Source organism: Acomys minous, assembly GCF_964271855.1.
Source record: "Acomys minous genome assembly, chromosome: 13".
In the NCBI taxonomy this organism is placed as follows: Eukaryota; Metazoa; Chordata; class Mammalia; order Rodentia; family Muridae; genus Acomys; species Acomys minous.
Window position 1 is genome coordinate 105,372,883 of NC_140495.1, and position 137,247 is coordinate 105,510,129.

Genomic DNA, 137,247 nt, shown 5'->3' on the forward strand with positions numbered 1-137,247 from the left:
ACATGTCTGTGGGAGATGGTCTTAGTCGTTAATTGGCGTGGGGGGGGGGGACCAGCCCACTATGGGCAGCACCATCCTTTGGGCAGGTGGTCCTGGGCTGTATAAGAAAGCTAGTTAAGCTTGAGCCTTGGAGCGAGTCAGCAAACAACACCCTCCAGGATTTTTGCTTCGTGTTCTTGCTCCGGTTTCTGCCCTGGCTTCCCTCAGTGACGGACTGTGACGTGAAAGTATAAAGCCGAAGGAACCCTCCCTCCCCTAAGCTGCTTCTAGTCGGAGAGTTAGTAAAACTAAACTTAGCAAAAAGCAACAGAAAGAAAACTAGAACAGCGACAGTGGTGATGGTGATGCTGATGGTGGTGCTGATGCTGATGATGTCATTGTGATGGTCTTGGTGATAGCGGTAAAAGTGGTAATAGCATCAGCAGGTTGTCAAGTCTCAAACCTGAGACAAATGGCTAACTGAGGTGCCTGCTGACATATCAAAGTGGATGCTGCCCACCAACTTCTCTCAGCATTGCGCCTACCTGCTACAGCATCATCCGAGCTCGAGTGCCTAACCATAACCATAACCTTTACCCTAATCCTAACCCTAACTCTAACTCTAACCCTAACCCTAGGCTCTCCTGTCCCATGGTTCAGAAATTCTTCCCACAGCCTATGGGACTAGCAAACACAGAAGCCCCATAGCCAGGCAACCTCTGACAGCTAATTAGACCCCAAGAGGGCAGCTTGAAGCCATAGACACAGTTGTACCCAATATGTTAGTGTTGGGTCATCCTAGCCTCCTACTAAGACAGCATCCAGAAGACCTCACCGTGACCCCCAAAGAGGTCAGGGTCACCTGCTGAAACTCCTAGGCATGTAGGGTCTATAAAATGAGCCCAAGTGGGTCCTAGAGATTTCCAGGCCTTTCTGTTTGCTGCCCCAGAGCCTCACTGTATCCCTGACTAAGTCTGAGATCCTCCTAGACAAAGATGACAGGGCTGATCCCCAGGGCTGCCTTAAGCATGGCCATCTGCTCTGGGCTTACGGGAGGTCTTGGGACCTTGGTCCCAATAGTGGCTGTGGTGACATGAGGTCACCTGGAATCCTGGGCAGGGAGGGCAGGTGGGGAGCCATAGGCTTACAGGCAGCCCCAGAAGGAGTGTGCAACCAAGCCCCAGGGCTAGTTTTTCCTATTGTAAGAAGGGGAGTCCCTTGGGGATCTCCCATACCCCCAAGATCCCAGAGCATCTCAAAGGGGAAAAGCATCCCCATCTGCAGCCTTTGGGGCTCCCAGGTTTTAGAGGCATGTGAACAGAGGGTAAGAGGACGGCACCAGGAAGGAAGGGAAGACTAGAGGGTCCCAGGGGAAGATTTTTCTAGCACCAGCCCCAAAATGTGAGAGCCATCCCTGTTATAGGGGACTCTCCAACTTTATGCAAGTGGATTAAATGGTGGAAGAGCCTATGGGTGTCCTGTGGTAAGATATGGAGTGAGCAAGGCCTGGGGGGGGGTCTTTCCTGGGGGGGGAAGCCATCTTACACAAGTTCAACATGAGGGGAGTGGTGTGTGCACAGTGTAGAGTATGTGGTGTGTTTGGTGAGTTTGCTGTGTGTGATAGGTACCATGTGTACACTATGTGTCTGCTGCATAGTACATAGGGATGAACGGTGTGTGTGTGTGTGTGTGTGTGTGTGTGTGTGTGTGTGTGTGTGTGTATGTGTGTGTGTGTGTGTGTGTTATGCATCATATGCATTTTGCTGTGTGTCACGCATATGATGGGCAGTGTGTATGCTGTGGGTCCTGAGTGCACTACCGGGGCCTGTGTGATCATAGTGCTACTCCTAAGAACCTGCTGTCTCCTGCCTTATCCCAAGTGGAAGGCTGTGATCCTCCATACAAGGCCTCCCCACCACTGGGATCTGAAAAGGCAGCACTAGGCTGCCCTGGGTTGACACAAACTTCAAGGCCCTGGGTCTGCTCTGGTGAGGGAAGGTGAGAGGGAGCCTGGTACCTCCAGCAGGGCAGAGTTACGACACAGCAGGGCAGAGCTAGCTGTAGAGGGGACCATGGACTTAGGAAGCAGAAGGAGATGCCAGAAACCCTCTCAGGGCAGGCAGGAAATGCCTAATGCACCCTCCCAGGCACCCCATCCCTCACCCCAAAGGAGACAGCACGACACCAGACTGCAAATTGCTTCTGTCACCTGCTCTTTATTGTCTGCCAGGGGCTCCATTCTCATGGGTGACCAGGGTCCCCAGGAGCAATACTACATAGAGAAAGTTACAGGAAGAGGGTCTGAGAGGAGTGGACTGTCGGGGGCCAGCACATGAGCTGGCAGAAAGTGTGGGCCAAAAAAAAAAAAAAACAGAGGCTGCTATCCAGGGCCTCAGCAGAGGGCTGTCAGAGTTGGCTAGCTACCACTCATTCTGCCTTTGGAGCAGAGCTCAGATGCCACGTTCCAGGAGGGCAGGTCGTATCTTGAGAGTTCATTGCCATCATTATTTCTGACTGGATAGTGTTGAGCCTGGGTCACCCAGGACCCCATAGCACCTCAGGCCAAGACCCCAAGCCCTCTAAGCCACTCACTCAAACCCTCAGCCCTCTGAGGAAGAAGAAAGGAAACAGAGAGAAAGGAAGGAAGGTAAGAGGGTGGGCAGACTCTGCTGTGGTCCCTGGGCTTGTCAGGGGCCTCAGGGGACAAACCAAGGTGAGGCCTGCTCAGGACGAGGGTGCCGAGCTGGGCTTCTCCTCCCGTGACACAGGAATGGCCCTCTCGCTGTGGCCAGCATCCAAGCCAGACTGGACCTTGGGGCCAGAGAAGGTCAGCATACCATCCGCAGACAGGGAGCAAGAGAGGGCGGACTGGTCCACATTGGAAGGCAGACGGTAGCGACGGTGAAACTCACGAGAAATGTAGCCATGGTCATCCTGGGAACCACCGGGGAGAGAGGCGTGATCAGGGATGATGGGGGCAGCAGTGGCCACCGTCCCACTGGAAAAGGAACCTCTCAGACCACACAAGGTGGCCAGGGTGCAGGGGATCTCACCAGGGCTAGGCTTTAGGATCAGAGCCCCAGGGCCTAGCTACCTCACCATGAGATTTACAGAGTCACTCACAACCAGGCTCCTTAAACCCTAGATTTACAGCAAGCTTCCGAGGGACCTCTAGGCAAGGCTAACTACAGATGATGGGCCAGGCCAGGGCCTGTGCTGTGGAGCTGGCTTTTGCAGATTTGATGGACTATGTTGTCCTTGCTTCTGCACCTCTCCCAGCTTCCTCTCCCCTGGGACCCACAGGGATTGCCCAGGACTAGCTGCCAGCAGTCCCACCCAACAGAAAACTTCAGCCAGGCAGGAAACTCGTTTTCTCTGGAATCCTTGGGCCCTTAAACTCAGTTCCCTGGGCCAACACTTCCTCTCTTTCAAGGGGCAAAGGCCAGGAGGTTGAAGGTGTGCTCTCAAGCCTGGCCAGGGGTCGGGGAAGCCTTGTCCTGGCTTCAGCACATAATGAGCTTGGTTCAAATGCTGACTGAAAACTCAGCCAAGAAAAACTGGTACCGAGAGAGCTGGAGAGATGGCTCAGAGGTTAAGAGCACTGGCCACCCTTCCAAAGGTCCTGAGTTCAATTCCCAGCAACCACATGGTGGCTCACAACCATCTGTAATGAGATCTGGTGCCCTCTTCTGGTGTGCATGCATGTAAAAACACTGTGTATATATGAAAAATAAATTAATGTTTTTAAAAGAGAGAGAGAGCAAGGGGTGAAGACCCTTGCCCCTAGCCCTTCCCTGCCATCGGGCTCGCATGGGCACGACACACCTAGCCAGCCTCATTGAGCCTGCTGCACAGGCCCAGCTCTGTCAGGAGACATTGCTTCCAGCCAACATCAGTGCCTAGGGTTCCCTCAATCCAAAGCCCTGAAGCTTCTCCATATGATCAGGAGCTATAGGGCAGGGTGAAGAAGCTGGAAAGAAGCCTGCCTCTCCCGGCAAGGGGTCTCCTTATGCCTCAGGACTGCCACTTTCTAACAGAAATACCACAAGCGCTCCTCAACTTTTGGTGTATATAAATGCTAGCTCTAGCCAGGCGGTGGTGGTGCATGCCTTTGATCCCAGCACTTGGGAGGCAGAGGCAGGTGGATCACTGTGAGTTCAAGGCCAGTCAAGGCTACACAGAGAAACCCTGTCTCGAAAAACCAAAAAAATAAAAATGCTAGCTCTTCGGTCCTCTGGGTTCTCCCTCCCCAGCCAGGTTACATGTGAAAGTATGGCTGGTGGGGCGGGGGGTTGGGGTGGGGGTGGGCTGGGGGAGCTACCTTCAGCACTTTGCTTCCCCCCCCCCCAGGGTCATTTCTGATCCCTTGTCATCCAGAAGATCCAAGAGTGATAGCTAGAGGCGGGCCCAATACAAAGGTCCTCATCCTGCATCCCTGAGTCCCACTTTTCCTGCTGCCTGGCCCAGCCAGGGCTGAGGACAGTAACCTCCATGGTCCTGGGAGGGGCCATCCCAGGACAGGAGCATTTAGCCCCTCCCAGCAGGAGCACAGCCTCCCGTGGTCTCTCCGGGCACACAGGTGGGCTTCTCTGCGGAACTCACCTGCCTCTCGTTGTGCTTTCCATGGATCTCCACGAAGTCCTCCAGAACCTTCACAGTGAGGTCCTCGGGAGAGAAGTGCTTCACGTCCAAGAAAATGACAAACTTGTCCCGGTCGGATCGGACCTGAAACCCAAACCCATGCGTGGAGCTCCACAAAGGGCCGCCAGCTCCAGGGACAAAGGATGGGGGAAACAGCTGTGTCATCCCTGATGGGTTGGATGGGGCCAGCCAGGGAAGTGCCTGGCCAGCCGTCAGAACCGAAAGTCAATCCTGCCACGCCTCTACTTCCACAAGCCAAGAGAGCCCATGCGTGCTGGGGCTGGGACTGTCCCCTAGACCCCACAGGTAAGACCACAACTGACCTCTAGACCCAAGGACTGGGCAATGCTTGCTTACTGCTACCCAGCCGATACTGGGTCAGCCGATTGATTATAAGGTGGCTGGCTAATTGGTTATAGGGCTGGAGAGCTGGTCATAGTAGGATGGCTGGTTGGTCAATGAGTGCCATGGCTGATCACAACAAGGTATTGGTTTTCAGTTAGCTGACTGGCTGGTTATCATCAGATGACTAGTTACAGGTTGACCAGTTGTTCGGTTATGGGCTACTGGCTGGTAGTGAGTTGGGGGGAGGGGGGAGCATCTAAATGGGTTTTAAGTAGCTGGTTAATTAAAGGTAGCCAGTTGGTTATGGGTGATTATGGGTGGCGGATTCATTGAGGATCATTTGCTTGGCTAGTTGGGAACCGGCTAGCTGGTGGGACTAAAATCCATAATATAGTCACAGCCCCAGGAGCCCACACATCCCCTGTCAGTGTTGCAGCAGTTCCACTATGGCCTGCTAGCACAAAGCTTTTTGCACGCACTCGCCCTTCCCTACCCTGACTAAATCCTGTGTTTGGGCAATTTGCTTCCTGGGGTTGCGGCAGAATCTGTTTCAGGAGCTGCCTTTTGAAACAAAGGGAGACTTGGCTCTTCCAGAACTGTGCATCCCTTGGGTAGGGAGGAACGTGGCCTTTCTTTGGCCATTGGAGAAGCTGGAAAGGAGCCCCCCCACCTGCAGCTTTGCCAGCCGCGGAAGGCCCTGCCCTGCTGTAAGAAGGCCTTCAGGACGGTACATCCCACCCCCACACCAAGAAGAGAAAGTACAGGGAGCGGCCAGCAGAGGACGCTCGCCTTTGCCATGTAACTTGCCTTGATGGGGTTGGTCTTGGGGTTTCCAGCATGTGGTTGATGCATTACAAACCACATATGGGTCATGAGCTGATGGGAGGAAAAGACAGCAGTCGGGCTCGGGCGGGTCTCCTCCTCCGACCCCGTTCCCAGGGATGCGGGAGTCTTTGGCAACTCAACTAGGCATGGGGGCTCCCACCAAGCCTTTGCAGGGTACGAGGCTGGGAGAGGCAGGGACACTGCTTAAGGAGAGCACAGGTCAGCTGTGCCCCTCGAGGATCCTAGCTGTCTTCTAGGCAAGGCCGAGACCCCTCTGACCGGCAAGGAGAAGCCAGTGTGGCTGCATCTTACCTCAGAGATGCCGGAGTCCAGCACCGTGCGGAAGAGGGACTGGCGGTAATAGGGGCTGATGGTGGAAGACAGGAAGGGCAGCAGGTCGTACTCAAAAAGGCCCTCGCCGAAGAACTGGTCGAACAGTCGGCTGGGGTAGAAGGGCCCCAGGGCGCGCTTGAACCAAGGGTGCTGGATGGTGACGTCCATGTTGTATCTGGCGATGCAGGGACCGAAGGCTGGCGGTAGGTCAGGCAGGGGCCTCTGGGCAGTGCAGTGGTGAGCTAGCATTCGGACCCTCCCTATATACGCCTGCACAGAATGGAGGGGATTAAGGGATTTCCCAAAAGGCCTGTGCTCAGCTCGGGAGGGAGGCTGCACCGTCAGCAGCCAGGTTGCTCACCCAGCGACACACAGGGGCCAGTTCTCAGTCCAGATGCCCCCAAGGAGGTCTATGGAGAGAGTCGTATCATCCAGGCCAGGGGCAGCACTACTTCCTACCATGCTGTACTGAGGGACAGACCCTCCTGGCTTCTCTTGGAGGAAGAGTTGGGATACCCGGATACCCGTTTCACAGGTGGGGAGACTTAGGTACAACTTAGCAAGCCACACCCAGTTCTCACAACCTCCCTGGTGAAAGCCATTTGTTCAAAGCAAAACACGGTTTGTTTTTTTCTTACCCGTAACAAAAATTACACAACTCCCAGAAATTTCAAAGAAGACGGAAAACAATGAGGAAACGGGCCAAGAATCCTGTCCAAATCCTCCTCCAAGTCCCTGCTCTTCCCAGGGTGTCTGTATGCTGGATGTGATTCTGGATTTTTTCCTGGGCTGGAGAGATGGCTCAGTGGTTAAGAGCACTGGCTGCTCTTCCAGAGGTCCTGAGTTCAATTCCCAGCACCCACATGGTACCTCATGACCACCTATAAAAAAAGGGGAGGGGGGTGTCTGGACTTTCCTTTGTGCAGCTCCTTCTGAGCTCCTCTACCCGTGGCCACCATCCTCAGCAAAGCATCATGACTTGCGCACACGGCGTATTAAACCAGCTGTGTCTGCCCAGTCCAGGGCTTATGCAAATCACTCTCAGGTATTCCAGGGTTTTAGGGGCAATGCTAGAGAGGATTCTGCTCCTCGACGTGGGGCCCTCATCCAGGTGCCACCCAGGTGATAGGCATCCCTGAACTCCAGCTGTGTGTGTGTAGCACTGGCGTGTGATCAAAGGTCCTCAAGGAACGGCTTTTGCCCTGAAAGCTTGGGATCCCAGGGGAGGGATTTCCTGGGGGTTCCAGAAACAAAGATGCACCTGATAAATGCTGCGGGAAGCAATGGGCACCTCAGAGTCTGCCCCCCAACACTTGTTGACCACAATTTAGTAGTTCTTCAGACGACACTAGGAGGCAGGTCCCAGCATCACCCTGTAGGGGGTCTCCTCAACCACCACGGCTTGCCTTGTGAGAGGCAAGCAAGCAGTTCGGTTCAACATGACTGCGTAGCTGCTGTTGGCTCGAACTTCAGGAGTCTGACCCAGGGGTGGTTTATTTTAGGCATGTTTAGGCACGGCACAATTTGGGGACACCTTTTCTGGAGATAATGAATTCAATCCCACGTGCACAATAAAGCAGACATAAGTCTCTTTGAGGAACAAAGCCAGTTAAATAAGGGCCAGACGTGACTACATCGAAATTCTTTGTAAAGTTATATACGGCACCTTCCATAAAGTTAGGTTCTGAAGGTTGGACTGAGAAAAACAAGCTTGTGAGAAGGGTCTGGGGAGGAAGGGTCTAGGGCGGTCTCCAACCACACAGAGAGTGCAATGGTTACCATGCCAGAACGCACGCCTCATCCCAGCCTTCTGGGGGGATGACAGGTGCCGTGGCGTTCCTTCCCTGGAAAGAACAACCCAGTGTGCTACAATGCCAGAGTCCCCTAGTGTTTATCTGTGAGCACAAGGGCCTCCATGCCTCCTGTGTCACTCCCCTTTACAAACCAAGAAAGTGGGGCTTAGGAAGGCTGGACCGCAGGAGCACGTCGCTGCACTTTGAAGAAGGGAAGGGCATCCAGTGCAGAGGAGGGTTCAGACAGTAGCACCTCGGCACTGGGACCAGCGTCTAGGCAGTGGCAGGGGTGGGTAGGGAGGGTGATCTTACTATGTTGAGGGCCTGGGCTGGCTAGGTTGAGTAGGGGTTAACCCGTGAAGGGTACTGGCTATGTCCTCCATGGAAAAGCTCAGTCAAACCAGGTCCGTGATTAGGGCTATAAGGAGCTGTTCTAGAGCCCAAGAAAAGGAAGACAGTAGTATTCATTTACGCTCAGGCATTCGGGGTCCAGCAAGAGGGACCAGCAGGCAAAGGGGCTTGCAGCACAGCACAGCCCTGACCCACGGAAGAGCTGAAGGAAAGAATGCATCCCACAAGGTTGTCCTCCAACCTCTACTCCAGATGGCCACATACATATGTGCATACATGCATATATGCATACATAATAACTTTTTTCTTTTGGTTTTTCAAGACAGGGTCTCTCTGTGTATGTAGCCTTGGCTGCCCTAGACTCACTTTGTAGACCAGGCTGGCCTCGAACTCACAGCGATCTGCCTGCCTCTGCCTCCCGAGTGCTGGGGTTAAAGGCGTGCGCCACCACACCTGGCCATAATAACAACTTTTAAACCAAACAAAAACCAATCAAGTCTAGCCTTGGGGACCAGTAGCTACTCCAGAAGCTGAGACAGAAGGATCTCAAGTTCAAGGCCTGCTTTGGCTAAAGTGAACTCAAGGTCACACTGAGAAGCTTGCAGAATGGTCTCAAAAGAAAAGCAAGGAGGGCCTGGGGACAGAGCTCAGTGGGTAGAGTGCTTGCCTAGCACGCACAGAGCCCTAGGGCTGGGCTCTAGCACTACGTTAGCCAGGTGTGGTGGTGCATTTAGGAGGTGGAGGCAGAAAGATTGGGTGTTCAAGGTCAGTCTTGACTACATAGCAAATTCAAGGCCAGCCCAGCCACATGAGAGCCTGCCTCTAAATAATGAATAGATAGAGAGATAGATTGATAGATAGATAGATAGATAGATAGATAGATAGATAAATAGATAAGGGCTTGGGGGCTATTATAGTGGTAGAGTACCCACCTAGCTATCATGAATGAAGTCCTAAGTTCACTATTCACCGGTATCACACACAAAAATTAAATTTTATATTTTTTATCACCGATTTTTAAAAGTCATTTTGACTTCTTTAAATGCTTCACTAAGGGCTGGGCATGGTAGCACATGCCTTTAAAAGTAGAGATAGGCAGATCTGAGTTCAAAGCCAGCCTGGTCTACAGAGCCAATTCCAGGACAGCCAGGGCTGCACAAAGAAACCCTGTCTTAAAAAAAAAAAAAAAAAAAAAATGTTGGGTTAAGACAAAAAGACTGTGTATTTTCAATTTCCACCCACAACACTGAACATAGAAGACAGTATTCTGTTCTGTCTCCTAAACAGACCCTGTATGTGAACAGAGTCCAAGCTGGGACTACAGGCGGGAATAAGGCCAAGGTACCAGCCTGAGACCTCCTCCTGTGCGTCACATAGCTCTCAGTGCCACGGAGAACAAGGCAAGCTTTTATACCCCCTCATATTCCTGCTCCTAGAGAGAGTGTGGTTTCCTAGTGCTAAAGGCTCAGTGGGCTCACAGCCCTCACTACAGGCCTGGCCTTCATTATAGCCAGGCCTGAGTGTACACTGCATGGTGAAGGTCAAGGTCAAGCGAGGGAAGCCTGAAGGGCCCACCACTCTACCGCAGCTCAGGTTGCTGTGTGAGTACCCTGTGGCCACAGTCTGGGGGGCTTGAACAACACAGATGCATTGCCCTGTAGCTCTGGAGGCCAGAAATCAGCAATGCATTCTCTTGGAGCTAAAGGAAAGATGCTGGCCGGGTGGGGCCTCTTGGAAGCCTTGGAGAGAATCAGCTTCCTGCTTGTCCAGATTCTTCCAGCTCGTGACTCCGCCTCCACCTTCAAAGGAAGCCAAGGATAGCCAAGTCTCCCTAATATCGCTCCCCCTCCAGCTGTTACATTCCTTATCCCTCTTAGAAAGTTGTCCTGCTAGGCGTGGTGGCGCACATCTTTAATCCCAGCACTCAGGAGGCAGACTCAGGCAGGTCTCTGTGAGTTCGAAGCCAGCCTGGTCTATAGAGTGCATTCCAGGACAGCCAGGACTACACAAAGAAACCCTGCCTTGAAAAACAAAGAAAGAAGAAAGGTAGGAAGAAAGGAAGGAAAGAACGAACAAACGAGGATCTGTCCCCGAATGCTACAATATCAACCTTCCAGGAAGATGTGCCTACTGGTGCTCCAAATGCGTTAACTCATGCAAACCTTATTAAAAGCTCATGGCTGGTGAAGTCACGGGTGCTAACCGGAAACCTACTAGTACTCTTTTACTAAATGGACACATTGTCAAACTACCTTCTAAACACTCATGTTCAGACCCATAGGTTAGTGCTGCTCTCACCCTTGGTCAGAGAAACTTCTTGCGGCTGTGAGTAGCAGTCAATTCAGAGACTTATAGCAAGCCAAGTGCTGAGAGCAAGTTAAGGGATCAGAGCTAACTGGAACATTTATACCCACACACCCAAGTGTCAAGGAACATCCGAGAAGAAGGGGTAGGGCAGATAGAAGAGCTAGGAGAGCTGTGAAATGCTCTATTCCGGACATGGCATGGCCGATGCCCCCATGAACCCACAGAAGCTGCCTGAACAAGATGGAGACAGTGGGCATTTCACCATGGATAGAAGAGGGGGTATTGGCAGTTGGTGGCTTCTGGGAGAAAGGAAGTCATTTTTCTTTGGGGGTATTAACCACATTTGGACAGATGGTTTCACAGCCACAAGCGTGCAGGCTGTAATATAGAACTTTGAGCCGGGGATAGTAGCACACACCTTTAATCCCAGCACTCAGGAAGCAGGGGCAGGTGGATCACTGTGCGTTCGAGGCCAGCCTGGTCTACAAAGTGAGTCCAGGACAGCCAAGGCTACACAGAGAAACCCTGTCTTAAAAAACCAAAATAAATAAATAAATAAATCTAAACATTTACTCTCTGGGGAAACTTTAGGAGTCACTAAGCCCACGATCATCAGTGTCTGGCCAGGCATGTTTCTGTCTGAAATGCTCTGATCGAGCTGTAGTTGGTGCCATGTGCCTTTAATTCCAGCACCCAGGAGGCAGAGGCAGGCAAGACTGTGAATTCAGGGCCAGCATGGTCTACCTAGCAAGTTCCAGCCATGGCTACATAGTGAGACTCTGTCTCAAAAAAGGGGGGAGGGGGCACTTACCGCTCTTCCAGAGAACCTGAGTTTGATTTTTGGCACCCACATTGGTCAACTCACAATCACCTGTAACTCCAGATCCAGTGCCCTCCTCTGGCCTTCCTGGGCAACCTCACACACAGCATTAACTCACACAGACACATGTACACATAAATAAAGTAAATCCTGGGTGGGAGGAGTCAAGACAGGGTTTCTCTGTGTAGCCCTGGCTATCCTGTAACTCACTCTGTAGACCAGGCTGGCCTCGAACTCAGAGATCTGCCTGCCTCTGCCTCCCAGTGCTGGAACTAAAGGTGCGTGCCACCACCACCCAGCTTAAAATAAATATTTTTTTGTTTGTTTGTTTGGTTGGTTGGTTGGTTGGTTTTTGTTTTTGTTTTTGTTTTTTTTTTTGGAGACAGGGTTTCTCTGTATAGCCTTGGCTGTCCTGGACTTGCTTTGTAGACCAGGCAGGCCTCAAACTCATAGTGATCCACCTGCCTCTGCCTTAAAATAAATCTTTTAAGGCACTAAATATGACTCAAAGGAAGAGCCTTGCTGATATGAGACCCAAGAGGGCACAGCATCTTCTGATTGACTCTGTTGAGAAATTTTTACTAGAGAAAAATTCTCTGCCATTTCGCACACATCTTCAAAAGATGGCAAAGGCTCGGCACCTGGTGATTCTGGATTCACAAATGTATTTGGACAAATAGGTGCCACGAGGCCACGAGTGGAGCTGAACCCCCAAGTTCACACAAAGTCCTAACCTTCAGTACTTCCGAGGGTGTACTGAGGCAGGGGCTTGCAGAGGGTAGTCCACGTGGACTGAGATTACACAGGCAGGCCCTACTCCACCATATCCTTGTAGGAAGAACACATTCAGACATAAGAAAAGAGACTGGGCAGTGGGGGGGGGGGGCGCGGTGCACACAGGAAAGACCACACGAGGCTCAGCAAAAAGGATGCTCTGCAGGCCAAAGAGGGAAGCCTTGGGGGACAACGGGCTCCACTGATGCCGTCAACTTGGACTTCTGCGGTGCCTCCCTTTGCATTATATGCAAAGTTTCAAGGGGGAAAAAAGGCAAGAGTGTCCTGAGGAGCCTGCTGGGTAGTGTCCCCCTGCCTGGTGTCTCTGAGCTGTGTGCTACCAGCCTTCAATCAGTGTTCCTGTCACACACACACACACACACACACACACACACACACACGTTTACTTGTTGATCCCCCAAGTACAAGCGTCGCAATGCTGGGGACTGGGAGAAGCTGCTGAGAAGCTGAAAGAGACCTCTCCTGGGTGAAAAGGAGAAAATGCTCAACTCCACAGAGATGGCCAAGCTCTAGGGTGAGAACAGTTGTGCCACAAAACAGTGAAGGGGCAGGGAGTTTGTGCTGTCGCTACTCAGAATGCAGCAACGGTGGAAAGGGCACTCATCATGGGCTTGGTACCCTACAAGGTGCATCCAGGGTCTGGGAACCTACCTCTCGCCCAGGGGAAGAACAGCGGCTCCCTGACCTTGTCCCACAGCCCTGCAAGCTTGCTCTATGGAGAGCCTACCATCTCCACTACATGGGCAATGCCTTAAAAGGCTTTCTTAAGATGGCGATGGAGGTCCAGAACTCCTGTTAGGGGTGAGGATGGATCCCTGGGACTCTACAAATCGTCATGCATGGACAGATTTCAAATGACCTCAGTTTCGGGGGTGGGGAGGAGGGGCAGTGCTGGATCAGTGCTGATTCTGTGGCCCTCGGGACCACTTGCGCTTTATTGCAGGTTTAAAGTTGTAAATTGTAGAACTGAGCCCAAGCCAGACATCTCATTTAAGTGCAAACATCAGCCCATGCCTGAACTATGTCACCGAATAGATTTGCAGTCTCCTTCCTAATTGCTAATTGCTTTAAGGAACAAACTAGGAAAAAAAATCGCCATTATCCAAAATTATCACTTGATTACACTGAAACCAATTTTGTCCTGTGAAGGATGGAGCGTTCATAAAGCAACCAACCTGCATGCGGCCGCACATTCCGCCGTCTGGGGGGCAACAGTGTGAATTCTTTGTCCCATCTCTCCCGGCTTCTCTTTGGGTTACCCGAGTTGCCAGCATGGTGCTTCTGCTTTGGGGTATTAGTAAGTTACAGAATCACAAACTCACTAGCCCTGGCCAGCAGTCTCAATCCCCCTTGACTGGGACCTGGGAAGTGGCCAGCCCAGCATGTCCCATCAACAGGTGATGTCCCACTTACAGGTTGAAAAAAAAAATCCATCTCCCAAAGTCAAGGAAAGACAAAAGACCAGTTTCCTGCACCTCAAGGGTCTGAGCAAACAGGAGTCCCTGTGGGAACTCATATCACAGACCCATACTGAGGACGGAGCTGCTAAAGGCCTGGATGCAAATGGCTACCCACCTGCATCCAGCATCCTGGGGGAACCTACAAGGGAGGCCTTAGGCTGCCGAAGCTGCAGGAACAATCGTTACTCTTGATCCAGGAGATGGGAGTATACGCTTGATGTCAGATATTCTCAAGAGAGGAGTCAGGAGCAAGGTGCCAGAGGTGGGGGGATGTGAGGAAAGTACTCCAGCTAACCATGTGTTTGAAGAGACATTTCTACTGAGTGTCGTGTACCGTAAGTGTGGGATATGGGTGTGATTGTGTGTCTATGGAGTGGGGTTGGGTGAAGTTGGGGGTAAATATGTTTGTGTAAAAAAGAGTGTCCTTCCAGGAGGGTGTGGTGGCGCACACCTTTAATCCCAGCACTTGGGAAGCAGAGATAGATGGATCACTGTGAGTTCGAGGCCAGCCTGGTCTACAAAGCAAGTCCAGGACAGCCAAGATAACACAAAGAAACCCTGTCTCAAAAAAAAAAAAAAAAAAAGTAGAGTGTCCCTGGTGGAGTGTAGACCTTCACCTTGGAGACAACCCCCCCCCCCTTTCTCCAATGTCTAAGCACAGATGCCAGGCAAGAAGGCCCTAGTGACTTGCTTCCGTGTCCTCCCCGTCTGGTTTGGACAGCAGCTTTTCCACCCAACCCCAGCATTCCCGCTTCACTGCACACGGCTCAGCCACCCCACCCTGGCAGAGCTGACATCTGCTTGGATTCCCGCGACGCCAGCAGTCTGCTGCGCAGTCAGAAAGCTTCGTTCGATTTTCCACCCCAGGGGCCAGGGCTCCCGCACAAAGCAAGCACAGGGCGACCAGCATTGTGGTGGGACAGCAGGAATGCGCCCAGCTAAGCCCTGGCCCCAGCCTCAGGGGTCAGCAGGTCAGACAGGACTGTCTGCTGCCGACACCACCACATCCGGGAAAGGAACGAGGGCCAGTCTTGCTTGCCAACCCCTCTCAGGGCAAAGCTGCTGGCTGTGCATCAGTGAAAACCCCCCACCGAGCATCTGAAGAGGCCAGCCTGGGAATTGACCCACACCCCACCCCCATCAAGGACTCACAGGGAACCCTACCCTCCCTCCTGCTCCCATGGCCCCCCTGCCACCCCATCCCCCACTTCACCCACCCACTGACCCCCACACCACCCGCTGGATCATGGTTTCCACAACCCCTGATCATTCATACTTGGTGTCATTGATAAATTTTGCCATGGGAGTAAAACGCTGCCTCGGTGGTTTTATTTTCATTACAAAAGCACTCATGAGTCTCAGAAGTAGAAAACCTGATACACCAAGCATCCACGGAGGCATTAGCTGGATTGTGCTTTGCCGCAATTGCCACTTGTCATCGCCAGCATCATCATTATTATTTATTTTACTTAATAATTGGCTATTAGGGTTTGGGTTTTTGTTTTATTTTGGGGACAAGGTCTCATTGTGTAGCTTTGGCAGGCCTGGAACTCACATAGACCAAGCTGGCCTCAAAACTCATAGAGCTCTGCCTATCTCTGTCTCCCAGGCTTTGGCGTGAGGGGTGTGAGCCACCACACTCAGCCTATTATTTTAAAGCAAAGCGCAGACATCACGACATTGCTGTCCTTCATGTTCTAGGCAATTCTTCCCACCCCCGCCCCCACAACAAGGTTTCTCTGTGTAGCCCTGGCTGTCGTGAACTCACTTTGTAGACCAGGCTGGCCTCAAACTCATAGAGATCCACCTGCCTTTGCCTCCCAAGTGCTAGGATTAAAGGTGTGCACCACCACTTCCTGGCTTATTTCCAGGCAATTCTATTAAAAATACAAGCATTTCCTGACCAAAGCACTGGGGCCATTGCACAGCTGGTGTGACCAGATATTACCTTAGATGACCCTTATCAAACAGTCCTGATTATTTCAAATGTGTCCATCTGTGGTTGAGCTGCTCACCCAGTGCCCCCCACCCTCACCCTGTGCCCAGGTTATTATGCAAAGCCTTTCTTTTTTTGTCTTTTTTTTTTCCCGAAACAGGGTTTCTCTGTGTGGCCTTGGCTGTCCTGGACTCACTTTGTAGACCAGGCTGGCCTTGAACTCACAGTGATCCGCCTGCCTCTGCCTCCCAAGTGCTGGGATTAAAGGCGTGCGCCACCACACCCATCACGCAAAGCCTTTCTATAGTCATGTGCGCTTTTGGCTTTTCATCTGCTAGCATGGAGAGATATGATTTGATTATCTAATGTCCTGATCAGCCTGGCTTAGGCATTGTTTTAGCCCTGAACCCTGAAAACAGAGCCTAGGGCAAAGTTTAGGTGTGGGCATGCACCACCATGCCGGGCCGAAAATCGAGCCTTTTCTGCCTCCTAGTTGGTCATGATGTCAGCAGCTGCGCTCCTGTCACCCTGCAGCACGCCCTTCATGCTGCATTGAACTAAAGCCCTGGACCTTTCTTTTTTTTTTTTTAAGATTTATTATGTATACAGATCTCATTATAGATGGTTGTGAGCCAACATGTGGTTGCTGGGATTTGAACTCATGACCTTTGGAAGAGCAGTCAGTGCTCCTAACCTCTGAGCCATCTCTCCAGCCCCCTGGACCTTTCTTAAGTTGCTTCTGATAGGCATTTTGTCATGACGACAGAAAAGCTACTAACGTAGGCAGCCTTGAGGGAAACCAGAGTGCTGGGATGCAGGCAGGCCTGTGTTGCTGATGGCCGTGTGAAGCTGCGAATGCGGCTAAAGAAGGAAAAGTGTGGGGCTGGAGAGATGGCTCAAAAGTTAAAAGCACTGACTGCTCTTCCAAAGGTCCTGAGTTCAATTCCCAGCAACCACTTGGTGGCTCACAGGCATCTATAATGAGATCTGGTGCCCTCTTCTGGCCCGCAGGTGTTATATGCAGGCAGAACACTGTATACATAATAAATAAATAAATCTTTTTTGAAAAAGAAGGAAAAGTGCATGTTACATATCTACCACAATGGGCACACATGCTGAAACCCCCCAGGGAGAAGTTAGCATTTAGGGAACCCAGAAGATCGCGCGCGCGCACACACGCACGCACGCACGCACGCACGCACGCACGCACGCACCAGATGAGGATGGCCACCAGGGACAAAGCAGCTTTAAGGGACAAACCCATGATACTTCGAAGGCACAGACACATTCTTGGCCAGACTGAGGCATCTACCACAAACAGAACAGGTGTTTCTGCTCGGCAGCCACTCTGTGTGCAGGGCTACAGGCTGAGAAGGGCTCCAACTAGGGCATTTGGGGCCTGACTCACTTGGAGTTTTCGGGGCCATGCAATGTGATGTGCCCCAGTGATGAGGCAGGAGATAGAACCGAGCCAGGTAATCAGGGGCCCCAAAGCAGAAATTCTGAGACTATCCCTGCTGCAGCCCAGGATGCCAGGAGAGAGGCCTAGTTCCCTGCTCTCTCCCTCACCTCTGCCTAGAGGCTACACGCAAGGATCTGAAACTGAGAGGAGGGACCTGGTCACCTCAGGTCACCCACAGTTGGGTCAACAGGGCTGAGAAGTTCACATCCCTCCCCATACTCAGTTTCTGCCACAAATCCTTTAGAAAACCCCCGGACTTCATGGTACTCTGTTTCCTGCTATACAGGAACTCTGCACTCTCTCTCCCTCCCTGGAAAACTCCTACCTATGAATCTATTATAAATTTATTCCTAAAGAGTACCCTCAGTGGGAGCTGGAGAGACGGCTCAGCAGCTAAGAGCACTTGAGTGCTCTTCCTGAGGTCCTGAGTTCAATTTCCAGCAGCCACATGGCAGCTCACAACCATTTCTAATGGGATCTGATTCCTTCTGATTTGCATGAAGACAGAACACTCATAAACATAAAATTCAGAAATAAATAAATCTTTTTTTAAAAGGAGTTCCTTATATGATCCATAAGTTCTTCAAAGTTTCATGCCAAAAAGAAAAACAAAACAAACAAACAAAAAGCAGAAAACCTCTAGCTCAGGATGGCTTTGCTGGCTATTGAGTTTTCTGGCATCTTTGCCCACCAACGCAAGTTCACCAAGAGCCAGGAAAAATTATAAAGCTCTCAAAGACACCCCAATATTCCTGTTTCACCACGATGTTCATATTCTCCTTACCTGAACAGCATGGGACCCTGCTATGCTTGGGGTTTTTGTTTGTTTGTTTGTTTGTTTGTTTTGTTTTTCCCATGTCCAGCCCTGGCTACACTTGGATTTAGGGTTCTGCCTGGGGAGACATCCCAGATCATTCAGGTGCGCCCAATGCAGGATGGCTGCAAAGTCCTGGGAGAGGCTCAGAAATCCAGCTTCCAGCTGTGTGTGGTAACACACGCCTTTAATCCCAGCACTCGGGAGGCAGAGGCAAGCAGAACTCTCTGAGTTCGAGGTCAGCCTGGTCTACAAAGGGAGTTCCAGGACAGCCAGGGTTCTATTACACAGAGAAACCTTGTCTCAAAATACAAAACAAAACAAAAAAAAGAAAGAAAGAAATCCAGCTTGGTGCAGATGGCTGTGGGTCAGAGCACCCTGCTTCCTGGGAAAACCTTGCTTGCTGGCCCAACTGTGCATTCAGACAACAGAACCCTTCTGTGCCTCATGAGAAAAGCAGCAGTAGCAGCTTCGTGGCCAACCACCTCCCACAGGAAGTTCAGCATCAGTGTCCTTCTGACTGACAGCCAAGTGTCTGAGAGGGAGCCTTCCAGCCTCATTTTGTTCTGCTTGGCTTATTTCACTGTGCGCAGTGACCTCAAGGCCTGTCTGTGATACAGCATGGGAAGGAGTTTCTGTAAAAAGAGAGCTTTTACACAAAGGAGGTCCGTTGGCAGCTGAGGTGGGACAGCAGCGTTAGCAACAGGATCGAGGCCTTTTGTGGCTAAGATATGGTTGATGCTAGAGTTTCTCTCTGTATTTTAACTCTCGAGCTTTCTGTCTGCTAGTCTTGCTATTTGGGGGACACTGGTTGTGGTAAGTGGTAAGAAACTCTTAACTAGCCGGGCAGTGGTGGCATGTACCTTAAATCCCAGCACTCAGGAGGCAGAGGCAGGCGGATTGCTGTGCGTTCGAGGCCAGCCTGGTCTACAAAGCGAGTCCAGGACAGCCAAGGCTACACAGAGAAACCTTGTCTCCAAAAACTAAAAAAAAAAAAAAAAAAGAAAGAAAAAAGAAAGAAAGGAAGGAAGAAATGCTGTTCTTAACCTTTCATTGTTAGGGTGATGGCTCTGTCTACTATACTTTAACTCTTACCTTTCAGGCTGGTAGCCTTTTCATTTGGGGCCACTGTTTGAGGCAAGAAACTCTCTCTCTAGCTGTACTTTAGCTCTTAAACTTTCAGGCTGGTGGACTTGCTATTTTGAACCACTACTTGAGGTGAGAAACCACAAATATATCTATATTGTAGGATTGTGGAATCATCAATTCATTTAAACAGCCCTATGACAGGAGTGTACATCTTCAATATAATCTGCAGGAAATCTGCCCAGCAGAGCAAAGCGATAGACAGTGTGTGTGGGGGGGTCTCTGCCATGGCAGATATGTGAGACAAGCATGGAAAGGCAATATGGCAACAACAAGCAGTCTTGAGGCAAAAATCCCTGGAGATACACCCATTCGTCAGCCGTGCACAAACGACCGGGCTGCCTCCAGGATGTTTGCTTGCCTGCTTTGGCCAATCCGGCATCCAATGCTTCCAGCACCTTCCCTTCCTTCTCAAGGCTGCGTTATACCCTATCCTCCAGACGGGCCGCATCTTAGGAAGATGCTGGGATCAGGTCCTCAGGGAGCTCCCAGAGGAGGAGCAAGCTTAAAGAGCCTTACTGGGACTAGGGGTGTGGGTCATTTGGTAGGGTGCTTGCCTAGCATGCATACGATCCAGGGTTCAATCCTGAACCCTGATTAAAATGAGTAGGGTACTACATACCTGTGATCACAGCATGTGGTGGCAGAGGCAGGAGAATTATAGTTTCAAGTCTTGGCTGCATAGTGACTCAGAGGCTAGCCTGGGCTACGAGAGACCCCGGCTTTGTGGTCAGACATCTTCCATGCTGCAGCAAACGCTATTGTTCTGGTTCCAACCCTGCTTGGCTCTGTTCTTCCCCCAGGGGCCTCAGAGTGCTGCAACAGGGGGCTGCACCACAGTGACACAAGCAGACTCTTGGCAAAAGTGTGAAGCTTAAGTGGGTCCCAAAATTGACAGGAAATGGTGCAGGTGGAAGTGCAGGTGGCAGGGGGTGCCTCCAAGGAGCCAGCGCATGTACCCTCGCTATGCCGATTTCCAGAGGGCCGGAGGCTTTTCTGTGCACCAGAACCCAGCCACGGAGCCCTAGAACGGCCCCGACCCAAGGTTCCAGAAGGACTGGGATTCTATTTCCAGGGAGCCTTCAGGTGGTGACGCCAGGGGTTATAGAGAACCCCGCCATTTGACAGGACGGCTGGCGGAAGCACTGTCTTTAGGGAGTTCTAGACATGGGGAGAGAAAGGAAAGGCCACCTGCAAAGATACTTGCAAGATGCAGTAACAAAAGCCAAGGAAATTAACTCACCACCCGAAGTATTCATGAGACAAGGAAAAGATTATTCATTATTTAGAAGTCATTGCTAATGGCAGGTCTGACCACGGAGAAAGAGTATTTATTTAAAATATTTTTATTTAATTTTAATTTATATGGGTTGGTGTGAGGGTGTCAGATCTTGGAGTTGCAGACAGTTGTGAGCTGCCGTGTGGGTGCTGGGAATTGAACCCCAGGTCCTTTGGAAGATCAGGCAATGCCCTTAACCACTGAGCCATCTCTCCAGCCCTATGTATTATTTATTTATTTATTTATTTATTGTGAGACAGTGCTTTTCTATGTAGCCCTGACTAGCCTGGAACTCTGTAGACCAAGTTGACCTCCAACTCAAATATCTACCTGCCTCTGCCTCCAGAGTGTGGGATTAAAGGCATGTGCCAACACACCCAGTATTTTGTTTTTTGAGACAGGGTTTCTCTGTGTGATAGCCCTGGCTGTCCTGGACTTGCTCTGTAGAGCAGGCTGGCCTTGAACTCACAGTGATTCACCTGCCTCTGCCTCCTGAGTGCTGGGATTTCAGATGTACGCCACCACCCACCTCACCCAGGCCTAGTGTTTTATCTGTGAGATTTTATTTATTTTATTTGTGTGTGTGTGTGTGTGTGTGTGTGTGTGTGTGTGTGTGTGTGTGTGTGTGTGTTGGAATTTCACTTGTGTGTAGATGCCCACAGAGGGCATCTACCCAATGTGGGTGCTGGGAGTTAAACTCCAGTCCTGTGAAAGAGCTGCAAGTACTCTTAACTGCTGAGCCATCTCTTCAACTCAAAAAGGGTTTATTCCAGTTCCCAGTTCCAGGTTCCAGGACACCATAGCATGGAAGTCATAGCATCGGGAGCTCAAGAGAGCTAGTCACAAGACAGCAGCACTCAAGCACAGAAACAATGGTGCATGCATTCCCATGCCAGGCCCCTGCTCTCCCTTTCATCTGTGCCACGCCCAGCCCATGAATGGTGGCACCCACATTCAGGGTGAGGTTTTTTTTCTTCTCAGTTATCTGAAATTAAAAAAAAAAAAAAAAAGCCCAGGGGCTGGAGAGATGGGCTCAGAGGTTAAGGGCACTGTCGGCTCTCCCAGAGGTCCTGAGTTCAATTCCCAGCAACTACATGGTGGCTCATAACCATCCAGAATGCAATCTGATGCCCCCTTCTGTCCTGTGGGTGTACATGCAGACAGAGCACTCTATTCATAATAATAAATAAATCTTTTTTTTAAATCCCTAACATTGAGTGAAAGTGATGCACGCCTTCCAGCACTCTGGAGGCAAAAGCAGCCATATCTCTGTGTCTTTCAGGCCAGCCTAATCTACAGAGCAAGTTCCAGGACAGCCAGGGATACACAAATAAACCCAGTCTCGAAAGCCAACAAAAATAATAACAACAAAAAGATGCTAGCTCTCTTGGCCAAAGGACTTTGCATGGTAGGCCCTGGAATGAGCCAAGTTCTGAGGGTCCCAGACACAAGTCTTAAGCCTTGTTAATGACTGTACTTCACGTGGGGTATCTATGCACATCTTTCCCTATTTTCTGTTGCTGTAACAGACTGCTTCAGAGTGGATAATTTATAATGAACAGAGATTTGTTTGGCTCAAGCTGAGAAATCCAAGAGCATGGTTTTGGCACCTGACAAAGGTCTTGGTGCCATATCATGCCACAACACAACAAAGAAGGGCAGAAAAAGAGGAAAGGCATGAGCCACCTTTATCAGGACCCTGCTCCCACCTCCGGAAGAACCTTCATCTGGCCTCCTAGGCAGAGCCCTCCTGGTTCACACCTTGGAAATTCCCCACCTCTCCACACGGTGGCGCTAGAGACCAGGCTTCCCCACATGAGTTCTGCCTGGGCCGACTACAGCAACTGGCCTGCGTTAATGGCAAGTGGCAGACCCAGCAGAAACCCACCAACCATGGTTGTTTTATACCCAGTCAGCCAAACCGAAGCCTCCCCCCACCCTTGCTCATGGCCTCGCCCAGCCAAAACTCCCTGGGAGTGTCCTTCCTGAGTGTCCACTAGCCTCCTCTGGTTCCTCTGGTTCTAGATTCTTCTCCTTCCCTGGTTTCACCCAACCCATCTCCTCCTGCTCTCTCCTCCCAGCACCCCAAGCTCCACGTTTTCAAGCAGAGACAAGCACTGAGACATGGCCCTTGCCACTAAGTTCCAGGATAACTCAGGATTTACTTGCTTGTTTGGTTGGTTGGGTTGGGTTGGGTTGGTTTTCTGTTTGTTTGTTTGTTTGCTTGCTTGCTTGCTTGCTTGCTTGACTGATTGGTTGGTTTTTGTTCTTGTTTTGTTTTGTTCTGAGACAAGGTTTCTTTATGTGCCCCTAGGCTAGTCTGGAACTCATGATGTAGCCAAAGATTATCCTGAACTAGTGGCAGCCATCTTTCCTCAGACTCCTGAGGTACAAATATGAGCCACCACACCCAGCAAGTCCCAGGAAAAGAAGCCCAGACCCATGAGCAGTCATCCCCTGCTGTCCTTCCCAAGCCCTGGGCAACCTTATAACACACAACAACAACAACAACAACAACAAATAATAATTCTTTAAAACCTTACTAAAACAATCTAGATGAGCAGGGTGTGGTGGTGCTTGCCTTTAATCCCAGCACTAGGAGGCAGAGGCTGGCCAATCTCAGTGAGTTCAAGGCCAGCCTGGCCAATCTCAGTGAGTTCAAGGCCAGCCTGGTCTACAACCAGGACAGCCACAGCTACACAGAGAAACCCTGTCTCCACAGACCAAAAAGAAAAAGAAAACAACCTAATTTAAAAATTGGCTGTGAGCCAGATGGTGGTAGCACATACCTTTAATCCCAGCACTTGAGAGGCAGAGGCAGGTGGATCTCTGTGAGTTTGAGGCCAGCCTGGGCTGCAAAGTGAATCCAGAACAGCCAAGGCTACACAGAGAAACCCTGTCTCAAAAAAAAAAAAGTTGGCTATGTAACTAAGTGGAGTTGCAAATAGCTAGGAAACACTTTTTTAAAAAAGATTTACTTATTCATTTTATGTACATGAGTGTTCTGTTTTCATGCACACCAGAAGAATGCATCAGATTCCATTACAGATGGTTGTGAGCCACTATGTAGTTGCCAGGAATTGAACTCAGGACCTTTGGAAGAGCAGCCAGTGCTCTTAACTGCTGAGCCATCTCTCCAGTCCCTAGGAAACATTTTTTAAGATTATTGTAGGTAGGTCTGGAGAGGTGGCTCAGCTGTTGAAAGAATTTGCTGCTTTTCCAGAGAACCCAGATTCAATTCCCAGCACCCACATAGTGGCTCACACACACATGCCCTGCCATTCTAGTTCCAACGGACCTGTTGTCCTCCTCTAGAGTCCTTGGGCACCAGACATATATGCATACAAAATAACCATACACATAAATTTTTTTAAATTAATTAAAAACAGTTTAAAAATAAACTCTGTGGGACATTAAACATACTCTAAGTAGTAAATATGGAAAGAGATTTGTAAGAAAGGAGAGCAGGCATAGGAGGTGGGGGGTGGGAGGGGACGCGGCATGAGACACATCTTTAATCTCAGCAGAGTCAGGCGGATCGCTGTGAGTTCGAGGCCATCCTGGTCTACAGAGTGAGTCCAGGACATCCAAGGCTACACAGAGAAACCCTGTCTCAAAAAACAAAAACAAAAAATCCCCCAAAACACTACAGTTCTAGGTGTCAGACTCCTAGGACTGGAGTTATAGACAGTTGTGAGCCACATGGGTTCTGGGAAATGAACCCAAGTCTTCTGGAAGAGCATCTGGTGCTCTTAAGTGCTAAGGCATCTCTCCAGCCCAAATTTTGTAATTTTTATTTTATGTGTGTATGAGTGTGTGGCTAAATGTCTGTGTGCTCACTATTTGTATGCAGTACCCAAAGAGACCAGAAGAGGGCACTGGAACTAGAATTCCGGACAGCTGTGAACTGCCCTGTGGCTGAACTTTCTCTCAAAGAGTACACATCTTGATACAAATAGTTACAAAGTCTCATTTGCAAGGATCATGGAAATAGAAGGAAATTAGCGGCATTCTTTCAGAAAACATTGAAACAAACTAACCAGTATCAACTGAAAACAAAGAACAAATAGTATCTATTTTATGACCTATCAGGGCTGGCTCCAGGATTCCAAATAAAATGCGATCACATTTTTGCAACTAAATAATTCATGCTAGCAGAGGGATCGCATTACACCTGGCTTCCAGTTGACTGTCTGGTCACTACTACCTAAATAGTAATAAAGTGACTTGTTAAATACAAGGTAATTACACACTGGGATCTTTCTAATGTTGATTGCTGGGAACGCTTTAAACTTAAGTGGGCTGTGCTAAATGCCTTGTCTATATTGATACCTTATGAGCCAGCAGGGTCACGGTTAGTGGTCCTGAGATTAAATGTGAGCATCAGAGCCCGGCTTGGTGGTGCACACCTTTAATCCCAGCACTTGGGAGGCAGAGGAAGAGGCAGATAGATCTCTGTGCGTTGGAGGCCAGCCTGGTCTACAAAGCGAGTCCAGGACAGCCAAGGCTATACAGAGAAATCCTGTCTCAAAAAACAAAACAAAACAAACAAACAAAGTGGGCATCAGAGGGAATGGAAGGGAGTCTCAACTTCTGAGGCAGCACTAGGAAGTAAGAGCCTAAGTCCCCAGATGTATGACTGAGCTGGGTTTTTTGTTGTTGTTGTTTTTGTTTTTGTTTTCTATTACTATTTGTTTGGGTTGGGTTGGTTTTGGGTTTTTCTGAGAAAGAGTCTCTATCTTGTCCTGGCTCTTCTGGAGCTTGCTGTGTAGACCAGGCAGGCCTTAAATTACCAGACTCTACGGACTTTGATTCTTGAGGACTGGCCTTAAAGCTGTGCACCACCATGCCAGAGTTGGCCTAGGTGTTGTTTTGTTTTTGTTGTGGTGGTGGTGATGGGGTTTTTTTTTGTGGGGGGTGGGGTAGGGGATTGTTTTGGTTTGTTTTAATTTTTCTGGACAGGGTTTCTCTGTGTAGCCTGGCTGTCCTAGAACTTATCTGTACACCAGAACTCACAGAAATCTGCCTGCCTCTGCCTCCCAAGTGCTAGGATTAAAGGCGTGTACCACCACTGCCTGGCTTGACTTGGGTTGTTTTTAATACAGTGGTCCCAAGGTGGGTATGGTGGCTCAGACCTGTAATACAAGCAGTAGGAAGGCAGAGGCAGGTGGGTCTGCCAATTTGGGGCCAGCCTGGTCTATATAGTAAATTCCAGAACAACCAAGGCTGCATAGTGAGATCCTGTCTCAAAAAAAGGACAAAATCCAAGTGGTGGTGGATTCACTTGGGTGACAGAGGCAGGCTTATCTCTGAGTTCAAGACTAGCCTGGTCTACAGAATGACTTCCAGGACAGCCAGGGGTACAGAGAAACGTTGTCTCTCAAAAGCATTAAAATTAAAAACAAAACAAAATTTAAAAAAGAAAAAGAATTGCTTTGCCCCAGAGACCATGGGAGCACAGAGTGAAGAGGCTGCCTGCCTCTGCCTCCCAAGTGCTGGGATTAAAGGTGTGCATCACCATGCCCAGCCTTGTTTTGTTTTTTTTTGTTTGTTTGTTTGTTTTTGTTTTTCGAGACAGGGTTTCCTCTGTGTAGCCTTGGCTGTCCTGGACTCATTTTGCATACCAGGCTGGCCTTGAACTCACAGAGATCCGTCAGCCTCTGCCTCCTGAGAGCTAGGATTAAAGGCGCGCACCACCATGCCCGGCTCAATTGTCTAAACATTTGCAATTGTGAATGTGGTGGTGTTAGCATTAAGTCTTGCAAAGACAGACAGTGCCAATATCTACCTATCAGTGGTGGGACATCCCAATACTTCTCAAGGCATTTATCGTCTCTGTCTTAAAGGAAATAAAACTTCTTTCACAAAGAGAGGGACAAGTAAATGTCAGAAACATGACTATTCAAAAGACGTTCAGGATGTGTTGAGCGGCTGTGCAGAATATCAAAGCCTGCGTTTTCTTTCAGGCCAGCTTATCTGTTGGGAGTTTATGGAACCTACACAAGCCAGCCAGGCAGGGCACATTTCCTGGTTCCTTTGCATAAGAGGCAAAATGCCCAAGTTCACACCTGAAGCCTTTTCCACCCTGCCAGCTTCACCGTGCCACCTGTTGTCCCTCTCTTAGCCCACCCGGCCTCCTCAGGCCCTGGCACCTGCTCAAACTATAGTTTTCCACACAGCAGATTCACAGAAAACCTGCCAGGGTGGTTTTCAGCTGTTTCCGGGTAAGGAGCTTTCCATGGCGACAGGTGGCTTTCCACCCTGGCACATTTGCATATTCATGCTCACCTTTAAAGTTCAGCTGCTCCTGCTACTTTGCAGTTTGTCATGACCAGCGTAACCACTCCCTGACATATGGCGGCATCCTCACTGCCAGCTCCATTACTGGCAAAGATATTCCCACATATGCACTTATAAATATTCCCTCTCTCTCTCTCTCTCTCTCTCTCTCTCTCTCTCTCTCTCTCTCTCTCTCTCTCTCTCCTTTTTCCAGACAAGGTTGGTTTCTCTGGGTAGCCCTGGCTGGCCTGGTACCCACTCTGTATACCAGGCTAACCTTGAACTCAGGTTCTACCTGCCTGTCTCCCAATTTAAAGGCATGTGCCGCCGCCACCACCACCACCAGCAGCAGCAGCCAAAGCTACATAATAAAGAGAACTTGTCTCAAAACAACAAGAAATCAAAAAATATGATTTAGAGGCAGGTGGTGGTGGCTCACGCCTTTGATTCCAGCACTCAGGAAGCAAAGGAAGGTGCATCTTTGAGTTCAAGGCTAGCCTGGTCTACAGAGTGAGTTCCAGGACAGCCAGGGCTACAACAGAGAAACCCTATCTGGACAAAGCTAAAAACAAAACAGAAAGTGAAAAGATGCCTTGTGTGTTCAAGGGCTTGGGAACCAGTAGGAATTGATTTCTCCGGGTTCGTCCTCGGGTGGAAGAGGCTCTATGGGCAGAGACAGCAGGCAAAGTCATCAAACCAAGAAAGATGACCCCACAGCCTGGGTCTCAGCCTCAGATAACGGGATTAGGCTCTGCCTAGAAATTTGGTAATTTGAAGGTGAGCTGGTGAGCTATAGGTTTCAATTCCTCAAGGAAGCCAGACAGGGAATCTTGTCTACAGCTGCACCAGTGGGAGGTCTGGGACAGGACAGCCAACAAGGGGAGAGGGCGCGGTCCCAGCGGCGGGAGCGGGAAACTGCGGTGCTGAGCACGCGCGGAGCCGCTGCGCGCGGGACCCACCAGGACGGCAGGGAGTGCGCAGGCGCCAGAGCCGGAGGGTGGAGCCTCCGCCCGCTCTTCGTCCCGCCTCCGCGCAAGCAGCGTCTCTCCCAATTGGGCGGCGCCTCTACGACGGGCGGGCGGGGGGCGGGGGGAGCGCCGTCGCGTCCGGTGACGTCTCCCGCGGACGTCGATACAGTCGGCGGCGTCGACTGCCGAGTCGGACTCGTCCGCTGGAAAATGGCGGAATACTTGGCCTCCATCTTCGGCACCGAGAAAGACAAGTGAGTAGGGCCGCCCTGCCGGGACCTGGGCGGAGGCGGTAACGGGCAACGGGTGCTGGCCGAGGCAAGCGGCGGTCGCGTCCAGGTCTAGCGGGTGGCTCGGCCCTGGCGGCCTCGCGCGGCTTGGCCCCGCTGCCTCGTGGGCCGGGCGGCTCGGGCTGGGCCTCGGCGCCTAGGGCTCCACGGTGCCCCACGCCGGGTTCTACGCGGGGCCCTGCTCCACGCCGCGCTCCTGCCGCCGCCCCAGCCTCCTGTGGCGAGTTAAACACGTTTCTTGCAACTTCGGGCTTTGAGTGTCGTGTCGGAAGTGCGGTGGCACCGTGCTCGCGAGCACTCAGTCGCTGGGGCTGATGATTGGAAGCGGTTCCGACTGAATAAACCTCCGCCTGCTTAAGTCTTGGTGGACCCGCTTTTTTTTTTTTTTTAAGGTTTGCATATCCGTAGGTAACTGTTAGGGTAAGTGGAAAAAAATAACAATAGTTCCGCATGTATTTGTATGCCATTGTGGCCCATACTCATTTTCAGTGTGTCGGCCGAATCTTAGGGTAAAGGAAATGTCATCATACGCTTTGAAGGACCATTCCTACTTTGAAAACCTAAAAGTTAAGTGTCTGGCTTAATCTGCTATCAGTAAGTAATCACCCGTCTTTCTATTTTTGAATTTTGTTATTAGGTTTATGCAGGTATTTGCAATAGATAACATTTTTGGTGCCACATTCTCACTGTTGAAAATGTTCTATTTTCCAGGATGGAGGCTGTCCGATCAGGGACCTTTATTATACAGTCTACTGTGTTTGAAAGGGAATGTTTCTAAAAGTCTCATGGCCAAATCGGCAGTCACTTTAGAGACATTTTATTGGGTGTCAGGTCTAGGTCAGTCTTCCGAGAATCAGATGGGATAAAATTCGCCTTCTCAGGAAGTCATGGAGGAAGGCTCTGTGTGTTGTGGTAAAAAGATGACTAAAAGCCGGGCGTGGTGGCGCATGCCTTTAATCCCAGCACTCGGGAGGCAGAGGCAGGAGGATCGCTGTGAGTTCGAGGCCAGCCTGGTCTAAAAAGCAAGTCCAGGACAGCCAAGGCTACACAGAGAGACCCTGTCTCGAAAAACAAAAAAAAAAAAAAAAAAAAAAGATGACTAAAATACATTAAAGGCACTGGAGAGGTGACTCAGTGCTTCAGAGTGTGAACTGCTCTTGAATTGGCCAGGAGTTTGGTTCCCTGAATCCACTTCATGCTGTCTGGTGTTTCTCTGCCACCTGTAACTCCAGATGTGGAGAGATCTGTTGCCTCTGCCACCACACATCCCTGCACTTAGGCATTACATCCCTACCCACACATACAGGTAGTTAAAAATAGAACCTTTAAAGTACTTTAAAATCAATGTCCAAAACCAGGTGTTATGGTACACTTTGTCCCAGCATTCCAGAGACAGAGGTAGGTGGATCTCTGAGTTCCAGGACAGCCAGAACTACATACAGGTCCTGTTTCACATGTACATTTGTTTGGTGCTATGCAAGATTGCAGTCCCTAAATGCTGGGGTTACAGAGAAGATGGCCTGGAACATAGTGAAATGTGTGTGCCAGTTCTGCCATGAGGTTTCCCTGCCTTGATGCCTAAGGGCTGGGACTTACAGAACTTAGGGCATAGTAGTCTGGCCCTGGGTTCATAGCTGTGTTGAAGGGCCATCTTAGCAAACTATTTAGGATTTTTTGGTTGGTTGGTTTTGGTCTTCGGAAACAAGATTTCTCTGTAACATTGGGTAGCTGTCCTGGACTCAACTTTGCAGACTATGCTGGCCTTAAACTCAGAGATATGCTTCCCTCTGCCTCAGTGCTGGGATTAAAGGTGTGCACCACCACTGCGCAGCAATTAAACAAACAAAAAACTAGGTTACTTATGTTATTACATCTGAAACAGGTGCATGGGGTGCCTCTTAACTTTGGGGTTTTTTAAAGGGGGAAAGTGTGGGTCTTTACTAATTAAATATTTAGTGGTGATATTATTATAAGTTATATTTTTCTAGGCCCAGCTTGTCTGATAGAAATCACCCTTTTTTTCCTTGTACTTCTTCCCTGCCCCACCCCCGAGACAGGGTTTCTCTGTATAACTTTGGCAGTCCTGAACCTGCATTGTAGACCAGGCTGGCCTCGAACTCAGAGATCCCACTGCCTTTGCTTCCCAAGTGCTGGGAGCACAGTTGTTCATCAGGTTCCTCCCCTGAGGAACTTAGATTACTTCCTGATCATCAGGAGAGGATAACTGGTCTTCGTGGTCCACTAAAAGTATCAGTGAGGCAGCATTCCTCCCTCTGCAGCTGGCTTCTGAAGGGAAGCTGTACCAAGTAACTGTTCACACCACGACGGCTTTGATTGCTTGTGGCTGCACGGAGTATCTGTAGTACTAAGGGCATTGATGGCAGGCGAGATGCTCCTGTGTGGTTTCTCAGGCAGGCTGGGTCTCTGAATAGCACATTTGCACTGAGGTGAAGCCAAGACACCTGGTGGCTGCAGACCAGTTTGGAGCTTCCCTCTTGGTTGGTAGATGAGTTGGAGAAAGCCTCAGCGTGCCTTGCAGTTCTCTTTAGATAATGACAGCACTCGGCATGTGGGTATGCACACGCCTCAGTTCCGGAGACAGCACCTTGTTGTCAGTGTCCTGTTCTTATAGGTGGCTTCCAGGACCCAGAGTGAGACAGTCTTTAAAAAAGCAAAGAAAATATTAAACAGAGAGGGGGTTTGGAGTAACAGGAAGCTGGTTAGAGTTAGAACACTTCTGTGGGGAGCTAGGGTAACAACCACTGACATACTGTCTGCAAGAGGAAACAGCCAGCAAGAACTGCCTAACTTCTGTCATCTGGAAGAAAAGGAGCTGGGAAGTAGGATCAAGGTAATGGTGTTTCTGCCACATCTTTCCAGAACTAATCGGATCTTATTTTCCCTTACAGAGTCAACTGTTCATTTTATTTTAAAATCGGAGCATGCCGTCATGGAGACAGATGTTCTCGGTTGCACAATAAACCGACCTTTAGCCAGGTTTGTGTGTTGTTGGGTTATTTATTTATGTATTTGTTTTCCTAACATCAATTATCAAAAGTTCTTCTGCTTTCAGGGGCAGTTAATGTTTTCGTGCATTTAGCAGCTCATTTTTTTTCCCTCTAGTTTTATTTTGCATTTGTTGCAGAGGGTGATGGACCCACCCCAGTGGAAAGCCTTGCTGTTCTTAACCTTAGAGGAACTTCTTAAAATATGGCTGGATGTTGGCTGCAGCTGAGGTTCACTGCCCTGTTCTTCCCCGTATGGAGAGACACTGGTGGATACAGAGGGATTTCTGCTCCCTGGGCAGTAGTGATGCAGTCACTGGGCAAGGCATTTGGCATGAGTGTCAGCAGATCCAGCATGGTCTAATGCCCAAGATGACCCCCTAAGGCATCGTGATCATAGAAACTTAATGATAGGCCAGGCTGTGGTGGTGCACGCCTTTAATCCCAGCACTTGGGAGGCAGAAGCAGGGGGCAGATCGCTATGAGTTCGAGGCCAGTCTGGTCTACAAAGCGAGTCCAGGACAGCAAAGGCTACACAGAGAGACCCTGTTTCGAAAACCCCACAGTCCCCCCCCCCCCCCCACATTCCCCATTTGATAAAAGGAGGGAGAAAGGGATCTTGCTTTTAGAATGTAAGCCCTCAGGAAACTATGCCTTGGATAGTTTTGTTTTGTTTTGCTTTTAAGATTTATTTATTGTGTGTATGTGCTTCATGCATGTACACCTGCACACCAGAAAAGGACACCAGATCTTATTACAGATGGTTGTGAGCCACCATGTGGGTGCTGGGAATTGAACTTGGAACCTTTGGAAGAGCAAACAGTGTTCTTAATCCCTGAGCCATCTCTCCTGCCCCCAGTATTGGATGTTTTAGAGGAGAAAGCATGATAACTTTCCTTCCTGATCATCCCTCACTATCCCGTGGTTAGTGTAGGAGGTGTCTGTCCTCTAATGACCCTAAAAGTGTCCCTCTCTGTGAATTTTAAGACTATCAGAGCAGCTGCTTTAAACTGTGTTATGAGTGTGGTGTTTGTCTGATGATTATTAACAAAATCTCCTACCTGACGCGGTGGGTGGTTGTAGGCTGCTGACCCTGCATGCCGTCAGTGTCCTTGTGCTGGTTAACATGCATGTGAGGTGGTGGGCAGAGAGACTGTTCTTACGATCCAAAAGCCGTTGCTGCCTAAGCACTACGGCCTGGAACAAAGTAGGGAAGAGCAGGCCCTGTAGATCAATGATAGAGTAACAGCCTCGGTTGTGTTGGCTTGGCTAGTCAAGTAACTAGCTTCCCCTTTACATTGCTTTCACTACAGTGAGCAGCTCTGTATGCCTCAGTACTGGGGAGACCTGCAGGGACCAGGCGTCCACTTTGCTCCCAGTTGGAAGCTGGGTAAAGTCAGCTCTGAAAAACTTATGAAGGTGCAGGCCCAGGGTGGTAGAGGACTCAGTGGTTCAGGGTGTGTGGTCTGATGTTCAGCCTTCCTCCCAGGTGGGTTCCCGCAGCAGACCTGTGTCCCAAACACTGTTCCCTACCCTACACCCTTTGAGCACAGCTGGAAGCCAAGCTCACTGGTCTGCGGAGCACTTAGAGTTGCTTTCTTTATAGCAGGTTGTTGAGAGGCCGTCTGTGCTGTGGGTCACGCAGTCTGTTGCTAGCATAACGTAGTGTAATTAGGGTGGGTTTCTTTGTAAGCTCTAGTGATGTGGACGTGAGATTGATGTACTATATTAGCTTACTAACTTAAACATGGTTTGTTTTTTCAGACAACTTGATTTTAAGAAGAACGGTACAGTGTAAGGTTTCAAGTCTGCCTGATCCAGTTTAAAGCACAAGGGCTAAAAGGATTTTTTCTTTAAAAGAAGGATCGCAAAAGAGCAAATGTTTTAACTATTGTATTATGTAAACAGAGACCCACCAAGAAAGTGTAAATAAGAGTCAGGTATCCAAGACAACGGGTGTGGCTGTTTTGCTAAGAGACCTTGAGTGCTGCATACAGTTGAAGTATGCATTTGGTTAAGAGAGATAACTGTGTGGGGAATATGATTATTATGTGACTTTTTAACATGTTCTTGTGTGCTGGCTTGAAGTACAAGAAAATGTTAGTGTTCTCTTCTCTTGTATAGAAGCACTTTATCATTGGTAATGGGGACCACTCAAAACAACAACGGATACAGTTCCTTCTTGGTTGCTGGCTGACTTGACCCAAGTCACTGCTCAAACTCTGTTTTCATAATATGATGGTTTTGGTATACTCTGCACAAGACACAAGTGTCTGACTTGTGGCAAAACAAAAAACAAACGTTAACCGTTTGCAAACAAACTGTCTCTTTGCAATTGTCTAATATATGCACAGCAGCCAGTAGAATTCCCCTTTTTATTTTTTTTTTCCCCGCAGACCATCTTGATTCAAAACATCTATCGTAATCCCCAAAACAGTGCACAGACGGCTGACGGCTCACACTGTAAGTCCCACAGTTGGAGAAATTTTTTTAAACGATGGTGTTCAAGAGCCCACTCTTAATTGAGACCTAACGCTGGCTCTGAGCTGCTGACATAGAGCTGTTGCAAACAGGACACGGTGCTGGAACCGCGTGGCGCACAGCCAGAACTTGACGGGCCACAGGCGCTCAGGAGGCGCTTCTCCTAGGGAAAGTCACTGGCCGGCCTCTCCTGTTGACTAACATTTGTCACAAGAGTACCTGCCCACATGAAGTGGGTTTTAACCCGGGTAGCCAATTGCTGGCCTTTACCGTGACTGAACCCTGGCCTTTCTTAAGTTCTTTCTGTAAAGTTAAAATGGTAGGAATATTAAGGAGTCAACAAGGTAAGTTGCCCAGTAAGTGTGGGTTTTATTTCACCATTATGATTTTTCCTCTAGGAAGTGGAGATTTCATGGCATGAGATATTGCATTTCTCTGGTACAGCCCTTGGTTGGTCTCAGGTGTGAGCACTTTTCCTCTCAGTCTCGTCAGCTAAGAACCAGTGCCGTCCTTGCTTGGCTGGCACTTGGCAGTGGAGAGTCCGCTGTGGGCAGACGTGCAATATTGGCATCTCATGAGATCTCCCAGCACTGCAGTGTTAGCGTAGTTCAAGACAGCCACCAACCTAGGGGACACCTCTGCTCTAGAGAAATAACCTGCTCTCTTTTCAGCACTGACTCAACTGAAGCGATCGTCACAGGCAGCCGGTGAAGTGTGTACATTCAATTTCCATAATATAAAGTTGTTGCGTTTTGTATTTCAGACCATTGCCCTCTTGAACATTTACCGTAACCCTCAAAACTCTTCCCAGTCTGCTGACGGTTTGCGCTGTAAGTTCATACAAGTTCCTTCCCCGGTTCCCTGGGCTTGCGTGTCAGAGCTCAGTGTCCACTCCACCTGGTCTGCTGTGCTAGTGTCAAGAGCCGCCCACGTTCCTAGAGGTGGCAGGAGCTGTTGTCCCCTCTCACCTGCTGGAGATCTGAGTTCCTGTCCCTTAGTCAGGATGACAGTGACTGGCAAGGGCACCCCTGAAGTAGTTGGGACTTGCTGCTCTTTGTTCCCTCCGCACTTGGACCGTCACCCTGGGATGCACTGGGATTACAGTGTTCGAGGTCTGCTCTTCCCTCTGAAGAGCAGCAGCATCTGAACGGCTCTCTCGCTTTCTGGAACTCAGTGCAAATTGCTTAGAACTTTTCAGATTTTGTCACTCACTAGCCTCATTTCCATAAACTGCATGTCAGAGGTCACCCTCTTACGTGAGGGCCTTGTTCTGAGTGTTTCCCAGGTGAGGGTCTGCAGCCCGCACTGACGCATGCAGGTGTGCTGACCAGAAGAGCACTCCGCAGAAAAGATGCTCGGAGTCCAGGCGCCCACTTTGCATAGATAGCATCTTGAGCTTCTGGGAGGTAGCGTGCTGCATCTGGTAATAAAGGGTACTCATGGGGCAACAGCTTGAACCTGCATCAGTAAACACTCACTGCAGATTTCTTCATGTGCTGGGAGTTACTATACTTAGGTTGTGATTGCCTACAATGGAACACTGGGATGAAGTCGTGTCCAAACCCAAGGTAGACTCCCCTTGGATGGCCAAAGGCTAAAAACCCCAACCTACATGTCTTGGTTGGCCTACCCTGGGTAAATAGATGGTCCCAGGGCCACTGCCCGTTGGAGCTGCCCAGACCAGGAGGCATCTGGTGCTCGTTGAGGGGCCAGGTGTTGTGCCGTGCTGACCCTGACCTGACACTAGAGCAGTCTCTAAAGTGAGAGAGCAGTCACCTGGCGATCAACCCCTGGTTTACATACTTGGTTTTATTTTTTCATTTTTAGAAATAAGGTCTGTAGGAGGAGGGAAGTGTTTATGTGTGGCTTGATTAAGTAATGTTTGTTCATATTCCTGCCCTGGGGTACAAGCAAATGGAAAACAGGTGCTTGGTAACAATGATTGTTCTTCATTGCCTGGTTGATCACTTGGGGACTCTGCTTTACTGACAGGATGCTGTGTTTGCTGTCTATTTGCAATTCACATTTTGAAGTGTACTGTAAACTGACTTTTCGGCTCTTATTAAATCTTCCAATCTTGGGGGTCCAGGTTGTAGAAAGTAAATGAAACTAACTCTTCATTTTAGAGCAAAGTAGTTACCACCTCGACACGTGTAGAGGAATGCACTTTAGATACACAAATTAAAGTTAAATGTGAATCTCAGCTTTAAGAGTAGCATTTCTGTAAGGAAAGTAGTCGTTTTCTAAGTTGTAGTACTTAGAATACACTGAGCCCACTGGTGTTCTGTCTGGTCCGTGTCCTGGGTGCTGGTCTCAGTCCTTTTGACTGATGGAAACTGGACTGGATTAAGTGTAGCTGTCCTAAAACCACCAGTGTCTTTCAGAGACGTTAAAGCCTAGAGCTTTGGGTGTGGGGGTACTTTTTCCTGTTCTCATTCCACCTGAATACAGAAGGCCTTGCCTTTAACTGCCACAGTCTGCCTGTGGAACAGGCTCCTAAGCCTTTGCTTTCTAAGCCTTCTCAAGCAGGCCTGGGCACCCCTGAAGGTTTGGTCAGGCACCACATACGGGGCAGGCTCTTGTCAAGAGAGCCTGGTGCATTCAATTAAATTTGGGTTTTCAGGCCAGCTCATTTCCTCAAAATTCAAAATATCTAAAACAACTCCAGATAGAGGTTAGAGGGGAGCTGACGTTGTCATAATCAGAATGTGGGTTAGCTCTTAGTTTCAGATACCAAAAGACTTTTGAGCAAGCTCCAAGACACTGCCCCATACCCACCCAAGATGCCCTTGGTGGGCACCAAAAGAGGCAAGTGTCTGTGGGCTTTCCTCTTGTCCAGAAATACAGCTCACAGAAGGGGTCGGTCAAAGACCCGGCCTGGCCAACAAGCCAAATCCCTACCAGGCCCTTGCCAGCTCTTCACCCCACTGGTCTGTGGTGTCTTGGATTGAGGCTGAGGTAGTGCTTGCTGGAATAGCCTGAGCCTGGCCAAAAGTGCTCATGAACAGCCATGACTTCACAGTACTGAGGGTGGCTGACAGAGTAAACTTGGTGCAAAGGTTGGAAACACCTCCAACAAGGTCTAACTGTCTTTGTAACGAGACATCCAAAATGCTGACGTCTGGTGGCTTTGGTTTCCATCACATCAGGAAGCGTTTTCCAGCAGCCAGTGCTTGGCAGTGTGTAAAGACACACGAGCTCTTGATCACTCGCCCTGGGTGCAGTTTCCACTTTGACCTAATAAAGGGGAAATCAGTGTGCTTACCTGGCCTCCAGTCTTAAGGAAAACATTTTTATTTTTAAATGTCTTGATCCAAGAGTCACCTTTTTCCTTGAACTTTGTGTGGCCCTTTTGGTACCAACTAAAGCTGGCTGTGGTCTTGGTAGCCAGGACTGAGGTGGTGGGCATTTAAGATCTCAGCAACTCCAAGGCACAAGCAAGTCGGTGCTCCTGTAGCGTGCAGCTCTGGCCTGGCGTCCTCTAGACAGTCACTGTAGCAGTTGAGCTTGAGGACGGCAAGGCTGCAGGGCGCTCACCAGCGGGGTGTCTTTGACTGCAGGTGCCGTGAGTGATGTGGAGATGCAGGAGCACTACGATGAGTTCTTCGAGGTAAGTGTCGGGACAAGGCAGGAGGGTGGCTGCCATGGGGGCGGGCGGTGTGCAGTGCTCATCAAGCTGTGTTCCCCTTCAGGAAGTCTTCACTGAAATGGAAGAAAAGTACGGAGAGGTTGAGGAGATGAATGTGTGTGACAACCTAGGAGACCACCTGGTGGGGAACGTGTATGTCAAGGTACAGACAGATGGGCGCTGTGGGTCGCCATCCTGGTGGCTGTGGCTCTAGTGAGGAGTAGCTGGGTAGAAGCTGCTTGGACTGGCTGGGATTAGTCGGTATACTTTGTTTCCTTTTCCAGAGTAGCACTTAGGGGTGCTCTTTGTGGACTGGAGTTAAAAGGGAAGGCAACACTAGCTTCCTGGGTCCATCATGAGGGTTGGGAGGGTTTTTAGCTCTACTGCATCAGCCCATAAGTGTTCTGCCTCTGCGTGTGTAACAGTAGGCGGGTGGAGAACTAGGCCTCCACACAGGAGCGGAGTGGCAAGCACTTTGGTTTGCCTTTCCAGTTCCGACGTGAGGAGGATGCGGAGAAAGCTGTGATCGACTTGAATAATCGCTGGTTTAATGGGCAGCCCATCCATGCAGAGCTGTCCCCAGTGACTGACTTCAGGGAAGCCTGCTGTCGCCAGTACGAAATGGGGTAAGGAAGGGTACGCACAGCTCTGGTGGGGGACAGTGCTCAGTCAGCATGGGCACAGTGTAACTAACACGTCTGGGTGTGACCCACAGAGAGTGCACGAGAGGAGGCTTCTGTAACTTCATGCATCTGAAGCCGATCTCGAGAGAGCTGAGACGGGAGCTGTATGGGCGCCGGCGCAAGAAGTGAGTCCTGGTGCATGGTGAAGTGGACGGCTCCCCAGTGTCTGCTTAGGTCTTAGTCATCATTTCAATACAGAGTGCCTGGGGGAAGCCTGCCCCTGCTGTACAGAGAGGCACCTGTGCTCCACAGCTGCGCATGGCTTTGGGGGATTTGGATGGTGTGCCAGTTGTCTGGTGTTGCCTGTGTTGTCGGGGAGGAGGCTATGCAGGCACTAGGGCCACCCACTGTACTGCCTACATACAGGGGGGTGCTGGGCTCTTTGCTATCCCTGTATCCCAGCAGGGGTCAGGATGAGCCTTGTGAGTTCACTGCTTCTAGATGGTTCTCTCCCTCTCCTTACACATGGCTCAGAACATAGACATTGTTGCAATTGCTTTTATTGTCAGCAAGAAGCAGCTCTCCCGCCCTAAAAATTGGCCAGATGGACTCTGCCTAGCAAGTCCTAAGGAGCAGGTCAGGGTGGAGACGAGCTGTGCTGGCAGGTCAGCGGGTGTCTGTTCTGTGCTGATTTCCCACAGCTTTTGAGTTAGTTTTAAAAACGATAGAATGCCAAGTACACCACACATGTTCAGTTTGGAGGTGCATTCTTCCTGAAGATAGCATGTAAAATTGAAGTGTGTTTCATACTTGGGGTTTGCAAACCACTGGCTTCATGTGTCATCTCTGCAGTCAGGGCTGTCTGTGCTCTGCTTCTGATGCCATTTTCTTGTCCTTGGTCCAGGCATAGATCCAGGTCCCGATCTCGGGAGCGGCGTTCCAGGTCCAGAGACCGTGGGCGTGGTGGCGGCGGTGGAGGTGGAGGTGGTGGAGGACGAGAGCGTGACAGGAGGCGGTCAAGAGACAGGGAAAGATCTGGGCGATTCTGAGCCGAGCCGTTTTTACCGTGTGTCTGCTAGACAGTGTTGTAGTTGGTTGACAAGCCAGTTCATAATGGGATTTTTTTTTTAAAAAACAACAAAAAAAAAACAAAGATGGGTTTCTGAATAAAATTTGTAGTGATACAATACAGTATTGGTATGACTTCTTGTAAAGTGCATTTTCCTTTTTCTTTTTTTTAAGATTTATTTATTGCATGGTGGCACACACCTTTAATCCCAGCACTCGGGAGGCGGAGGCAGAGGCAGGCGGATCGCTGTGAGTTCAAGGCCAGCCTGGTCTACAAAGTGAGTCCAGGACAGCCAAGGCTACACAAAGAGACCTCGTCTCGAAAAAAACAAAAACAAAAAAAATATTACTATTTATATAGTATTCTGCCTGCATATGAGTCAGCAGGCCAGAAGAGGGCACCAGATCTCATAATAGATGGTTGTGAGCCTCCATGTGGTTGCTGGGAATGAACTCAGGACCTTAGGAAGAACAGACAGTGCTCTTAACCTCTGAGCCATCTATCTCTCCAGCCCCTGCAGTTTCTTTTCTAAAAGTGCTAGCCCCATGTTCTTGAGGTAGGGTCACAAAGTTTAGGGCATAAAATCACAGCAAGTGAGAGGAAGCCAGCTGCTCTAGTGTCCTTAGTGACCAGGAAGTTTCTTAAGACTTGTGGGAGGGTCTCCGCCCTCCTCTGCGCATCACAGCCAATGGGCCATTGTCCCTCTAGAGCCCCCTCAGCACTCAGCATCAGGCCACAGATGCTCTTTTCAAAAGCATGTCCTGGCGTGAGGTGCAGCGCAGGAACCTGCGAGGTTATGTGACCTGTGTGTGTGCAGAGCATGCCTGTGGGACAATATATTTACATGTTTAAGAAAGGATCGTGCAAGATTCCCAGCACTACAGCTGCAGAGCCCCTGCAGCGCTTGCTGTCATCCAAGGCCTTTCCATGTCGTGTCTCTTGCCCTGGTTGCCGGGGTTACCTGTGCTATGAGCTTCAGTGCCGCGACCCGAGTTACGCACCATCCTGTGTGGCACTCAGCTATTTCTGGGAATTGCCATGTTGCCTCCTGACAGCTCTTCATCCTGGACAGGAACCCAGTGTGGGTGTCCCATGGATTGCTCTAGGAAGCATTGGTTCCTCCCGTGTGCTCAGAACATCGCTCTCGGGGTTGGAGGACACTGATCTGTCCCTACATGCAACACACACCTCAGAAGGAGGTACTTCCCAGTCTCTCATGATACAGTTAGAGGTAATTCACTTTATCCGAGTCTGAAGAAGAGGCTAAGCCAGGTGTGTTGGCGCATGCTGATTTTAATCCCAGCACTGGGGAAGCAGAGGCAGGGGGATCTCTGAGTTAGAAGCCAGTCTGGTCTACAAAGTGCAGGACAGCCAGGACTATAATACAGAGAAACCCTGGCTGTCCTGGAACTCCCTCTGTAGACCTCACGGCCATCCGCCTGCCTCTGCCTCCCCAGTGCTGGGATTAAAGGCGTGTGCGGCTGCTGCCATGCTGGTTCAGCCAGCAGTTCTTAGTTCCTAGGTCACAACCTCCTTGGGGGTTGAACCACCCTTTCACAGGAGTCTCCAAAGTCTGTCAGAAAAGACAGATACTTAGACTATGATTCATAACAAAGCAAAACCAGAGTTACGTGAAGTAGCAACAAAATGCTTCCATGTTTGGGGGTCACCACAACATGAGGTCGCAGCATTAGGAAGGTTAAGAACTACCCGCTCTAGACAGCTCTTCCTTTTGAGTGCAGTATAACCCAAAATGGCACAGCATTAGCAGTGTCTTCAAACCTTGTTAATTAAGGAAGGGTTTTTTGTTTGTTTGCCACCCATGGTGGCAGGAGTGTGCAGTGACCCATCCTGTTTGTCCACTGTGAGGAAGCAGAGACAGATGGATACTGGTCCTTAGCTCACTGTCTCCTTTTTATTCCATTGGAAATCCCAGCTGCAGGCTGGTGCGGCCCATAGATAGGGTGGGGCCCCACACCTTAATCTATATACATAGCCCTCATGGATCTGCCCAGAGATCTGTTTGTAAATCTCAGGGATCAAGTTGTCAGGGAACATAAATTGTCACAAGTCCTGATTGGGACCGTTTTTCCATCAAATTGGAAGTAGATGTTAGAACCGATTTAACAAACCAAGCCCTCCTGAGAGAGAGAAAGGCACTAGGCCGCTGGCCATGGCTTCTTTTATCCTGAGCCTGAGGACCATGTTCACTTCTGGAGAGGATGGGACAAGATGCCATCTTGGAAGCTGGGACCAATCCCCCTCACCAAGCACAAAACCTGCCAGCACCTGGATTTGCCACTTCCAGCCACAGATGTCGAGAGTGATGTTAAGGTTTGAACTGTTCCCCACCACAGGCTCCTGTGTTTGCTTCAGGGTTTCCTGACTCACCGTGTGGAACCTTCAGGAGGTGGAGCCTCAATAGGGAAAGTGGATGGATCACTGGAGGCAGTACAGCTTCCTGTGCTCTCTGAGACCTGAGCTGCATATTCCCACTGTTATGGAGCCACCTGCCACGGTGCCTTTCCCAACCATGAGGGACTCTGCTTCCTCCAACCATAAACCTCTGAGTTACTTTGGTATCTGTCAAAGCTACAAGAAGGCTGGGCGTGGTGGCGCACGCCTTTAATCCCGGCACTTGGGAGGCAGAGACAGGTGGATCGCTGTGAGTTGGAGGCCAGCCTGGTCTACAAGTCCAGGACAGCCAAGGCTAAAACAAAGAGACCCTGTCTCGGAAAACAAAACAAAACAAATGACACACACACAAAAAAAAAGCCATAAGAAAAGCCATAGGTGGACAGAGAAAACAAGTATTGGTGGGGCGGTCACTCAGGAGGCAGAGGCAGGGGAATCTCTGTGAGTTCGAGGCTAGCCTGGTATATAAAGCAAGTCCAGGACAGCCAGGGCTACACAGAAGAACTCTGTCTTGAAAACCCGAAAAAAATATAAAAAAACAAAAAGAAAGAAAGAAAAGAAAAGAGACTATCCCAAGGTCACCTTGGATTATAGTCGTGCACAGATGTCTGGTTAATGACGGATGCTGTCACCTCTTCTGCCTCAGCTCATGAATCAGAATCTAACTCTGCAAAACAGGTCAAGCCTTTTGTCCCCTTTCAGTCACCCAGCAGACACCTGTACGTTCAAGTAAAAGACTGGAGTTTTAGCAAAAGTGCCTTTCACGTTTCTTCCAAGAAACATGGACAGATGGTTTTATGACCCAGACATGAGACACTACCTCCAGCGACCTAGTGCAAAGCTGATTACAAATAAATAGGCCAATTAATATAAGTAGTGCAAATGAAAAAAAGGAGATTTATTCAATGTGGCCACCTTGAGAAGAGGGTCCTAGAAACTCAATGGCCCTCACCCCAGTCCATCTTCAAAGGACTCCAGCACAAACATTTTGTTGTTTTGATGATTTAGTGCACATGGAGGGGCACTAATTCTGTGTGTGCTATGTGTGCTATGGCACACATGTGGACAGTTTCAGAAGTTGGTTCTTGCTTTACACCTTGCTGAGGCAGAGTCTCCCTGGCCCACCCTGATGAGATGGGGTCTCCTTGTTTGTGGGCACTCCAGGTTAGCTGGTCAGTAAGCCTCTAGCCATGAGTCCCAAGACTGGATAGATCTGCACCACACAGCTGCGTCTGGCTGGCTCTTTAAGGCTATGGGATGTGTGAGCCTTTACTGGGGCAGCCACATCAACAGCCTGAAGCTTAGGTCTGAATGGAGACCTGAGAGGGTGTACACAGCTAAGCAGTCTGGTCAAGGTGTGGTCCTGAGCATCATGGCCTCAGCTCAGAATTCTCCTGCAAAGTGGTCTCAGGAGTGGTTAGAACCCAGTGAAATATCTTCGTGGGGTACAAGTGTCTTCTCACTGGCATTCTCTCAGCATCCCACTCCTGAGGAAATTCCTTGTAGTTCATTCTCTCTCTCTCTCTCTCTCTCTCTCTCTCTCTCTCTCTCTCTCTCTCTCTCTCTCTCTCTCTCTCTCTTTCTCTGTGGCTTTACGAGGCAGGGTTTCTCTGAGTAGCTCCATCTTGGAACTCTGCAGATCAGGCTGGCCTTGAGCTCAGAGATCCGCCTGCCTCTGCCACCTGAGTGCTGGGATTAAAGGTGTATACATTACCACCTGGTTCATTATCTCAAATTTTGTGGCCATGTGGAGAGACACAGGTATTTCTGTAAGGTGTCTTCTTTGTCTGTGGGGGACCATATGGTACTGCACAGCTGTGTGAATTCAAAAATCAGTGGCTTATAAGTCAAGTCAGAGAAAAGGCCAGGGTTTTGCCTGACATGGTGGGACAGCCTCACGGGGGCACTGTGCGAACAACGGTTTTCTCCACGACTCACTCCTCTCCATGTTTCTGATTTGTGTCTTGTAAGAAACCTGGGTCTCCCCAGTCTGGACCAGGGACACCGGTGTTTTGACAGGGCTGTCAGGAGAGTTCAAGGATGGATCATTCTAAATTTTATTGAGAGCAGATATGAAGTGATGTCATAGCGCTCTGAGTCTGAGGCCAGCCTAGGCTACACAGTGATATTCTATAAAATAAACAAATACCCATGGTACACTCTCAATAATAAAATTGTGCTTAATCAATCAATCAATCAATCAAACAAACAAACAAACAGTGAGTGAGGCATAGTGTCACACTCCGTTAATCCTAGCACTCAGGAGGCAAAGGCAGAGGGATCTCTGTGAGTTTGAGGCCAGCCTGGTCTACAGGGTGAGTTCTAGGACAGCCAAAGCTATACACAGAGAAACCCTGTCTCAATCAAACAAATAAAACAACAACAACAAAATCAGTGGATTCACAGAGAGACAAATGAATAAACCAGGCCAGACACAGTGGCAAATGCCTGTGATCTCAGTTCCCAGGAGGTAGCTAGGCTTCATAAGAGTCTGTCTGAAACACACCACACACACACACACACACACACACACACACACTATAGCTAGGCATGGTGGCGCACACCTTTAATCCCCATACTCAGGATTTGAAGCCAGCCTGGCCTATAGAGTGAGCTCCAGGACAGCCAGGGCTATAGAGAGAGACTGTGTAAAACAAAAAACGCGCCGAGTGCTGGTGGCGCACTTGGGAGGCAGAGGCAGGTGGATCTCTATGAGTTCCAGGACAGCCTGGTCTACAAAGTGACTTCAGGACAGGCAGGGTTACACAGAGAGACCCTGTTTCAAAAAACAAAAACAAAAACCAGAAAGCAAACAAGCAAAAACAAAAAAGAAAATATACAGTCAATGATCCATGAGGGAGGGCAGCTCTTACCAGGCAAGGGCCAGTGATTGATGTGGAAAGAACAATGTAGTTTAAAAAGTTATTAAAAGGGCTAGAGAGATGGCTCAGGGGTTAAGAGCACTGTCTGCTCTTCCAAAGGACCCAGGTTCAATTCCCAGCACCAACATGGCAGCTCACAACTGTAACTCCAGTTCCAAGGGATCTGACACCTTTACACTAGTGCACAAAAAAATAAAAGTAAATAATTATTTTCAAGTCATTAAAAATTGATTCAGTGTTGATATTAGAGTGTGAAAGATCAGGGTACCTCCATGGCTACAAAGTCTCCCCAGAAGATACTTAATGAGTGGCAGAGGAACTTCTCAAGGAGATAGAGGGCAGATTTCCACCCCCGCCCCCATATCCTTCGAGTCAGGGTTGCTGGCCAAGGGTGCACCAGTGGCACCATAAACTGTCATCCCAGAACTCAGGAGGTGAAGACAGGATCCGAAGTTCAAGGTCACCACGGTCTGTACTGCAGAAAATCTTGTCACAAAAAGGAAAAGTTAGTATCAGCAAGAAGACAAAACAAGTGGGGTGGGGGTGGGGGTGGGAGCGGGGGTAAGGGTGGGGATGGGAATGGGGGTAGGGGTGGGCGTGGGCTGTGGGCATAAACTCAGCATCTGTTCCTTGGCCTTCCAGCAAAGTGTGTCATTCCAGGGTCTGGCCAAGAGGAGGGAAGAGTTCACAAACCAAAATCAATGAGTGTGCTGCAAAATGTCTGCCCTAGGCACCTCAAAATGCTTCTATTCTTCAAATACAGGGTAACCTTGAAACTGCTCCAGATTTTAAAAGAGGGGGGAGGGGGAGTGAGGGGCACAGATCCAGGGACTTGGCAGAGGGAACTATCAGAGCCACTGGCAAATTGAGTAACGGCAAGCAAACACCGGAGCATCGTTTGTGAGCGCGCTAAGTTCCTGATGCGACGGGTGCTTTGCGGATACGGGAAGCAGCCCTGTTCTTAGGAAAGACTGAGGTACTGAGCTGAAAGGATGGCTGTGCGCGCTAGTTTTCTGTCAGCTTGATATAACCAGAGTCATCTGGTTGGCCTGTAGGAGGGCCTGTGGGGCAATTTTCTGGATTAATGACAGATGTGGGAGGGCGCAGTGCATTGTGGGTGATGCCGGCCCTGGGCAGGTGGTCCTGGGTGCTGTAAGAAAGCCAGCTGGGCAAGCCAGAAAGAGGACGGTAAGCAGCACCCCTTCACGGTTTCTGCAGCTTCTGCATCCAGGTTTCGGCCTTGAGTTCCTGCCTTGATTTCCCTCAAAGACGGCCTGTTAACGGGTAAGCCGTATAAACCTACTCTTCCCCACGTTGCTTTGGTTATGATGTTTATCACAGAAACAGAGCAAACTAGGATAAGGCCTCACCTGTCTGAAGCTTGTTTTCAACAACCCAGATGACAAGATGACAAGTGTGAGTGTCTGTGTCTGTGTGTGTGTGTGTGTGTGTGTGTGTGTGTGTGTGTGAGAGAGAGAGAGAGAGAGAGAGAGAGAGAGAGAGAGAGAGAGAGAGAGAGAGAGAAACAAGAAACAATGGGAAAGTCTACATCAAAGGCGCTCGGCATTTTAGGTCAAATTTATCAGTTTGTTTGTTTGTTTTTTCAAAACAGAGTTTCTCTGTGTAGCCTTGGCTGTCCTGGGCTCACTTTGCAGACCAGGCTGGCCTCAAACTCACAGAGATCCACCTGCCTCTGCCTCCCAAGTGCTGGGATTAAAGGTGTGCGCCACCAACCTTCCCCTCCCCCCCTTTAATCTTCTTTACTGGAGGTGGCAGCCAGCCAGGGGCAGGCAGTTGTGGTTGCTTGCGTTTCTACTATAACCCCAATGCATGGGACTCTCTCTCCATTCAAATTCTCATCTTCTCTTAAGGACGCCTGTGAGTGTGGGTTTAAGTCACTAGCAAGGATAATATACTTTGATCACACCCGCTACGACCCGGATTTCTATGTATGGCCAAACGTTCAGGAACTTGAGAAAAGGTCCCTGGGGATGCCTGTTAGTATTCTTGCCCTTGGTATGACAGAAGCTCTGCTGAGAGGCAAAACAACTCAGCCTGCTAACGCTCCCCTGCCCCCCACCTCCTGCAAAAAGCCTCACCCACACAGATATCTGGACCGCTAGCCCCAAGCTTCCCGCTTCCGGCTTCTCCAGCCACCTTCCCTGTTGGCATCTGGTTTCTCAGTCCCACTTTGCTCTTCTTGCCCCAGGCGTTTACGCTCTTTCTAGCCCAGAAGTTTTCTTCCAGGAACAAGATGTAGCCCCTCTTATCAAATGTGGCCTGTGGCTGTGCTTGGTGGCCCAGATCTACTATCCCAGCTCTGGGTGGGGGGGGGGGGGGGAGGCAGGAGGATCGGGAGTTGGAGCTCGGCTTGTCTCAACAAGCAGAAAAACAGGGCTGGAGAGATGGCTCATCAGTTAAGAGCCCTGGCTGCTCTTGCAGAGGACTGGAGTTCAATTCCCAGCAACCACATGGTGGTTCACAACCATCTGTAATAGGATCTGATGCTCTCTTATAATGTGCATGAAGACAGCATACTCATATGCATTAAATAAATAAATAAATAAATAAATAAATAAAACTGAGATCATCTACATAGCTACAGGATGAGACTCATCAAAATCAATCCATTTATTTAGGTGTTTGCTTCCCCGTCCCACCGCCCAAAGGCCTCCTTATGTAGTCCAGGTTGGCCTCGAACTCAAACTTGAGCTCCTCCTCCCTGGACCTCGCTCCAGTGCTGGCATTCCAGGCAACCACCACAATGCTCATTTTAACCTCATACGGGTATAGTGGGACGCCCTTCCAATGGCACGACAGACCCAGGCCCCTCAAGCCCGTTGCTTGGAAGAGCTGTGGGCTCTTTGCTGTGAGCGTCAGGCTCCTGCAGTTCAGAGCAGAGATGCGTGATTCGAGCATGCCAAGCTAGGAAGCCCCATCAGGCACATCCTGAAGGGGAACGGGTCTGGGAAACGAAGCTCCCTAACACTCCGCCAGGCAGTGGCGCAGGGTGCAGACCTTTGGGCACAGACCTGGGGCCCCTCTAGTGCCGCACGACAAACGTGTGTTAGACGGTAGAGCCTCTCGAACTTTCGAGCGCGTCTCCCAGAATTCTTAAAGAGCAAGAAAACGCCCCGGTGTGGAGGTGGGGCGTCCATCGGGCCCCTAGAGGAGCCAGAGTGGGGGTGGGGAGGGGAAAGGGGGTTGGGAGTGGGGAGGTGGGCCGCTCTGCGGCTTGGGATTGGCGAGTTCCGGCCCTCCGCCCACCGTCGCCGGGCCAATCGCCTAAGCCTGCTGTGGGCGGCGGGGTCCGTAGACCGGCCACCCCCCACCCCCACTGCCTTCACCAAGGGTCCCCATCTGAGCCGTGATCCTGTTCGTGCGCGCGCTCTAGCCCGGCCCAACCCGCACAGTTTTCCTGTGTGTGAGTCCAGGTGAGTTCTGGTCACATTGACTCCCGCGCTGCCCACACAACCAGGACCTGACCAGGGTTCGGTGGCCCGCGGGCGCTCCCTATCCCTGCGCACAGACTTGGCTTCAGCTGCAATTGGACACGTAGAGCAATGCCCGTTCCTAAGTCCTGTGTCCTGGTCGCTAAGGTCCCTGTGATCTCACCGTGAGCGTCCTGCCGTCCCGTTGCGACCTGCTTCCCATGCCCCTTGGCGCAAACATCGAGTTCCGCGCAGCCCTACGCTGAGCACCCACTTGGCCCCGGACCCCATGGTCGCGAGTCTCGCAGCGTGGAGCTGGGTTCTAGGGCGACGCGCTGCCCCGCTACAAGTCATCGATTTCCCGCTATTTCGCAAAGTGTTCTTTTGGGCCCTGGTGCCGGGTGGAGTAAATATTGATGTAGTGGCGCTCCGGGTGGCTATGGCAAGGGCAGGCAGGTTCCGCGCCTTGCGCCGGGCCTTGCGGGGGGATGGGGCGCGAGACCTAGGGCTGTACAACTTGCAACTTTTCGAGGGTTTCCCACCTCACTGCCGCACACTGTCCCCAACCGCCCCTTCCGAAGGAGGAAGGTTGGGGGAGCGGGGGGTGGGGGGTAGGGGTGGGGATGGGGACACGACGCAGGATGCCCTGGGGCATGGTCACTAGGATGAGTTTGGGTTCGGGTCGCTCTGGGGCTTCCTGGTCAGCTGGATACCTTGAGGGATGGCGCTACCTGCGCCAGCACAACTTTCTAGAGAGCTCCGCAAGGAGGGGGAGGGGGAGGGGGAGTGGGGGTGGCGCCCAGCAGGAGGACGCTCCAGAGAGGGGTCATGGGCCGAAGCACAGTAGCACCTGCCTCGGCCACTGCTTGGGCACGCGCGTTTTGCTGTTAGTCGCGGCAGCTGGTGCTCCACATTCCCGGCAAGGCAAGGGAAGGGAGTAAAGTGGGCCGCGGCCAGGTGGGATTTTTTACTTCACCTGGGAGTGCTAAATCCTGTCCCTATTTCTTTTCCTCCTTCATGGTCTTTATGGCTCAGATTAAGACTGAACTCTTACCGGGCGCCGTGCACACCTGTAATCCCAGCACTCTGGGAGGCAGAGACTGGTGGATCTCTGTGAAGTTGTTTTTTCGAGGCAGGGTTTCTCTGTATAACACGCTGGCTGTCTTGGACTCGCTTTTGTCGATCAGGCTGGCCTCGAACTCACAGAAATCCAACTGCCTCTGCCTTCTGAGTGCTGGCTTTCTTCCTTTTGTTTTTGTTTTTTCGATATAGGGTTTCTCTGTGTAACTCTGGCTGTCTTGGAACTTACTATGTAGACCAAGCTGGCCTTTTGGGGGTTTTGTTTGATTGTTTTTTAAGATTTCTCAAGCCAGCGGCGTGGTGGCGCACACCTTTATTATTCCTAGCACTCGCGAGGCAGAGGCAGGCGGATCTCTGTGAGTTTGAGGCCAGCCTGGTCTACAAAGCAAGTCCAGGACAGCAAAGGCTACACAGAGGAATCCTGGGGTGGGTGGGGTCCAGGGTCGGGATTTATTAATTTGTATATAGTATTCTGCTTGCATGTGCGCCTGCAGTCCAGAAGAGGGCACCAGATCTCATTATAGATGGTTGTGAGCCACCAAATGGTTGCTGGGAGTTGAACTCAGGACCTTTGGAAGAGCAGCCTTTGAGCCGTCTCTCCAGCCCCCAAGCTGGCCTAAAACTCACAGAAAGCCATCTGCCTCTGCTTCCTGAATGCTGGGACTAAAGGCATGAACCATGCCACCCAGCTTTAAAAACTTTTTTCAAAGGAGCTGTGATGCTGCATTCTTCTTGAAATAATAACCAAAAAAAAAAAAAAAAAGTGTACCCATTTTTGGTTTTGTTTGTTTGGTGTTTGGTTTTCGTTTGCTTAAAAAACAAAACAACAACAATAGCAATAACAACAACCAAAACCCAGGGCCTGGCACTTGACAGCCACCAAGCTACACATCCAACCTCTGAAGAATTCCTATCTGAAGTGCAGAAATGGTCGATCTATCTGGAGGCTGTATCTTATCACTTTATCCACAGTATTGCGCAACTGCAGTGACTCTCTCTACAAGGTTTTGGCCAGTGTTAAATGTCATCTCCACACAGTTTAGAGTCACACACAAAGGGACTGCCTAGATCAGGTTGTCCCGGGGGCCCATCTGTAAGGAATTGTCTCCATCATTACTTGATGTGGGAGGAGCCAGCCCAGTGGGCTGCCCTGTTCTCCAGGCAGGGAGTCCTGAACTGTCTAAGATGGAAGCAGGCGGCCTGGGTGCCTATGTTCCTCCTGGCTCTTGACTGTGGAAACAGTGTAAGGTGGTTAAAGCTCCTTCTCTGACCTCCTGGAACGTAGCTGAAATAAACCCTTGCTTCCTCAGTTGCTTTTGGTCAGTATGTTTTTATCACAGCTACAGAATAAAAATAGGACCAGACTCCTGTCTCCTCATCATCTCCAAAGCCCCTGTGCATGAAACAATTTCTCTCTCTCCTCACACCGCGGCCCGTGACGTCTTCTCTGCTATGATGCTATGAATTTACCTGTTCTGGGTCTGTCACATAAGTCAAATCATAAGCCATTTGGTTATTCTGGGCATTTCGTGTAAATGCAATTTGTTTTTTGTTTTTGTTTTTTATTGGCTTCTTTCATTTAATGTTCTGTCTTCAGAGTTAGTTCATTCCTTTTTTTTTTTTTTTTTTAAGTGCTTACTTGCCAGGCATAGTGGCACAGGCCTTTAATCCCAGCGCTTGGGAGGCAGAGGCAGGTGGATTTCTGTGAGTTTGAGGCCAGCCTGGTTTATAAAGCGAGTCCAGGACAGGCAAGGAAGGCTACACAAAGAAACCCTGTCCAAAAAAAAAAGGCTTATTTATATATAAGTGTATGCATGTGTGCAAAGATCTGAACTCCAGTCTCTCCTTACGACTTCAAAGCAAGCACTTTTAACTGATGGACCATCACCGCTACAGCCTCCATTTATTCCTCTTTGAGGACGAATAGTATTCTGGTGTATGGATGGGACACATTTTTGTGTATCTGTTCATCAGTGACTTTGGGTAATGTTCACCTTTGGCTCTCAAAATTACCATGAAAATGAGCACACTAAATATTTATTTTCATGCTTTTTGGATCGCTGCCTTGGCATTGAATTACTGGGTCATATGGTAGTTTATGTTTAACTTTCTGAAACGATCCTAACCATTTTCCATAGCAGCTGGAACCTGCCCCTTTTCTCCCATCCTCGCTGGATCTGAGTGGAGCCCCCCGCTCCCGGAGGAGACAAAGGAGCCCATTTCTAAAGCAACAGGTCTCAGCCACCACCCCCCAGCATGCCTTCAGGGACATCGCAGAGTGAAGACGCCTCTGCAGGGTGCCCCCAGCACTTGGAGGTGCACTCAGGGAAAGGGCACCGGGAGAAGGGCCCTTCAGGGGACAAGGAACGAGTCTGGATTCGACCCGATACCCCGAGCAGATGTACCTGGCACCTGGGGATGTCCACGGTAGACTCTCCTCATTACCACACAACGCCGTAAGTCTCTGGCTTTCATCCCAAGATGGTGGGTCTGTTTCCTTGAGGGGTGGTGCAGGGGGGTGGGGGTGGGGCAGTCATACAGCCCCCAGGCTCAGAGCTGGGATTTCCTGCCCTGTGACCGCTGTGGGTCACAGCAGTTCTGCAGCTCACATGAAATGTGTTTCTGGTCTGTTCCTTTCATGGTTGGACAAAGACTGTCATTGGCGCTGCTAGATGTCTGCCATGACTTTATTTGAAGTCACTCCAATCAAAACCATTCCTTTCCCTACATGGTCAGTGGTTTGCCCGGGAACCTGCACTGTGTCGCACCCTGTTCTAAGTGCCCAGGTTGGAGCCATGTAGGTTCCTGTCCTGTTGTAAAAGCTCTTAGGATTATCTTCATTTCCTTAGTTTAACGTCTTCGAATTAGAACAGGTAGGTGAAAGGATTTGTGTTTTCAGTCTTGCAGTGAGTCTCGCTCCCCGTGCCTGGCCAACCGACATTTATGGTTATTGGTTCAAAAGTCCCGAGAGAGCCCTGGGCAGGCGTGGGGGGAGGTGGTGCTTTTCAAGGGGTCCAACTTGCAAACTAGAGGCGGTACCCATTGCATGGATTCCAGTGCTGAGGACCTCGGGAGACAAGTGACACCCCCCCCTCCCCCAACACCCCCCCCCCCCCCCCCCCCGTCAGATGAGTCTTTGCCAGGACAACACAGCAGGGGGGGAAGAGCCTGTGGCTGCAGGACACGCAAGAGAGCTGACTCCCTGAGGGCTCCTGGGGCCCTGGGAACTGCTTGTTCAAAGACACGTGTGGCACACAAGGGCCTTAAGGGCAGGTTTGCCGTCAGCTTATCAGCCCTATCTTTGTGAGAAGTCATTGGAAGGCTGGGGGGTAGGGGGAGGGGAGGAGTCGGGGAGGTGGGGGAAGTGGGGGTTGGGGGGCTCAGGGAGGCTGGGCTGGGCACTACAGTGCAGGGAGGTGCTGGCTCGAGGTACCTGGTACCGGACCAGATATGGGTAGAGAGAAAGACTGGGGTGAGATGAACCAGCCACTTCCAGAGGCGCCTGATGTGGTAGCTGCAGAGTGAGGAGCAGGCATCCTGGATGAGGAATTGGGGCTTCTGAGGACCTGTGGGGAGGGGGTGCTACTCATCTGTGCTGGCAAAGCGCAGGAAGTTGGGCTAGATGACAAATCTGAACCATCACCTGTACAAACATCTGATAACTTTCCTCAGTGAGCACACCTGAGTCTCCAGCTGTGTCCTGGTGCTGTCCCTGCCTGGCCCCCTTGGGGTGGTTTCAGAGTCAGGAGCTCTTGGCCTTGGCCCAGCCTATCTCCACTGAGGCCAACCAAGGGCAGCCTGGGAACGGGGCTTGTCCAGATCTTCTGCAGAGCACAACTCTGCCTCTCTGGAAGCCCTGGTTGGAGCCCAGCCTGTTGCTGCCTGTTAGGCCCCCCGGGCAGCTTCTCCTTGCACCCCGGAACTCCAGACTCCTTTACCCTCCTCCCCTGATGGGGGCAGGGAGTGGAGGGTGCAGCAGCACAAAGGTGACTGAGGCTTCTGTTTAGTCAGTTTGGCTCCACTGTGAGAAGCTTGAGGCAGAGAGGCAGGAAGCCAGGACCCAGCAGCCTGGCAAGCCTTGAAGTCTGGCTTGTGGGGGTGGGGTGCAGGTCTCTGAGCAGGGTTGACGAGTGCAACTAGGCATAGGCAGGGAGTGTATGGAGGTGCAGCCACCCCTGAGCCTGTGGATGGACAGCCATATAGAGACTGTTCTGGAAACTGCTTTGGTCACATTGTGCTATTATTGAAATGCTGCGGAGCATCCATAGGCTTGGCCTATCTGTCACTGGCTCATAGCCCTGGCCCGGGCACACAGCCTTGGGGCCTTTCATTTCTGTGCACCACTTCTGTCTTGCTGGCCCTGTCATGCCAGGCTTCTGGGGGTTCTGGGAGCAAGATACCTGAGGACTGACCCCTGAGAGGGAGGCACCTCAGTTGTTCAGGGAACTGAATTGAACAGAGAGGAAATAGATATTCTGGCCACTGAATGCTGAGGGTTCAGCGGGTTAGGATTCTCAGGCAAGACAGGCTGGGCCTATTGTCTCAAAGTCTAGAAAAGAAATTGTTTTGATTGAGACAGAGTCTCGTTATATACCCTAGATTGGCCTGGGCCCTGAACTCACAGCACTCCTCCTGCCTCAGCCTCCCAAGTACTAGTATTACAGGCATATGCCACCATGCCTGGCTCTTTTTGGTTTGAGACAATAGCTTGCTGCTGTGGGAAATAGCATCTGGAAGGTTGGTGGTGTGAGCGGTCAAAGAATTTACCAGGGTGGGGGCTGGAGAGATGGCTTAGCCGTTAAGAACACTGTCTGTTCTTCTAGAGGTCCCAGGAACCATGTGGTGGCTCACAGCCATCGATAATGTGATCTGATGCCCTCTTCATGCATGCAGGTGTCCATACAGATGGAGCACTCATATATATACATTAAATAAATAAATAAGGCCAGGCAGTGTTGACGCACGCCTTTAATCCCAGCACTCTGGAGGCAGAAGCAGGTGGATTGCTGTGAGTTCAAGGCCAGCCTGGTCTACAAAAGCGAGTCCAAAATAGTCAGGGCTACACAGAGAGACCCTGTCTCAAAAAACCAATAAATAAATAAATTAAACAAATCTTAAAAAAAATTTTTTTAAGCTGGCCATGGTGGCTCATACCTTTAATCTCAGCATTTTGGAAGAGAGGCAGGTGGATCACTGTGGCTTTGAGGCCAGCCTGGTCTACAAAGTGAGTCTAGGACAGCCAAAGCTACACAGAGAAACCTTGTCTTGAAAAACAATAAATAAATAAAATAAAAATTTTTATTAACCAGGGCTCAAAAAAGAGGAAGAGAGAGAATTTATTGAAATATGCTCTCTGTAGCAGGTGAATTCCCAGAGAGGGAACACGTGGCTGAGAGGGAGAGAGATTTGGGGAAGGATGTCAGAGACAGGGTCTCGATGTATCCCAGGCTAGATTCGAACTTACTATGTAGCCAAGAATGACCTTGAGACCCAGATTCTCCTGTGTCTGCCTCCTAAGGGCTGAAGTCACAGTGTGCCACTTTGCCTGCTTGTTAATCAGGGGGGAAGGTACATGGTCTCACCTCATGGGCCGTTTGTGCTGGGTCTGTATTTGTATATGTAAACAGGATGCCCCATGTTGTTAAATAGTTTTATAGCACAAGTCATCTATCTTGAGAGTGGCCATTTGTCCAGGCAGCGCGGGTCATAAAGAGTTAGGTGCAAGGTGAGGCCTCATGTCATTAAGTCACAGGCATCAGCCGGGCATGGTGGCACATGCCTTTAATCCCAGCACTTGGGAGGCAGAGGCAGGTGGATTGCTGTGAATTCGAGGCCAGCCTGGTCTACAAAGTGAGTCCAGGGCAGCCAAGGCTACACAGAGAAACCCTGTCTCAAAAAACCAAAAAAAAAAAAAAACAAAACAAAACAAAAAAAAGTCACAGGCATTAATGGTCCCATCTGCTACTAGAACAAGCAGGGTTTTGCTCTTTTTTTTTTTTTGCCTTCTATCTCTATGTGCTCCCCCTGACAGATCAGCAAGGCCAAGTCATTAATTGGGGGTGAGGGAGGTGAATGTCTTCTTGAACTGTTCTATGTCTGAGTAGGGGCATGGGGGTGGCTAGTTGGCATTTCTGATCCATCGTAAGGGCACAAGGCAGAAAGGCATGGAAGGTGGGCGTTTTAGAGAGCGGAGGAGATGGAGGGATCTCCAGGGGTGGGAGACAGCACAGATGGGTGGAGAGAGTTGATGCCCTAAGATGGTACCATCTGAAGCTATGACCTGTGAGCCACCCATCCTGCCTCAAGGTTGAGCAGGGGCTGAAAATACAAAACAGAATTTAAAAAAAAACCAGAGAGGGGTGGGGACTGGAGAGATGGCTCAGGGGTTAAGAGCACAGTCTGTTCATCCAAAGGTCCTGAGCTCAATTCCCAGCCACCATAGTGGCTCACAACGATCTATAATGAGATCTGGTGTCCTCTTCTGGAGTGCATTTGTACGTGCAGAACACTGTATACATAATAAATAAATAAATCCTTTTTTTTTTTTGTTTTTTGTTTTGGTTTTTTGAGACAGGGTTTCTCTGTGTAGCCTTGGCTGTCCTGGACTCGCTTTGTAGACCAGGCTGGCCTCGAACTCACAGCGATCCGCCTGCCTCTGCCTCCCGAGTGCTGAGATTAAAGGCATGTGCCACCACGCCTGGCAATAAATAAATCTTAAAAAAAAAAAAAAATCAGAGAGGGACACTGGGGTCCATTTAGAATAATGAACCCATGACACTGCTGACTAGAGGGTCCGTCCCATGGGTTTGTTTTTTGTTTTTTTTTTTCTTTTTGTTTTTTTGGTCCCATTTGGCCCGATGTAGAGTATGACATTTTGGAAGAGATGCCCAGTGCCTTTCTTGTAGATCCATTTGAAGCATAATATAATGAATTCTGGAAGAAACGAACCAAATTAGATGTTGAGTGTTCTCTTAATTTAGGGTTTTACTGCTGTGAAGAGACACCAGGACCACGGCAGTTCTTTGAAAGGAAAACATTTAATTGGTGCTGGCTTAACAGTCTCAGAGGTTTAGCCCATTAGCATCATGGCAGGAAGCGTGTCCCTAATGTAGCTTCCCATCCATAACATCCTATGACACCCAAGGGCGTGTTCAGATCCAGGAGTGGAAGTCCATGTAGGTCCAGTCCCTCAAATGTCACTGTGTAAAAGTGACCTTTATTCTCCTGGCTCAGTTGTTGTCTGGGAAGCTTACTGCCTCCTTTTGCTAACCTAGGCCTAGTCCTGGAAGCTTCTAGCATCCATACAGTCTAACCTAGGCCTACAATGTTTTCAGCCTCTGAGACTTTACTGCTTACTGAGCTCCCCCTTACTTGTTCTTACTGAGCTCTGGGCTGGCTGGTTCAACTCAGCTGTTCTGGCTCAAACTCTTCTCCCAGCTGACTTATTTATTCTGGCTTCTCTCTTGGCCCAGAATTGCTCTGCTTAGCCTCAAACTAACTCAGCAGTCTGCTCTAATCTTCTGGCTTCTTCTCATTTTCTGGCTTGTTTCATTTTCACCTGAGTTCTCTCTCTCTGCAACCCATCTTTTTATTACTGACCTGGTAAAATGGCCTCTTAGGTAGCTTCCCTTTTCTCTCTCTTCTTGTGAAGGTGGGTGTATCCTATTCTGTCAAATCTTCTCTGGTTTGTAACCTTTTCTGCCAGTTAGTTAGACATCACTTTCAAACATGGATGCTTCCTTCTACAAACTAACTTTACCTTCATTTGGGATTAAAGGCATGTACCACCACTCCCAGACCTAAGCTTTTCTTTACCTGAAACTTGTTCTGTGCCAGGCTGGCCTTGAACTCAGTCTTCTGGATTAAAGGCGTGTTTGTATTCCAGCCAGATGGCATAGACCTAGAAGGTCTTTGGAGGTGATCTCTTGCCAGAACAGCCATGTTCTGAATTAACATTCTTCTACATCGCTGCACTTGGCTTTCCCAGGTGTTTGGGTGGGTGCTTGTATGCGTGTTATTTATGCCAGGTGTGGATCTGCCAGGCAGTCTACAACCCAGGTCCTTCCCTGAGGCAGTTCTGTAATTCTTGATTTCCTAAATGCCCACAATGCCAAGGCTCAAACTGCTATTCTGTTTGTTTCCTGAATGGCCTCCTCTCTCCTCTCTGTTTTAGGACAAAATCTCCAAAAATTTTGCCAGATATTCTGAGGAAAATTGGGAATACCCCCATGGTCAGAATCAATAAGATCTCAAAGAATGCGGGACTCAAGTGTGAGCTGTGTGAGTATTTGGCCCTATCAGGGGTGCCTCCGTCCTGGACCAGGGCCCTGGGATGACTCCTAGCTGAGGCTTTGGGGGTGTCGGCAGTAGGGTCTGCGGGAATGCTGGCTGTATTCGTGATTGAGGCAGCCCCTTTCCAACTGATGGTCAGAGAAGATTGAGATGAAGAGGCCAGCCTGGGAAGGCAGAGAGAGGTCAAAGGTAGAAGTTAAGCAAAGCTGTGAGAGAGTGTAGCTTGTTTGTTTGTTTGGTTTTATTCTGGTTTTTGATTGTTTGTTTTTGAGACGGAGTTTCTCTGTGTAGCCCTGGCTGTCCTGGTGGATCTTACTCTGCAGACCAGGCTGGCCTCAAACCACAGAGATTGCTTGCCTCTGCCTCCCAAGGGCTGAGATTAAAAGCAAGAGCCACTATGTTAGGCAGAATATGTCAACAAGGAGATTGTGTGGGGGTGGTTTTACCTCAGGAGTGGAGGGTCCTATGTGGGGGCGGGGCTTGTGCTGAGTGGCAGCCACGCCTGCTGAGGAAGCGTTTGGCCGTGTCTTCTCCTTAGTTCCATCGAGTCTGGCAGGTCACCCAACCACACATGGGACAAAGAATGGGAATTAGGTCCCAGATGAATGCAGACCATCCAGGAACGGGTTCCTTGCAGGAGGCTGTTCCCAAGCAGCGGTGTGGGCATTCATAGCCTGGGCTATTGTCTGAAGTAAGGGTTAAGTTGGCTTGGCCAGGGGTGGGGATGGGGGGCAGTGTTGCAAATCCGAGGGCCCAAATGAGCAGACATCAAAGCCCTTCTTTACCCACAGAATCTCTTTTAGCTCTTGGGGACAGTCTGTCTGTGGTAGGTTTCAAGAACCAGCCAAGAAGGTGGTCTGTGGGAGTGTGTGGGCTCAAATCCAGCTGCCTACTGCATATACTCATTTCATTCTGTCCGGGCATGTTTTGCAACCGTCCACCCACGGGCTCTTGACTGCCTTTCCGATCCACTTAGTGTTGCCATGGGTTGGCGGGGCTGGTGGGAGACAGGCCAGCTGTAACCAGGAGTGTCCAGGTACAGGGGTAGGCAGTGGGTATAGAATGGCAGACACCAAAGCCGGTCCTCATTCTGGGGGGGGGGGGTCTCAGGTAGTTGAGGTGGGGACCGGAGTCCTTACTCTGAAACGTGGTTGCCTTTCAGTGGCCAAGTGTGAGTTCTTCAACGCGGGTGGGAGTGTGAAGGACCGAATCAGCCTTCGGATGATTGAAGATGCTGAGCGAGCAGGAACCTTGAAGCCTGGGGACACAATCATTGAGCCGACTTCTGGGAACACAGGTGAGGACAGGGCCCGTTGGGGGCAGAGTAGAGGCTGAAAGTCCCTGGCCTGTGTGGACCTTACAGGGAGGGAGGTCAAGAGGAAAAGCACATTTGTGTACCTGGCTGTCAGAATACATTCCTCTACGGTCCGACATCAGGGTGTGGGGTTCTTCCCCAGAACAGGAGCCCTTTGTTCATGTTTCCGGGGTTTGTCCCTGGTGTCCCAGGTAGGAGCAAGGAGGCATTGGCCCCTCTCACCCTCTGTATGTCACCCTCAGGGATCGGGCTGGCCCTGGCAACTGCTGTGAAGGGCTATCGCTGCATTATCGTGATGCCGGAAAAGATGAGTATGGAGAAGGTGCGCCTAGGGCAGCCTTGGGTGGGGTTAGGTGGAGGGCGTGGCCAGTGGAGGGCGTGGTCAGTGGGAGAGTGTGGCTGGGGCAGGGCACTTTAACTTCCAGAGTGTTCCCCCCTTTGCTTTAGTCTTTCTCTTTGCCTTGCTCTCTCTCTCTCTCTCTCTCTCTCTCTCTCTCTCTCTCTCTCTCTCTCTCTCTCTCTCTCTCTCTCTCTGTGTGTGTGTGTGTGTGTGTGTGTGCGTCCATCTATATGTGTCCTCACCCTGAATAAAGGCCTTTTTTTTACTGGCTAAAACCAAAGGTGAGCTTGGGTGTGTGAAAGGGCAGGGCCCCAGAGGGTACCATTTAGGCTGTTGCGCAGGCACAGTGATGAAGGCATGGTTTTTTTCCTGGACAGGTGGATGTGCTGCGGGCTCTGGGAGCTGAGATAGTGAGGACACCCACCAATGCCAGGTTCGATTCCCCTGAGTCTCATGTGGGAGTGGCATGGCGACTGAAGAACGAGATCCCCAATTCTCACATACTGGACCAGGTCAGGTGCCCCCACCCCCCCACCCCCCCCCACCCTGCCCCGCCCACCCCAGGAAGCAAATTTGTTATCAGAGACTTGTGCTCAAGTGTGCTGTTTCCTAGGGGGCCCTGGTCTCTGCCCAACATCAGATGAGCAGACTGAGAGTGTTTCCTCAGCAGAGGTGCTCCAGGCCCTGCTCAGTGGCACAGCTTTTGATTTTTGCTGTCCCAGTGCCAGTGTTGGGGGGTGGGGAGAAGGGGGTGGCTATCCCTCTAGACACAACCCAGCTGTGCTGGGTCAGCAGTGAGGTTGGTTATTCTTTCCAGAACTCTTGAAAATGCAGAATAAGAACCTGTGCCCCCAAAAGGCCTAGTCCTCTGTTCATTTCACTTCTGGGTTAATTTCACACTGTGGGGACCTGGTTTTAATTATCTTGTATATGAGGGTCTCGCTGCTGTGGGACTTGCTGGCCATCACGGAGGTGACTGAGCAATGTCCGTGCGTGATGCAGTTGGTTTCAGCCAGCTCACAGCCCCCCTGTTCTTCTGCACAGTACCGCAATGCCAGCAACCCCTTGGCGCACTACGACGACACAGCAGAGGAGATCCTGCAGCAGTGTGATGGTGCGTGCGGTCTGCCCCTCACCCGCCTTGATTGCCATGACCTCTTCTTCGAGCTTCATTTCTGTCGCTGTGATAAAACACCGGGACAAAAAGCTACTTAGGGGAGAAAGGGCTGACACTTCCTGGTTCCGGTTCTTTATTGTGGGGAGTCAAGGAGGCAGGAACTTGAGTCATGGTCACGGGAGAGCCGCACTCCAGAGCAGATGGAGGAGTGTGCATTGTACGCCCAGTGCTCAGCTTAGGACCCCCTACCCAAGAAATGGTATCACACACAGTGGGTGGGTCTTTCTACACCAATTAATAAAATCAAGACAGTCTTTCAAAGACATGCCCATGGGCCGACCTGATGTAGACCATCCCGAGATGCTCTCTCCTCAAGATTCCAGGCTGTGTGGAGTTGACAGAACCAACACTCTCAATCAAGTGTGGTTGCCTGGGAGTGCACAAGTCACTCACCCACTCCTTGGTAAACTCAGCTTAAACGTCCTTTCTGTGAATAATCCCCTACTCCTCTAGGCTGTGGGAACTGCTGAGCTCATGGGTGTCAGTGCTGGCCTGGGGATCAAGATCTAACTGGGGCATGAATGTGACACTTGGTTTCTCCCATCTCTGGAGCTGTACAGTGATAGCTTCAGTTAGCTTACTCTCGGTATATATGCCATATATATACTGTGTACATACACACACCATATATGTATGTACGCTGAGCGCCTAGCTCTTGGGGCTGGTGGGCCATTTCTCTAAGAGGTCCTCATGGGAGAAGGTCCCACCCTTGGCCTTTCACTTGGAACCTGAGGTTGGCATTGGCCCAGGTGCACACTTGTTTTATGTCCAGGAGCTGGCCAGTAAAAGCCCTCGTGTTTGCTTTCCTGGTTTTATGAGTGAGAATGCTCACTTGGCAGAGCTGGTGCACATTGCTTCATTCCTGAGTCTGCTGCTCAGACTTGTCTGCTGCTGAGCTGACCCTCAGAAATATGAGGGCCTGGGCCAGTTCTCAGCCTCAGCTTCAGCCATTTTTCCTATATCCTTAAAAAAAAAATCCAGTTTGCTTATCTGTAGTCACCGAAGCATCAATCCACCAGACTCGGGGCTGCCCACCTCACCCATCCTTGAGATTCAGTTACATTGGTAGTTCAAAGGTCAAGGTCACAGTGCAGACAGCAGCCCTTGCCTGGTCATGTGTCCACAGACAGAGGCGGTGATGGGTGATGTTTATCTCGAGCTGATTTGGGTTGAATATATTTCCACCAATGATCATTTAAGAGTGGTGGGCTGGCTGAGCCATGGTCTGAGAATGTCCTCCCTCCCTCAGGGAAGCTGGACATGCTGGTGGCTTCAGCAGGCACGGGTGGCACCATCACAGGTCTCGCCAGGAAGCTGAAGGAGCGGTGCCCCGGGTGTAAAGTGAGTGTGGCACACGGGTGGTGCTGGCACAGACTGGGTGGCGGAGAGGGTGGGTCTGGACTTGATCTGAGCTGTGGTCAGAGGCGCAGAGTGCCGCTGGCATCAGACTGGATCCCCCCTCTGCCTGGGGAGCCAGTTCCTCCCACATTCCTATCTCATTGCATTGCTGTCTGGAAGAGTTGCATCACGTTGGCCCGTAGGAACTTGGGGAACACAGGGTCCTGGGGGGCTCCTATGCTGAGTGAGATGAAGTCCTTTGGATGAGCCCAGAAGCCCCCTCAAGACAGTCCCAGGTTGTGTGGGCTAGGGCAGTAGGATCAGATAGCCTGCAAATGGCATATTTACATTACAATTCATAACAGTAGCAAAATTATATTTAAGAAGTAGCAATGAAAAAAAAAAGTAGCAGTGAAAATAATTTTATGAACCAGGCACAGTGGTCCACACCTGTAATCTCAGCACTTGGGAGGCAGAGGCAGGCGGATCTCTGTGAGTTTGAGGCCTGTCTGGTCTACAGTGTCCAGAGCTGTCCTTTGTCCCCAGAGGCTCTTCGAATGCCCATGATTGGGACCCTCCCTGGAGCAGCACTGGGAGGACCTTTCCGAGTACTCTGTGTTGGACATTAGCCCCATTGGTGTGGCCTTCCTGCTTCTTGTTCGGGGTTCTGGAGGACTTCCCCTTCCTCTGGTCTGGGACTAGTACTTGCACCCTGTGAGCCATCCTCAACCAGCAGATATTAGTGGGCAGTACCCTTCCTGTTGGCCCCTGCATAGGGCTGGGTTAAACTTCTTCCTGGCCTGAACCCTAAAGCCGCCCACCCCGCAGATCATCGGTGTAGATCCTGAAGGGTCCATCCTGGCAGAGCCTGAGGAGCTGAACCAGACAGAGCAAACAGCCTACGAGGTGGAAGGAATTGGCTATGACTTCGTTCCAACAGTCCTGGATAGGGCGGTAGGTTGAGCCAAAGAACTCCCCCAGGCAGAGCTGCAGGCTGCTGCCAGGTCTTTACCTTGGTTTTGTTTTTTTCATTCTGACACTTTAGCTGCCCTAAGTGTTGAGGGAGCAGAAGAGGGAGTTCTGGTCAAGGAGCTGAGACAGGGTGAAACACATTACCATGTCCGAGTTCACATTTGCTGCTCTGGACGTAGACTCTGAGATGCAGAGGGAAGGGCAGACAAGGATGGCCAGGATGAATGTGGGATGGCCACCCTTAGCAGAGACCTATGAAGACGTGGGTGGCCTGAGTTATTGGGTGGGCCAGCGAAGGGCAGAGAAGGTTGTCCCGCCTCCAACCCCCCCGCCCCCCCTCGCCTGAGCTCAGTTGCCCCGCCCCCGGGCCCCCTGCCTGAGCTCAGTTGCCCCGCCCCCGGGCCCCCTGCCTGAGCTCAGTTGCCCCGCCCCCGGGCCCCCTGCCTGAGCTCAGACCCACGACCCGGTCTTGCCTTAGGTGGTGGATAAGTGGTTTAAGAGCAACGATGAGGACTCCTTCGCCTTTGCCCGCATGCTCATCGCACAGGAAGGACTGTTGTGTGGTGAGCGGGCCCTGTGGGTGGGAGGGCAGGTGCCTGTCCAGGATGTGCGCTGTCTTCTAGGACAAATGCATGAAAGTCATGGTCATTCTGAGGTTGTGACCGCAGTAACGTCCCTCCTCAGTTGGAGCTGTCTGTCCAGGCTCTTCCTTCCTTAGCTCGATTTGCTTGTCCTCTGCAGCCTCTTGGAGTCATTCATGGAGACGAGGGTAGGAAGTACAGGCAGGAGCTTCAATTTGCCCCCCCCCCTTTTTTTTTTTTGAGACAAGATTTTACCATGTAGTCCTGTCTGTCCTGGAACTCGAAATCAGAGACCTACCTGCCTCTCCTGAGTGCTGGGATTAAAGGAGACGCCACCACGCCCAGTTGACCTTCTAATTTTTGAGGCAAACTCTTACGATTTTTTTTTCCTTCACTCATAAACAGTTCTATCCCTGGAATGGGATCCACAGGGAGTTCGATCCACAGCAGCTCAAGGCTAGAATGTGGTGCGCCCTGGCTCCCTGGAGGGGCTGGAGAGGGAGCCCACAGGGAGCTGGGACAGCACTTCTTGCCTTCCCAGTTTTATATGAAGCTGTGGCACGCCCAGAAGCAACCTCCACAGCCTTTCACCCTCCCTGCACAGGGTGGGCAGAGCACCACTGCCTGACCACAGGCAGCAGAAGCCTCAACAGCTGAGTTAGACCTGAGATTTGGAGAAGACCAAGGGTGCCTGAACTTGTCCTATAACTGTGGTCCCATGGTTTGAGTCATGTTGGCGGGGTGGGGGAGGCAGTCAGCCGCAATATGGCCAGGTTCTCAACATCCAAGCACTATCAGGAGAGGGATCAGCCTGAAGTTTCAGCATGACCACTAGGCAGACACTCGGGGTACTTGAGCTCTCACTCAGTGAGTTTATACCCCACACTTAGTATAAGTGGGATAAACCTGGGTCTTGATGAGTGGCAGGACCACGGTCCTCTGTGAGAGGCACCAGGATGACCTTTCTGACTGCCTTGCACCTTCTTAGGCTGAGCCCAGAGGAACCCAACTGGAGAGGCAGCAACAGTGGCTTTGGCTCTCTCTGGAGGTCCCAGGGCCATATATGGTCAGTGTCAGAGAACCTAGGGCTCTCATTATAATGGTGCCTGATGTCACCTGCTTGCTTTGCATGATGGCTATGAGTAATCAATGAGGCACATGTTGTCCTTAGTTGGCTCTTTGCTTGGGGAACCAAGAACCCCTGTTCTGGCTAAGCATGAAGCCTCATTTGTTCCAGGGTCTCCCCAATTCCTCACTGAGGGTGTATTTATGAAATGCAAGCTTCATAGACTAAGAGGAGGAAGTTGACACAGAGGGATGGAGTCTTTCCAGAGCATGTATGCACATGTGTGAGATGCACATGGCTGTGTATTCATATACATACCTGAAGAATTCCCACAGATTCTTCTAGAGTGTTGGCATAGATGTGTGGGCTATACATGCATGTGTGTTTATATATGGATGCACACATAAGCACATGGGCAAGTCTAACGGTCCTCTTGGCAGGTGGAAGTTCAGGCAGCGCCATGGCTGTGGCTGTGAAGGCTGCCCAAGAGCTGCAGGAAGGACAGCGCTGTGTGGTCATCCTGCCTGATTCTGTGAGGAACTACATGTAAGGCGCACCCCTGGTCTCTGTCACCTAAGTGGCGACAGTGGGATACTAGAAACGGGTAATGGGCGGCTGGGCCTTGTAAGCCTTCTAGCTCAGGATCCTCCATGTCTTTGGAGCCAGTGTTCACTTTGCACAGCTCCATCCTGAGCCTCCATGTGCTCTTGTGTACGTCTATGCCCATTCATGGACCAGCTCAGGTGGACAGCTGTGCCCCTTATGTACCTCTTCTGTCCTGGTTTCTTTGGTTTGGCTTCATTTCCCCATGGAGTCTTTAGGTCCATGGGCCAAGCTGTACTGATGTTTTCATGAGCCAATCCTAGTTTGCTTCCTGCCCACCAGTTCTTCTGCTTCACCAGTGGCCCTAAACTGGACCCTGGAGGCTGAGTGTACCCTGGTTGGGTTCTCACAGGACTTGCTAAGCAGCCTGTGAAATCTTGTGCTGATACCTGTACTCATAGGACAGTCCTAGCTCCCCGCCTGGCCACCTTGACCAGCAGGATTGAAGTCTTGTCAGCTGCTTGGGTTCCTGACTGAACTAGGCTATTGGTATAGTTTTTAAATCTATTCTTATTTTGGGTTCCTTATATCTCTTTCCCTCTTTTCCACCCCAATCCCTTTCAACACCAGGTAGGAGAGAAAGGTTAGTGGGGAGAAGGGATGTGGTTTTTCTTAGCTACTTCCTGCTGTTTAGGGTCGTCAGGTTCCTTGGGACAAGTCCAATCTCCATTTCAGGATATCGCCAGCTTCTCATCGGCAACCAGGAGTAGCAGGGGGAAGCACCAGCAGCCTTCTTCTTTATTGGAGCCTCCGTCTCTCTCTGGGTCTGGCATTTATTCCCACTAACAAAGATCACGTGCCCTCTCATGAGGGATTTATCAGCTATGGACAAACTGGAGCAGCCTCCAAATCCCATACCTGGGATTAAAAACAAAAACATGCTTACGTATAACCCAAAACCTCCACAACACTAGAACTATTTTGCAGCAGGCCTCACGGGTAACAGGAGTGGTACAAAGGAGCATCCCACACCTTCCTTACCTTGGGCTTCATCCACAGCAATGCCTGTACTGAGCTTCATAGCCTGGCAGGACCAGGCATGGTGCACGAGCATCCTGCTGGCTTCCAGGTCAGGTGACAACCCAGAGACCATCCATCTCCCCAAAACATGGCTGTCCTGTAGAATGTGCGTGGCTCTGGCTTGTGTGGGTGCATGTGTGTTCAAGGGCCTGAAGCACTTGAGCATTTTCTATGAGAGTGCATGAGTATGTACTTCATACTGTTGCTCCTCAGCCTGGCTCTTTGAGACAGATCCTAACAGCTCTCTACCCTGCTCAGCAGCCCCTGGAGAGAATGGGAAAAGCTCCCTCTGTTGAGGCGGTCCTAGGGGTCCAAGGAGGCTGCCCAGGAACCCGAGAGAGAGGGGTCCCAGAACCTCCCAGAAGTAACCTCCAAGGCTCCTTCAACTCAGGTGCCCAGTAACCTTCAGTTTTCTGCCTCCCTGGAGCTCTGCTTTTCCTTTGTCATATGCTGAAACGGTCAGGCCTAAGGCAGTTGCAAGGCCCCCAGCACCTCACCCCTGACCATGTATGTGCCTTCCATGGGGTACAGAGGCCTCAGTGACACCCTGACCCTGCAGGTCTAAGTTCCTGAGTGACAAGTGGATGATGCAGAAGGGTTTCCTGAAGGAGGAGCTCTCCGTGAAGAGGCCCTGGTAAGGATGATGCTGGAACCATCCATGGATGAGCAGGAGAGGTGGCCTTCTAGTTTCCCACTTTGGTGGCTCTCTCATGGCCCTGCCTCCTGCTTCACAATGGCTTTTCCCGCCATTCCGCCCTCTCGCTCAGGTGGTGGCATCTGCGTGTTCAAGAGCTGAGCCTGTCTGCACCACTGACTGTGCTGCCCACAGTCACCTGTGAGCACACCATCGCCATCCTCCGGGAGAAAGGCTTTGACCAGGCACCTGTGGTCAATGAGGCCGGGTCAGTCTCACCCTTGCCCCTGTGCAGGACTCTGACCTTAGACCGTGCCTGGATTCTAGTTCCCCAGGCCTCTGTGTCCACGTCACTAAATGGGACAGGCTGAGCATGGTCAGTTTGCGTACAATGTCCAGAGACCATACTAACCCTTTGGGCCTTAGTGTTTCTGTCTCCCTCTCCCACACACATACCCACTCGTTGTCGGTATGCAGGCCCACATACTGCCCCAGGGAGTAGGTGACAGGCACTCTGGAGGCAGTACACAGAACTGCATGGTAGGAAGGCCTGGTTGACCAGCATCCTCTATCATCCCTAAAGTCCGATGGCCTAGTCGTTTTGGACCCCCGTTGGGACACACACTCTACAGGACTTGTAAGCTTGCTTGTTCCTCTGTGGGGTTCCCCTGTTCCCCCTCCCCCAACTATATTTTTATGCATACACGTATTTTGCTTGTATGTGTATATATGTGTGTGTGTGTGTGTGTGTGCACAGTGTGCTTAGTGGTTATGGCAGTCAGTATCAGATCTGGACCTGGAGTTACAGATGGTTGTGAGCTGCTGTGTGGGTGCTGGGAATTGAACCCGGGTCTTCTGCAAGAGCAGCGAATGCTCTTGACCACTGAGCCATTTAGTGATCCCCATTGAGATCTATGGATCTAGAGCTCCATCTGTGAGATGCACAATGAGGAACTCCACACTGGCCAGAGACCTCTTTCTGACCCGTCTCTTCTTCACCCTAAATTCTGTGCTCTTCCCTAGGGCCATCCTAGGAATGGTGACTCTGGGGAACATGCTGTCATCCCTGCTCGCTGGGAAGGTGCAGCCATCAGACGAAGTCTGCAAAGTCCTCTACAAGCAGTTCAAACCGGTATGGGTTTTCCCAGATCCAGAGGTGCAGCGGGCATGTGGGAGGAAGCTCAGCCTTCAAGGCAGAGCATGGTGTGTGTTGCACCAGAAGTGGGTCCCTGACCCACACCACCCCTTGGAAACTACAGCTTGCTTAAGGGGTTCGAGGTCACTTCAGTTGGAAATCACCATTGCCACATGCATCTTGAGTACATACCCATAAATGCTCTACCCTCAGTCCATCTCTCCTTCAGAGCCCACGGCCACTGGCACGGGAGTGAATGACAAGCCACTGCTCAGGCAGCTGCTCTAAGACTCCGCCAGGCCTTCCTACCTGCAGCTTGTTGGGCAGCTATGGAGAGGGTTGTGCCATTTGTGTTTGCCGAGTCTCCAGGGGCTGATAGCTCTGAGGGCCAGCATGAACACAGCTTCTCTTGCAGATCCACCTGACTGACACACTGGGCATGCTTTCCCATATCCTGGAGATGGACCACTTCGCCCTGGTGGTCCATGAGCAGATCCAATGTGAGTGGGGTCCACTAGGTGCTGGGCTCTTGTTGGGGGCAAGGGTGTTAAGCCCTGGACACTAGCTGTGCTTGGCCCAGGCTCTCGTGGTACATACTCCTGAAGTGTGCAGTAAGCAGACATGCTCCCTAGTGGGTGATGGCGAGTCCAAGGTCCTCTTCTTCCCACCGTAGCTTTTGACATCCTGAGTCTCTCCCATGTTCCTGTAAATCCAGTCATGTACCCAAATGACACATCAAGCCTGGGCAAGCCCCCATGTCACTTACTTAGCACAGCATTATCCTAGGTCCACAGAGAAATTTGTGACAACTGAAGTTCTTGGCCCTTGGTGACACTCCCAGGAGATACTGATTGCTTCTGATGGACTCCAGGGCCATTCTGGAGGGAAGGACAGCTTGTGTACCACAGGCTGTGCATTCGCAATACTCAGTCTGTCCTTCCTGCTCTCAGAGCTCCTTCCCACTGTCCACAACTGCCGGAGGGGATGACGCCCGGTCCCAGTGGGGTGAGGGTGCTGATTTTCACTGCTCTTTCCATGAGAACTAGAAGGGCCTTGTATCTGGCCCCAAGGCTGGCCTGCATGTGGGTGGCCCCATGTCTAATCCCTCTCCCGTCCTTGGCTCTACAGCACGAGACCAGGCCTGGTCAGGAGTGGTGGGGGGGCCCACAGGTATGTACACCTCAACCATCCCAGCCCCCAGGAAGAGGTCCTCATGGTCAGAGTCACAGCTTTCCAAGGGTACCTAGCCCTGGACCCCTAAGGTTGGGGAAGAGGGTGGGGAGGGACTCCCAACCTTTGAACATCTCAAAAGCAAAGCAAAACAAAACTGAATTCCAGCTTCAGGGGTAGCTGGAGCGACTGGCCGAACTGAGTGTAAGGACAGCCCCCAAACATTCCCCACCTAACCTGCAGTCACCTGCTCCGTGGGCACCCAGACCCGGACATGTGGTTCCTGTGCTCCAGTGACTCCAGAATGCAGCAAGCTGAGTTTTGCTGTTGTATGTTTCCCTGTCCTTTCCTGGGGTTCCAGATAGGCCAGTGAGATGCCAGTCATTGATGGATCTCCCCAAGGGGCCTCTGTCTTCAGTGTGGCCTTCTGGGCACCTCAAAGACTGTGCTGGCATGGACTATGCTAAGCACAGGAGAGAGAAATCCAGAGGGAGAGCTGACATGAAGGGCCCAGGCCATCATTACGGAGGTGGATATGAACCAAGGGCTGCAGGCTATGTTGTCAGCCTAGAGCCCCCTAGAACTGGTGAACAGGTCAAATCCTAAGCCAGAGACATCCCTATTCTTGAGAAGCCCCTAGGTTCCTCCCAGGCTCTCACATGAATAGGCAAGGTCCACCCACACCTAGATCACCATGTGACAGAAGCCTGGGCTCCCTGTATCATCTCAAATGGGTAGGAAACAGCCCTCTCAGCCTGTAGCCATGTGGTGTAGGGCCAGGCCCAAGCTGCTAATGAAGCTCCAGTCTGAGAAGGCTGTCTGAAGACAGAGTTGGTGGAGTGTGCTGAATAGACGCTAGGTGCCAGGCAGAAAGAGGGCCTGAGGTTTGTCCTGGCAGTGACACTGCACATGGCCTGTGGATATAGGCTGAGAGGAGGTATCTCCCATCCTGGGGAGCCTGGGTTGGCTTCCAGTTCTGTCTGTTCCAGAAAGCACCCAGCATCCTATTGCAGGGCTGGTGAGAATTGCTGCCATCTGGCTCCACCCACATGGCTCAGCAGGCGCAAGGGTAGCTGGTATTTGCTCCTTCTTGAAGGCTGGAAAGAGTCTCTTGCTTCTAACAGACCACTGGCTCAGCTCCCTGTCCTCTTTAATCCAGCAACTGTTTCTTTTCCTTAGACTACAGCAATGGCATGTCCAGCAAGCGGCAGATGGTGTTTGGGGTTGTCACTGCCATTGACCTGCTAAACTTCGTGGCAGCCCGTGAGCACAATCAGAAATAGAGCCTGGAAGTCGGCACTGGCTTCCACCCTCCCTGCTGGGCCCTCTTGGCTTTCAGAGACACCTACCAGTTTCCACGCTCAAGTCCAGCAGTGGTGTGAACAGGTGGCTATGTAGACCAGCTGCAGAGGCCCGGCCTCCCTTCCTCACACTCAGCTTCCTAAAGGAATCCTCTATGCCTGAGCAGCTTACGTGGGTTTTCCTCTGGTGTGACTTCCCTTCTGGTGTCACAGAAGGGAGTCACAGAAGAATTGAGGAATGTCAGGCAGGAAAGATGGACACATAGTACAATTGCAACAAGACTGAGGATGCCAGAAAGCGTCCTCCCCAGAGAAGGCTCCAGCATGGGAGCATGTGGGCTTTAATGAAGGCACCGTCCTGTGACCGGAGACCCACGGCTGTGAAGTGAACAGAGTGCGGCACGAAGTGTTACCACCTGGGTCCCCTGACCTGTTAAGCAGCTCTTCCCCTCCTCTCCCCTCCTTCCCTGGCAAGCACTTACCTATGCTCCATCCCAGGGGCTCCCTGCTCTGCACATGTCCTATAAAGGCAAGCACACACCTGTGACCATGTCTACATTATTTCCCTCGGCGAGTGTCTCATGTTTTCACGTTGCAGCCTCTATCAGTTTCCTTCCTTTTCATGCTGAGCATCAGTCCAGTGCACACACTGGCCCTTGTTTTGTTCCGCTCACCTGTGCACAGATATGTATGTTTTCACCTCTTGGCTGTTAGGGAGGTCTGTGCACGTCTGCTTGAGCACATTTCCCCCTGGGCTGTACCTCAGATTGGGCTCTCTGCAATCCTGTGTTCATTTGTTGCGCTGGGCTGTGCTGTGTGACATGCTTGCCTGTGTGTTCCTGGGCACCTTTCTCAGTCCTCCCCAGCCTTGGTCCTGCCCTGCCCTGTGGCTTAGATTTGCTGGGCAATAACTATACATATCCTTGTGCTCCACCCATGTTTAAATTGGGTTGTCTATGGGATGGGATGGGTTCTGCGTTGGTGAGGGGTGCAGGGTCTCACTAAGTAGCCCAGGCTGGCCTCAGTCTCCCAAGCGTGAGGATGGCAAGCCTGTGCCACCTTGCCAGCTTGTCTTCATTTAGTGTTGCTGAAGTCAAACCTCTTCTGGTCGTCCCATCACCACACCTCAGGCATCAACACCCATCTTTGCTTCTAGGACTTGTACTGACTGCTGCATTTTAAAATTAGAGACAGGGCTGGAGAGGTGGCTCAGAGATTAAGGGCACTGACTGCTCCTCGAGAGGTCCTGAGTTCAATTCCCAGCAACCACATGGTGGCTCACAATTATCTATAATGTGATCTAATGCCCTCTCTTCTGGCCTGCAGATGTACATGCAGGCAGAGCACTATATAGGTTACAAGTGGTGGTGACACACCTCTGATCCCAGGACTCAGGAGGCCAAGATAAGGTTGTCACAAGTTTTGAAGCTAACCAGAGCTACATGGCAAGACCTATTTCAAATGTATATAAACATTTAAAAAAGCACCCAGACCAGTGTCATGGCTAAGAAGGTAAAGATTTGCTGCTAAGCCTGATGAACTGAGTTCAGTTCCTGGAACCCAAATGGCAGAAGAGAACCAGCTCCCAAAGTGTTCCTCTTGACTGCCACAAAAGGGGGTGGGGTGGGGGTGAAGGTCCATGCTCGGAGGGAGGTAAGCAGCGTTAGAGCTGAGAATTGGGAGGGAGTGCACAGACAGGCATGGGGAAGATAGAAAGGTAACCCTCCTGTGTGCAGGAGGGCGCACACAGACACCACGCCCACAGTGACGAGGCCAGCCGGAGATTAGCAGGATGTGCCTAGGTGGCCAGCTCCACTTCCTATGTCTCTCTTGCAGTCCTGCCAACGGCAGGAGAGTAAATGGAAGCCGTCACTGCCGTTGAAGCTGCCCTTTACAGGGGCTGGAGAGTGAGCTTGGCAGTTCCTCCTGAGGACGACTCCCAGCAGTCATATGGTAGCTCACAGCCACCTGTAGCATCAGTTCCAGAGGACCTGAGGCCCCCCTCAACATCAGGCCGCACCTGCAGGCAAAACACCCCACACATAAGAAGTACTTACCAGATGACTCCTTGAGCTCAGGCCACGCTGGCCTTCTAGTACATCAAATGGGCTGACAGGAAGAGACTGGGAGGGAAGAGTACATAGCAGGGCCCTACACCTTAGCACAACTGACTCCATGATAGAAGCACCACTCAGGCCATAAAACCGCATGTAGACAGCATGTCTGCCAAAAGGAAAATAAAGACCTAGTCCATCAGGGTCAACAGTCCTGCGGAAGTCTCTAAATGTACCAACCGCGCCTGTTGGCTTCGTAGTTCTGCTTCTGGCCAACTGTTCGTTCCTGTGCTTAAGCTCACCGTGAGAAAGGCTCAGCGCTACCCTGGGGTCCCAAACACAGTGCAGACCAGACTGGCTAATAAAGACTTAAACTCATGTCCGGCCAGTCTTCTCTGGCGAACGCCCTTCTAGAGGGTTTCTAGTCCCTCTGCAGAGGAACGCACTGTTGGCCTATGGAGGTCTGTTCCTCAGGCAGATGTGCTCAGATGCCACAGCTGGGGAGGTCTGTGGGCCCGTTTTTGTTTTGGAGCCATACTTTGCTATGTTGCCCAGGCTGTGTTTGGACTTTCAATCCTCCTGCCTCTGCATCCATAATACCTGGCAATATTTAGATCTGAAAAATGGAAAGGGATCACAAGACCCAGTGAAGGTGAGAGAGCTAACTGTACAAGGACAAACACACTATCATAGTAAGCCTTCCTCTCTGAGTCCATAGAAAGGCTTGTGGGCTAAACATTGTATAAATCAACAAAATGCAACACCCTAAACTCTTAATGTCACCATATCACTTACCTGCAGTATTTGCTAGGCCACTGTCCGTCTGCTTGTTTCTGTCTAAATAGGGATGTTGGATCTTGGTTACCACAGATGTCATTTTAGAGCTTGATGAAACCTAGGAGCCAAATTCTCCCTTCTCACAAACGAGTCCTTTTGAGAGCCTGGTGCTGGTGGCCGGGGTCTTCCCTGTCCACCTTGGAAAGCAGAGCTCAACAGTAACACGCCTTCACCTTCTGAAAGTCAAATGCTTCCTGCGATACTGGCCACCCAAGGTCAGTTCTTTTGTCTTTCCAGATGAGGTCTCTCCTTTTCTCAGGTTTAAGGGGTTTGGGTTTCTGATTTCTGAACATCTATTCCCAATGGCCAGGATTACAGGGGTGTGCCACCACTCCACATTTATGGGGTGCATGCCAGGCAGGCATTCTATCTACTGAGGTTCACCCCCAAGGCCTTAGACACACTTCTGAAGAAAAAACCCCATTGGTCCAACTGCCCCAAGCACAAGCTGGCGACCTGCGACACCTGAATGATTTCCTGTGCACCTGGACGTACCCAGGATCTGCCTCACAAAGTGTGGACCAGCAAAGGTTACAAATCTGCACCCATGACCCATTCTCTTCTTGTTATGCCAAAATAATTCAACTTAGGAAAATTTTTAATGAAAAATCTGTTTTGCAATTTTTTTCCCCTGAAAAATGACTAACTGAAGCCCAGACCCTTGAAGGTGTGAATGAAGCCGAACAGTTGGTGTAGTGTCAGCTTGCCCCTAGGAATTCTGTAAAATGTGTCACAGTATGAGAATCTCACTCAGAGTGAAAAGGCAGCTTTGGTGGCAAAAGCTTTACAGAATTAATCATCCACAAGGCATGTTTCTGTTTTTAATTTTTTCTTTGATAAATCAATCGCTTCACAAAAATCCTTTTAAAGACAACAATCCAAGAAAACATATTGTTACAGTATTCACATTTTAAAGATTGTCAGTTTCAAAGACCGAACTTAACTTGAAAAGTCAAACTGCTGAGTTCTGTCACTATCTGCGGGAGAAGCCTCAGGATGGGCATTCCCTACGGGAATGTGTGGGAGGAACAAGTCTCTACTGCCCCCACAGGTGCACCGGCCACTCAGCAGGCTACACAGAGGCCCATCACTCCTGGCCGGAAGGACCACTCAGCAGGCTACACAGCGGCCCGTCACTCCTAGCCGGAAGGACCACAGTGCATATTGCATATACACTTCCATTTGACAATCTGGACTCAAAGAAGCAGAAAACTGAGCCCAGCAGACAGGTGGGTCAGCCAGTCTAGATTTCTGCGAGGCAACCAGACAGCAGGAATGACACAGGGTGACTGTAGCTCTTGGGACACATTCAAAGGCTCCAATGTTAGGAAGGACTTGAACAGGAACAAAAGCTAGAATCTGACCATTTAACAAAGCGCAAAGGAAATGTACTTTCAGGTTTTCTCCACAGGCCAAGGAAAGGAGAGCAGGGGCTCTGCTTGGGTTTTGTGAGACAGGTTGTCACTGCACCAGAGGCCGATCTCAACCTTGCAGCAGCCCTCCTGCTCCAGCCCCGAAGTGTTTGTGCATAGGCACATGCCTCAGTGCCCAGCAAGCAGGTGTCTAAAGGTGCAACTGACAGACGACATGTGGGCAGTAATTCCATGAACAGGAACAGCTTGCCTCATGGGAGTTACCTAAAAAAGCATCTCAGTATGGATGGGGAGGTGGAAGGAAACTCAGGCTATGACCCTGTGGCAGCTCTTGGCAACCTTTTTTTAGACAAAGTCAGGTTATGTAGCCCAGGCTTACTTCCTGTCTCGAGTTCCTGAGTGTTGGGGTTATAGGAGTGTGTCACCATGCTCAGGTTCTGTTATGACTTTTATGCTATTCCTCTGAATTCAGAAGGTGAGAGCTCCAGGCTTAGGAAAAATGATTTCAACTGGAAAGGACACGTTCAATCATGGTGTTCAAACCCCAGCTGGAATAGCCACCAGCCGGCACACAAGCAGGACAGTGGGGACTACCTTCCTTTGGGAGAGCGGCAGAGCTCTGCAGGGGCTCACAGGCCATGTATTGCTTCTCTAAGCCCAATACAGCCAGCCACTCTTTCAGGCTTTTATACACCTGACTTCAAACAGTAAAGCAGTTTGTGAATAAGTAATAGAGAGGCTGCTTAAAATATTATTCTCTCTTCAAAAGAGTTGCTGGCAAGTTTTTTTGTTTTGTTTTATTTTATTTTGCTGTTTTCTTTTTTGTAGTGAGGGCTCCTTAAATGGATTGAAAGGAACACTCACTTTTCTTGCTAACTACTGGGCTGTCCAGCTGTGCTCTGTACCTGAATGGAATCAAGACATTTGGGGGATGGTGATCTCTTGGGGAGCAGGATGTGAATTAGCTAAAGATGTACCCTCTAGAGTAACCTTGGTCCATAACCAATCACCACCCCTGGGGCCCACGGCATGGAACCCTCAGCAGCTGCGCGGCTGCTCTCTGTCAGCAGAGGGCCTGGGTACTACTGTGAGAACACAGGCACTCCACATGAAGCAGGGCACTTGTTTCCTAAAAAAATGTTTCCCAAGAAAACCAGAACAAATCAACCAAACCTCTAGACCTCAGCCTACAGTCTGCTCTGTCTGGATACCAGGAAACAAAGTCTCCAAACTGTCCTAAATCATGAAAGGGGAGGACCCTGGAAAAGGAAGCAACGACAGCACGACAGCCACATACGCCAATGAGCCACCAGTGGGCCCACTACCACATGTGCCCATGGTTATGACTTCCAGGTGCTGCCTATTGTGTAAGACAGTTTGGGTGTTTTCTGTTTACCCCAGCTCTGAGCCAGTGGGGTAGAACACATTTTATATTAGTTTATAATAAACATTCTATGTATAACACGTTTTAACTAAAAAAAAAAAAATCTAAAATTACCACCCAGTTAACATGGCCAGGCAGCCAGGTAACTGCAGTCAGTTTTGAATTAGGCTGGACTAGGCATGGCAGAGCTACAACACACTAAGGGTGCCGCACGGTGGCGGCCCTCACTCACCGTACATCCTCCTGAGCACACTCTGTAAGATAACTAGAGCTTGTGTGAACGCAATCTGAGCATCACATATGAACACAAAACAGGCGATATTAAAAGTTCACTTGACAGTTGTTTCCTTTTAGCAGTTAAGGTGAACCTCCTCCCACTGGGAGCAGGAGACCACGCACGGGCGGCCGCCTTTCACAACATCCCAAACTGAAAGACAAGCATGTGCTGTTGTTCCTTCTCTAGAAATTTATCCTCAATATAGGCATAATCCAATTAATAACTGATTTATAAAAATAGCTTTTTATCCAATAATCCCAGCAAGGTAAAAATAGGAGTTTCTTTTCTATATAGCAAATGAGACAGACAAATGCTGCCCAAAGAGAACTGAAGTGTGTGGTGGGCACTCGCAGCCCACCAGGGCCAGCGGCCTCTCGCCCTGCAGCCCGAGTGCAGATCATCTTTCAGACCTGCAGGCGACACAAGCAGCAGCCCCCAGACCTGCTGTAAACCACAGAACTCAATTGCAACTGCATAATTTTTTAGAAAATGGCAGCACTGTTCCTTAATCTCATCAGGGACTCAGGGGCAGGGGCCACTCACCACATTCCTAGCATTAAAAACCCACACACGCACATCTGGAGGAAGTTGCTGCACCAGCAAAGACGTCTTGAAGCTTGCTGTGAAATACAAAAGTGCACTCTTCTATATCTACATATAAAACATATTACAAAGAAAACTGTGTAAAATGTTTGCTGTGCAAACAATACAGTCAGGTGCCCTAGCTCCACACTGGCCCTGTGGCGCCATCCCTACTGCAGGGAGTCGCTGTTCTCCAGCACCAGCCCGCTGATGTGCGTAGGCGCCAGTGCGCCCCCATCATCTTCCGTGCTGTCCACAGACTCGTCTTCGCTCTGCCCCGCCATCATGACCTGCTGCACGGCCAGGGTGGCCCCATCTGAGGACAGGGACTGAAGGCTGTCCACATTCATGTTTACAGGTGTGGTGATGGTCACAACGGCACCTGAAACGCAGCACAACAGTGTCACTGCCTTCCCTAGATAAAGTCAAGCTGTACAGGATCAACATCATGTAAAGGAAGGGCAGTGATGTGGCAACAAGAGTACCAGACAACTCAGCATGAAAGAGGAAAACACCAATGCCAGCGCCACTTACTGGCTTCAAACACGGGCCACTGAAGGCTTGAAAAGCGGTGATGGGGAGGCTGGGAAAGTGAGGCCAAGTCTACACAGAAAAACCCTGTCTTGAAAAACCAAAAAAAAAAAAAAAAAGATGTGACTCAGTGGTGGAGTAGCATGTGTGAGGCCAGTGGCTCCATATCCAGCTCTCCAAAAACAACAGTGAAGCAATTATAAACTGTCCCGAAGTTGCCTTCTGCCACGGGGAGGGAGAAAGAACAGGAAGGTAGCCTAGGCAATACACTCACACACACCCCAGTGGGAGGCAGCGGCACACACCTCAGGCAGAACTGCTGAGGAAAAGTGCTGAAGCCGCGGAGCTCCGGGCCATCCAGGGCAGCACAGCGAGGCCTTGTCTCAAAAGTAATGATATACAAACACCCCAGACTTTGGAGGGCTCAGCAAATAGAGCTGCTGATGAAACACATCAGAATGGTGGTTGTGACAGGGAGAGGAGGAAAAGGGCAAAAGCAAGAGACAGGCACATGCACCAAAGACAGGCCAGGCGGTGTGAACAGGATGGACTCTGCTGTCTGTACTGAAGGCCAGAAAGGACAAAACTGGACATGCAGGAGAGCGCCTTGCTGAGGACACCTCGAGACAGGTAACCGTTCTCATGGGCAATGAATGCGCACACCTGCACTCCCACCACCGGTGAGCCCTAACACCCACCCATCGATGCAGCTCCTGTTTTATTTAGTATGTGTAAGGTGTGAGTAATGTGGCCATGGTGTGGGCGTCAGGAAACCTTGTAGGAGTTGGTTTCTCTGCGGGGCATCAAACTCAGGTCATTAGGCTTGGTGCCAACTGCCTTTACCCTAGGAGCCACCTTGTCAGCCTTGAGTCTTAGATGCAAAGAAATGGTGCCTGCACTCAGATAGACAGTTCTGCATGGGCTCACAGATGGCAGCAGCTGAGCTGGCTCCTTGTCCCCACCTTTGCACATCTGAAGTGACATACCTTCTGACATGGCAAGCTCACTGGGCGTTGCTTGGGCGACTCCTGATGCAAGAGAATCTGGCCAGAACCTCTGAACTGGCCTGTTCTGGGCAGGCTTTTTCTTTGTTTTCGGAGTCTCTGAACAGCTGGAATCCAACATTGGCTGGAGAATCCGTCTTCGGGCATTGATGAACCTATGTATGGACAAGGGGATACTCAAGCCAAAGGACTTGTGAAGATGTGGGACAGGGCACCGCCCTTTAGGAACCACGCTGACAAGAAGACCATGAGTAACAAGCTCATGGACCACCTCAGTCTCCAGAAAAGCACTCCAGATCTTGGACATGGCAACATACACCTCTCTTCTGTTTTTGTTTGCTTTTGTTTTTCGAGACAAGGTTTTTCTGTGTAACAAGCCCTTGCTGTCCCTGGACTCTCTTTGTAGACCAGACCAGACTGGCCTTGAACTCACAGAGATGGGCCTGCCTCTGCCTCCAGAGTGCCACCTTGCCTGGCCAGCTGGTAGCACAGGCCTTTAATCCCAGCACTCAGGAGGCAAAAGTAGATGGATTTCTTTGAGTTCAAGGCCAGCCAGGTCTACATATTGAGTTCGAGACCAGGCAGGGATACACAAGAAGAACCTGGATACACCATGAGCCTGTAGGGCCTATGCTACAGAACAGTCCTCCACCTGTGTTGCCAGCAGCAGGCTGAGCCTTCAGCAAGACACTGTGGATCACCCAGAGTGGGTCTGGGGTAAGAACTGTGTCTTGGGGGCTGGAGACATGGCTCAGAGGTTAAGAGCACTGGCTGCTCATCCAGAGGTCCTGAGTTCAATTCCCAGCAACCACACGGTGGTTCACAACCATCTATAATGAGATGTGGTGCCCTCTTCTAGCGTGCAGGCACACATGCAGGCAGAACATTGTATACATAATAAATAAATCTTTAAAAACAAAACAAAACAAAACAAAAAAACTGTCTTGGTGCCAGGCAGTGGCAGCACACACCTTTAATCCCAGGACTTGGGAGGCAGAGACAAGTGGACTACTGGGAGTTCGAGGCCAGCCTGGTCTACAAAGTGAGTTCAGGACAGCCAAGGCTACACAAAGAAACCTTGTCTCAAAAAACCAAAAAAGAGAGAGAGAGAGAGAGAGAGAGAGAGAGAGAGAGAGAGAGAGAACTGTGTCTTAGGGTCAGTCAGCTGGTCCAGGCACCCAGACTCATGACTCATGTAAAGTGGAAAGGGAGAGCTGACTCCACTAAGTCCTCTGACCTCCACATGCTATGGCACATTGAACCCTCCACCCATCATGTACACATATGCAGTAATAGAATTTTTAAAGAGACATGTAAAGAAGACAATTTCAAGGGAGAGCCCAGGCACTCTGCCTGCCTGCACACCCAGTGGCACGGGGCCAGCAAACACGCAGCAAGGAAATACCTGTCAGAGCTTGCCACTCTGTGAGATGAACTCACACCTGAGCTGTGACCCACAGAGAGACATCTAGACAGCACAGTAGAGAAACTGGCCAGGGGGGCTGGACATGGCTTCTCACTGGGTACATGCTAAGAAGACACACCTCAACCTCTGGCTTCCAGTACACCAAAACAGTTGACTTTAAATGTGAAAATGTGACAAGTGGGATACAAGAAGGAGCCCAGACCCCCAAATCAGCTTTTCCTGATGCAGATGCTGGCATGTTAGGACAGACACCCTCCTGCCTGGCCCTCCCCTAGTGACCCTGCTCCACTGTTCAACTTTGCTAGAGTCAACAGCAATGAACAAGACACTGAAGCATCCTACACAGCTCAATTAGATCAGAAGCTGTCCTGCGGTAGCTCCAACCTGACAGGACCCTGGACTGACCCAGCTTCTGACAGGGTTACTGTGCTCATCCTTCTCTGTGTTGCGGAGGATAAGGAAGGCCCCTCCCTAGATTCCCATCAGCTTTCCATACAGGCTGGTCAAATTCTTGGATTCAGGACAAAGTACTGCTTCTGTATTCAGGTTCTGTGGTGACACATGTTCTCTGAACCCCCTCATCTGTGCAGTATCGGGGCCAGAGCAGGTCACTTAAAGTTCTAGATTCCTGCCTAACAACTTGAGGACACCCTACAATGTACCACTTGAGGGCTTCCCTGAGGTGCAGGAACTCAGGGCAGGAGGCAGGCAGGAGAGCCAGGGCATGGAGGGCAGCCCTTGCCATCTCAGGGCTCCTTGTTACTCAAGTTGCTACTAGGTACAGGCCAGTGCTAACGCTGGCACATTCCCCCACCCACCATGCAAAAGAGTCCGGTAGAAGGAGCTACAGATGGTAAAGGATTTTAGAAACTCAAGAACTCAGGAGACACCTTCTACTTCTAAAATTTAAAAGCTATGGCCAGGCATGGTGGCACAAGCCTTTAATCTCAGCACTCAGAAGGCAGAGGCAGATGGACTGCTGTGAGTTCGAGGCCATCCTGGTCTACAAAGCAAGTCCAGAATAGCCAAAACTACACAGAGAAACACTGTCTTGAAAAACAAAAAACAAGCAAACAAAAAAGCTAGTGTTAAGCCTTCCAGATCAGACAGCTGAGTAGAGCAGCAAGGTAGAGACACAAGGATGAGAGTGGAGAAGATGAGGTGCCCAAGAGTGACAGAAGGCCTGGAGCCACTGCACTGTTGTTCAGATGGGAGACAGGTGCCTGGCAACTGCAGTAGAGTTGTCATGTGTGCACCAGGGCCCTAGCATTTATATATCTGAAAAATTCCCAGAATTCCAAACATCACACACTTGCAGAAACTATCTGTGGCTAGCAAAACCACATTCCTGCTAGAGCACAAGGCAAATCATAGTCAGGGAAGCAGCCTCATAGCCCCACACCTGGGAATAAAACAAAAACATAGTCTCATAATATTTCTTTGTTTTTTTTTTTTAAGAAACCAAAGTTGGGCTGGAGAGATGGCTCAGAGGTTAAAAGCACTGGTTACTTTTCCAAAGGTCCTTAGTTCAATTCCCAGCAACCACATGGTGGCTCACAATCATCTATGTGATCTGATTCCCTCTTCTGACATGCAGGTGAAACACTGTATAGTCAACAATAAATAAAACAAATCTAAAAAAAGGCAGTGCATAGTGGCACATGCCTTTAATCCCAGCACTCAGGAGGTAGAAGCGGGTGGATCGCCATGAATTCAAGCCAAAGATACACAGAGAAACCCTGTCTCAAAAAACCACAAAAAAAAAAAAAAAAAAAGGAAAATGTTAAAAAGAAAGAAAGAAAGAAGCCAAAGTTACACAATTCTCACTACAGTCTTCTCTAGGCATGCCTTACTGGGAATAGCTCTGCCCTGTCATGCAGCAGAATGACTGCAGAGACACATGCAGAACTGTGTCCCCAAGCTGTGGCGTGGTTTTTGTTTTTTGAGACAGGGTCTCTCAACATAGCCCTGGCTGTCTTGGAACTCATTATGTAGTCCAGACTGACTTCAAACCCACGGAGATCCACCACACACTGGGTTGGCATACCCACCAGGTGAAAACAAGTGTCAATAAACTCTGACATGTGATGTCTGCTGCAGCACTCTGATGGCAGCATAGAACTTGTCAGGAGGCCAGGCTCTGCCACAGAAACAGGTATGCTATTAGCAAGTGGTGATCTTACCAGTTGTTGACTTGGAGCAGTGTCAAATTTGTCTGAGCAGCAATCTGCTTTTTCTCATCCTCTGTTGGGTAAGGATGCTAAAAATAAAAACGGTTACTGTCACCATGGGCTTTGATTTTTTTAAAGGGAAACCAAAGATTATCTAGGCTAATGGTTCTCAACCCGAGGGTTTCGACCCCTTTGGGTGTCATATATAAGATATCCTACATATCACATATTTATACTACAGTTCCTGGCAGTAGCAAAATTACAGTCATAAAGTAGCAACAAAATAATTTTATGGTTGAGGGTCACTACGATATGAGGAATTGTATTAAAGGACTGCAGCACTAGGAAGGCTGAGAACTACTTATCTAGGCAAACTCAATGCATACAAATGAGCAGGAGAAAAAGCTGACATAGTACAACATCCAACACACTAGACTTTAACCTCATAAATCCTTGTTTTAGATATGTTCAGATAAGGGCTGGAGAGATGGCTCAGAGGTTAACAACACCAACTGCTCTTCCAGAGGTCCTGGAAGTTCAATTCCCAACAACCACATGGTGGCTCACAACCATCTATAAATGTGATCTGATGCCCTCTTCTGGCCTGTAGATATACATGCAGGCAGAGCCCTTTGTACATAATAAATAAATCTTTTTAAAGAGAAAAAAAGAAAGAAAGAAATGTTCAGATAAGAACAAAGCAACTCTCTTTCTTCCCTGACCAAGAACATCCAACACTACAGCTCTATCAGTGTGGTGAGATGTCCCAAGGTACATAGGGAATAGTAACAGCTGTGCGAGCTGCAGCCCTGCTAGGGGGCAGCCTCTGTGCCCAGCGCCATCTGAGCCTTGACACAGCACATCTGTATCAACTTCGCTGAGGTTTAGTGCATGTGCAATTCATGCCACCTACTTCAGCCATGGGAGCAGACACATCACTGACAGCTTGCTCAAGACCAAACCTCTGCTGGACTCACACGGTGCTGTGGCATAGACACTGACGGCCCTTGTGTTGCAGGCGTGGTCCTCAGGCTGCTGCTATTGTGGGCTGGTGGAAACTTGGCAAGTGGGGCCAAGGGGAGGAGACCTTAGGCCATTGGAGCTTTACCCTTGAAGGGGACTGTGGGTGCCAACCCCTTCTACTTCCTGCTGTGAGCGGTGCACTTTGTTATATGGTTCCACCACTGCCATTAGGTACCCTTACGTAACATCCAGAGCCACGATCCTACCAATCATGGGCCAGAATTCTAAAAGTGTGATAAAAGATGAACCTTTTCTCCCTTTGAGTTGGTTGTCCCAAATATCTACTACAATGGCGGAGAGCAGACTAACCCTCTCTGTCAGTGAAGAAGTAAAGGCAGGGCTGGGGTGCAGAGTGTCTACTATACTACCTTTCTTTTATGTATGGTCTTAATATTTCACTTAAAAAACAAAACAAGGGGCTGGGCAGGATTATGGGGCTGGGCAATGGCTGCAAGTGTAAAGAGCTTGCTGAGCAGGCGTGAAGATCTGAGTTCGGACCCCCAGCACCCACATAAAATGGGGAGGGCAGGGAGGGCGATGAAAGTTGGAGAGCAGAAGAGGAAACTCCACGGCTGGTGCCTGGCCTCCCACACATGCAGGCACAAAACCAAACCAAAACAGAGAGCATCACAACTCCTGGGGCATTCAAAGAAAATACATTGTTTCTAGAAAAACAAAACAAATAACCCAGACCACTCCTCAGGACTGATGACCCTGTGTGTGGAGGCAAAGAGGCCAAGAACTCCGAATTCCATGATCAAATCCCTTAGTTTGGACTGCTGGGCCCAGGAAGTTAAGTGGTACCTATAAAAAAGCCTGGCTAAGACCAGTGGTTCTCAACCTGTGGGTTGCTACCCCTTTGGCAAACCTTTAGCTTCAAAATGTTTGTATTACAGGCCAGGCGTGTAGGAACAGGAAAACAAGCAAAGAGGAAATGTGTCCTCACTGACCCTTATAACCAGGGTTCAGGTATGAGAAACTATTAACTCATTAAAGGGATGTGTGAGAAGACACTGACACTCAGCACTTCTGTGAGGAAGTAGAAGCACTGCACCACAGCCATGCACTGGCCATCACTTCCTGTCCTTTACCTGATACCACCTTTGCTGGCAGCCCTATCATACACACTTTCTGCCCAGGCTACTCATTTTAAAATAAGCCATGTGTTGGCATTCCTCACTGCATCTCCCTCTTAGACCCACTACACAAACACTGCCGCTTACGTGTTTGTTCCAACTGTCTTTCTCAGTCAGCCCCAATACTCAGTAGGGTTTTTGTGACTGAAAGACACATGATTAGCAGTAGCTTAGTTGACAGCCTTTCCACCCGAGGGATCTCTGCTGCATTTTTAGTTTCTTAAAGCCATTAGTAGGGACCTGCACTCAATTCCCAGTATGGACACAGCATAATATCAACAATTAGACCAGGGCACAGTAAACACAAGTCAGTGTTCGAGGAACACAGCCAGGAGGGCATCTCGGTCACTCTTACCCCTATGTGCTGGAAGAGCCAGGAGCGCATCACGTTGGTGGCATGCTTCGGCAGGACGCCCCTCTTGTTCTTGGAGGAGCCATCCTCTTGATGCAAGATGCTGAGATCTTGGTTCAACTGCAACTGAAGCTTTCATACATGGAGAAATAATGTCAGAAAGGCTTTGAAATGACCCCACATCGGGTAGCTTACAAGTTCCGATGGAGTTCCCAAGGCTCCTAGAGGCTGATTTACAGTAAAGAGGCATGTGCTGAAACCCTATATAGACTAATCTTTTGAGGATACATGTGACACTGTCAACATATATTTGGACTTCATTCCTACTTAAAAATAAAAGATTTATTTATTTATTTACTTTCCTGTATACGTGTGCTCTATCTGCATGTACCTCTACATGCCAGAAGAGGGCACTAGATCACATTATAGATGGTAATGGCCCACCACGTATGTGGTTGCTGGGAATTGAACTCAGGACCTCTGGAAGCGCAGACAGTGCTCTGTTGAGCCATCTCTCCAGCACCATTCCCACTTTTTCAGCATGCAAGCCGTACAATTCTTAGACTCTTCAAACCGATGAGGGACATCTTCCTGTATGCTGACTGTGCCAACTCTTGACCGCTGTCTCCTGGCAGGCACTGTTCACAGGCCAGGCTGAGGCAGGATCACAGAACCTAACCTCCACAGTGCATCAAGCGGCTAACACTTAGGGTGACCAACAACAGTCAGTGTGTGGTCATTAATCCTACTTATGTCGTGAAGCTGCCAAGCTCATGTAGGTGGCACACTGGGGAGAGTGAAGCTTCCAAGCTCATGGTGGATGGCACACTGGAGAGGAACCTGGGAGCTCTGTGCCCACCCCACACTACTCCTGTCTCCATCTGCATCCTCTGCAATGGCTTTCAGAACAAGGACCAGCAGAACGGGCCTGGGCCAGGAAGACAGCCCTGAAACAGCTGGCTCTGGCAGGACAAGCACCAGTGACACAGACCAAGGGGCTACTGGACACTTCCATAATGAAAACCTTGCATACACAAAAATAAAGCACCACTGCAAGCCAGAGTGGTTAAGAGCAGTGCAGGGGCTGGAGAGATGGCTCAGAGGTTAAGAGCACTGACTGTTCATCCAGAGGTCCTGAGTTCAATTCCCAGCAACCATGATGGCTCACAACCATTTATAATGAAATCTAGTGCCCTCTTCTGGCCTGCAGGTGTACACGCAGGCAGAACACTGTATACATAATAAATACATTAAAAAAAAAAAAAAGAACCACTGCAGAGGACAGTCATGGGTGTGAGAGTGGAGCCTGCTACAGCAAAAGGCAGACAAGGAAGTTCAAGGGAATTCAAAAGAGAGAAGCTTTCTTTTAGAAACACATTAAGGCCAAGTGTGGTGGTGCACACCTTTAATCCCAGCACTTGGGAAGCAGAGGCAGGATCACTGTGAGTTCGAGGCCAGCCTGGTCTACAAAGTGAGTTCAGGACAGCCAAGGCTACACAGAGAAACCCTGTCTCAGAAAAAAAAAAAAGAAAGAAAGAAACACATGAAAATAGATGGCTCAAAGATTTGGAGGGGACCTGGGTGAGTAGAGAATTGTTCAGAAGTATGGCCTGCCTACGGTGTCCTGTGGCACAGACAGGGTGTCCCCAGGTGGGGCTGCAGCCAATCAAGAAATCTTGGGTTCCAGGATGCACGGCTACATCCTGACACTCAGAAGGAGGGAGCAGAGGATGGGAAGCCCAGGGCTACTCTTGGTTATACAGAGCTTAAGGCCAGCTTATGAGACATGAAAACCTACCTCCTGCCTGCCTATTCCTCACTCTCAAAAACATTTTTACATGAGTGTGTGCTATCAGCATAATTAAAGGCTTCTCAATGGTCATCTCCCAGAAGTCAGAGTCAATACCAGCCTACTACTGTCATCATTGGCAGGCCATACATGGCCAGGTCAGAGTGTCCCAACCAAGGCTGACACCCTCCTCAGGGAGCAGCAGCAGGTAGCACTTTCTGACCAGAGGTCTGTATGGTAACATCAGTCCACCTGAGCCTGCCATGTGCCATGCCACACAGGCCCCCTGTGTGACAGTGGGATCTGTGTGGGAACAAGAGTCAGAAAGCACTCTCCTGTAGGATTGCTATTCATTCCTAAGAATCCTCAGTTACACAGAAGATTGTCTTTTCATTTGGGAGGCTAAGGCAGGAAGACTACAGTGAGGTCCGGGCTAGCCAAGGCACAGAGTGAAACCCTGTCCCAGTTCCCACAAACAAAGAAAAACCCCTTTCTTTTTTAACACAACAAACGAGCATGAGCTACAGCTGGTGAGTCAGCTGACTTACAATGTCTTCCCCCAAAAAGGACACTTCAATCCTAGAAAGCCCGGCAGACCACTGGTAGGCAGACAGCTGACAGGTTAGTGAGACCTAGCTCTCCTTATGTAGGCCTGAGCTTGAGCAGTCACACAGCTCAGATCGTCTCTGAAGCCCCCACTCACCTATGTCGGTGGCACCTGCATCTTTTTCTCTAGTGTTGCCACCAAACCTTTGTGGCTAAGATGGCAGCCCCAACTACCCGGACCACTGAGAGCCCCTGTAGCCCACTTGGACCACAGCCTTGGCTGGGCATTCAAGTCCTTGATAAAAACACTAACAGAGACCTCACAAAGTGAATCAGTATGCACTGAGTAAGAACTATACTATAGGCTGGGTGTGGTGGTGCACATCTTTAATCCCAGCACTTGGGAGGCAGAGGTAGGTAGGTTGCTGTGAGTTTGAGGCCAGCCTGGTCTACAAAGTGAGTCCAGGATAGCCGGGGCTACACAGAGAAACCCTGTCTCAAAAAACAAAACAAAACAAAACAACAAAAAAAGAATTATACTATAAACTTATATTTAATTATTCAAAGTTAAAAAAAAAAGTTTATAGAACTTAGAGGGTCTTCCAGGCCAGAAGATCCAATTTCCACATTTGACTACAAAGGAACAGGAAGACTGTAGAGTGGCCATGGCCACAGTATACCATAGGTCTCCTCTTATCCTGGAAGCCAAACAAACACCTGAAGGTGAGAGCAAAGGATTGCTGCTGCAAATGCCCAAAGCATGACACCAACAAAATACCCTAGGCACGCCAAGGGTCCAAAGCAGAGGCCTGGGGCACTTCTAGAGCTTGGGGTGCAGCCTCAGGCTAGGGATTCAGTCTGGGCTTTGTGGTTCTGAAAACTCTGCTTCGTTGTTCTACATCTTCAAGACTTCAAGTTTTTGAAGATAGGGTTTCTCTGTGTGCAGTTGTCTCTGTGTCCTGAACTCATGTGTAGGCCAGGCTGGCCTCGAACTCACAGCGATCTGCCTACCTCTGCCTCCTTGCCACCACACCTAGCTCATTTGAGTCTTGGTGAGCACACAGCACACACCCTGTGCCTGCTTTTAGTGTGTAACACAGGCCACGGCTGCTTCTAGGGCTGTGAATAACTTCCCTGGTGCCTCAGACTTGTTCTGAGTTGTGCACATTTCTGCAATAAGGGAGATGACACCTGAAAAACAAACAAACAAACAAACAAAACCCCCCAAACCAACTGGAGGATACTTGACAAAAAATGACAGTCAAAACAAGGGGACAGTTTGCCCCGCTCTACTGTACTCCCACCCAGGCAACACACGACCTCCTAGAAGGCAGCACACACCTGGGAGTTCTGGATCCTAATTGTCCCAGGAGATAACGCCTGTGTGACCACTTGGCCTTGTGGAGTGACAACGGTGACAGGCTGGTACACTGTGCCACCTCAAAAAGGAAAACAGAATTTAAAGATTAAACTGCTTTTACGTCTTAATGATTTAAAGCCATTCTTCCTGATATGCTTGTGAAAGAAGTAAAAAGCCTGTTGGGTGAGTCTTTTAACCATTTCTAATGCTCAACAATACTTTGCAAACTCTGTGGTCAGACAACCTATCACAGCAATTCTGGCCTGCATGGCTCCCGTCCTATCAACAGGGCCTGGCCAGTCCCTTCCTTTCGCTTCCTTTTCCTACAATTAACACACACCCAGGATGTAACTAAAGGCACTGGATAGTGGACACTTTTATTCTAGTGTTCTGTCGGTCTTCTCTTGTTTGCTTCTGTTTGGAAACAGAGTCTCTCCATGCAGCCGTGGCTGTGTCCTCAAGCTCGCTGAGCTCCGCCTGCCTCTGCCTCCCGCTACACCGCCACACCACACCCTAGTTATATTTCTTAGCAATAGTTCTCTTCTTCTGGTGAGGCCCCCTTCCCCGCTCTGTGACGCACATAGAACGCATGTCTACTGCTCCCTGCAGACCTGCTCCGTGTCCTGAGTCTTACAGCTGTGATATCTACACGGAGCAGGAATGCTCCGGCTGTCCCTTTCCTCTAATAGTTTTGTTATAAAAATAAAACTAAGACTAAAGTAATATTTTCCCTTGACTGGCACCACCAATTTATAATACAATTAGGCAGCTTTGGGTGCTGTAAATGGTGCAAATAAAACCCATGTTATTATTATTATTATTATTTTGGTTTTTCAAGACAGGGTTTCTCTGTGTAGCCTTGGTTGTCCTCGATTCGCTTTGTAGACCAGGCTGGCCTCGAACTCACAGCGATCCGCCTGCCTCTGCCTCCCGAGTGCTGGGATTAAAGGCGTGCGCCACCACGCCTGGCTAGCCCATGTTATTTGAGAAGGTAACATGATGACTCAGCAGGTGCAGGTGCTTGTGATCAAGCCTGGGTAGCCCCAGTCCCATCCCTGCAACCCATGTGGTGGAAAGAGAACTGACTCCTGCACATTGTCCTCTGATCTCCACATACATGCTGTGATGTACGCACATGTGTGTGCACATACATGCATGCAACACACACACCCAAGTATTTTTTTAAATTATATTGTCTGAAACCATAATTAACTTTTGACACATATTTTCTTTTCCTTTTTACATTATTATTTTAAAATATGTATGTGTGTATGAGTGTGTGGGTAAATGTACCTGAGTATAGGTGCCCACAGGGGACTTCGGAGAGCTGGAGTTACAGACAGCTGTGAGCAACCTGATGCAGGGGCTGGGATTCCAACTCAGAGCTTCCGGAAGAGGAGTAAGTGCTCTCAAGGCATCAGCCACTTCTCCACCCCCTTGCTGTGTATATTCAATTCCTATATAAACTTTCCCCCAAATGCTTTGGTAGGAAAACGCAATCTGTATAACATACTTGCTGAAAAGCAACAAGAGGCAGGACTGCAACTGCTCTGGCTTCTAGCACGATTCTATCAGTAACAGCACTGAGTAAAGCACAGGGGATCAAGAAGGAAAGAGAGAAGTTGGAAGACGTTTTTATATATATGCTCATTTTAATATAATGGATCTGTTTTCCGCAAAAGCTCATGGAAAGCGTCCATTTGTATGTGGTCCTACCTGCTACTGTTGCCATGGTTACATTTCCCTGTTGCAGGGCTGATGCTGGCACCACAATTCCCTGGGGGCTCAGAGTGCCGGTGATGGCGCTTTGAATCTGCTGAATGTCAGAACATACAGATTGTGGGAGTTATTAGAACATAGGAAACCCATATTAAAAACTTCAAAGGAAACAGCGTCTTAATGTTGCAATAAGGAAGGAGAGGCCAGGGACACAGAGCAGACTCAGTTGACAGGCTTCGGGAAGCAGGTGGCCCATATGGGACCTGGAGGGATGCAAATCCATCCACACTGGATATGACATGATGGCCTTGCTGTTTAAGGCCAAGTGGTGAGCAGAAAGACTCTACTTTCAAACCAAAACTTTCTCCTTAGTCTTGGCTCAGGTAACAGTTTTCCAAAACTATACCCTTCAGGACAGAAGCAACACATGCAAAGCTGACACCACAGGCTTGGAAGCGCCAGAAGTCACTGGGGACAAGAAGGGGAAGTCCGCCCTCACAGTTAGTCAGAACTGGTATTTCAACTGCTGCAATGAGGCAAGAAAAGGAACAAACACACAGAGGTCAGAAAGGGAGCAGGGATGTTCCTATTTGTACAAGACCTAGTGAAAGAAACAACAAACACTAGGGAATGGACCAAATAAACACCTTACTTAAAATGGAAAAATGAACTCACGAGGGGCAGAGGATGTGAGAAGAAACATGAGCTGTTGGAAGGATCTCTGACAGATGGGGAAGAGGGTGAGGAAGTAGCAGACCTGTAAGCACGGCCAAAGCGTCTTATACACATGCACGGAACGCTAAAATGAAACCCAGTGCTTTCTACAACTGACATCTGCTCACAGAAACAAACAACTTTACATGCTTCATGTGGCTTTCTTATGAATGTTCCTGTGACACATTAAAAATTAAAAAATAACTGCCCCCCACCAAAAAAAAAAAAAAAAAAAGAAGAAAAAGAAAAAAAAGAAAGAAAAGCCAGAAGGTGGCAGTGCATGCTTTTACTCCTAGCACTCAGGAGGCAGAAGCAGGCAGATCTCTGAGAGTTTGAGGCCAGCCTGGTCTTCAGAGCAAGTTCTAGGATAGCCAGGGCTGCAAAAAGAAACTCTGTCTTGAACAGCCCCCTCTCCAAAAAATTAACTGCTTTTCTGAAGACTAGCAATGAACACAAAAACCAAAAAGTACACTCCAGGGGCCAGAGAGATGGCTCAGTAGTTAAAAGCGGTTAAAAGTGGTTCCCATGAACTACATGGCAGCTCACAACTCCAGCTCCAGGGAGTCTGGCCTCCTCAGGCACCAGACAAGGCACACATACATCATGCAGGCCACACTCAGACATCTAAAACGAAGCAACTCTTTACAAACAAGCACAATCCGTTCACAGTCATTCAAAGAAACACCTGTGTACAGAGATAAAGTCTCATTGTGTATGTTCCTCCAGCTGTCCTAGAACTCTGCATATAGACCAGACTAGCCTGACCTCAAACTCACAGCAATCTGTCTGCTTCTCTCCCTCCCTCCCTCTCCCTCTCTCTCTCTTTAAAGACTTATTTACTTATTGTTATGTATACAGTGTTGTATCTGCATGTACACTTGCAGGCCAGAAGAGGGCATCAGATCACATTATAGATGGTTGTGAGCCACCATACGGTTGCTGGGAATTGAACTCAGGACCTTTAGAAGAGCAGGCAGAGCTCTTAACCACTGAGCCATCTCTCCAGCCCTGTGTGTACTTCTAAGAGCTCATGGATCACTGTGCTGATACAAAACACTGATGAAAAAGCACCAGGTGATATAAATACAAACAGAGACATTGCATGTTTCTGTAGTGAAGAGTCACACAGTGAAGATGTCATGTCCCCTAAACTAATGTTGATGGTTAATGCACTGCTGCCAACACTCTTGGTGAGCTCTGTTTTAGAGATCTAGACAGCATCATCGACAATTTATATGGGAAGTAAAGCACCCAGAAGAGAGCTAGAACAATTTTGAGAAATGGTGAAGTGGCAGGGACCATCTCGTCAGTGCTGAGACTTGCCTGGTAGCTGTAATAACCATGGTACGACACACAGATCAACGGGACAGAACAACAGACAGAGAAGCTCCTGAAACGTGCCCACTGGCTTTTGACAAAGTGGCAAAGAAAAGCAGTTCAGTAGGAGAGCTTCCAGCAACAGGTGGTAGAGCAGGTGAGCATATGCAGACAGCTGGAACTTTCAAAACTCAGAAATTTAAGAAAAATAAAAGTTAAAAAATGAGCAAAAGGGATGGGCACAGTGACACACACATATAATCCCAGCACTCGGGGAGGCAGAGGCAGGAGGATCTCTGTGAGTTCAAGGACAGCCTGGTCTCCAAAGGGAGCATAGGACAGCCAAGGCTACATAGAGAAATCATGACTCCAAAAAAAGGGAAAAGACATAGGCAGCCTTTTCTAGTAAAAATGACACTCAGATGGCAGATCAGCACATGAAAATATCATTTGCTATCAGGGAAATACAAATAAAGTCCATGATGAAATAAGTGTTTCATGGGGAGAGGTCTTCCTTCGGGGAGTTGGGTAAGTCTCAGAGATGAACAGGGGTGGCGATGAGCGCACAACAGTGAGGCTGCACTTACCACCGCTGACCTACCTTCCCTGAAATGGTTACAATGGGGAAAAAAAGAGTTAAGAATTTTGTCATCAAGGCAGCCAACAATTCTGTAGGAGCTGGAGGTCTCGGAAGTCAATGCTGAGCGATCAGTACTACGATGACCAAAAAGCCACCAGTGGCCCCCAAGGCAAGTACCTGGGACTGCACAGGAGAGTATGGGCTTCCAGGCTCCCCGCTGAGCAGGGTCTCGCTGTTCATCTTTGTCTTCAGACAAGCAATGTACCGACTACAGAAATCTTTACAGAGTTCATTGACCTTCTCCAATTCAAGAAGATGAATGCGCAGGACCTGGATTGCTTTCACCATCTAGAGGCAGAAAGAATAAAGGCTTTTTGCGTGGGAAGTAACATGCTGTTATCACACATGCTGCTCTTAGTTATTCAATGGGAACAACAGAGTGGGGCAGCAGGAGCAATTATCCAGGCAGACAACGTGTCCCAGGACTCCAGGGCCCCCGGGCCAGCTCTGGCTGCACCTGTGCCAGGCAGAGGAGGAACAGGGTGCCTCTCTCAGCATGGCCATGCTGGGGGAGGGGCTCAGTGCTTTCAGATGACTGGATTCTACTCCACCTCTGCATCTGCAGCTGCCCTACACACGGTTCTCACAGCCCGCCCATCAGCTCTGCCTTCTCCTGGCCGCCTTCTGTGTCCACTCTAAGAACTCTTTGCCTTGCTCTAGATCCCCAAGCTCTTATCGAATTACATCTCTTTTGTTTAATATGAAGACACCAAGTGTTGAAGATACTTGCTCTCTAGCAATGGGTCATGAATGCCAATGGTGGCATGTCACTGGCACCCCTTGTTGTGAACAGGGCCCTCAGCCACAGGCTTAAGTATGAAGTCACCTACATTCTTGATGCAGTGAGAGAACAATCAGGAACAAAAGCTGCAAGCATGAGCTGCGAGGCCCTGTGCTTAGAGGAGGAGGTGCTGGCAGGGTGGGTAGGACACCTTCCCTCCATTGAGCTGGGCACGGCCCATCCGTGAGAGCTCTCGGGGGTAGAGACGGACCACACAAGGAGAAATGAAAGCAGCAGCTCTAAGACCGATCCATGGTGATGAAGCTTCCAAATGACCTGCCAAAGGCCCGAGGCCTCCAGCCTACTCACAGACCCAGAGAACCACTGCTGCGGGGTTTCTAAGTTCATCTGAGTCTGGAGAGGCTGCAGCTGGAAGGGCAGGCAGTGTGCGTGCCCTGCAACATGATGTTGGCACTGCTGGTGTCCTCCACTGGGCTGGACAGGACTGGTGTCAGCACTGGAAGCTGCATCGAAGATGACAGCTCAAGCCGGCTTCTAAGGTTAAATCCGTACCTAACAACACAAGTGGTGCAGACACCCGCGGGAGAGTCTGCCCCAGGGAATCTCCTGGCACCTCACGAGGAAGCAAAAATCAGACTGTTAAAGGGAAACTAGCGAGAAACCAGAAGACTAGGAGGGTAAACTGCATGAGCAGCTTTAAATCATACACAAAAATAGAAAGAGAACACGGATGCACTCACTAAGTTGTCGGTTTCCGGATCTTCACAGAAGAAGGGCTTCCCGTCCTTCTCCTGCTTCCTCACAAAGTTCTCAATGTCCACATCGAAGCTGGCGGACGTTGTGCCCTCTGAGCCCTGTGTGGACTGCTCACACTTCTCAAACAACAACGCTAGTAACGGAAACAACGGGTGCCTGCGAGGAAAGAGAGCAAAGGTGTGCGCATCTCTCCAGGACCTGGGGTGTGTGTGTGTGTGTGTGTGCACCAATGGCCTTTCCCGCATCACTCCCCCCTTAGACAGGGTCAGGCTGGCTTCTAACTCAGGCTCTCCTGCCTCAGCTTCCAGGCTGAAGTTACAGCTGTGCATTATCTGGCCTGTATGAATGAGTTTTAAGCAGCTTGTTATTTGTTTCTGTGTGTTCTTTTAAAATGTTATTCCATATATGTGCACTATATGTGTGCCTGGTATCCATGGAGTCAGAAGAGGACATCAGATCTCCTGGATCCTCTGGAAGAAGAACCCATGTTCTTCACCACTGAGCATCTCTCTTAACCCATCTTTTATTTGTTTTTTAACTCGTTTATTATGGCTACTCTGAGTGGAATTCTTTCATGAAACATTTTTTACTGGTTAGTTTTAAACTACATGAGAATAATTTTTCAAAACTCCTGATCTTTTTATTAATTTTTTTTTCTTGTTACTTGTTTGCTATTTGTTTTCTGACAAAGGTCTCACTACACAGTCCAGGCTGGCCTTGATTCACACTCTTCTGCCCAGCCTCCCAAGGCCTGGGATTACAGCATGTACCACTATGCCTGGATTTAAATTTGTTTATTTGTTTGTTTGTTTTTTGGGTTTTTTGAGACAGGGTTTCTCTGTGTAACCTTGGCTGTCCTGGACTTGCTTTGTAGACCAGGCTGGCCTTGAACTCACAGTGATCCATCCGCCTGCCTCTGCCTCCCAAGTGCTGGGATTAAAGGTGTGTGCCACCACGCTCAGCTGGATTTAAATTTTTAATGTGTCAACAATAAATGGGCCATGCATGCTGCTTAGATTCTTACTTGTGTGTCCAGTCACCATTATAAACAGGACACAGAGCAGCTCCAGGACCCCTAAACTCTCTTCTTGTTCTCCCTTTGGTACACCATGCTGGACCTCCTACCCAGCAGGAGTCATCACCGTCATCAAGCTTTCTCTTGGTGTGATGTAAAGTCTAAGCCTTCTGAGAAGGGCTTCCTTCCCTCAGCATAAGGCAGCTGGGATTCGGGTAAACAGTTGCCCACAGCCATATCCCTTCCTTTTAATGAAGACACTGTATGGGCCACCACTGTTTGAGAAACGTATAGGCTGTTTCTCATCTGACAATCATGAGTGAAGCTTCTACTAAACTGTGTACAGCTAGGTGTGCATCTACACGCTGTGCTTATAGGGCACTAACGGTCAAAAGGAAAAAGCCCAGGCTGTGTGATGCACGCCTTGATGCCAGCACTCGGGGGGCAGAGGCCAGCAGATTTCTGAGTTCAAGGCCAGCTTGATTTACATAGTGAGTTCCAGAACAGGCCAGAACTACAAACAGAGATCCTGTCTCCAAAAAAAGGGTGAAGCAACCCAAAACCCCAGTGTCTGCTGATAGATAAATGTGGTACATACACAGTGGAATATTAATCAGCCTCAAAAAGAAAGGAAGTCCAGCAGACTCTATTTTTTGTTGTTGTTGTTTTGTTTTGTTTTTCGAGACAGGGTTTCTCTGTGTAGCCTTGGCTGTCCTGGACTCACTCTGTAGACCAGGCTGGCCTCGAACTCACAGCGATCCACCTGCCTCTGCCTCCCGAGTGCTTGGATTAAAGGCATGCGCCACTACGCCCGGCCAGCAGACTCTATTATAGGCTCACACTTAAACATTTTATGTGAAACAAGCCAGTCAAGGAAAGAAATCCAGAAGGCACTGTGTAACTGCAGTGAGTCTTCACCACAGGCCATGGCCTCACTCAGGAGACACCTGCAGCTGAGCAAAATGACAATCTCTAGAGCTGCATAAGTGGAAGTCAGAGGACTACTTTCTGGGGTTCTCTCCACTCTCTGTGGGGTCCAGGAATCAAACTCAGGTCATCTGGTTTTACACAGCAAGTGCTTTGCTTGTTGACTCATCTCCAGGCCCTTTTCCTTACAGAGCCCAGACTGGCCTGGAACCGACTCTGTGTCCTCTATCCCCAGCGCTGAGATTCTAAATATGTACCACCAGGTCTGGCCTGAAGATTTTTCTGAAATGTAGATTTCAGATTTATATTATAAAATATAGATTTATATTATGAATGTAGGTTTCTATTATAAAACCCTTTCTTTTATTATTTGAAGTAACATCTCATCTGAAAAGGTTCCCCCCATGGTATCGCCCAGATCAGTGCAGACCCTAGCCCTGGGTTCCACATGACATGTCTGTATTCTCCCTGGCTCTTTGAAAACCACATTCCCCACACCAGGCACTACCTATAAATGGCCTGCTTGTCAGCATCCATTGGGGTCTGAGACTCCATGGGAGGAGGGCTCACTCCTTCTGCATCTGGGTCAGAGCAGTTGGGATCTTGCTCTGTTTTTAACTCAGTGACCACCTGCATCTGTAAAAGGAGAAGTTTGGTTACAAAATACATACAAAGCCCTGCTCACCCTGAAGTTGGAAGATTATGTAACTGCTGGTAACAACAGAAAGAACACTAATACAAAACTCCTTTGCATCTTGTATGTTCTAAGAGTAGACGGCATAAAAGCCAAATTTATTATGAACTGAGATGATTTTAAGGCCATCGCTATGTACCGCTGACAGAAACTGCACAGTGCAAGCTGACTCTTCTAGCCACACAGCTTCCAATTAGTAACTTGGCGAGAGGATGAACAGAAGGTCCGTGTTCTTATAATTATGTGAGTGTGTATGCGTGTTTGGTGTGTGTGTACATACACATAAATGCAGGTGCCCATGGAGGCCAGAAGAGGGAATCAGATCCCCTGGAGCTGGAGTTGTATTGTGAACCATATAATGTGCATTCTAGGAACCAAACTCCAGCCCTCCCCAAGAACACCATGAGTTCCTAACCAGTAAGCCATCTCTCCAACCCCAACAGGTAATTTTAAATAAAGGGCAGTTTAGATAGAAAGTAAAGAACAGGTGTGTTTTCTAGGGTTGTAACATTTACATTGTGTTGAACAAGCTATGCATCTGCCACTCAGAAAAAATGTATTTAAGTCCTTAATGAAAGGCTGATTATTCATCTCCTGAAACTTACTGCCATCCTGCCTCTGGCCATCCTGAGGGAGCGATAGCCAGGTGCCCCACCCCTCAGGATGCTTTCCAGCAGTCCAAAAGGACATCCACTCTGTACAGACAGTATAATTGTACAACCGGGACTAGAGAGACGGGTCCGTGGTTAAGAGCGTTGACTGCTCTTCTGAGGACCTGCGTTCAATTCCTAGCAGCCACATAGCAGCAGCTCACTACTGTCTGTAACTCCTGTTCCAGAGAATCTGACACTCTCATACAGACATACATGCACTCAAAACACCAATGCACACAAATAAAAATAATTATTAAAAAAGAAAAAAGAGAGATAGTAACAACACTGAAAATCTGTTTTCCCCCTTTCAAAAGCAAGGCAACTTGGGGCTAAAGTTAACAGCACTCACTGGCTACTCTTCCAGAGAACCTGGCTGTGGTTCCCAGCACCTATAGGGTTCCTAATCACCTCTTAACTCCAGTTCCAGGAGATTTAACACCCTTCTGGCCTCTGAGGGCTCCTCCACAAGTATGGAACACATAAACACACAGGCTCACACACATGCACATGCACATATATTTTGTGGGGGGGGGGCAGGGTTCAAGACAGGGTTTTTTTTCTATGTAGCCTTGGCTGTCCTGGAGTCCCTTTGTAGACCAGGCTGGCCTCGAAGTCACAGAGAGCCGCCTGCCTCTGCCTCCTGAGTACTGGGATTAAAGGCATGCACCACCATGCCCAGCTAAACATATTCTTAAAAAATAATAATGCAACTAGCCAGGCCCGGTGGCTCCCACCTTTAAAACTAGCACTCAGGGGGTCAGAGGCCGACAGATCACTGTGAGGTCAAGGCCAGGTCTACATAGTGAGCTCCAGGCAAACCAGGGATATATAGTGAGATGTGTCTGAGAAAAATTAAATAAATAAGCAACGAAAGCCTAGGCAAACACAAGCCTTTTAAAGGTGATCTGACTGTATTTGTAAAAAGCATTATGGGGTTTACTTCTGAGTCCTAAATGATTTTGAGAAGGATGGTGTGACTGTCCACACAGGGCACATGGAATGTCCCTGAAGAGCATCAAGCCCTGCTGCAGGAGGCTATCACTGCGCCTTCTGGTGTGGGGACAGGTAGAAGGCTAGCCTGAACAAAGTTTTATGTTTAATAAATAAGAAAATGATAAGAAGATATCAGATGTCAGATATTAAGATTATATGAGGTTTATAAAACAAGCATGGGGAGAGAAGGAAAAAGGGGAGGAGTACCCCAGAGGAGAGAGAGTGAGACAGAGACAAAGAGACAGAGGAAGAGAGGGGAGAAAGAGGAAGAGTAAAGTAGGGGTGTAGAGAAAGGAGGGTCTATCCTTCTATACAGCCCCGAGCAGGACCATGCCCCATGGCAGGTAGGCAGTGACGTCACAGGTAGGCAGACTGAAGCAGAATCCCAACACAAAGACCTAAAGGACAACACTGGAAGAACAACTGCAACAGCCAGAGGCCTCTGGGCAAAGAGATGCCTGGGTGTGTCACAAGGTGCTGGACAGCCAGGCGTCCATCAGGGAAGGCAGGCAGGCAGAGTTTGGGCAGCTTGAACCTTGACCAACACCCTTGGGGAGGCACTTTAGGGCTCACGAAGAAGATTTGTTATTATATTTGCATATAAAAAGCAATCATCCAGAGTTGGGTGTGGTGGCACATACCAGTGATTTCAGTACTCAGGAGGAGGCAGGAGATGAGGAATGAGAACGTTTGAGGCCAGCTTCAGCCGGGCAACACTACAGGAGGCCCTGCCTCAGACAGTAACAAAAGAAGTGGAGTATCAGGGAAGGAAGAACAGGAGGAAGGGAAGGGAGAAAAGAGGAGGTGGGGGGGGGATGAAAAAGGCCTAAGGCAGACTCAAAATAGTAAAAACACAAAACAAAAATAGTTATCTGCAACTTCAGAGTGTGGTTGCTCATGCCTTTAATAACAGCACTCTCTGTTAGGAGGCAGAGGCAGGTGGATCTCTGTGAGTTCAAGGCCAGCCTGGTCTACAGGACACCCAGGGCTCTGTTAAACAGAGAAACTCTGTCTCAAAACAAACAAGCAAACATCTGCAACCAGACAGAAATGATACAAAACGAGTCATCAAGGAAAGGGTGAGCTGAGCCTGGTGGTGCATACAGGCAGAGGCAGAGGGACCGCTGTGAGTTCAAGGCCAGCCTGGTTTACAAAGGGAGTCCAAGACAGCCAAGGCTACACAGAGAGACCCTGTCTCGAAAAAACAAGGGGAAAAAAAAAAAAAAAGGAAAAGGTGGCAGAATTTGCCTCAGCTCCCAGGCACCCGTGACAATCCTCCCTGGTCTGTATCAGACCCTCAAGCTGGGGGAAGAGGGCAGGTGGCATTCCTTCTGTGGTGGACTGTAGTGCAACCCTGCCAAGCTGCAACACAAAGGCAGAACTGAGAGCACCAGGGAGCACGCAGCAGGACCCCAGGGCTAAGGAGAGGAGCCAGTTCCTCAGCTGAGCACACACCACACCTATAAAGACACTGGACAGCCTCAGTGGGAGGAAGGACAATCAAGAAACTACCCTCCTCATAAGCACACTCAAGGTCTACAGTCCAACTCCATTAAGGACATTACTAAGACAGTGTCATCCTATACTTATCACCACGGAGATAAAACCATAGGATTCCCATTTGATTTTATTTTGATTTATTTATATTTTTAAATTATGTGTATATATGTGGGGGTATATAAAGTATAAGTACAGGTGCTCTTGAGGTCCAAAAGAGGACATTGGATACACTGGTGCTGGAAGTACAGGCAGTTGTAAGCTGCCAGAGGTTCTGTGAACTGAACTCAGATCCTCTGTAAAAGAAGGATACAATCTTAACGCTGTGCCACATCTCCAGACCCAGGATTCCTTACTTATAATCTCATACTCAGAAGGCTAAGGCAGGAGGGCCACAAGTTCAAGGCTAGCCTGGCCTACAGTAGCATGAGACCCTGTCTCACAAACCAAAATATACAGGCGAGCTAGATGGCTCAGTAGGTAAAGGTAAAAATTGCTTTTTATATGCAAATATAATAACAAATCTCCTTCCTGAGCCCCAAAGTGCCTCCCCAAGGGTGTTGGGCAACTTGCCAGATGACAGACACCTCAAAATATGGTTGCTGAGCTAGAATGATGGCCTCTGACTTTCACACACTCACTGTGCTACATGTACATCTATATGCAAATAACAAACATTTAAAAACAAAAACAAAAACGGGCTTGAATGGTAGCTCAGAGGTTAAGAGCACTGGCTGCTCTTTCAGAGATCCTGAGTTCAATTCCCAGCAACCACATGGTGGCTCACAACCATCTATAATGTGATCTAATGCCCTCTTCTGGTGTGCCTGTGTATATTCAGGCTGAACTCTGTATACACAATAAATCTTAAAAAAAAAAGGAAAAAAACAGAAAGCAAACAAACAAACAAACAAAAATAGAGCCAGGCACATGGTGCACACCTATGTCCCACCACTTAGAACACCAAGACAGGCAGACTGTTGAGTTCAAGGCTATGCAGGAAGACTTTGTCTCAAAACCAAAACCTCTAGAACACCCAGCTCAAGGGGCACAGCAGTGAAGTGTTTGCCAGCATGAGACCCTGAACTCAACTCACTAGCACTGCAAAAAGACAAACACCCACCTGGTTTTTCTTTTCTTTTTTCTTCCCAGTGTTGAGATCAACCCAGGTCTTCACAAATGCTAGGCAAGTGCCCAGTTTGTTTTGTTTTTGTTGTCATTTGCATTGTTTTTTGAGACAGAGTTTCTCTGTGTAACCCTGTCCTGGACTCCCTCTATAGACCTGGCTGGCGTTGAACTCAGAGATCTGTCTGCCTCTGGCTAGTGCTGGGATTTAAGGTGTGCACCACCAGTGCCCAGCAAGTGCCCCATTTTTAATCCCCAGCCCACTTGCTTGAATGCATCCATTAAATACCCTAAAAGTGGTTTGGTGGCTGGCAGGAAGTAGGGAGCTGGCATGAGCAATAGAGAGCTCTGAGCTCTGATATGTAATGGATGCCTAGCACATTGACAGTTGGATGTGCAAGCTCATGGAGACTGAGCAGTCACATAGAGTGCTGTCCACACTCAGTGTCCGGTTGCCTGGCAGCCATCAGGATGCAGGATAGGGGGCAGGCCCTTACTTGCTGTCCATCTGGATAGCTGTCTATACTTAGCGTCTGTGTAGCCATCATGGTTGATGAGAGTTCACTTCAGACAGCAGATCATCTTGAGTCAGAAGCGAACGGTGTCTGGAGAAATAAGAGCAGAAGAGCACCGGTTAACACTTCCTCAACACTGTGCCTCTTATCCCACAGCATCACGTCATTTCTAAAAACTGTACTTTTACACAGAGAGGGACAATCCCTTCTTAACTCCAGGCCAAACCCTCCTTGGCAGCACTACTCTTGCTAAGTCACTCATCTTACTGTGCGGGGGCCCAACATGCTATTATATGGCCAGCGTTCCTTTATCTCCACATACAAGATGTTGGCTGGGCCCTGGGACAGCAGGAGCACAGGAGTCAGCTTAGAAAGGCCCAGCCTCCCTTGCGGGCATGGCGCTGGGGGGCAGAATAGAAGACTAGTAGGAGAAACACCAGTGGCACCACAGGATAGGGTCAGGAGGGGAAAAGGAGAGGTATGGCGGAGTTCCCAGCATGTGTGGGCAGAGCAGGCTTCCCCCAAGAAAGGGCCATCTAGGAAAGGCTTTACTACCTGTTGAGAGTAGGGAGAAAAAAATGGCTAGTGCAAAATGAAAATACTGTGCCCCACAGGTGCAGATGGCACTCTGACAAATCTGTGTGTGTGCAACACTAATAAGTAAGCAATTGTCATTTGCTTAGTGATGACAGACACCTCAAAATAATGTTGCTGAGCTAGAATGACCAGGGACCTGACAAGCATGGGAGGCAGAAGGGGATGCTCCAGTGTGGCAGCTTGGGGTCAGTCCCCGTTGGCCTAGACCAGCCAGCTGGAGCTTGTGTAGACAGCCACTCCAAGACCAAGGGCAGGTACCCCATTTGTTCTGCACTAGCAGAACCAACTACGGGTCCCCATCGGAAGTACAGTAGTACTCTATACTGCAAAACACGAGCACATACAGCCGAGCAGGGCAAACCACGGGCAGGAACGAGCAGCATGTGTCGACCCCACCAGCAGTGCAGTGGTAGCAACAGCTGGTCCACCTCCTGAGCTCGATGATGCCCATCTCATATCTGACAAGTCAGAATAATGGGGCCAAGGCCATGGAGCTGACCCTAGGTAAACCAGACTCATCCCAGCATCATTCTGAGGTCCCCAGGTACCAGAGCTTTTCACAGACCCAGGAGCTAGCATGTAGGGAAGGGCTAAACATACGTTCACTAGATGTTATAGGGACAAATGGCTTGGGCATAGATACATAATGTCTGGAGTGATGAGGTACAGGAGCCAGGTTGGGACAGAAGATGACTAGGGGGTAGAAGGCACCTTAGGGGGGAGGGTCTGACAAGAGAAGTAGTAGCAGGCTACCTACCACCCCTGTGCTGAAGGAAGCCAGGAGCCAAGATGGCAAACAGAGTGGAGAAGGAGAAGACGGTAGGGATGTGTCTGATGAGATGAGTCTGTGGCTACAGTGAGGACAGCAAGTCAGTGGATGGAAGCCCACAGCAGGTGTGAGCAGTGGGAGACTCGTGGTCTGACCACATGTATATATCAGACTGAATGACTGAGGGGCACAGAGCCAAGGTGGGGAGCTATAGGACAAGAGTCAGAGGAGGTGAGCCAGGGACCTGCAGGTAGACTAAGGGAGCAGGGAAGGGTCCAAGCTTCCCACCTGAGCACCTGGAAGAACAGAGCCGCGGGTCCCGAGATGAGCAAACAGCTAAGAACAGCTCCGTGTCTTGGGAGGAAAACAAGGCAGGACATCTCAGGCTGCCGACGAGTCTTAGATACCTTCCCGGAAACTGAGCAGAGGAGCCTGGGCTGGAATCACTTGGTCATCGTCAGGGTGCAGTGGGTACACATGGAGATGAGCAGAGTCCTCCACAAGGCACGTCCCACTCTAATACCCAGCACCTGAGCATGGACCAGATTTAGAAACAGGGTCTTACAGATGGGATGACAGTTGGGGTCTTGAGATGAAACACCTCTGGACCTAGGATGGAGCAACTGGTTATCTATATAAGAGGAGAGAGGAAGATCTGAGACACACAGAGGCTCATGATGGGAAGATGGGGGCACACACTGGTGACACACCTTTAAGCCCAGGAAGCCTAAGCATTGCTTGAGTCATCAGATGCTGGAAGAGGCAAGGGCAGACCCCTAGAGCCTTCAAAGTGAGTGCAGCCTTGTCTATACCTTGATCATGGATTTCTAGAACCATGAGAGAATCCATATCTGGGGGTGGTAGAGATTAAATCCAGGGCCTCACACAGGCTAGGTGAGCAGTCTACTGTTTAGTATACCCAGTCTGTGGTAATTTGGTATTGCAGCCCTAGTAAACAAATACACATATACACATGATGTAAAGCCAAGTGACTGAAGGAGCCCAAAAGAAAGACAGAAGACACACTGTGCAAGGAGATGGCCTGGAGGTTGGAGGGTAAGAGGACACGGCAGGTCACGGGAAGCAGAACTGAACTGCTTACACTACGTAAAAGAGGAGGCCATGGTGGAGGAGGAGTAGCCATGTTAAGGACTTCCTCAGGATCAGGAAGAGGAGGACTGAGTCAGCAGCTGGTGAGCAGAAGGCCTGTGGTAGACAAAACAAGAACCATGGCCCCAAGCCTACCTCCAGGAGCCATGGCATCAGCACCACATTGCTAAATCTGCTGTCTGCATTAGGAAGGTTAGGAAACACTTTGAAAGAAGCAGCATTACAGACAGTCACTCAGATGACTGAGTGCAATGAGGAAACCAGGTTAAATACTGTTTCTTCTCTTTCCTTTTCTGGAGACAGGGTCTCACTATGTAGACCAGGTTGTCCTAGAATTCACTGTGTGGGCCCAGTTGGCTTCAGCCTCACAGTGATTCGCCTGCCTCTATCTCCCAAGTGCAGGCATTAATCATGTGCCATTATGCCATTTCAAAGAGTTAACCCTTTAAAAGCTATTAAATCTGTGTGTCCACCTCACCCAGGAGCCCATTCTTGGGACAGAGAACCACACACCTGCACCCTGCTCCAGAGCACCTCCTACTGTCCTCTGCTGCGATTAAAAGTCTGGCTACCTTCCAAATCCTGACTGCTCTTCAGTTTTGCTTCCACTTGCCCTTTGACCCTCAAAGCCAGCACTGCACAGTCCCCTCAAACTTCTATCTCCACAGCCTCTACCTGACTACCAGAGCCCAAGGCTGGCCTTGCTCCAAACCATTCTCTAGGCTCTCTAAAATGCAAACTGGTCATGTGACCGGCCTCATAAAGCTGTGTGTACCCAAACCCATCCCCAGGCATCAGCCCACCTCCATCCTATCTCCAAGAGTCGACCCTCAAACCTTTCTCCCTTCTCCTGCAGCACTCTCCCACCACAGGTCCCACCCCTAGAAGCTCCGCCCTCCATCTCCCATTCTGGGTGTCTGGCTAGCTAAGTGCACGCTTTAGCATCCACACCATCCTCCTCCTCGGTCTTGTCTAGGGATGGAGAAGCCCACACGGAGCCTGGGAAATGATGATCTTCAACCATCACTCAGCTGGAGGTATAGGTCTCTGAAGGTCTGAGATGTTTAAGATACAAAGGTATTTTTGAAAGATTAATTATTTTAGTGTAGGTATGTGTGCCTGTATGAGTTTATGTGTACCACGTAGAGGCCAGAGGACATCGGATCTCCAGGAACTGGAGTTCTAGGAGGTTGTAGCTGTCATTTGGTGGTGGATGCTGAGAACTGAACTTAGGTCCTCTGCAAGAGCAGCAAGTACTCTTAACTACTGAACAATCTCTCCAGCCTTATAAAAGTTACATAGCCCTGGCTGTCCTAGAACTCATTATGTAGTCAAGGCTAGACTGGAACTCACAGAGATCTGCCTGACTCTGCCTCCTGAGTGTAGAATTAAAGGCGTGCAATAGGCCGGGCGGTGGTAGCGCACGCCTTTAATCCCAGCACTCAGGAGGCAGAGGCAGGTGGATCGCTGTGAGTTCGAGGCCAGCCTGGTCTGCAAAGTGAGTCCAGGACAGTCACGGCCACACAGAGAAGCCTTGTCTCGAAAAACCAAAATAAATAAATAAATAATGGGTTCCAAGACAGCCAGAGCTGTTATACAGAAAAACCCTGTCTTGAACCCAACCCCCTGCCAAATTAAAAAAATATAAAAAAGGTGTTCACTACCACACCCAGCCTCCTATAATGATAAAAGTAATTTAAACAAATAGCTAAAGAGCCACTGGACTCCCTCACAGTCCTCCCCTTCCCTGGCCAGATGAGTGAAGAGAGGGACTCTGTGGTGAATGCCACTGAGAGGTAGCTTCCAGGGTAGCTAGGCCTTGAATCCAACAGTATATTGACAGTTCTACATTAAAATCATGTCAGTTGGGCTGGGTGTGGTGGAGCACACCTCTAATCCCAGCACTTGGGAGGCAGAGGCAGGTGGATCGCTGTGAGTTCGAGGCCAGCCTGGTCTACAAAGTGAGTCTGGGACAGCCAAGGCTACACAGGGAAACCCTCGGAAAAAAGCAAAAACAAAAAACGGCACACCAGTCTAGGAGTGACTGTGTCACAGTTGATGGCTGGTCCTGTGTTGCTTCCAGACAGCTCACACTGAACACTTTTCATGTAGTACAAGGCAAAGATACCTTCCTGCTGGGAGATAGTTTTCCATGAATACCTTCCAGTCTCACTGAAGCAACTTCCTAGGCAAATCTAGCTAAAAGATGATGGCCAATGATCACATCTGGGAAGCCAGGGGCAGTGGGAGAACCCAGGGAGTTCTCTCCATGCCTGTTTTTCAGAACAGGGTACTGAGGAACCTTCCAGAGCACAGCACGGGTGCTTCTGCTTGTTCCCACTGACACAGCACTAGTCTCACTCTCCCCTCAGTGGGCAGACTGGGCCACCTACACATGCTCCCAGTCTCGTAGTCATGTCGCTCTTCTCCTAAGGCTACACCTCTCTTCTCTCAAGTCATCCTGGGGAACTGGAATATGGGAGAACAAAGTGACCAGGAGACCTATCTGCTATCTGAACCCATGCATACACACTCAAACACACTACGGACTTCTCCACTACGGTAGGGACAGAGGGACTGCTTCGTTGAAAAGCAGAAGTGAGGAGGCGTCCTGAGCCAGATGCACGACCTCCACCCACACACCAGCTCAGCTCCATAATCTCAACTCTTCCAAGAATAGAATGGTCACTTCTTATAAACTCTTGGTCATAAAGCATGCCTGACAGGCCCTGCGGAAGCGTCTACAGAGAGCTCCCCGGAGCAAGCGAGTGATTGACAGACTGAAGGGCCTAACTTTGGGCTCTGGTAGGTGAAGGCTGAACATGCTGGAGGTTGTTTAAGACCAGGGAGGTTCCAGAATGGAGAGTCGAATACAAGAGCTGCTGTGAGCCAGGCCTCCCAGTGACAGAGAATGCAGGTGGGTTCAAGGCTCCCTATAGTGCTGGGGAGATGGGCTGTTAGTGTGAATTCAGGGTTTCATTGTTTTTGGTGGGGTTTTTGTTGTTGTTTTGTTTGTTTGTTTCTTTGTAGACAGGGTTTCTCTGTGTAGCCCTGGCTGTCCTGGAACTCACTTTGTAGATTGGGCTGGCCTCAAACTCACAGAGGTTGGCCTGCCTCTGCTCCTGAGTGCTGGGTTTAAAGGGGTGAGGCAACACACACACACACACACACACACACACACACACACACACACACACACACACACACCTCATCCACTGAAAGGGACATAGTACCACAAGCACAGAAATGAGCACTTAGCGGGAACGTAAGATGAGCCTAGAACTTGCGCTCAAAAACTTAAGGGGACACTTCAGACCTAGGAGCTGCTCTAGGCTCTAGGCGAGCTGGAATTGGGAGGGAGGCTATGGGCCACACCTCCTAACTCTGGCCAGGCTCCTCTGATCCCCTTCTCAAGAGGGCTCCTACTCTACTGCAGCTGTCTCTGTAGGCTGCCTTTAGCAGGAGACCCCAGGCACGTAGATGTGGCAGGACTTTTGGCCTCTGATACCTGAACAACTACAATATCTAATTAAACCCACCATCCTCAGGAGGTGTCTGGTGACTCTGGCCTGCCTTCAGCAAGAATCTTGTCACATCAGGCTGTTTCCTGATTTTTCCATCTACAGATTCCTGCTCCTGGGCTCTAAATTCCCACTCCCTTTGCTTCATTGAGAGGTGAGCCAGTCTCTCTCCCATTGCAAAGCTGCCTGCCTAGCTTCTGTGCATGTTGGGATGTTCCTGAAGTAAATCTGCCTTACTGTTTTAAACAAAGCTACTGGGTAAGTTTTTCTTTAGTAATATAAATATTCAAAATATAGAGAAAGCTCTGAAAGCACAAAGAATTCTAAGAACTGCACTGGTTATCAGCTCATTTTATTACAAAAGAAGATCCTGTGCTCTGTTTCTTAGTTTTGTTTTGTTTTAATCCAGGCTCTGTGTGTAGCATTGGATATCCTGGAACTCCCTCCATAGACCAGGCCAGATTGGCCTCAAACTCAGAAAAGCACCCATCTCTGCCTCCCAAGTGCTGAGATTAAAGACACCATGCCAGCTAGGTGTGGTGGCACATGCCTTTAATTACAGCACTGGGGAGGCAGATGCAGGTGGATTGCCTTGAGTTTGAGGCCAGCCTGGTCTACAAAGTGAGCCCAGGACAGCCAAGGCTACACAGAGAAACCCTGTCTCGAAAAACCAAAATAAATAAATAAATAAATAAATAAATAAATATTCTCAGCTTCCAGAACTATGAGCCAAATAAACTCTTATTATTTATAAATTTTCTGTTCTCAAGTGAGAATAGGCAGGGCCTTGTTGGTGGAGTGGTGCCTTGAAGCAGGTGCCTGGACATGCCTTTTAGTGGTAGCTAGCCTGACCCTCTCCTTTCTCTCTGATCACTGGTTGCCATGAGAAGGGAAATTATTCTTCTGCCACAACCTTCCATAATGTCTGTCTTGCTATTATCCTAAAAGCAATAGGCAGCCAAGCATGGGCTGAAGTTTTTATTGAGTCTATAAGTCAAAATAAATGTTTCCCCTCTAAATTGTATATGGTAAGGATCCTGCTGCAGTGATGAAAATCCTGACAGGCCGGGTGTGGTGGTGCATACCTTTAATCCCAGCACTCAGGAGGCAGAGGCAGGCGGATCTCTGTGAGTTCGAGGCCAGCCTGGTCTACAAAGAGTGTCCAGGACAGCCAAGGCTACACAGAGAGATGGTGTCTCGAAAAACCAGAAAAAAAGAAAAAAGAAATAAAGAAAAAACATCCTGACACAGATAACCCACAGATAATGGGTACATTGCTATGACCACCTGGTTCACAGCCTTTGGAACTTGTTTGTGGGAGGAGTTTGGGAAAGCCTGAAGAAGAGTTAGAAGCTCTTGATTGCTTCAGGTAGAGCTAGTTGGATGGTTTCAGAGGGAGCCTGGAAGGCCAAAAGGCTGACAGGAATGTGCAAAGTAAATACTGTGTGCTTACAAGGTTTCTAACAGGAATGGGAATTCCATTGAGACTTGGACTACAGGCCATTTGTGTGCATTCTGGCAAAGAACTTGCTACATCTTGTCTATGGTGAATTATGTGGGGCTGAATTTAAAGCAGATGGTCTAATTAACCTTGTGGAAGAAATTCCTAGTCAGTCTGTGCTGTGCCTATTGGTGGGTACTTTTAGATACATTTACAGTGGAAATCGTGAGCAAAAAGCAGAAGAGAAAAATCTGGACGGAAAAAACAACTTAGACACAAAAGGAGCTCACTGAGGACTACAGGCAAGAACACAACTGTAGAAATGACTAGAGATATCAAAAAGAAGCCGAGTACTTTGCACCAGGGCAATAACAAACAAGCTGTGAGGACACCTCAGACATTTGCCAGACCCCAGCCCCGCCCCCAGGACCCCGTAAAGGTCTCCATTTACTTGACTTTCCCTTTGATGTCCTCCATATGAATCAAGCTTTGCAACTTGACAAATCCAAGATTTGCAGGATCTTGCAGAGAGTCTTGGCTTTCAAAGGAAGGCCCAGGAGATCACGTCGGGTGTGATATGGGGTTGGAGCCCCTGCAGGTAGACTTGAGTGATGTGTGAAACTGTGTGCATTAACTGACAGGAGAAGGGAGACCCTATGGTATGGGAGACAGTGTGATGTAGAATTTCTGTAGAGGAAAGGTACAAGAACTGAGTGGAGCCAGTTTAAGAATGAGGACATGAGCCGGGCGTAGTAGCGCACGCCTTTAATCCCAGCACTCGGGAGGCAAAGGCAGGCAGATTGCTGTGAGTTCGAGGCCAGCCTGGTCTACAGAGTGAGTCCAGGACAGCCAAGGCTACACAAAGAACCTCTGTCTCGAAAAACAAAACAAACAAAACAAAAAACAAACAAACAAACAAAAAAGAATGAGGACTACAAATAACAACATTATAGATTACAGATATGGTTAGGTATGCCTAACGAAGTTTAATGTTTCTTTACTAGTGCCTCTTGAAACTTCAACATGGTGCTAAAACACCTGTTTAAGAGCTTCAGGGACTTTCTATTAGCCACGAGATGAAGACCATTATTCTGAGCATATCCAATGATGGCTGGGCCTTGGTTTCCCTTCCTTCCTGGCCCCATCCAGCCACTTCAGGTTTCTTGCAGGCTCCACAGTATCCTCTCCAAGCCTCTGAATGCGTAACTTCCACTCCTGTCTAGAATGGCTTCACTCCCACTCTCCTCTCCACAGCCACCATCTCACTGTACGAGCCAACCCTGACCCCTGACCAGCTGCTTGGCGTGAAGCATACCTTCCTTCCAGTCCTTACGACAGTTGTAATAAAGCGCCTCTTCTGCTGAGCTGCTGATGAGCTCACTCACTTCCCGACACAAACTTCTGTACAATCCAGAGAGGAACTTTAGCTGTTTCTATTCATCCCCACATTTCCAGCCACCATGCTGGGTATATAATAGGGGCTCAATTATTTAGTTAAGTGATTCCTAAAGTCTGCACAACATAGGAACTACCTGTTCTATGAAAACTCCGCAGTACTCACTCATCTGTGCCTGCACCTAGAAGGTCAGCTCAGACTATGTTGTCTGTGCTATCAAGCAGGTTGTGGTGTTCCTCATTATTATTCTACATGGAATAATGCTGTGCCTGCGTGCATACTTGTGCACCATGTGTGTGATGCCTTCGGAACCCACAAGAGGGCACTAGACCTGCCATGTGGGTGCTGGGAACAGAACCCAGGTGCTCTGGAAAAGGAGCCTGTGCCCTTAAACTCTGGACCATCTCTCCAGCCCTAATTTGATGAGTCCTTACTTGTCACCTTAAATCAATCCCCCCCCTCTCTCCGTGTGTGTGTGTGTGTGTGTGTGTGTGTGTGTGTGTGTGTGTGTGTGTGTGTAGCTTTGGCTGTCCTGGACTCACTTTGTAGACCAGGCTGGCCTCAAACTCAAGGCAATCCTCCTACCTCTACCTCCCCAGTGCTGGGATTAAAGGCGTACGCCACCATGTGTGGCTCTAATTTCTTCTTAATCAAAGTTAACAAGCACGAAATCAAGTTTTCCCTCTTTGGGTTAATTCTACTTTTATTGTAAGCTGAAACTTCAATCTGCTTACTTTCTTATTTTCTAGAAAATGCACCTGTGGAATTAGTTTCTCCTGAGCACTGTCTCTGCTTTGTCCTGGAGGTGAGGATGTATAAAGCAGTTATTCATTTGTAAGTCACAAAATAGTTGGAGCACTCATTTTTCAAAGGCAGAAAATAGTTTTGTTTTTTGAAACTAGGTCTAACTGTGTAGCCTAAGTGTCTTGGTCTTAAAGCCACACATATCCTTTTGCCTCTGGCCACTGAGTGACAAGATTTAAGGTGTGCCCCACCTCACCTTAGAAAGGAGGCATGCTTTACTCCAAAGTGAGTATCTCCTCTTTATTCCAAGATATATACAGAAGAGACCCAAAGTTCCTATATAGAAATCTTTAGCTTCCCTGTTAAAGTTCTAACTAATCTGTGTTACTGTGGCTCAGATTCTCACTCATAAAATTAGTTGTTTAGGTTTCTGTTTTTGAGAATGGGTCTCATGGCTGAAGAGAACCTTGAGCCCCACTCAGCCTATACTTCCTAGAGCAGGGTTTACAGGCAGATGTTACCATACCTGGCCTCTCTTCCTCATTTGTCAGGAGAAGGGTCTGGCTTTTGAGACAAGATTTCACTGTTTAGCTCAGGCTAGCTTTGGACCTAGCAATTCTCCTGCCTCTGCCTCTTAAATGCTGGAATTACACCATACCCTGCCAAGGAATCACTTTTCTGACACTTGAGATTTCTTTTTATCCTAACACAGGGCTAATTTTGTTGTGCTTATGTTGCAAAAACAATCTACATTTTGTTTATTAAGCACAAATTTCTGTCCATGTTTATTAGTTCATTTGTCATATTGTTTAAATCCAGTTCTCAGATGAAGACAATTTTGGCACTCAGGGGACATCTGGCAATACCCAGAGAAATTTCTTAATATTGACGCATGTGGGGCCCTGACAGGGTGATCTGGCACATGTCCTGCCTGACATTCTCACTCCTTTGAAACCACTTGGTCACCGGGCTGCTGGGAGTCACAAGGAGATGTCTCTCCCTCTCTCAGGGAGACCTGTGTCTGTCTGTGTACGTGTGTTAGTTTACTTGCTGTAATCAGTCTTGGTAAGGATAACTAACACAAGGCATAAAGTTTACCATTAGTACTTGATCCTGTGAGTGACACGCAGTGGCCCTCAGTACTTTTCTCCTCTATCCAGTACTGACACCAGTTGTCGTCTTGCCTGGCAGTTGCTCCTGGAAGACTGAACTTTCCACCCCTTATTTCCCATATATTTGTCCATCTTAGCTGCCTTATATATCCAGATCCTTTGGCTAGATGTTACCTTTCTGCTTACTCTGGAGCCTTATGAGAGACTGAGCCCTTTCAAACTAATTATGGTTCTTATTTTGGGCTTATGTCACCTGGTTTTACGTTCCTTAATTCTCCTTTGTTAAAAGTTTTTCTGTTCAGTCATCCCATGTATGATGGTGGAGCACGCCTTTAATCCCAGCACTTGGGAGGCAGAGGAAGGTAGATCACTGTGTGTCCAAGGCCAGCCTGGTCTACAAAGGACAGCCAAGGGTACACAGAAAAACTGTCTTAAAAAAACAAAACAGGGTGGTGGTGAATGCCTTTAACCCCAGCACTCAGGAGGCAGAGGCAGAAGAAGGCAGATCTCTGGGAGTTCGAGGCCACCCTGGTCTACAAAGTGAGTCTAGGACAATCAAGGCTATACAGAGAAACCCTGTCTTGAGAAACAAAACACAAACAAAAAAAAAATTGAACCAGGTTGGGCTCCACCACACACACCGAGTCATGAACCTCTAGAATCGGTCATACAAATACAGATGTCAGGGACTGGAGAGATGGCTCAGGGGTTAAGAGCACTGGCTGCTCCCCCAGAGGTCCTGAGTTCAATTCCCAGCAACCACATGGTGGTTCACATCATGTATAATGTGATCTGGTGCCCTCTTCTGGCCTGCAGGGGTACAAGCAGGCAGAACATTGTATACATAAAAAGAAATAAATCTTAAAAACAAGAACAAAAACAAAACAAACAAACAAAAAACAAATACAGACCACAAAAAAAAAAAAAAAAAAAAAAAAAGGAAAAAGAAAAAGAAAAAACAGACCACAACTGGATTCTGTAGTTTGCTAACTCCTGGTCTAAATAAAGAAGAGCTAACCAAAGGGAAGTCAATCTCTCAGTCTCTGTCTCTGTCTCTCCCTCTCTGAGACATGGTTTCTCTGTGTAGCCCTAGCTGTCCTGGAATACTCAAATTCCTCTTAAACCACCTAAAATGTTTACCAATGCAAGTGGTGATTTGTCAAGCCACTGATAGGCACTAGCACCCCGTGTTCTTTTCCAGCTACCACAACCAATACAGGTCAGCTTCCTTAGTCCTACGTGCTAGCAAAGTGAGCCTGAACAACCCCAATCAGAAAAGCTGGGTATTCTAGGCGGGCCAGTTCTAGTGTCCCCAAAGAGCAAAGCCAGCATTAAGAGGGAAAGACGTGACAACAGAAGGGTGAAGACAGCACTGCAGCTTGCTGGCCTGTCTCTACATTTCCCTTCTATTAGTAATCTTCTGTAAGAACTGATGGTCCTTGTCCAAGCAAAGCTGCCTTTCAACACACCTGCAATGCCAGGACACCTTCTCCAGGAGCTCTTTAGGGAATTAACCACCTGGCACGAAGTCCAGGGAGTTTTGTTTAAGACATCTCATGTGACTGGGGCTCATTCTCTAACACAGAGATATCACTCACTAAGTAACTCAATGGAGGAAAACATCTGCCAAAAAAAAAAATCATTTTAGTGTTTAAACAAAGCCTGCAAAGGTGCCATTTAAAACAATATCCAAATAAAATCAGATATTAGGTCCTGTAAAACAAAATCTGTGCCAGGCACAGTAGTGTACTTGTAACACCCCACGCAGAACACTTAGCCCTTGGGAGGCTCAGGTACAAACGTTTGAGGCTAGCCTGGGCTACACAACAAATAAGCAAATAAATAATCTACAGAATCAAATTATAGGTACAGCAAAATTCTAATAACTAAGATACTGTGTGTTAGTGTAAGGGCATGTGCGCAACAACATGAGTGTATAGAGGTCGAGGAATAATCTGTGGACACAGCCCTCACCTTCTACTTCTTTGTTTGTTGCTGCCATTTGCCAGGCCAGCTGGCCCATGAGCTTCCAGGGACTCTCATCCCTCTGCCTTCCATCTCACAGGAGTGATGGGATGTGCTCTGTCAGGCTTTATGTGGGTTCTGAGCTTGGGGCAAGCAAGCACTTACCTGTTATCTCCTTGGCCCTAACGAAATTTTACAAGTTTTGGAATTTGTTTTGAGGCTGAGTTAGGCAGTCTATCATAGCTATTAAATTCATTATAAAAGCTTTAAGACTATATGACTATCACTGGCATCAATTAAACTGACACATAAAACCTGCACAATGTTCTTGTTATTAGCCCAATGAAACTGTCCTGTGAGAGACAGACGGCGGTGGTAATATGTACTTAACATGTATCATGTCCCAGGTTCAATCTCTAGCACAAGGAAAGCAAAGGAAAAAAGAGGAAAATAGGGACCTTAACTTTTCCAAGCCAAGAACCTGTTCCCCAGGACAATCTTTCTGCCTTGGGCACTGCCAGTGCTGCTCAGGGACACTGATGGGCCACTGTAGAAAGAGGCAGGGTTCAACTAAAACTCAGGAGGAGATTCACCTGGTGGAATGCAAGACACAAAGGAGAGCAAGTCTGAAGTATTGATCAAGCTCTCAAACTTTATTAGTCAGGCAGCAGTATTTATAAGTCAGAAGGCAGGGAAGCATATTGCTATAGCAACCCAACTGCAAGCTTTTCTCAAAACACAGGGAATTCCAGGCAGGGTCATAATGTCCTGCCACACAGGGTATCTGGCTCCATACAGATGGATCTTTGTCTAGTCTAACTGCTAAACCATAACAGGGTTGCTCCATCTCTATCTGTCTTTAGTCTAACTGCTGACCCACAACAGGGTCAGCTAGTTTCTGGTGAAAGGCAAGCTCTGGGAAAAACAGAGGCTTAAAGGTACAGGCTCTGACAAGATGGCTGAACATTGGCCATATGGCCTATTGTCCCCAACATGTAATCCGAGCACCCAGGGAGGCAGAGGCAGGCCTACAAAGGGAGTCCAGGACAGCCAAGGATACATAGAGAACTCTGTCTCAAAAAAGCAAAAAACAAAGCTAAATGCTCAAAGGCCCTGACAATCAGGCATAACCATAAGTTATTTTTTTTTAAAAAGTGACACAACATTTTTAATTAATTTCTTTATTGTATGTGTGTGTACAATGCCATAGCTAGTATGGAGGTTAAAGGGCAGCTTGCAGAAGTCAGTTCTTTTCCTTCACCATGTGAGATCTGGGCTTGAACTCAGACTGTCAGGCTTGGTAGCAAATGTCTTTCTTTACCTGCTGGGCCATCTCTCTGACCCAAGTTTACACTTTTAAATTTGAGAAAAAACATTTATGTTAACATGGATAAAATTATATAATAATGCCAGGCACAAAAGTACTTTAACAACTTATACATAAAAAATATACACACAAACTAGATTCAGACGCAGGCAAAGAACTTAAAAAAGAAATTTCTCCAAAGAAAACAAAGAAATGTCAAATAAAACCATGAAAAGATGCTCAACATCATTAACCACTAGAGAAATGCAATTAAAACTATAAAATGTCATCTCACACACATGAGAATGACAATTACAACATAGAAAGCTGGTGCTAGGCGAGTAGCTCAGTGGCACAGTGCTTGCCCACTGTTCACACAGCTCTGGACCCTTGCCACAAAACAGCCAAACACTCACAAGCTAGGATGTTGAGAATCTGGAGAGCTGAAGCACTGCTGAAAAATAGGATAATGGTTCCTTAAGACACAACCAAGGTGGAAGGAACAAAGTGTTCAACAATGGTGGATGAACAAAATGCAGGGCATACATAGGATGGAATTCTATTAGGCTTAAAAATAAGTTCCTGCAGCTGGGCTTGGTGGGGCCTGCCTGTGATCCCAGCACTCAGGGAGGCAGAGACAGGCAGAGCTCTGAGTTCAAGGCCAGAAACTCTCTGGGCGTGGGGGACAACAAAAACCAAACCAAACCAACAACAACAACAACAACAACAACAACAAAAGAAATGCTGACATAAGCTAAAGTATGGATGCATTTTGTTAAGTGAAATGATCCAATCACAAAAAAGTAGGTTATTATCCTACTTAGATGGGATACCTAAAATTGGTACTTTCATACACATGGAAAGTAAAGTGTGGTTGCTGGAACGGGTGTTTCATGCTTAAAAAGGCAGGGTCCCCCAGAGGTCCGTGTGTGGATGGTGATTGGAGAGAGAGAGCTCAGGCCAAGGGTAACAAAAGGGAAGGAGGTAAAACTGAGGACCAAGAGAATGAGAGGTGGTGCTGGGTGAGGAGCAGGTGACAGGGAGCCCACTGGGCTCCTGTAGTCTTATCCCACTGAGCACATGCAGTCACCTAAGGAGGTGTTCCTGTCAGAGGATGGGCCAAATAACTTACACAGGCCTTTAGGATGACAGGGTTAGGGCTACCCTGGCACACAGAGCACTGGCAATCCTTGCTAATCAGCTGACCCTCAAGATGGAAGGGCCAAGATAATAAAATCATCTCATAAAGCAAGAGCTCTATCAGTGAGCTACATCCCCTACCTAATGGTTGTCAGGATTCTGCAGATGTTTTACCTCCCGGAAAACCTGTGGTCTAAGGAGCTGGTGCAAACTCACATCTAGGTTCCTGAGGCATGTCCCAACCGCCACAGAACATCAGAGAAACACAAGTTCTCAGCCACAGCTCAGCCACCACACTGACTGCCTTCTATGGAAATTTTCCAGAAACAAGAGCTGAACAGCAGGAGCTGCAGCAGGGAGGACCTGGCTGGCATTGGCACCCCCCCACCCCCAAGTAATGTGACACTTAGGCCTGTGTCTGCTTTGCACCTAATGACTGTCCGGCACAGACTTTGCTCATTCTCCCAATCTACGTTTTCTATACACAGCATACTTCCACTTTAGACAAGATCTGCACAGAACTCAAGACACTGGGAGGCAGCATGGCTGGCTGGCTGTAAAACAGCCTAACCCATCAAAGCCCATGGCTACATCACTTACCCTTAACCACTATGAGGCCACTCTCCTACATCAGGACATCAAGTGCCCCTGACGGTTGCATTACTTGAATTCTTTGTCATCGCTGCCACCAAAGTCATGTCATGGGGGGAGAGGGTGAGCGGGGGACAGCACATTCATCCATGTTCCTACCAAAGATAGCTGAATGTACATGAGTTTCTAATGAGGACCTTTTGAACTAAGTATCTGAACCTGACAAAAATATCGGCAGAAGCTTCCAGGTGTGCCCCAGCTCTTCCCAGAGGAGGGTAATCAGATCAGGAAATGAGCAGCACCTGTGTGAGGTATGCCCACAAAGCATTTGAGTTGTCACAGAAACCTACACACCCAAACGACTTGGGGAGCTCTGCTCAGCCTGGTTGCACAGTGTGCTAATCTGGGGGCTCTGGTGGGATCTCTTTGGCCCAATCCTGTAAATTGTTTCAGACAGGATTCTCTGTGTAGCCCTGACTATCCTGGAACTCACTCTACTGACTAGACTGGCCTTCAACTCAAGAGATCCGCCTGCCTCTGTCTTCTAAATGCTGGGGTTAGGGCTTCCACCACGAAAATACCCGCCTCCACCCACCCACCCAACCCCCACGTGTGCGCGCATGCGCACAGGTCGGACAATACTTTGGACAGCTATTTCGATGCAGCTGGTCCTCTTTATGACCCTGGGAAAGTTACAGTTCCTGGATCCACACTTTGAGCTTTGGCAAATTTCTTCTCAACAGTTCTAGGAGAACTGTTTAGTCTAGAGAGCATTTTAACAATGCCGCGCCAAAGTCAAGCTTGTAACTGAATGTTTCTACTCCTGTAATGACTTTGTTTCCACAACTCACCCTTAGGGCTTTCCTAAAGTTAGGATGATACAAGACCACAGAAACGTAACTAAATATGAACTGGAGGCCATGCAACCTGCTGCCATCTTAATAACCGAGACTGTGGGGGACCGCACAATCTCTTCTTTACAGCCATGCTGCCTCTAAAGCATAGGGAACTCTCTTAAACAACCTCAACTCCTCATGCCCTGGCGACAAAGTTCTCCAGGAAAAACCCTGTCTAAGCCCCAACGCGCTATTGCAAAGGGATGCTTGGCACGCACAAGCCCCAGACTGAGCGGTTTGCCTACTCCAGTATCACCCGGACACTGCATGAGCAACAAAGTGCGCTAGCAACGTGTTCCCGCCTCAGTCAAATTCTTCCTTAGAGTGTTTAGAGAAAGCTCATTTTTCTAGTGCCATGACAGGAGGCCCGCTTACGGGGCGGGTTCTTCCATCTTTTAGTGGAAAGCACCCACATTTTAAAAAACATAAAAACAAAAACAAAACCCAGCCACTTCTGGAAGAAGCTTCCGTGTCGAGACCGACACTTAAGTCTCAGCTATCCAGAATCCCAGGTGTGTGCTCAAACTCAGCCCCCCGCGGCCCTCGCTCCCGGGTGGCGTGGGGAGGGGGGTAGGGAGCGACCGCGCAGGCCGCTGCCCGGGAGTCTCAAAGTCGGCGAGCTCCGTTCTCAGCTGCACCGCTTCCCTTCAAAGGAACACACGGGGCAGGCACAGCGGGCCAAGCGCTCCCTAAGAAACTATTCCCGGTGGGCAGTGGACACGCGCGACAGGCTGTCACCGTCCGCGGACTCCCACGGGAAGCCCAACACCGACTCGGGCCGCCCCTCCGGGCCGCCGACCCCGCCGCCATCTTCCTGCCGCACCGCCCCCCGGCCCTCTGCTCGCCGCGCGCCCCCGGCGGCCCGCGCGCCCCCGCCACCCGCAAGCCGCGCTCCGTGAGCGACGGTTAGGCGCGCGCCTCGAGCGGGCCCAGCGCGGAGGCCCTGCCGCCTTCCAGAAATTTCCGCGCCCCCCTGAACCCACACTGGAAAACAAGCCCGGCGCGCACCCGCGCCGCGGCCGCAGCGCCCCCTCCCCCCATCAGCGCTCCCCTCCCCCGCCCCCCCGCCCCCGCCCCGGGCGCGGGTCAAGTGCGGCCCCGGGCACCGCCCGCCGGTCCGACCTCCCGCCCGGCCCGCGGCGGAAGAGGCAGCGGCGGAGGCGGCGGCAGCGGCGGCCTCGGCCGGTGTGATTGATAGGGACGGCGGCGGCGAGAGCGGCGGCGGCGGCGGCGGAGCGGTTGAGTGACAGCTTACCTGGGTGCCAATCTTCATCACACTGACAAGCGGCTGCAGCAATCGGGACCCGCAGTGCCGCGCCCGCGTCCAACCGTCACGCCGACGCTGGGCCACGCGACACAGCCTCGCTCAATGGGAGGAGGGCGACGCCGACGCGCGCCGCATCAATATTCACCGCGGGGGCGGGGCCTGCCTGTCCCAGGCCCCGCCCCCGCCCAGCGCGGCGGCGGGAATGGGGCGGGGCGGCGGCGGGCGGGGGCGAGGCAGGGGGTGGGGAGGGCTCCGGAGGGGCGGGGCAGAGGCCGGTCCCACCCCGCCGCGCGCCCTCAGCCTGGCCCCACCCAGAGGTCCAGCCCCAGCGCCAGTAGCAGCCTGCCCCGCCCCAGAGGCAGAGCTAACCATCTTATTGACTATGGAGCGAGGGCGTGGCCCGGAGCGCTATAGGACCACGCCTCCTCTGCTCCCTCCTCCGCAATGGGAAAGAGGTTTGGTTGAGCTCGGTGGAACCATCTGCAGCTCCAGCGGGGAGTACGGAATGTACCAATGAGCAGGGCCTCCGGGCTCCAGCCCTTCAGCCTGCGCAGTGCCTGGCAATCCAGGTTTTGGAGCTTAGGCTAGATGCGGGGAGATGGAGCTGCAGGGTATGGTGCACTTTTGAGGGTTGGAGGACTGAGCGCACGGGACCTGACCGTGAGGAGGTTGCGGACTGACATCTGGTTTCTCGGGACTCCCTCCCAGGGGACTCAAATGGACTGGACAGTGTTGTCCCTAGTGGGAGCTCAGCCTAACCAGATCATTTGCAGCAGCGTACCCACGTGTCCCGTGGCTTCTCTGGAAGATGAAAAGACAGCGCGATGGAGGAGGCCCTTCAATTTGTTTGGCTTGTCTAGGTTCATTCATTTTATGCAGTGGCTGTGTGTGTGTGTGTGTGTGTGTGTGTGTGTGTGTGTTTTCACTGCTTCGCATCGACGCACATCTTAAAGCGGTTCTGCTGATCCCACACTCCTCAGGAGGAACCTTGTACACCAGGACTGATGGCTGGAAGGGGCCTGAGGTGCAGGCAGCTAGCACAGCTCAGGGAACTCCCTCCTGTGTCCTCAGGGCTCCACAGACACCGGAAAGTCAGAGCATCATGCTCTTTGTAGCTACAGTTCAGTTGACACAACCTATCTGGAAGGAGAGAACCAACTACCAAGGCATGTGTAGCATGCACACACATTTACACACAATAACAACAAAATAAAATTTGAAAAATAAAATGAGTTTGGGGGTTGGAGAGGTATCCCTCAGTTGATGAAGTGTTTGTCTAGCCTTCACAAAGCCCTAGGATGGATCCCCAGCACAAATAAGCCAGGTGTACTGACCCATGCCTGTCATCCCAGCACTTAGGAGGCAGAGGCAGGTGAATCACTGAGAGTTCGAGGCCACCCTGATCTACAAAGTGAGTCCAGTACAGTCAAGGCTATACAGAGAAACCCTGTCTCAAAAAGCCAAAACAAACAAAAAACACCAAAAACAAGTCAGCCAGGCATGGTAGCACACGCCATTACTGGGTAGCCTTTATTCCCAGCACCTAGGAGGCAGAGGCAGGTGAATCACTGAGAATTCGAGGCCACCCTCATCTACAAAATGAGTTCCAGGACAGCCAGGGCTACACAGAGAAATATCGAAAAATAAAACAAAAGTTCAAAGTCATTCTTGGCTACCCACTGGATGTCTCAAAAAACAAAACAAGCCAGGTAGTGTTGGCGCACACCTTTAATCCCAGCACTTGGGAGGCAGAGGCAGGCAGATTGGCTGTGAGTTCAAGGCTAGCCTGGTCTACAAAGTGAGTCAAGGCTACACAGAGAAACCTTGTCTCAAAAAACCAAAACAAAACAAAACAGAACAAAAGATTATTAAGAATTTCAAAGTAAAGCTAGGCATGGTAGCCCATGCCTTTAATCCCAGCACTCAGAAGGTGGATGTCTGTGAGTTCAAGGTCAACCTAGTCTACAGGGCTGGTACACAGAGAAACCCTGTCTCAAAAAACCAAAAAAGAAAAAAAAAAGTGTGGGGGTGGTGGTGAGGGGGCTGGAGAGATGGCTCAGCCATTAAGAGCACTGTCTGCTCTTGCAGAGGTCCTCAGTTCATTCTCAGTAACCACCCGGTGGCTCATGACCATCTGTAATGGAATTTGATGCCCTCTTCTGTCATACATGCAAATAGAATACTCATATAAATAAATAAAAGAATTCCAAGGGATCAACAAAATGAAATATCCTGGTGTATGCTTTCCATTGCTGTGGTGAAACACTGACCAAAACAGCCTAGGAGAGGAAAGGGTTTATTTGGTTTATATTTCCACATCATGTGCTGTCATTGAGGGAAGTCCAGGCAGGAACTGAAGACAGAGACCACAAAGGAATGCTGCATACTGACTTGCTGTCCATAGCTCCATTAGCCAGCTTTCTTATACCACCCAGGACTCTCTACAACCTGCCCAGACTTGGCACCACCCACAATGATCTGGGCCCTCCTATGTCAGTCAGCAATTAAGAAAATGTCCCAAAGCCATGTCTACAGGCCAGTCTGATGAAGCAATTCCTCATCTCAAATGCTCACTTCCCAGGTGACTCTGGTTTGTCAAGTTGACAAGACCCAATGCTGAAGGCGAAAGCCTCTGTAAGCCAGGTCCAGTGCAGCGGCCATGGCTGGTGTCCACGGAAGTGGGGTACAATAGGCTTCCATACTCCATACCTGGTCTTCCACCTAGCCCCCACTGGAGCAGTTGAGTTTGCCAGGAGGACCCAGGTGTGTGGTCACCCCAAACCCAATGCAAGCTGCTATCCCAGAGTCCAGAGCCAGCTAAGCCCCCTTTTCCTCGAACTGGCTTTTGTTTTTTGAGACAAGGTTTCTCTGTGTAGTCTTGGCTGTCTTGAACTAACTTTCAAGACCAGGCTGGCCTCAAACTCCCAGAGATCTACCTGCCTCTGCCTCCCGAGTGCTGAGATTAAAGGTGTGCACCACCACTGCCTGGCCAGGTAGAGATGGCATCCATAAACCTTTTAATCCAGGAGACAGAGGCAAGCAGATCTGAGCTCAAGGCCAGCCCAGTATAGAGCAAGTTGCAGATTAAAAAACCTTAGGAGCCAGGCGCGGTGGCGCACTAATCCCAGCACTCAGGGAGGCAGAGGCAAGCAGATCTTTGTGAGTTAAAGGCCAGCCTGGTCTACAAATCGAGTCCAGGACAGCCAAGGCTACACAGAGAAATCCTGTCTCAAAAAAAGAAAGAAAGGAAGAAAGGAAGGAAGAAAGAAAGAAAGAAAGAAAGAAAGACAAAGAAAGAACAGCTTAGGTCCAGGTGTGGTGATACACACCTTTAATCCCAAACAATGAAGGTAAAGTTAGTTTGTAGAAAGAAACATCCATGTTTGAAAGTGATGTCTAATTGACTGCAAGAAAAGAAAGTGACAAATCAGAGAAGATTTGACAGAATAGGATATGCCAACTCTCACTAGAAGAGAGAGGAAAGGGAGCCACTTAAGGGCAATGCAGAGAGAGGGGAGGCAGTTTTACTAGAGCAGTAATAGAGAGACAGGGTGCAGAGATTGAGAGAGAACTTAGGTGAAGACCGAATGAGCCAGAGAATGGGAAGGAGCTTAGAGCAGATTGCTGGAGGTGGTTTGAGGCCAAGCAGAGGAGTCATTCAGGGGCTGAGAAGCCAGATGAAATAAATGACCCGGGAGAGGAGTTTTGAGTTTGAGTTGAACCAGCCAGCCCAGAGCTCAATAAGAACAAGAAAAGAGTGAACTTATTAAGCAGTGAGTCTCAGAGGCTGAAGACATTCTAGGCCTACGTTAGATTGTAGAGAGACTAGAAGCTTCTAGGACTAGGTTTAGGTTAGCAGACAGAGGCAGTAATCCTCTGAGAGCTGGGCAAGTAAAAGTTCCTTTTACAGAGCGCCCCCTTTGGCCCCCTCATGGGCTTAGGCTCGCAAGGGACCTCACAGGAAAAGGATACGGCCCCTGACCACCAGGCCTTCAGTGTGCATACTAGCCCAGCGTATGGAAGCAGTGTCAGTCGACTGGACGCAGCAAGTCCTGCTGTTGCGTGTAGGCTAGAGGAGGACTTTGGGTGTCCTTAAGGGATCTGGGGATCTGGAGGGAGGGTTACGATGAATGTGCAGAGCTTGGCATGGTGTAGGGTACCTTTAATCCCAGCTGCTCAGGAAGCTGAGCTTGGAGGGTTGGGAGTTCGGGGACAGCTTGAGTGATTTAGCAAGACACCCTCACCCCCTCCCCGCATCTCAGAGTCAACCAGCTAGGCTTAGTGTTGCAGATCTGTAATCCTAGCACTTAGGGAGATGGAGGCAGAAGGGTCAGAGGTCAAGAATAGTCTTGGCTACATAGCAAGTTCCAGGCATGCCAGCTAGGCCTATATGAGGCCCTGTCTCTGAAAAAGAAAGAAAGAAAGAAAGAAAGAAAGAAAGAAAGAAAGAAAGAAAGAAAGAAAGAAAAAAAGCCGGGTATGGTGGCACACGCCTTTAATCCCAGCACTCAGGAGGCAGAGGCAGGAGGATCACTATGAGTTCGAGGCCAGCCTGGTCTACAAAAGGGAGTCCAGGACAGCCAGGACTGTTACACAGAGAAACACTGTCTCGAAAAAGCTATAAAAAAGATAAAAGAAAGAAAAAAGAAAAACAAGGCCAAAAACCAAATCAACCATTCTAATTGACTGTGTAGATTCCATTGGAATTATTTTTCTGTTTTACTTTCCTGTGTTTGTGTGTGTGTATGTGTGCGCGCAGTGTCTGAGTTTGTGGGCACATGGGTAGATGTGCAGACCAGGGGCCAACATTGGGTGTCTTTCTCAGTCACTGTCCATGTTAGATTTTTAGCCAAAGTCTCTCACTGAACCTATAGCTACCTGCCAATTGGGAGATCCTCCTGACTCTACCTCCTCATCTGTGGGATTATAGGTGTGTAAAGCCTCTGGGACTTTTCACATACATGGTGAGGCTCCAGATCAGGCCCTCACATTGTGTTGCTGGCACTTTACCAACTCTGCAGGCCCTAAAGTGTTTTTCTTATTCCAAGTCTCTTTATACCAGCTATACAAAGTAGCCCTGGGACACCAGGGCTGACCTTCTCAACTGTGTCCCCCATCCCCAAGGCACTGTGGGAGGGTCTTCTCCCATGCCAAAGCTTCTCTCAATGCTTATTCCCCCCCCCCCCACTGAGACAGGGCTTCTCTGTGTAGCCTTGACTATCCTGGACTCACTTTGTAGATCAGGCTGGCCTCGAACTCAGAGATCCACCTGCCTCTGCCTCTCAAGTGCTGGGATTAAAGGCGTGCGCCACCACCACCACCCAGCTCTCTCAAGGTTTCTAATAGCAGTAGGAGTTCTCTGGTCCCCAGATGCCTCATCCTGTCCTCCCTTTATTTGCACCCTTCCTGTGTGTGTTCAGTGTCCAGGCTCCTCCTCTTCTTCTGCAAGGACACAGGTCAGACTGGATCAGTGCCCATCTGGGCATCTTATTTTAACTTGGTGATGGGCACTCCTGAGACTTACGCTGGCCTTGCCTTCCTTGCCCCTAAGAGGCATTTATTTAGGACTTTAGTACAGAGCCTGAATCTTTGTGAGTGCTGGGGAAGCTTTGGGAATGATGCATTGTTGAACACAGCAGACCACTGCCTGTGCTGGCCCTACAAGTAAAAAATGGCATCAGAGAGCACCTGAGACTCATAGAAGAGATCTCTCTATCTGCTCACCTGCCCTCAAGTCTCCCCCAGTGTAAAGCATGGGTAAACGCACCGACCGCCTTATGACTGTCCTGTGCTCATGGAAGCCTCTTCCACAAAGGGCCATGTCACTCCGGATGGTCTGGATCTGTGTCCCTGGACCACTGTCTTCAGATCTGACTCAAAGTGAACTGTCTCTTTATTCCTTTTAGGATGATAATGATACATTCATCCTGCTAGGGCACCTGTGTGGTTTCCTGGGTAACCAACGCTGGAAAGTGTTTCTCCTTGTCTTAGTTAGGGTTTACTATTGTGATGAAACTCCGTGAGCAAAGCAACCTGGGGAGGAAAAGGGTGTATCTGGCTTATGCTTCCACATCCCTCCTCATCACTGAAGGAGGTCAGGACAGGAGCAAGCCAGCAGGAACTGATGCAGAAGCCACGGAGGAGTACTGCTTACTGCCTTGCTCAGCCTGCTTTTCTTTTTTTTCTTTTAAAAGATGTATTTATTTATTATGTATACAGTGTTCTGCCTGCATGTACACCTGTAGGTCAGAAGAGGACATCAGATCACATTACAGATTATTGTGAACCACCATGCAGTTGCTGGGAATTGGACTCAGGACCTCTGGAGGAGCAGACGGTGCTCCCAACCTCTGAGCCATCTCTCCAGCCCCGCATCTTTTGTCTTAACGAGACAACTCTTGGCATCTCCTAAATGTGGGGAGACCATGAAAAGGACAAGCTCTGATTAGGAACCAGGAGCTTTTGGGCACTGTTCCTCTGAGGAGAGTGTGATGGTTTGAGTGAGATGTCCCTTGGAGTCTCAGGCATTTGAACACTTGGTCCCCAGTAGGTGGTTCCGTTTGTGGAGGTTGAGAAGATGTGGCGTTGTTAGCCAGGTGGGCACAGTAAGCACACCTTTAATCCCAGCACACCCCTGGAAGCAGAGGCAGGTAGTTCAAGGCCAGCCTGGTCTACAAAGCAAGTTCAGGACAGCCAAGGCTACACAGAGAAACCCTGTTCGGGGTGAGTAGGTTAGGTGTGGCCTTGCTAGAGAAAGTACATCAATGAGTCTGGGGTCAAGGGGGTGTTTGAAATTTAAAAACCTCGTGTGGGCCCCACTTAACCCCTTCTGGACTTTGTGCTTGTGGTTCAAGATGTGAGCTCTCAGCTTCCTGCTGTGGCCACTCCGCCTGCTGCTTGCTGCCATGCCCTTCCCACTAGGGTTGGTGGACACTTAGGCCTCTGGAACTTTAATCCTAAATAACTTCCCTCGTCTATAAGCTGCCTTGCTTGTGGTGTTTTGTCAGAGCAACAGAAAAGTACCAAACAGAGGACCTGTGGGATTCAGAGAACTTCCGGTGTGGGAGCTGTGGAAGATGGTGCCGGCCAAAGGCATGACAGCCCTTGTGCCCTTCCTATTCCTTCCGTTGTAACCTCCTTAACCTGCTTAAACGCTACAGCCCCTCCCTTGAGACCTACTTTAGTTCCTCCCCCCCCCCCCAAAAAAAAAGTAAGCTTAAGTTCAGGTTGTCAGACTCTACCTGCTTGGGAGCTTAAATAGCCTTTTACTTACAATTCAATATTTGTTGAACAGTCTGCTTGTATTAAGAGTTATGGCCCGGCATGGTGGCACACACCTTTAATCCAGGCTGCGAGTTCAAGGCCAGCCTGGTCTACAAAAGCAGGTCCAGGACAGCCAAGACTGTTACACAGAGAAATCCTGTCTTGAAAAACCTAAAAAAAAAAAAAAAAAAAAAAAAAAGATTTATGTTCTACTTAAACAAACTTAAACAAAACCACAATACCTTGCAATGTCCCCTTCACCCAGAACAATGGGGAACTGAAAAGTCCCCAAGCCTATATCCCAGCCAATCAGCTTAACATCCTTTGTCTAGCTACCTGGACATTGTGCTCAGAACAAAATAGAGTCTTGCTGTGTTTAGCTAATCAAAATGATGTCTTGCTGCTATCCCCCTTGCTTCCCCCCTGCTTACCTGGTTGTTACCTAGTTACACTTTTTCTTATAAAAGCCTGCCTTAGAAGCAGAGCAAGTATGGCTCCCAAATCCACTGTGTCCCTGGCCATGGTCAGTCTTGGGTGTGGCATCCTAATAAACCATCAATATCTCACTGAGGCTGAGAATGGTGCTTGAGTGGCTTGTGTGGCAATTATTTTTATTTATTTGTTTGTTTGTTTGTTTGGGGGGTTTTTGTTTGTTTTGTTTTGAGACAGGGTCTCTCTGTGTAGCCTTGGCTGTCATGGACTTACTTTGTAGACCAGGCTGGCCTCGAACTCACAGTGATCCGCCTGCCTCTGCCTCCCGAGTCCTGGGATTAAAGGCGTGCGCCACCACTGTCCGGCCAGGCAATTCTTGTATTGCAATACTCTGAACCTCTGCCACCTCCTCAGTCCCAAGTTGTCCCCCTTAAAACAAAAGGATAAATGTAAGAAAAATGTCTTTCTGAGCTCTGTGACCAATTCTAGCAAATGACAAAATATACTCAGAGGGATTCAAATTCAAGGCATACGAACCTCCGGTTTACAGTGAAGCTATCAACATCATGGTAGCAGCCAGGATCTGAAGCTATTGACTGAAGTGGGGTCCATCCTGTGGGGATCGAGTCTTGGCCTGTAGGATCTGATGTTCCAGGTAGAGCCAGGGTTGAGTGAAACTCCCACCTGGGCATTGATGTGAGGAGAGGAAGCCATGAGGCTAAGACCTCAGATATGGTCGGACACGCATCTGCATAGCAGACACAGAGAAAACAGTCTGCTCTTTTGGCTCTGTGTGCTCCCCTGCCACGCACAGTTCAACTCACACAGTTGGGAAAGTTGGGCCCGGGGCACGAGAGAATTCCAGTCTGGAAACAACCGTCTAGGAAGTACCAGGTCCTTGCTGTGTGAGGATTCTCTCAGCTGTCCATTTCCCCCACCTCCCCCATACCATTCATGTCGGTGAGGTAGCTCAGACCAGGGCACCGGAGTGACACGGTGTACCATGGCAAGTCTCAGCTGTGGTTTGGAGAACGGTCCTCAGAAGGCTGTGTGTGGAAGGCGCGGCCACCAGCCTAGGGTGTTACTGGGATGACAGGGCCGGTAATAGGTAGAACCTAGGAGAAGAAAGTTAGCTCACTGGAGGCCTGCCCTTAATGAGTGCACTGGGAGCTCAGTCCTGTCTCTCCTGCTCCCTGGATGCTGTGTAAGGAGCTTCTTCCAGCACAGGCTCTTACCTCCCCCTCCCCCTGCCCCTCCCCCTCCCCTCCGCTGCCCCCTCACCACCCACCATCCACCTCCAAGCAGGGTATCTTTATGTTATCTTGGCTGTCCTGGACTCCCTTTGTAGACCAGGCTGGCCTTGAACTCGTAGCAATCTGCCTGCCTCTGCCTCCCGAGCTCTGGGATTAAAAGTGTGCACCACCATGCCAGGCAGGCTCTTACTTTAATGTGTTGCGTCACCACAGGCCCAGTGTAACAGTGCCAACAGACTATGAATCAGAACCTCCAAAATTATTTATCTTTTTTTTTTTTTTCTCCCCGAGACACGGTTTCTCTGTGTGTAGCCTTTGGCTGTTCTGGACTCTCTTTGTAGACCAGGCTGGCCTCGAAACCACAGCAATCCACCTGCCTCTGCCTCCTGAGTGCTGGGATTAAAGGTGTGCGCCACCACGCCTGGCCCTTCCTGCTTCTTAAACTGATAAGCATGGGGATCTTGTGATAGTAATAACTGACCAGTACAAAGACTTAAAACCTGCTCATCTGTAAAATGTTCGCTGAGGGTCCACTATGGAGGTGCCGTGCTTGTGTTGGGACTCAGCTGCTGGCAAGGCATGGTTCCTCAAAGTGTAAGCAGTGAGACAGAGCTACAGGGTTCTGGTTTGCGTGGGTCCTGGTTTTACACCGACAGCTTAAAGCTTTGGGTGATTTCCAACGCCCTTGTCTCACCGCCTACCCAGAGGAGCTGCGCTCACCGCACAGCAGCAGACAGCCCTTGGGTCACGCAGGCCCTTTAGATGCAGGGCCAGACACTGGCTTCTGATACCCATGGTGCTCACTGTGCAGTTACACTGTGGGTTAAACAGACCCAGTCTCCTAGGCCCCAAGTGGCCATGCCCCACTGTGCCCGTGGCCACCCTGCTCTCTTGTAAGCAGCAGCAGCAGCTTGGTTAGCCAGCTGTAGCTTCGGTTTCTCTCTCCACGTTCGGCCAGTTTCCAAGTTAGAGCCACAGACTCAAGGGATGCCGACATCCTGTCAAATGTTACTCTGTCCTGCCTGAGTCAGAGTCTTGCTCTGTGGCCCAGGCTAACCTTCAGCTTGGCAAGTCGTTCTGCTTCGGCCTTCCTGATGTTGGATTTACAGTGGTAACCCTCCAGGCCCAGCAACTGTAAAATTTTGTTTTCATTGAAATTAGGCAATTAAGCACAGAAGTGTTCATGCAGGTGCAGGCTCTTCTGCATCCTGCCTGACCACTGTGGGGCTGGGTCAGGTCAGCTTGGCTGTGCCTGGCTCAGTCTGACAAAGGAGCCAATATGTTGAGTCAAGGTTCCTTTTGTTGTTTGCTATGTAGATTAATCCATTTTTAAACATGTCTCAAAGCCCTCTGGCTTTTTAAAAGACTCTCCCATGATGTAGCAAGATTCCCTTCCTTTTGAAGGCTGAAGGCTGTCCCATCATGTGGGTGGATGGATGCCAATGTGTTAGTCCATCCATCAGCCTTGAGGCATTTGGGTTGCTTCCAAATTTTTGATATTGTGAATAGGACTTTTCTGAACACGGATATGCTGGCTCATATTTTAAGTTTCTCTCTCTCTCTCTCTCTCTCTCTCTCTCTCTCTCTCTCTCTCTCTCATTTTTGTTTTAGTTTTTAAAAGATTTCTTTCTTTATTATTATGTATATATTGCTCTGCCCATATATACACCTGCAGGCCAGAAGAGGAAACCAGATCTCATTATAGATGGTTATGAGCCACCATGTGGTTACTGGGAACTCAGGACCTCTGGAAGAGAAGTAACTGCTCCTTACATCTGAGCCATCTCTCCAGCCCTGTTTTTTGTTTGTTTGTTTGGTTGGTTGGTTGGTTTGGTTTGGTTTGGTTGGTTTTTGAGATGGGGTTTGTCTGTGTAGACCAGGCTGGTGTCAAACTCACAGAGATCAGCCTTCCTCTGCCTCCCAGAGTGTTGGGATTATTAGCATGCGCCATTCATTGTTCCTGGCCATTTTAAGTCTTTTTAAACCAAGATCTTGTTTTGCCTTGTGTATATGTATTGATGGGTTTGTGCACATGGGTGCAGTGATCCAAGGAAGTTCTCCCTGGAGCCGGGGCTGCTTGATGCTGTGAAGACTTGATATAAGTTTCAGGAACCAAATTCCAGTCCTGTGGAAGTGCAGCATACCCTAGAGCTAGCCCATGTTTGTTTGTTTGTTTGTTTGCCTTTTCAGACAGGGTCTCTCTGTATAGCCCTGGCTATCCTGGAACTTGCTTTGTAGACCAGGCTGGCCTCAAACACAGCGATCCACCTGCCTCTTGTCTCTGGAGTGCTGGGATTAAAGGCACGCGCCACCATGCCCAGCTATGTTTAATTGTCTTTTAAACAAGGTCTCGTGTATCCCAGGCTAGCCTTGAACTTATCACATAGCCGAGGTTGGCTCTGCAGCCAGCTCCAGCACATGAGGATGACAGCTGTGTGTCACTACACTGTTTCATAAATCCGTGTTTAATCTCTGGAGCAGCCGCCGTTCTGTTTTCCACAGCAGCTGCACACAGGGCTTTAGCTTTCTCATATCCTCCCCAGAATCTCTGTCTGTCTGTCTGTCTGTCTGTCTGTCTGTCTGTCTTGGGTATGTAATAGTGTCACTGATTTCTAAAATCCCTTTCATTCCCATTTGCTGCCCCACTCACCCTGTCCCCACGTCACCTCTTGACATTTGTTAGAAGCCTGGCTGATGCTGTGGAATTTCCTAAACATAAAGAGTTAAGAAGACTAAACCCCCCAGAGTTATTAGGACAGGATCATTTGTTTACACTACCGAACACTCCCTGCTGGAGCCTGAGCTGCCCCTCTCCCCAGCTAGCTGGCTGCCTGCTCATGCAAGCATTACAGCCCCCAAAATTGAAACAGAACGGAAAAATGAAAGAAACAAAGAAAACTAAAGGAAAAACTGTTCTTGGATAATTTTATTAATTTTTTCAAATTACTTAAACCTAGCCCACGTGTGATAGTCAAAACATTTTAGATAGTATTTCCCCAAAGAAAGAGAATGAGGAGGGTAACATTGTTTAATGTTTTTTTTTTTTCAAATCCCTTCAACATCTGGCTTAATCAAAGACAGCCAGATTGTCCCTAGCTGCTTCTGCATCCATTTGTAAGTCTGGCTGATGTGCATGAAGAAATGAGGTCCTGTAGACAAGTCTGCTATTGGGATGCAGGGGAGGATGTAGGTGGCCTTTGCAGATAACATGACGCTCTGCCGGGCTCCATGGGGCTGTTTCTGACAGGGCTGGGCCATTGGCAGTAGACTTAGAGACGGTCAGGGGTGCCACATGGATGAACTAAAAGCCACTGCTGCATGGGGCTTGTCTGATAGCATCCCCAATGTGGTATTTTGCGTTGGGGCTATTTGGAAAACGCATTATGCAGACACACCAATTGTTGGCTATTCACTAAGTTAAACAACACCCTGGTTGTTAGTGTGCCTGCTTTCCTCGTAAGAGTTGGCACCAGTCGGGCATGGTGGCTCACCCCTTTAATCCCAGCACCCGGGAGGCAGAGGCAGGCAGATCACTGTGAGTTCGAGGCCAGCCTGGTCTACAAAGTGAGTCCAGGACAGCCAAGATAACATAGAGAAACCTTGTGTCAAAAAACCAAACCAAACCAAACCAAGCTAAAACAGAACAAAAAAGACTTGGCACCAGAGAGCAGTTAAGTTCATGTCACAGATATAAGTTCTCCAAGATTTTAACTTTCGCTTGGAATTTCAGATTTTATCTCTCATAACCAAAGGGCATGGTTGAAGTCACAGACCCACTATGTCTTCAGTCTTGCCTTGAACTTCTGGGCCCGAGTAGTCCTTACTGCATCAGCCTCCTGAAAAGCTGGGACCCCAAGTGTGTACACTAAGCCTGGTATTGTGTTTATTTTAAAGAAACCATCTGCCCAGGGCTCTCAGTAGCAAGCGCTTGCTGCACAAGCTGAGTTTGAATCCCCAGGCTGAGTGTATAAAACCAAGTGCCTATGACTCCAACACTGGGTGTGTAGGGTGTGTGGGAGAGGGTGTTACAGATGGATCTGGAGGTCTGTCCAGTCAGCCAGCCTGGCCAAAATGGGAGTTCCAGGTTAAGTAAGAGACATTGTCTCAACAAAGAACAAAAACAAAATGGAAAGTAAAAGAGGAAAACACCCAAAGTCAACCTCAGGCCTCTCTAGACATCTACATGGCTGAGTGAATCTGGATAGACAGACAGACACTCATGCACAGCGGATGGATAAATTAAAACAACAACAACAAAGTCGGGCATAGTGGGTGACGATGGCTCACGCCTTTAATCCTAGCACTCGGGAGACAGAGGCCGGCAGATTGTTGTCAGTTCGAGGCCAGTCTGGTCTACAAAGTGAGTCCAGGACAGTCAAGTCTACACAGAGAAATCCTGTCTTGAAAAACCAAAACAGAGCAACAACAACAACAACAAAAGGCAGGCGTGGTGGCACACACTTTTAACCCCAGCACTCAGGAGGCAGAGGCAGGTGGATCTCTGTGAGTTTGAGGCCAACCTGGCCTACAAAGCGAGTCCAGGACAGCCAAGGCTATCATAAAGAAATCTGTCTTGAAAAAGAAAAACAAAGAGAGTCCAGGATAGCCAAGGCTGTTACAAAGAGTAACCCTGTCTCGAAAAACCAAAAAAACTAAACCAAAAAAAAAAAAAAAAAGCATGGGTGCTAGGGATCCAGACCTAGGTCCTCATGTTGGCTCAACAAGCACTTTACCCACTGCCCCTGCTCCCTAGTGCCCAGCGCTGGAGTGATGAATAACTGAGGTGTGCCAGTCAGTTGTTCTTTCAAATAAAAACAGACCCAGCAGGCCTCAGGGTGTAACTCAGTGCCTGGCATGCATGAGCCTTAGGGTTCTAGTTCCAGCACTGAAAAGGGGACGGAGAAATGGCGCAAAGAAGGGAGGAAGGGAGGGAGGAAGAGGAGAGAGATGGGAAAGGAAGGAAGGAGGAAGAAAGAGAGGAAGTGGAGGAAGGAGGGAAAGAAACAAGAGAGGGAGGAACGGAGAAAAGGAAAAAAAAAACTGAGCAGGAAAAAAGAAAATGAGAAACGACCAGCAATAATTTGGCCTTCTTGCCTAGGCCCCTCCTACTTGGGATCACAGCAAATGTGTGATGGTGACAGTGACAGCAGCAGAGAGAAAATTGTCAAGAAGAGCATGAGTTTTATCTATGAAAGCATGTGCAGGTGTCACCGACATCGTTATCTGACTTGGATAATGAATGCAGCCAGCCAACCCTCCATGATGTGGCTGGCTCTCTTTCCGTTGGCTGAAGGCCATAAGAGAAATGACAGGGCCAGGATGAAAGGATGGAGTCCTCCCTCCAGCTGGCCTTGGTCTAGAAGCTGCCTAGATTCTGATCAGGCAGCTGCCTGCCCTGGTGTTCACAGTCTCCCCAAGTGTGTTGCCTGGCTAGCGGAGCACCCAGAACCAAAGGAAACCAGGTCTTGGGATGATAGGTTCCCTAATCTCTGGCCCTGAAGTCTCTGAAATCTCTCACCTGACTGAAGGGGGCTCTTCTGAGAGCAGCACAACTGGCCTGGACACCCCCTGGGACCCACTAACAAAGAAGGCAAACCGGGTGTGGTGGCGCACGTCTTTAATCCCAGCACTCGGGAGGCGGATCGCTCTGTGAGTTTGAGGCCAGCCCGGTCTACAAAGCGAGTCCAGGACAGCCAAGGCTACACAGAGAAACCCTGTTTCAAACAAAACAAAACAAAACAAAAAACCAAAGAAGGCAAGAGGCTAGAGCTGAGCTTCCGGTGTCTAGGGAGGGTTAGCCTTCACCTCAGCATAATTAAGGACAGCCAGGATCCTGGGGGCAACAAGGGAAAGACTCCGCCGCCATGCAGTTACACTTCTGTTCCAAGAGCTCACATCGTAAGGCAGCCTTTGTTCCAGCACAGCCTGCCACCTGCTTTTTCATAGCTTGTCACCACCTCCCCCAGAGCCCAGAGAACTTAGTGCCAAGCCTCTGTGTATCCTTCAGGCCAATTCATTTCTCTACAAATCACTGGGCCTGCCCTCCCCCTTCCCGCTCCGCCCTCTAGGCCGTTCCCTCTTCCCTCACCCCTGTGAGGAAGGTACCTAAGCTTCAACCATCTGGCCCTTCTCTGACTTTTCATAATTTGTATGGCTTCTGTGCACATGTGCATGATAATAAATCTGTCCACTTTTCTCCTGTTGTTCTGTCTGCTGTCGGTTTCAGCACGTTCAGTTTGCAAAACTACGGAGCTTCGCTGTACCTGCAGACCTCACACGTGACAGCCTCAAGCCCCTTAAAATAAACTGTCTTGATGGATGAATGGAAAGAAAGAAAGAAGGAAAGAAGGAAGGAAGGAAGGACAGACGGATGGGTGTGTGTGTGTGTGGATGGATGAGCAGATGGGTGGATGGATAGGTGAGTGCGCGCACGTGTGTGTGTGTGTGTGTGTGTGTGTGTGTGTATGTGTCTGTCTGTCTGTCTGTCTGTCTATGTAGATGACAGACGTCTCCAGCTCACAGATTCTGCTTCTCAGAAGAATGCTGCCATCTAAACCCTTCCTCATCTCTGTTTGGACTCTCATATGCTTCGGTGACATATCACAGCGACGACTCACCCTGCCCTGTGGACAGCCAAGGACAGTTCTGGATCGCTGTGCCCTGGCTGGCCACTCAGTGCGGGCTCTTCCTAGAGGGAAGTTGTAGGAAGGGCCAGCCCCAGGAAAAGTGCTTTTGAATCTGTCATCCTGCTTCCCAGCTGGTGATAGCGGTGTCACCAAAGCACTCTCCCCTCTGCCCACGCAGGCAGGAGGAGTCAGACGCTGTCCCCTGGAGGAAATCTAGCTCTTCTCAGCCTGATGAAGGATCAAAGGTGATGGAAGGAGAGGGAAAGGTGGGAGGGACAGTGGCCACCTGCCTGTGGCTGTTCTTCTTGCCCACAGGCTGGTCCCAAAGGCCTTTGCTGTGACTCAAGCAGCCTACTTTGGCGTAGCTGGAGAGGCTTAATATGAATGGCTGGCATGGGTGGAGGGAGCCACAGCTGACACCCTGCCTTCCTGGTCCCTGGACAGGCAGAGTTAATCCACAAGAAGAAGAGCCAAGCCAAAAGAAAATCCTTCCCTTGTGGCCCCCATGTTCCTAGCTGTCCTTCTGATGATGCCAAAGCACAGACTTACCACCCGATGCCCTGAAGCATCCAAGTACACGGTTAATGCTTCCTCAGCACAGAGCCAGTGCAAACAAAGAGGGTGGCTTTGTGGGTGGGGGCCCTCAGTGCCGGCAGTGCAGCTCCTCTGGCTTCCTGCCTCATCCTTGGGCCGCTTCCACACGTGTTCTCCTCCAGCTCACCATTGAGGCCTTGTGTGTGTGTGTGTGTGTGTGTGTGTGTGTGTGTGTGTGTTTCCATGTACACACAAGTGTCAACCAGCATTGTGGGAAGGATTAAGCTTTGTCGCAGGTGGAAGCAGTCTTGGCGGGCTTTACCCTTGGGGCACACCATGAATACCTTGTGAGAGACTGTTTGGAGCCTTCCTGGGCTTGGAATTCAGGAAGCCTACCTGGGAACCCCACCGTGGCTATTGTTTTCCTAATTGACCCTCGAAGGGAGAAGGGACCGCCCTTTGCACGTGACTGGGAAGGTGGTGGAAAGAAAAACAAGAGGTTGAGGGAAGGCGAGCAGAGAGCGCAGAGAGAGAGGAACGGACCGGACCAGCTCGTGGGTCAGAGAGACACCTAAAGACCTATTCCATGGAACGGAGACTGGAAGGTTCATTCTTCTGTCCCTTTAACCTTTTTTCCTTCTTGTGTATGCTAGTTGGGTTGTATAATAAAGTTTAATTGTTAATAAACAGAGCCAACACAGCCTCATTGGATGCTTCATGAGTAGAGCTAACGTGACACGGAATGCACATGGAAGTCTGAAGCAGAAAGCCTCCGAGTGCAGCCTGCTCTAACAGACAACAGGCTCAAGGCCAGCTCCCAGGTCCTCCGCTCCCGCCTCATCCCCTCAACTACTCTTCATGATCAACTGTGCAGGGGGGAAAATATCAGTCTCTTCCCTTCTTCCTTTCCAGGTATTTGCTGTGGTCCCTCGTGAGGAAAGGCAAATTAACCAAAGCATAGCATGCAGAAGTGTAATCCTTATGGCTCCTAGCGTATGAGGAAGGAATTCAGGGGTGAGGGAGCCCAGAGGCAGCTTGCAATAGGTTCTCTAATGAGAAGGTGACCCTGTATGGGAAAAGCAAGTGACCAACTTAAGAATTATTGTGCGGCCAGGCGCAGTGGCACAAGCCTTTAATCCCAGCACTTGGGAGGCAGAGACAGAGGCAGGCAGATCTCTGTGAATTCGAGGCCAGCCTGGTCTACAAAATGAGTCCAGGACAGCCAAGGCTACACAGAGAAATCCTATCTCAAAAATAAAATAAAAATAAAATAAACACCTGCTTTAAGATGAGTACCCACGTGGTGGTGCGCACCTTTAATGCCAGCACTTGGGAGGCAGAGGCAGGCAGATCTCTGAGTGTGAGGCCTGATCTACAAAGAGAAACCTTGCCTCAAAAAAACCAAACAAAAAACCATATAGCCCACAAAGGAAAGGGCTGGCGTTGACAGTGCATCTCTCAGCTTAGGAGGAGCCCCATAGTGTACCAAGAAAGTGGCCTGAGACTCTTTGCTGCCTGTGTGGCCTAAGGGAGAGAATCCCAGGTTCCTGAATACTATGGTGGGCCTGGAGTGACAGCAGGACTGAATGACCAGGTGACCATAGAATGTGGCCCCTCACTAGGAAGCACACCTGTGAGCTGTTGGACTCTAACACCCAACTCGGGAAGGGGGGTCGCCGTGAGAGACCACGCGAGGCACAACACACTGATGCAAAAGCAAAGGTTTATTGTTTTTACTGACGCGCCAGGGTCCCTTCAGCCTCGGGAGGTGAAGGACCCCGAGTAGCTGTTACAGACTAGTTTTTAAGGGCAAAAACCACAAAGCACGTGGGGTTCCTTATCAAGCTTAAACCATATGGACATTGGCAGTGGGAGACTTCTTGTGGGGACTTGGGTGTGGGTCCCTAGGGCGGTTACTAGAAACCATATGGGACTTCTGATATCGGGAGCTCGCATGTAGCTATTCTGGGAACTAGGGTGGGACTCTGAGGCTAGTAGTAACGAGAACTGGGAGAAGCCTCTGGGCAGGGCAAGCAAGCGTCTTACATTTTATAATTTTATAATTTCTCATTCCCTCCTTTTTTTTTTTATCTGGCCTCAATCTTGAGGCTCTTGTTTAAGGGCTTGGTACTGTTGGGTCAGGATTAAGGCCTGAGTGACATTAAGTCGATCTCTGATAAAAGCCATTAGGCGGTTTAAGAGGCAAGGGCCAAAGGTGAGTATAAGCAGGAGCAGGATCAGGGGCCCAATAATAGACGATATCAGGGTAGAGTACCAAGGGGACTGACTGTACCATGTTTCAAACCATCCCTGGTTGGCCTCCCGTTCTCGTTGCCGCCTGTCAAGGCGCTCTCGGAGCTTAGTCATGGAATCTCTAACTACCCCAGAATGATCCACATAAAAACAACACTGTTCTTTTAAAGCTGCACATAAACCTCCTTCTTTGAGAAACACAAGTTCTAGCCCTCTTCTATTTTGTAGGACCACCTCAGATAGTGATGTGAGGGACTCTTCTAACTTGGTGATGGACTGCTCTATGGCACGGAGGTCCTCGTCTATAGCTGTTCTAAGCATATTGAATTGTTGGGTCCCTTGTATTAAGGCTGCTGTCCCTGTCCCCACCCCTGCTGCAACCCCCAAGCTTAACATGACAGCCAGAGTCAGAGTGACTGGCTCTCTCCGAAAACGGGAAGGACGTGTGTCCTCATAGTTGGCTTCAAAAGCCTGGGCAGTCTGATAGTAAATCCTGGG

The 137,247-nt window shown here is 49.5% G+C and overlaps 4 protein-coding genes and 2 long non-coding RNA genes across 18 annotated transcripts; 4 read left to right on the plus strand and 2 right to left on the minus strand.

Moving 5' to 3' along the window:
- Positions 1-2,175: 2,175 nt before the first annotated feature.
- CRYAA (crystallin alpha A) lies at positions 2,176-17,869 on the minus strand. 2 transcript variants are annotated; one of them, XM_084752501.1, is made up of 5 exons: positions 17,832-17,869; positions 6,103-6,393; positions 5,773-5,841; positions 4,582-4,704; positions 2,176-2,913 (listed from the first exon to the last, which is right to left on the minus strand). In XM_084752501.1, the coding sequence occupies exons 2-5, from the start codon at positions 6,370-6,372 to the stop codon at positions 2,704-2,706; spliced, it is 672 nt and encodes a 223-aa protein (XP_084608627.1). In that variant the 5' UTR covers positions 6,373-6,393; positions 17,832-17,869; the 3' UTR covers positions 2,176-2,703. The 2 variants fall into 2 exon arrangements, with proteins under 2 accessions (XP_084608627.1, XP_084608628.1); XM_084752502.1 differs by lacking the exons at positions 5,773-5,841; positions 17,832-17,869 and having other exon boundaries at positions 6,103-6,653.
- Positions 17,870-27,659: 9,790 nt separating this feature from the next.
- U2AF1 (U2 small nuclear RNA auxiliary factor 1) lies at positions 27,660-38,751 on the plus strand. 4 transcript variants are annotated; one of them, XM_084752499.1, is made up of 9 exons: positions 27,675-27,787; positions 28,313-28,417; positions 30,733-30,820; positions 34,073-34,139; positions 36,870-36,919; positions 37,002-37,100; positions 37,430-37,563; positions 37,653-37,745; positions 38,465-38,751. In XM_084752499.1, exons 5-9 carry the CDS (start codon positions 36,890-36,892, stop codon positions 38,607-38,609), a joined length of 501 nt encoding a protein of 166 aa, XP_084608625.1. In that variant the 5' UTR covers positions 27,675-27,787; positions 28,313-28,417; positions 30,733-30,820; positions 34,073-34,139; positions 36,870-36,889; the 3' UTR covers positions 38,610-38,751. The 4 variants fall into 4 exon arrangements, with proteins under 4 accessions (XP_084608624.1, XP_084608623.1, XP_084608625.1 ...); XM_084752498.1 differs by lacking the exons at positions 28,313-28,417; positions 34,073-34,139 and adding an exon at positions 33,225-33,291 and having other exon boundaries at positions 27,660-27,787; XM_084752497.1 differs by lacking the exon at positions 28,313-28,417 and having other exon boundaries at positions 27,660-27,787.
- A 6,441-nt stretch (positions 38,752-45,192) lies between these two features.
- CBS (cystathionine beta-synthase) lies at positions 45,193-69,928 on the plus strand. Of its 5 annotated transcripts, none has more exons than XM_084752470.1 (17): positions 45,193-45,210; positions 50,576-50,893; positions 56,611-56,717; positions 57,892-58,026; positions 58,287-58,366; positions 58,762-58,896; positions 59,429-59,498; positions 60,811-60,902; positions 61,728-61,853; positions 62,350-62,434; positions 63,959-64,064; positions 65,701-65,775; positions 65,909-66,043; positions 66,799-66,907; positions 67,326-67,410; positions 68,039-68,080; positions 69,260-69,928. In XM_084752470.1, exons 2-17 carry the CDS (start codon positions 50,694-50,696, stop codon positions 69,361-69,363), a joined length of 1,686 nt encoding a protein of 561 aa, XP_084608596.1. In that variant the 5' UTR covers positions 45,193-45,210; positions 50,576-50,693; the 3' UTR covers positions 69,364-69,928. The 5 variants fall into 5 exon arrangements, with proteins under 5 accessions (XP_084608596.1, XP_084608593.1, XP_084608597.1 ...); XM_084752467.1 differs by lacking the exon at positions 45,193-45,210 and adding an exon at positions 47,208-47,360; XM_084752468.1 differs by lacking the exon at positions 45,193-45,210 and adding an exon at positions 47,231-47,360 and having other exon boundaries at positions 50,579-50,893.
- Positions 69,929-73,084: 3,156 nt separating this feature from the next.
- LOC311580786 lies at positions 73,085-75,198 on the plus strand. The gene is made up of 2 exons (XR_014773575.1): positions 73,085-73,343; positions 73,390-75,198. It is a non-coding gene; the product is annotated as an uncharacterized lncRNA (long non-coding RNA).
- A 572-nt stretch (positions 75,199-75,770) lies between these two features.
- On the minus strand, positions 75,771-118,544 carry PKNOX1 (PBX/knotted 1 homeobox 1). Of its 5 annotated transcripts, none has more exons than XM_084752477.1 (12): positions 118,377-118,536; positions 102,188-102,429; positions 100,516-100,623; positions 95,565-95,692; positions 93,099-93,270; positions 91,734-91,904; positions 88,943-89,039; positions 87,208-87,305; positions 83,535-83,663; positions 81,033-81,109; positions 77,406-77,578; positions 75,771-76,270 (listed from the first exon to the last, which is right to left on the minus strand). In XM_084752477.1, the coding sequence occupies exons 3-12, from the start codon at positions 100,564-100,566 to the stop codon at positions 76,059-76,061; spliced, it is 1,308 nt and encodes a 435-aa protein (XP_084608603.1). In that variant the 5' UTR covers positions 100,567-100,623; positions 102,188-102,429; positions 118,377-118,536; the 3' UTR covers positions 75,771-76,058. The 5 variants fall into 5 exon arrangements, with proteins under 5 accessions (XP_084608603.1, XP_084608600.1, XP_084608601.1 ...); XM_084752474.1 differs by having other exon boundaries at positions 88,943-89,042; positions 118,377-118,534; XM_084752475.1 differs by lacking the exon at positions 118,377-118,536 and adding an exon at positions 103,002-103,075 and having other exon boundaries at positions 88,943-89,042.
- Positions 104,758-106,780, plus strand: LOC311580788. The gene is made up of 2 exons (XR_014773579.1): positions 104,758-105,926; positions 106,636-106,780. It is a non-coding gene; the product is annotated as an uncharacterized lncRNA (long non-coding RNA).
- Positions 118,545-137,247: the final 18,703 nt, after the last annotated feature.

Bases quoted from the DNA above. Each gene is read 5' to 3' on its own strand.
- CBS (XM_084752470.1), top strand. From the start codon at position 50,694: ATGCCTTCAGGGACATCGCAGAGTGAAGACGCCTCTGCAGGGTGCCCC. The intron at 66,044-66,798 runs GTCAGTCTCACC...GCTCTTCCCTAG, and splicing joins CCTGTGGTCAATGAGGCCGG to GGCCATCCTAGGAATGGTGA. The intron at 68,081-69,259 runs GTATGTACACCT...TCTTTTCCTTAG, and splicing joins AGTGGTGGGGGGGCCCACAG to ACTACAGCAATGGCATGTCC.
- PKNOX1 (XM_084752476.1), bottom strand. From the start codon at position 100,566: ATGATGGCTACACAGACGCTAAGTATAGACAGCTATCCAGATGGACAG. The intron at 87,306-88,942 runs GTAGGACCACAT...TTCCTTTTTGAG, and splicing joins AACCATGGCAACAGTAGCAG to GTGGCACAGTGTACCAGCCT. The intron at 77,579-81,032 runs GTAAGATCACCA...GTCCATACATAG, and splicing joins CTGCTCCAAGTCAACAACTG to GTTCATCAATGCCCGAAGAC.
- CRYAA (XM_084752501.1), bottom strand. From the start codon at position 6,372: ATGCTAGCTCACCACTGCACTGCCCAGAGGCCCCTGCCTGACCTACCG. The intron at 5,842-6,102 runs GTAAGATGCAGC...TCCTCCCATCAG, and splicing joins TGGACTCCGGCATCTCTGAG to CTCATGACCCATATGTGGTT. The intron at 4,705-5,772 runs GCAAGTTACATG...TTTGGGTTTCAG, and splicing joins CCAAGACCAACCCCATCAAG to GTCCGATCCGACCGGGACAA.
- U2AF1 (XM_084752498.1), top strand. From the start codon at position 27,744: ATGGCGGAATACTTGGCCTCCATCTTCGGCACCGAGAAAGACAA. The intron at 33,292-36,869 runs GTAAGTCCCACA...CTTTGACTGCAG, and splicing joins GACGGCTGACGGCTCACACT to GTGCCGTGAGTGATGTGGAG. The intron at 36,920-37,001 runs GTAAGTGTCGGG...GTTCCCCTTCAG, and splicing joins ACTACGATGAGTTCTTCGAG to GAAGTCTTCACTGAAATGGA.